Source organism: Mesoplodon mirus, assembly GCF_964341445.2.
Source record: "Mesoplodon mirus genome assembly, chromosome: 3".
In the NCBI taxonomy this organism is placed as follows: domain Eukaryota; kingdom Metazoa; phylum Chordata; class Mammalia; order Artiodactyla; family Ziphiidae; genus Mesoplodon; species Mesoplodon mirus.
Genome location: NC_138978.1, coordinates 149406399 through 149514824, shown reverse-complemented (window position 1 = coordinate 149514824; position 108426 = coordinate 149406399). Strand labels below are relative to the sequence as shown.

The window sequence follows — 108426 nt, the reverse complement described above, 5'->3', positions numbered from 1 at the left end:
TTTATTGTATGTTGTCGTTATTATTTTTATTTATTATTTTGCCACTGGTTTGTTTCCCGGGCACTCGAAGCATTTTACAGACATCTTACCACTTCACAAAGTACTGGCTTTAAAACAAGTCATATGCATCCCTCCTCCCATGTCCAAGGAAGATAAAGAAGTTCTTGGCCCCAAATGACCCAGAACGTTAAAGGTAGAATCAGCCTGCAAACTGCAGTTCTGCATTTCCATGGACTCTTTCCTTATAAAAGTGATTGCTATCACATAACCCTAACTACAGCTTCATTGCTTTCGCTCCTCTTTCCAGCTATCTGCCACCTTGATGTGCCACAATTTTCTCACTTTCAGTTTAAACCGAAGACTATTCCGTAGACTGGGAGTGAGCTTCAGATATAAGAAGAAAATCCAGAAACTGGTGGTAATCCATTTCATTTTTTCTTCACTTCAACGTCCTTTCTTTTTCTCTGCTAAGATTTAAACAGGGAGGGCTGGTAATAAAACTAATTGCTAGCCAGATGGCTTATTCAGAAGGATGGTGAAAGGGACAGTAACTAACTCACTGCTGCAGTTTTGTTTTCTTCCCCCTGCCGTGCCTCTACTTCCACCCTCCTCCAAAACAAGAGTCCACCTGAACTCTGTCCTGACAGTGTGTTCTTCAGAGTAGACCGTTGCTTTCTCCAACACTGCTCTCAGGACTATCCAGTTCCATTTTTATGATAGAATTTAGTCTCTACAGATTCCATAAGGTCGGAACGAGGCTGTTTTTGTTGGGCAGCACAGTCACAAAAAGAAGGAAAATGCCATGGGCATGTTACTTAAGGAACTTTTGCCTTAACCAAAAGTATTCCTCACAGCACAGGCTGTGAGAACAAATGTCCAGAGCATGGCCCCAGCCTCTCAGGCACAAGGACCACAGGGCAGAAAAGGGTTCAGACTGTGACCTCAGCCTCTTAAAAGGGGGATGTCCTGGTACTTCTGGGGACTGAGCAAGTGGACTATTTAAAACCTTAATTATTTCCCCTACCCCTAGTTTATGGAAGGCAATGGAATATGCAACTCCTTTCAGCCCCCTAACTCCTGCTGAGTCCTCTAACTTACAGAGAAGTTTTGTAAGGCTCCTGCATTATCTAGGCAGAGCGTATGGTGAGGTGGCCTTTCCAGTCGTTATCTGTGTGGGAGACCTACTCTCTTAAGCAAACTGTGTTGAAAGGACTGCAACCCCAGATGCATCTGCCACGTGCAGGATTTCGATGTTTGTGTTGTCAGTGAGATATCACCTTGGTCAGCCAGCATTGTGTGTGACTTGGGAGAGAAGGGAGCCTGTGGCTGAGGTTGGCATGTGGTCTGTTTTTGTGTAGTGAATGGACCATGAGGTTACAGAACCTGGGCCAAGCGACAGGATATAGACAACCCATGACACTGTACAAATTGTAGAAAGCTCTGGGAGGGTGAATGGATGTGTTTATGCCTAAATTTGGCAACCTAGAGGGTGATGCAGAGCAGAGTCATTCAAGGTGGCATGACTGTCTTCTGCAGGCCGGTTCAAGTTTGGGGAGAGTGGGCTGCTCTAAAACATGGCGGTTGTGCCAGATGGATTTGAGGAGGTTTATGAGTGCGTTTCAAGTTTAGGGACAATTGTAGTTTTTAAAAGCTGTCACCCTTTTTCCAGCCACTGTCAGATTTTTGCTTGGATCCCTGCCCAGCCATAGCACTAAATGACCAAATTGGATCAGAGTTAGTACAGAGATTCAGGCTGTGCCTTACAGTTGCTGGATTGTTCTTCAGCCATTTTGTCATTTCAATTAAACAGGTCAAGTTGGTTGACTTTTTTTTTTTAATATTTATTTATTTCTTCGGTTGCACAGGGCCTTAGTTGTGGCAGGCGGGCTCCCTAGTTGCAGCTCGCGGGCTCCTTAGTTGCGGCTCACCAGATCCTTAGTTGCAGCGTGTGGGCTCCTTAGTTGCGGCAGGCGGGCTCCTTAGTTTCGGCTTGCAGGCTTCTTAGTTGTGGCTCACCGGTTCCTTAGTTGTGGCATGTGGGCTCCTTAGTTGTGGCATGCGAATTCTTAGTTGCAGCATGCATGTGGGATCTAGTTCCCTGATCAGGGCTCGAACCTTGGCCCCCTGCATTGGGAGCGTGGGGTCTTAACCACTGTGCCACCAGGAAAGTCCCACCTTCTTTTATTGATTTTTTTTTTTTTTTTTTTTTTTTTACAGTGTGGAGTTGGAGAGCAGAAAGGTACTCCAAGGTTTGTTCCTGGGTGTGGGTTTGGGGGGCTTGGAACTACATTAGTTGAATCAAAGTAAATGAAGTAGTATGCAACATGAATGAGGAACACTCTGTATTGCTATTTGGAAACTGGATATGAGGCTCCCAATCTCAAAATCAATGCAACTTTCTCCAGGAGTCAGCTCTTCAGAAAATCTTGGTTTCAATAGAAGACCTAAGGTATATGGGCATTCAGGAGGATCTGACCAGTCTTCCAGACAGAAACATTTCCACTATCATGACAAAGTGATGAGGGCAGTTTAGCTGGGTTGCGTTGTTCCCTGAAGTGTGTGGGTGGAATGGCTTTTGTAGTTAGAGGGCAGGGACCGGGCTGATTCATCTTTGTGAACCCCTCACTTGGGAGCAGCAGCCAACACCTTCCTCACCCTTCACCACCACCATCATCACTCCCTCCTCATCTCACTTGGTTCCTCTGAATCTGGATCCCATGATCGTGTCTCATTGGCATCCTCAATTCCCCTTCCTCCTTGCCCTTCTCACTGAACTAGCCTCATAATCCCTCAACATGGACCAAATATACATCTGGATTCTCACCTGCATTGTCCACTTTTGGGGGGGAAAAATGCTCAGTTGTGAAAATGGGTACCCCACAAACTACCAGGCAATGAACCTGCAGCATTATCTCATTTGCTGCCTCTGCAGGACGGGAATTATTATCTCCATTAACCAGACAAGAAAACTGAGGCTTGGTTAGTTCTTCTTTGATGGTAGATTTGAGGAGCATCTTGGGGAGATAGAATTATTTATGCCTTATTTATTTGTCAGCTAAGAATAGTTGCTGCTATTTTAATTTTATAATGTCAGTGTCTTTTTGACGCCCCACCCATCTTGATTAAATTATCACTTTATTTGGTCAAGATTTTTTGGAGCCAATGAGAAGGATGACAGTAGAAACCAAAAGTGTTTGTTTTCCTTAAATCTCTGAAGGTGACAAAATCTGGAAGAGGAAATGAGGGTGAAGTCCCAAGTTTCCGATTGAGCTCTAGGAATGAGGTGGCAGGTTTCTTTATATCATCTATTATTATCATTGTCACTAGAATATAAAGGTCATTGAATCTTACTGTATGAGTTAGTTTTATCTTTAACCACTCAGCTCCAAGAGAATGCCAGAAACTGTCTGCTAATTCTCTTCCACGTGTCTTCTCCATATCTTACTTCTGGAGATGATGTTCAGGTTTTTTAAAGATACACTGTTTCTAAGTTGAGAAATGGGAGAAACCGTGTTCTAACGTATTCCTTGACTGATCTGTGAGCACTGCCTACCCAGAGCCTTGCCAACTACTCCATGGCTTGTCAGCAGTCCTTTGGGTGTTTCCCAAAGTTCACTCCAATTCAGTAAGAGTCAGCAGTGAGGTGTAGCAGACAACGGGGACTTAGCAGGGAATGCAGAGATGGGTGGGTGATACGGTCCCAGATCTTCCTGACCCAAACTTGCTGTGACTGACTTTTAGCCAGTCCACTTCAGTGTCTTCACTAGCAGGCATTGGACTTCTCTTGCTACTCAAAGTGGGCTGTTGGCCAGAACAGCATCATCAGCATCTCCTGGAAGTACAGAGTGCTGGCCCCACCCTAGACCTTATCAGTCAGAATCTGCACCTTAACAAGATTCCCAGGGGGTTCACATGCACACCAAAGTTTGAGAACTGGATTCTGAAATACACACTAACAACCGTCATTCTCCCCTTGCCCTAGGAACGAATAAAATCGTGAGGAGACTTGGGTTTGATGCCTGGCTCCGAATATATTTCATCTCTGACTTGGGCAAGCTGCTTCTTCTGGAGCATCACAACATTGAGGTGTTTCTCCTGATTAAGGAGAATGGAGATTAAACGCCCAGCACCCACACAACTCTAACCCGACTTTTCAAACAGTAAAGTGAGAAACAAAAGCCAGGCCGCAAAGAGTGGAGCGGGGTCACTGTTTTTCACTTTATTTTAATTTATAGGAAAATTTAAATACAATTCTAGGTGGGACTTTTAAACGCTTTTTAAAAAAATTATTTGAAAAAAAAAGCATTTAAGTCAGATCCATTTGGCTTTCCTTGCAACCTTGCCAATCTCTTTCCATTCCAAACTGCCATCCAGGCAGGGACTCTTCTCACCCCTTTTATTGATTTTTAAATTCACAAAATCAACCGAGTTTCCAAATTGTTATTGACACAGTACAGAGCTGGGTAGGAATGTTTGTTTTATTTCATTCCTTAAATCATGTTTTCCTTTCAACATGGAAAATTGGCTAATCCAGCTAATACCTGCTCATTTTATTAGACTCCACCCCACAGTGATTGATCTGTTCATCATGTTCTATCATGATTTCTCCTTGTAATAGAGTGCATGCTTCCAACGGGTATTCCCATTCATCATGAAGCTCCGAGTTAATCGGTTGTGATGCTACCGAGCATGTGCAGATGATGGGGGTTCGTTTCCCTCCGTGTACCAGGAGTGTGCTCACCTCTTGTCTTCTTTCAAGTTGACCTACGTAGTCAATCTCCGATCTCTTCTTTTTTTTTTTTTTTTTTTTTTTTTGCTGTACGCGGGCCTCTCACTGTTGTGGCCTCTCCCATTCCCATTGCGGAGCACAGGCTCCGGACACGCAGGCTCAGTGGCCATGGCTCACGGGCCCAGCTGCTCCGCGGCATGTGGGATCTTACTGGACTGGGGCACGAACCCGTGTCCCCTGCATCGGCAGGCGGACTCTCAACCACTGAGCACCAGGAAAACCCCGATCTCTTTTTGAGAGAGGGTAATTGGAGAAGGGTTATGTGAGGCCACCTTCTTCTGGTCTGGTATTTGACACTGATAATAATGAAAAGGAAAATGCAACCATAACTAACTATGATATAAAGATTCTACTTCTGTCTCCCAGGGGCTCTGTGAAGAAGGAAAGAGTCTAACCTGCATCTCCTTTCCCAGATGAAATTAATTTATGACCATAGTAGTATACTTTATTCCTAGGTGTTTTAAGGTGCGGATTGGGACAGACAGGTTAGCTGGCTAATGTCATATTTTAGTTTTCATGACACTGAATCGGTTACGAACGGGGTTTCTTGCGTGATCAAAAAACTGAACAAAAGATTAAACAAAAATTTCAACTGTGAAACAGTCTGGATCTGTAGCAGCTGGTCATGTTGAAACTTTCTGTTTTGCTTAATTCCTAACTGGGCATAATTAAAGTTAAATGCAAAATTTTAGGTAGCAGCCGATAAATCGTTCTAGGATTTCCTAACAGAATACTCCTACTACTTTAGTGAATCATGGAAAACTCTTTCTCATTTACTTTTGATTATTTCTCTTTCATCTATTATTCAATGTCATGAACATGGAAGTTGGAAGAGTGACAATGATTGTTCCAGACTGCGTCTGTATGCTTTTTCTCCTTTGAGAATTAAGGATAAAAGCTTATCCATTGAACCAGGTAGAATTGCCGGAACACGCTCTCCTCTGTCTCTTCAGTCTCGCCAGAGGTGACCAGTCTGTATAGCCCTATAACTTAATATGCACAGAGCAACTGTAGGCATCCACAACGTGAACAACCTGGAGTCTTCCAAACAAGGAGAGAGACAAGGCCAGGGATCAGCAAATCAAGGAAGAGTTGTCCTCTGCCAGGAATCAGCCTCTCGGTTTTTAATAGTATTTTTAATATCCTCTTTTCAACATAACATGTCCCACTTTCACCTTCAAACTGTGCTTCCTAAAGCCCAAGATTTTAAAAGAATTTACTTCCAAACCTGGCCTTCAACCAGAATGTGATTAGGGGTAATCCTCTCCAAGTGTCTGTCAAATTATGCCTGCTAATTTCAGCGAGAAAAGTTTTTAAGTGAACCCAACCATGTAAGGACTAAAAGCTCTCTGGTCCCTGAGAGCCATAGCCCCTGAGATAAGCCAGAGCTACAAATATATCGTCTAGACTTTGAAAGAAAGGATATGATTCTTAATATAGCTCACCAACCACTAAGTCAAGCCCAAGCTCTCATAATTTTTTCTATAATAGGAGAAGCCTGCCTGACAGTTGACTTGAAAGATTCTCACCTCTTCTGCTACCACAGAAATAAACTAAAAAGAAAGGACTCCCCTAAATCAGGCCAGGTGGTGACCTGTGGCTATTTCAGCTCAGGATGTCAGCCTCTAAAGCATCAGGTTTGAATCATTTGGGATCATGGGATTCTATCATTGTTCACTTGAATCTGCTGACACACTTCCTCTGGAAAGCGCAGTTTGGCATGGATGAGTCAGTGGTTTTTTTTTTTTTTTTTTTTTTTTTAGGTTGTTTGTTTTTTAAAAGATAAAAATTGCTTTGAGAATTTTTCAGCATCTCATAACTGTTTCAAAACCAAGGCTGACAACTTTCCCAGCAGGCCCTGAGTGCTATACTCTGAAATGTTCCCAGTGTGGTAGGCAAGTTATCAATCACTGAATTTTTAGGGCTGTGCTGCAGGTACAGCCTCTCTTAATTTGATGACAATGACAGAGGAAGAAAGTGCTCGAAAAAGAAAATATTGGGATGAGAAAAGTAGTGGAATGAGAAACAGCCTTGTAGAGATTCATCCTATAATATCCTTTTAGTTCCCCAGAGCGTCTGTCCATAAGCTCTGGCATTGTTGTAAAGAAGGGAGATTGGGAAACAGGCGCAGTACTCAGGGATGGCCTGCTTCCCGGAGCCCTAACGATCAGCTCTCCCATCAAGAGAGAGTTATCACATTTACTTTCCTGGGGCCTAAGCTTAGCTTAAGGATGAGGTCTGGCAAGCAGTTTAAGGAATGCAGCTTATTTGGGAAGTTTCTGGGGTTTTTGTCTGTGGGTAATGTAAAGCTTAAGGAAACTGAGCAAATGGAAAGGGAAAGAATGTTCTTAGGGGCCCTCAGGCACCTTAGCTGCTGCCTGCTTCTGATTGGCCCTGAGCCCTTCCTGCCCTGGCAACAGGAGCTAAGTGGACACGGAAGAACTGCCTTCTGCCACCCTTGAATTGTCCCTTGGATTCTTGAATGGGCTTCCTGCCTTATGAGAGCAGGGCCTAAAGCTAGAAAAGGACCTTCCCATAACTCACATGAAGCTGCTGCATGTTAGAAAAACTAACTTCGGCTGGAGAAACTACAGACCAGGGGGAAATTAAGAGAAATAGCTGTTCAGATTTCCCCATGATCTAGTACACCCCAAGCCAGGACACTCCTATGGTTTTTTGTTCCATTTAAGGCAAAAGCTTATCAGAGCTTAGAAAAGGCAGTGAAATGGCAATGAGACCTCAAGGTGTGTTGTCCTTTGCTTTTCAATGTCCGGGAAGGCATCAGTCCAGAGGCACATGAACTGACTGTGGCTAGACGGTGCCAATGCCGAGGGCTGATCTTGACCTTTCTGTAGCATGCGTTTGGGTGCAATGCGCCCTGCTTGTTTACAGAGGCTGCTCAGCCCTGCCTTTGCAAGTGGCTGCTGACAGCTTCTGATGGCAAGCAGACTCAGGACACCCAATCCAAACCACCACGGACAATTCTTAATCGTCCCTGGGGTGGAACCCTGGCCCAAACTAAACTCACCTCTGCCCTCCTGAAGCCCATCCATACAGGCCTTTATTGGTGCATTTATTCTCTTGACAGTGACTTACTGAGCAACTGCTGTGTGTGTGAAAAAGAGGACTCTAGTGGCATTTGTCAGGGTTGGAGCGTGCCAGCAGCACTGTAGACTGTTCAGAATTTTAAAAAGCCAGGCAGTGGAGTTAGAGAAAATGCCAAGTTATCTACAGTCCGTTCTGGTTTTAAAATTTGAATAAATCTGCAAGTGAATGGGGTGGGAAGGGGAGAGAGTTTCAGAAGAGAATGTTCTGAGTCTGCGGAGAGTTGGAGTCTTGTGTTCGGAGCTGAAGGCGGAGGAGGAAAGATGGTGTAGAGACACGCTATCCCCTTGCTACGTGGCTCTCACTTCCCTCCGTTTCTGACCTTGAAGATGAGATGGGGTCACCCTCGGGTTTCTCCGACATGATTTCAGGTCAGGGGTGTGACTCTTGCTGTTCCCTCCTCAAACATCAATTCTGTACCTAAGTTGCCATCCAAAGCAACCCCGGGGGAGGAGGAAAGGGCAGGCACCAGGCTTCCCCACCTCTCTTGCCTCTCTCTCCTTTATTTCCCTCGACAATAAGCTGGCTTGTAAGCTGGCTTGCGCTGCTGTTTTCTCTGGTTGCTAAATCAACATTCTTTACTTCTGTCCCATCATCAAACCCTGTCTGAGCCCAAGACTGAGGTGAATACATGGGATGGAGTCAGGAACTTCATCCCTGAGATCCTTTCCTACAGTTTTCGAGCAGCCGTCCCACACTGTCCTGGTCCCAGTGCCCTCTCAGTAAACCCTCGTCATCCAGGAGTCCCTTTCCTCTCCTTGAAACCCAGAGTCACTCTCTGCTTTAAAATGTCAGAGCGATTTCCAGGCAAGGCAGCATGAGTGAGAGGGAGAAGCCTCCAGACCTCTCTAGGAGACCACAGGTGCTTCCCCTTGATCCTGCTAAAATAAGGGTCCAGGGTTTCCGCGGTGGATCTTCCTGCAGGGACAACTGTTTCCCAACTGCTGTGTCACACCCGACACCCCTACTACCTCAACCTGGCAGCTGCGAGTCAAAGAGTAATCCCTCCATTCTTGATTTATTCCCAGCCTTCAATTCTACTACACCCAGAGGAGAGAGGTGCAACTTTAGTGGGGAAAGCCTGGGTGGGGCTGAGGCTGGAGGAGGTGCCGCCGAGGCTGAGAGCTCTTCAACCACAGAGTCACAGTTTGTAAAGTCAGGAGCTGGAGCCCCGGGCTCTGGGAGCGTCCTCTCCCTGCCTCCAGCTGTGTGTTCTGCAGGGACTCCCCCAGTGGGCACCAGGTCCCCCCTACCACCTTCTCTTCATTCTTTCAGTAAATGAATGTGCCAGGCAGTGTGCTGGGCGATTCACACGTGATTAAGACATTTGTCCTTGCTCTCAAATTCAGTGGAAAGTTAAACTCTGGTGAAGAACTGACATACAATGGGATACATATGATGATAGATGCAGACCAGATGCCCTATGGAGTCTCCTCCTGTCCACCCCCCCAAAAGAAGAAGGGTAGGGGTGGAGGTCAGCAAAGGGTTTTTGTGGTGACTGCCCTGTCCATCACTAGCCATGACCATTTCCCCCACTGACCACCCACTATCTACAATGCCTCCTGCCTCAGTTATCATGGGTTAATGGTGCCCAGGCTCTTCGAAACTGAAAATGTGGGAGACTGAGGCCCAAACTGGAGAGAGCAAATACCCATGTCCCTTTGGTTAGTAGCAGAGCCAAGGTTTGGAGCCAGACTCTCCACTGCTGCTATCAAAAAACCATGCCCCATTCAACACCCGGCCTCCATGCAGTGTTTACACTGCACTCCCAGCAACCCTCCTTCCCCAGTCCCCATCTGACTCCCCAAAGGTGCCAAAATGGGGGGGGGGTTATTTTTACCGACAGGGTTGGGAAAGGGGCAAAGGCTGAGGCTGGGGCAGGTCAGTGGCGCCAGCTGAGGCTTAAATACAATGAGAAAGCCCCACCCTGCCAGCTCTGCCTGAAGAGAACCCAGCAGGAAATAAATAGCGCTGTGTGCCCTGCCTGGAGGGCTGGCCTGCATATGTCTGCCTGGATGAAAGCCAGTCACATGAGCCGAAGCTGGTTAAAAAGAGCTCTGGTAATCTCCCAGCTCAAGTGTCTCCTCTGGCATGGGGAGCTATGTGGGCAAGGGTGCCAGCTCTTCTTCATGGGGCCTGGGTAGGCAGGGACGAGCAGGGGGAAGGGGCAGTTCGGGCCAGGGAGAGAGCCGGCCAGTGGGCCTTGACTCCAGGCAAAACCATCAGTCCGCAGGTCCTGGCACTGGGACAGGGTGATAAGTCTGGTGAGGGCTGTGTGGATGGAGAAGTCGAAGGGAGAAATGCTTGGCAAAAGTTCCCTGATCACGTCTTAATATGGCCAAAGCCGTTGTTGCAAACATACCACTTGCCCCCTGATATGTGTGTGCACACCGCCCCACCCACTGTATAACTTTTCTCTCCCATAGCTTTGTCCCCCTGTATGCATTCCTGCACCACCTCCAACCCCCTGGCCCCAAGCTCAGAATGTCAGCATCCGTCTCCCTTCAGCAGCGCACCTGACCCTACTCCCTTCTCCCGCCCACCGGCTCCTGTGACACAGGCCGGTGGCTGCTTCTCTCCAGGCCTCAGTTTCCCTCCAGGCTGCATGTTTCAGATCTGGTCCTCAGGGCTCTCCAGGCAAACTAGGGCAGCACACAGAGAGGCTCCCGGGAGAAGAGGTTTTACTCTGGAACTGATCGGTTACTGAAGTCCCTGAACTAGGTGAAATGATTCAGCAAGCTCAGGACCTTCTTGTTCAGATATGAGTTCCCTGAGATGTTGGGGAACCTTGGGCCAAGAGACTCATTTGCTCAGATCCTCCTGGTGAGAAAGCACCTTGTGTAGAATGGCTGGAAGCGTGTAACCCCACTGCAGTGGGGTGGCTAGATAGCAGCCTGGGGACAACAAGGAGACAAAACTTGTTCTCTGCAGGACCACAGGGTGCTGCGGAATGGGGAAGCCAGTGGAACAGCTTGACCTCGAGGAGCCTGAATAGGGTGATGGCATGGGGGCAGGCAGGCGGGGCTCACTCAACAGCTCTGGAGATTCTTACTGACTAGATGGTTGATTGTTCAAGGGGGAAATCGGGACCTCACCCCCCCCCCCAAAAAAAACCCGACTCCCAGTTAGCAAATCTAACTGGTCCAGAAAAACACTGACCATATAGGGAGGCAACAGGATCATTTGTGATTTCAAGAACTATTCTGGAACTCCAAACTCCATAGAGATTCCTCGTAAGGTTGGGGCCAGATGCCCGCATTCTCTGGCTGGAAAATTTATGAAATCAGTGGGGGATTGGGACATAGGCAGAAATATCTAAGTTCTTGTAATTAATACATTTGCTTCTGAGCCAACTTCAGGCACCAATGTAGAGCAGGATCTGAAGAAGCCGGATAGGCACCAAGCTACACATGAGGATGAATAAGTTTCCTATGGATACTGGGTCCAGTCCGCGCTCAAACACGGAGGAACTGGGGAGAGTCTGATGAAGAGGCCACTTACAAAATGTGGACAAGTTTATAGGAAACTATTAAGGGACAGTGAAGCACACAGGCATAGCCTCACGGCCAAGAGAACCTTAGAGAACATGGCTGTGGATGAGGCTGCAGGAGAGGCCCCTCTACACGAGGCCCTTTGCAGAGGAAGGTGGCCCTGCCAACCTCTGGCCAGCAAGGAGGAACCAAGGGGACAAATATGCTGCCATCTCTTCTCACTCCTGTGCCTCCATTGACCAAACCTAACCAAAGCGAAAGGACGAGAGAGTCTGACTGGTGCAGTCCCAAAAGGCCAACTCCCTGGGGCACAGAGCACAGTGGGGAAGGCTGGGGAGTGGATCCAGAGGGGCAGAGTAGGTACAGCAGTCTCCATGATCCTAAGCAGGCAATTTCATCAGCATCAATGAACATTTTTGGAGCATAGAACATGCACCAGCACTGTGCCACCCACCTGGGGTAAAACTTCAAGAACCTGGGACTTCTGGGGATGCAGGAGCAGGAGTGTTCAGGGAATCCTTCTTGGAGGAAGTGGGAATGTGAGATGGGGCTCGGAGGAGAGGTGAGACAAGGGCTGGGAGTTCTTTCCTTCTGGTAGCAGAATGCCACTTTGCAACTGGATCCGTCCCAAGGTCAAGTTTCAGATCTTCCATCCCTGAGATTTTACATCCTAGCCATGGCCAACGACGCCCACCTGACCGGGGCTGTCTTAGTCCACACATTGCTTCTCATCTCCCCTGGGAGGGATCAATTTGCCGAACTTTATTTTCCCCCTGGAGTTTCTGAGGACAGGTTTCTCCACCTCCAAGAGTGATGTCCTAATTCATCAAGCAATTCATCAGTAAAAATTCACTTGGACTTCTCTGGTGGTGCAGTGGTTAAGAATCCACCTGCCAATGCAGGGGACATGGGTTCGATCCCTGGTCCGGGAAGATCCCACATGCCGCAGAGCAACTAAGCCCCTGCGCCATAACCACTGAGCCCGCTGTGCTGCAACTACTGAAGCCCATGCACCTAGAGCCTGTGCTCCTCAGCAAGAGAAGCCACTGCGATGAGAAGCCCACACACTGCAACAAAGAGTAGCCCCCGCTCGCCGCAACTAGAGAAAGCCCGCGCCCAGCAATGAAGACCCAATGCAGCCAAAAATAAATAAATAAAAATAAAATAAAATAAAATTAGATGATCAGGAAAACTAAAGGGAAAAAAAACACATTGTTTAAAAAAAAAATTCACTGAACTCCATGCTGGGAGTACGGGTGAATAAAACACACTCCTTGCCCTCAGGAGGTCATATTTTACACAGAACAGAGACATGTAAAAAAATTATTAGAATGTGTTTGACAGGAGGTGTCATGGAGGTATGATCCAAGTTCTAGGGAAGCACAACAGAGAAAGTGACTAATTCCTGGAGGTGTTAAAAAAAGACTTCAGAGAGGTAATATTTGCACTGCAAGTCCATTAATGAGTGGAATTTGCTAGGCTGAGAAGGGAATTCCTGGCGGAGGACTTGAAGTGTGTTGAGACAGCAAGAGGTGAAAAGGGATGGTGAAAAACTCAGGACGACTAGTGTATAGGATGGCAGGAATTGAATCTGGTGAAAAAGGTTTGGGCTGGTTTAAAGGGTCATTAGGAGTACAGTTAAGGATTTTGTCAGTTAGGCAGACAAATAAGGAACCAAAGGATGTTTTAATGTAGAGAAGTAATATGATGTGTTTTCTTTTTGGAAAGAAAGTAATTTTCTGGAAGGAAACAGTATTTGTTCAAATGCAGGTAGTGGAATGTGAGCTAGGGGTCAGGTACCACTGGTCCCACCCCACATCCTACCCACTGCACCCTCCCCGACTCCTGCCATTTTTCTGCAGAGACCAGTCTTTATTTGGTCTGCTGTTGCTCTGACTTTGCAACAAATAAGCCAAATAAATCCGCTTCTTTCTTCTAGGACAACGTGGGATGAGAATACCCAAGAAGATATTTCCCCTTCTTTCAGATTTTACCCCATCCCCTAATTTGATGACCCAGGGAATGGGAAGGAACCTTAACTGGAACAGCCAGCCTATGGGACTTAGGACTTGACAGTCCTAGAATAACCGGCCAACCCCAGAGCTTTTCAGCCTCCCTGTGGTTCCTTCCAAACTTTGTGGCTATTCCTCCAGGTCTTAGCTGAAAAACACCAAAAATAGGCCAGCTCTTTTCAATTTAATTAGCCATTCCTCTGAGGACACCAGATGGAATGAAGCAGAGACAGATGCATCGGGGGCAAGGAGGGGTGGGAGTCAATGTTAAATAGGGTTGTCTCATGAGCCCAAACTCACCTCCACAAAGGGTGCCTCTTAAAGCAAGGAGCCCAAGAGGCAGATGAAGGTGCTCCAGCCCTCGGGCTCACAGGCAGGGGTCTGTTGCTCTCAGGCCTGGTCTGTGAGGCAGCCAGAGGATGGAAGCAGGTACCTGGGTCTCCTGGGCAGGAGGAGGAAGCCGCCTCCCTCCACAGGGGCTAATGCACAGTTGGCCTGCCTCGAGGGGTTCATCTGCCCTCACCTGGCTCCTGTCTCGGTGACTGTAGGCAGCCCACACTGAGAGCCTTGTGACACAGCCAGGCGCGGCGCTGGAGTTTATTTCTGGAGCTCTTTAAGAGCGGGGGAAACAGCCAGCTGTCTGGGACCAGATGATCCCTGCAGTGCCTTCCTTATCTAAGAGTGAGGTTTGATAAGTAAATGCAGGCAGCTCTGGGGCAAGGGAGAGCTAAAATGACCCTTAGAGCCTTAGGGGGTCTCACCCTTAGCAAGTACCTCCTAAGCACTGCAGAGACCACCGATGTGGAGCAACTGTCCCCTCTTGTGGTGAGTACGGGGATAAAGTTACACTGCCCCCTCTGGTGGTGAGTGAAGGGATAAAGCCACTTCACCCTCTACCTTGGTACGCAGCAGGTTCGCCAGGATCTTCTTTCAGTTTTACAGATTGACATATTTAGTGGAAAAAACACTGGAGCTATGCTGTGAATAGCAGCCTGGTTCCAATGAGAACATGGAGTCACTTTTCCTTTTTGCTCCACGGAGGAAAAGAAACTACCTGTTTGTAACTTTAGTCAAGCCTAGCACTTTCCATATTTGTAACGTGGAGATGATGGAGACACTGCCTGCCCACCCTCCACAGGGGCCACTGCCTCTCCTAGTGTTGCAGGTGGGGAGTGGGGAGTCATTGTATGTATGGGGAAGGGGGGCACTTCCTGATCCTGGGACCCAGTTAGTCTCATTGCTGGGGTGGTCTTCCCTGTTGGAAGCTGGCTGTCACTCCAGCCTGGACCAAGACATCCCACATGGCTCAGCCCCTCGTGGCTGCCAGACTCCTTGCATCCTGGTCAGGAAGTCACTTTTTCCAGCTGCCCAGGGCTGCCTGCCAGGGAAGGTCAGAGTGACCTGGTGATTGTGGTGCTCAGGCTGGAAAGACAAAGTCCTGGGTCTATTTTGTTGTTACTGTTGTCACTTAGTCTGTATGATTTACAATTATTTTTAGGAAACTTACTGGACATTTTTAAAGTGTGCACTGTGACTCTATCTATCAGACACTGGATGCTATTGGTGGAAAACAAGCCAGAAGAATAAATTCTATGCTTCAACTATGGTTGTGAGTCTTTCCATGTGTAAATTAATGGAGCTTTTGCTACTGTTTCTCCCCTTCCTCCCTCCCTCCCTCCCCCTCCCTCCCTTCCTTCCTTTTTGTACTGATAGCTCAAAACTAAAATGAACTGAGTGCATGAATGCTCTGAATGGTTAATTCTTTGGATAGGTGTACATTTAGAAGCAATGTTGCACAGTGTGTTTCAAGGTTATTTTCAAGACTTTATTTTGCTAATTGCACTTTAATTTTTTTATTGTGATAAGATGTATATATCATGAAATTTACAATGTTAACCTTTTTTTTTTTTTTTTTTTTTTTTGCGGTACGCGGGCCTCTCACTGCTGCGGCCTCTCCCGTTGCGGAGCACAGGCTCCGGACGCGCAGGCTCAGCGGCCATGGCTCACGGGCCCAGCCGCTCCGCAGCATGTGGGATCTTCCTGGACCGGGGCACGAACCCGTGTCCCCTGCATCGGCAGGCGGACTCTCAACCACTACGCCACCAGGGAAGCCCAATGTTAACCATTTTTAAAGTGTATAATTCTGTCACATTAAAGGACATTTATAATGTTGTGCAACTACCACCATTATCCATCTCCACAACTTTTTCATGATCCCCAAAAGAAACTCTATACCGGGCCTCTTTTTAACACTGGACCCTGGAAGAGACTGCTAGAGTCCAGTTTGACCACTGAACTTCTTGGTGACTCTCCCTTCTACTGTTCTTCCTAGCCTGGGCAGAAAAGTAGTGTCCACCATGTTCTGGCCCCTTCCCCAGTGGCAATTCATCAGATACGGACAACAGCAGAGAAAGAAGCTATGACTGCCTTGGTTTCCTACAGTTGCAGAATTCTGTAGCCAGAAGAGACCCCTAGAGGTCTTTTGAACACCCCTCCCCAAAGCAGAACCACAGCTAACCTACAGCCTAGCTCTGTGTCTGACATATAATGGGCTCAAATAAAGATTTGTTTAATGAATGAATGAGCCTGTACAGATAGATCACTATCCCTGGAAAGGAGACTTCATGAGTGTTCACGGTCATAGGGAGATGACAAAGCATGTGCTTTAGGGTCAGAAAGATCTGGGTTCAAGTGCTGGCTCTGTCCCTTACAAAATATGCAGCTAGGTTTTTCTTTGTTAGGTCACAAATGGGAATAATTCTTACCTTATGGTGTGAGGCCTGAATGAGGCAATGTATATGACGTATTTTACCTTAGAGTAGGTAGAAATTCAATTACGCTAATTCTCTTTCCCTTCCACCTACGAGAGGATCTCACAGATGCATTTCCAGAAATGACTTTCTCCTTTTTGATTCCATTTCTTATTGGCTCCTTTTTTGTCAGATCCTAAGAAAGAGCATCTTCCCCATCTTCCCCATTGTCTGAGCTCTGACCTCAGCCTTTTAAAGTTGGGATTTTAATAATGAGAAACCATGAAAGGGGAATGTTGCTTTCCCCTTATCTGACATCGAGCCTCCTGATTTCTATTTTATTGGATATGGTTGTTGTGATCTATTTGTTCATGTTACGCATTTTTTCCTCCTTCCACCCACCCCCATACACAATTACCCCCACAGGCCACTCCTCTCATCCTTTAAACTAAACTTTCACATCTTTTACTATTTCCAAATCCAAAAACTTGGTTCCACTCCCCTGGGACAGAGGACATAGGGCTTATTATGGGCCCCAGGTTTTAACAGTAACAAGATCCTATCAATCATTCATCAGAGGCAATGCAGTTATATGGCTCCTGCAGTGAGTTTGCTGGGGAAGGGAAGAGGAGAAAAGGGGCAGGTGTCAGGGAGAGGCAGGCCTGAGGGCCAAGGATACTTAAATGTGTTACAGGATCAGGAGAAAGAGTCAGCTGAGTGGGAGTGGGACAAATACTGTCAGTTACCTACTCAAAACCCATACCCCTTTTTCTTCCCTTGGGGAGGGCTCCTCCCTCTGGGCAGGGGAGGAGTTGGAGGAATTCCACTGCTTCTGTCCAGTGATTGGTTGAGGATGAGCATGTGACCCACTTCTGGCCAATGAGATATAAGGGGGAATCTGTGGAGGTTCTCTGGAAATACGTTTTCCCATGATAAATAAGACAGTCACAGGAGGAAAAAAAAAGCATTTAAAATTTATTTGCATTCTCTTTTTCACTCCTGCCTCTTTCCTTGCTCAGTTGAACCATGTCCTCTGAGGATGAGAAGCTTGGAGCTGCTGCAGCCTCCTTGGAACAGTGAAGGGATGAGCTAGCTGGAGGGTGACATCCAGTCCACTGAGGATGGCAATACAGGAGGATGGTAGGACACAGATCCTTGATGGTACTTGACGACTTTGTTGAGCTGCTGAGAAACCTGAGATCACCTCTGTTAGGTCTTATTAAGAAACTGTTACCTGCTTTATGGGTTAAGCCACTGCTAGTCACCTTTCCAGCTGAGTTCATCCTTACTGATATGGGGAGGTTGTTATATTCTGGACCCAAGGTAATTTAGGTTGGTCTTAAAATGGGATCAGGGTACCAGTAAAACTTTTAAAGATGTCGAAGTAAAGCATCTCTGATTGGGGCTTCCTCCCTAAAGTAGAAGTGAAGACCATCACGCTTTAAAACAATCCTGAGTTGCCGATTACTTTGTGAAGGGTAGTGAAGATTATGGAAGTCAGATCTCTTTGCCTTTCTGCTTGAAGCCAGGCTAAACAAGCCTACATCTACAGTTCTAAGCAAGAAATGTCAGTTAGCCCTCTCCATGCCTTCTAGTCCTTATGGGTCATTCTTTTTTTTTAAAAAAAAATTTTTTTTTTAATTTTTGGCTGTGTTGGGTCTTTGTTGCTGCGCACACCTTTCTCCAGTTGCGGCGAGTAGGGGCTACGCTTCTTCGCGGTGCACAGGCTTCTCAATGGGTGGCCTCTCCCGCTGCAGAGCACGGGCTCCAGGCGTTCAGGCCTCAGTAGTTGTGGCACTCGGGCTCAGCAGCCGTGGCTCGCAGGCTCCAGAGCGCAGGGTCAGCAGCTGTGGCGCACGGGCCCAGCTGCTCCACGGCATGTGGGACCTTCCCGGGCCAGGGCTCGAACCCGTGTCCCCCGCATTGGCAGGTGGACTCCCAACCACTGAGCCACCAGGGAAGCCCTTTATGGGTCATTCTTGATCCACTGGGAGGCAGATATTCCTAACCTTTCCAATTGGCCACATTTTGATCGTAATAGGAGACAGGACTTTGGACGTCATGCTTTCCTCTGGAGTTTAGACAGAAGAGCAGTGCTCTCTTGATTGAGAGTTCAGTAGGCTGGGTTCCAGTCCAGAACATGGACTTGAAGGAAAAGGAGAGATGTGCAAAGGAGGCATTGCAGAAGTAGCCAGAAGGTACAGGCTGCTTTTCTCAGGGCTGCTGGAGAAATGTACAACCTAGGGGAGAGAAAGTTCTCAAAAGTAACTAATAAAAGCTTAAGCGTTTCTATTTCATTTATTTCTGCTCTGAGCTTCATGATTTCTTTTCTTCTACTGACATTGGGTTTTCTTTGTTCTTCTTTCTCTAGTTGTTTTAAGTGTAGGGTTAGATTGTTTATTTGAGATTTTTCTTGTTTCTTGAGGTAAGATTGTATTGCTATAAACTTCCCTCTTAGAACTGCTTTTGCTGCATCCCATAGGTTTTGGGTCGTCATGTTTTCATGGCAAAGATTAATAAAACTAAAAGCTGGTTCTTTGAGAAGATAAACACAATTGATTAAACCCTTAGCCAGACTCATCAAGAAAAAAAGGGAGAGGATGCAAATCAATAAAATTAGAAATGAAAAAGGAGAAATCACAACTGACACTGCAGAAATACAAAGGATTATAAGAGACTACTACAAACAACTATATGCCAATAAACTGGACAACCATGAAGAAATGGACAAATTCTTGGAAAGGTACAACTTTCCAAGACTGAACCAGGAAGAATTAGAAGATATAAACAGACCTATCACAAGTAATGGAATTGAAACCATAATTTAAAATCTTCCAACAAACAAAAGTCCAGGACCAGATGGCTTCACAGGAGAATTCTATCAAACATTTAGAGAAGCGCTAACTCCAATCCTTCTCAAACTCTCCCAAAAAATTGCAGAGGGAGAAACACTCCCAAATTCATTCTACGAAGCCACCACCACCCTGTACCAAAACCAGAAAAAGATAACACACAAAAAAAATTGTAGACCAATATCACTGATGAACATAGATGGAAAAATCCTGAACACAATACTAGCAAACAGAATCCAAAAGCACATTAAAAGGATCATACACCATGATCAAGTGGGATTTATCCCAGGGATGCAAGCATTCTTCAATATATGCAAATCAATCAATGTGACACACCACATTAACAAATTAAGGAATCAAAACCATATGATCATCTCAATAGATGCAGAAAAAGCTTTTGACAAAATTCAACACTGATTCATTGTAAAAACTCTCCAGAAAATGGGCATAGAGGGAGCCTACCTCAACATAATAAAGGCCATATATGACAAAACCACAGCAAGCATCATACTCAGTGGTGAAAAACTGAAAGCATTTCCACTAAGACCAGGAACAAGACAAGGATGTCCACTCTCACCACTTTTATTCAACATAGGTTTAGAAGTCCGAGCCATAGCAAGCAGAGAAGAAAAAGAAATAAAAGGAATACAAATTGGAAAAGAAAAGTAAAACTGTCACTGTTTGCCAATGACATGATATTATACATAGAAAATCCTAAAGATGCCACCAGAAAACTACTAGAACTAATCAATGAATTTGGTAAGGTTGCAGGATGCAAAATTAATGCACAGAAAACTCTGGCATTCCTATACACCAACAATGAAAAATCAGAAAGAGAAATTAAGGAAACACTCCCATTTACCATTGCAACAAAAAGAATAAAATACCTAGGAATAAACCTGCCTAAGGAGGTGAAAGTCTTGTATTCAGAAAACTATAAAACACTGATGAAAGAAATCAAAGATGACCAAAACAGATGGAGAAATATACCATGTTCTTGGATTGGAAGAATCAATATTGTGAAAATGACTATACTACCCAAAGCAATATACAGATTCAATGCAATCCCTATCAAATTACCAATGGCATTCTTCACAGAATTAGAACAAAATATTTTACAATTCATATGGAAACACAAAAGACCCCGAATAGCCAAAGCAATCTTGAGAAAGAAAAATGAAGTTGGAGGAATCAGGCTCCCCAACTTCAAACTATACCACAAAGCTACAGTAATCAAGACAGTATGGTACTGGCACAAAAACAGAAATATAGATCAGTGGTACAAGATAGAATGCCCAGAGATAAACCCACGTACATATGGGCACCTAATTTACGACAAAGGAGGCAAGAACATACAATGGAGAAAAGACAGCCTCTTCAGTAAGTGGTGCTGGAAAAACTGGACAGCTACATGTAAAAGAATGAAATTAGAACACTCCCTAACACCATACACAAAAATAAACTCCAAATGGATTAAAGACTTAAATGTAAGGCCAGACACTATAAAACTCTTAGAGGAAAACGTAGGAAAAACACTCTTTGACATAAACCATAGAAAGATCTTTTTCCACCCACCTCCTAGAGTAATGGAAATAAAAACAAAAACAAATGGGACTTAATTAAATTTAAAAGCTTTTGTACAGCAAAGGAAACCATAAACAAGACAAAAAGACAACCCTCAGAATGGGAGAAAATATTTGCAAATGAAACGACAAAGGACTAATCTCCAAAATATACAAAGAGCTCACGGAGCTCAATATCAAAAAAACAAACAATGCAGTTAAAAAATGGGTGGAGGACCTAAATAGACATTTCACCAAGGAAGACATACAGGTGGCCAAGAGGCACATGAAAAGATGCTCAACATTACTAATTATTAGAGAAATGCAAATCAAAACTACTATGAGGTATCACCTCACACCGGTCAGAATGGCCATTATCAAAAAATCTAGAAACAATAAATGCTGGAAAGGGTGTGGTGAAAAGGGAACCCTCCTGCACTGTTGGTGGGAATGTAAATTGATACAGCCATTATGGAGAACAGTATGGAGGTTCCTTAAAAAACTAAAAATAAAAATTAAAAAAACCCAAAAAACTAAAAAACAAAAAACTAAAAATAGAACTACCATATGACCCCACAATCCCACTACTGGGCATATACCCTGAGAAAACCATAATTCAAAAAGAGACATGTACCACAATATTCAATGCAGCACTATTTACAATAGCCAGGACATGGAAGCAACCTAAGTGCCCATCGACAGTTGAATGGATAAAGAAGATGTGGCACATATATACAATGGAATATTACTCAGCCATAAAAAGAAAAAGTTATTTGTAGAGGGGTGGATGGATCTAGAGTCTGTCATACAGAGTGAAGTAAGTCAGAAAAAGAGAAGCAAATACCATATGCTAACACATATATATGGAATCTAAAAAAGAAAAAAGAAAAAAAATGATACTGATGAACCTAGTTGCAGGGCAGGAATAAAGAGATAGACATTGAAAATGGACTTGAGGACATGGGGTGGGAGGGCGAAGCTGGGGCGAAGTGAGAGTAGCATCGACATATATACACTACCGAATGTAAAATAGTTGGGTGGTGAGAAGAAGCAGCATAGCACAGGGAGATCAGCTCAGTGCTTTCGATGACCTAGAGGGGTGGGATAGGGAGGGTGGGAAGGAGGCTCAAGAGTGAGGGGATATGGGGACATGTGTATGCATATGGCTGATTCACTTTGTTGTGCAACATCAACTAACAGTACTGTGAAGCAATTATACTCCAATAAAGATCTATTAAAAACAAACAAACAAAAAAGCCTAAACATAACAAGCAGAGAGAAAGATGGACTGGAAACAATGGGGACTGAAAGCAAGGAATCTAGTTAGCCAGTTACTGGAATATTCTAGGTGAGAGAAAACTAGGGCAGTGGCAGGGGAGATGGAAAGGAGAGCAGGATACAGGAGGCCTTGCTGAGACAGAAGCAGCAAGAACTGCCAACCAGTTGAATGGGGGATGTGAGGAAAGGGAAGAATAAAAGGACGAATCTCCTAATACAGCATTGGGAGAGACCTTAAAAATCAGCTAGATCGGGCTTCCCTGGTGGCGCAGTGGTTGAGAGTCCGCCTGCCGATGCAGGGGACATGGGTTTGTGCCCCGGTCTGGGAAGATCCCACATGCTGCGGAGCGGCTGGGCCCGTGAGCCATGGCCGCTGAGCCTGCGCGTCCGGAGCCTGTGCTCCGCAACGGGAGAGGCCACAACAGTGAGAGGCCAGCTTACTGAAAAAAAAAAAAAAACAAAAAAAAAAATCAGCTAGATCAAGTCTGAAAACCAAACTTGGAATACCTTCCTCAACAAAGCCATACACACATGTCCAGTGTATGTGGAATACAATGTGTTTTTCTCGCTCCCTTTCCTTTTTCAGGAGTAGGGCACACACCAGGGTCAGATAACAGAAGATTCCACAAGTGTTCTGTGCAGGGATTCAGGGGTATCGCTGCAGGGCCAGCTTTATGGGTATGTGACCCATGTGGTCACACGGGGACCTGTGCCTAGGGGGCCCCATGTTTGGCTTAATGCTCTTCTGTCGCTCCCTTGGAATTCTTCCTAATTTCTGAACAAGGAGCCCTGCATTTTCATTTCGCACTGGGTCCTGTAGACTATGTGGCTGGTCCTGGGACTGTGGCAGTTGCTGCTGGGAAGAGAGGCAGAGGTGAGGGTTAGATAACCCAGTCTGTCTACAGGCTCTGAAATGCGAGGGCAGCCAGGGTTGAAATGAGCGTGGATGAGAAGGGTGTGGATCATAAGAGTGAGCAAATGCCTGTAAAGGGCTCAGAACAGTGTCTGGCACGTAGTGATTGCTATGTGCATGTTTAGTGTTAGTATTATTCCCTCCCTGCATGGATTCCTCACTTGACAGCCCCAGGTTGATTATTCACAGGGCCACAGTTAGCTTCTCATTTTTACGTTGTTAGCCTGGCATTCACCATCCAGCCCTAGGCTTATGATTGTCTTTTGGGGAAAAAAAATCCAACAATAATAAATATCACAATATATAAACATGTGATCTCACATCCTCTCATCCTTAGTGTAGCTAAATAGTGCTCCAGGCTGCGTCTGTCCATGTGGGATGTGTGTCTGTGTGTGTCTTTGTGTCTTAGAGGAAGCTTTTTTTTTTTTTAATCTTAACTCCATTAATTAGGGGTTCTCTCTGGTGGTTTAATTTTTTTCTTTACCTGCCTTTTTTGTTCATACAGAAAAGACTCTTGAACCACCTGCTTCCTCCCTCCCTCCACTTGTCCTCAGATCCCCAAGGGGAGGGCAGGATCTAAAGGAAGGACTATGTCACTATTGTCATCATGATAATGGCTCCCTCCCCCACTTCCCTCCACTCCCGTCTAAGTCCCCAGAGCCTGAAAAGTGCTCAACCTTTGTCCTTAAAGTACAGCTCCTTTTACTGGCGGTAAAAAATTAAAATACTGGCCCGACACCTCTATTCTGTGAACAGTTGTCCTGATCAAAGTCTGGAAGCTGTTCCCCCTGCCCTCTCCTAATCTTAGACGGTCCCAACCCATTCCCAGTAAGACGGAGCTCTCTCTTAAGTATCCTGGGGTTTCAAGTCTATGGAGGACTGCATATTTTTTCCTTAGCAGAAATAGTTGTGGTTTTTCCTAACAACTTTGCAAGTTCCCCATAGAGTTGGAAATTCCCTTCCTGGTTACAGCTTTTAATGGATGCACAAGAAGCCTGGTCTGGTCCTATCTTTCCTGCTGTGTGACTCTAGGAAGTCAGCTTAAAGTCTCTGGGCCTCAGATTACAAGGATTTCCTAGATTAGGACGGATTGAAGGCTGAAAAGGGAAGGATTTATTTTTGGAGGACCCTGGGAGAAGGGATTTACAAACATCTCTGTGGTGAGCATAGCCAATTGGGGAACTACCAACACACTTAGATTCCTCTTCTTGAAAAAAAAAATGAGCTTAATAATTTCCATTGCTAATTCCTATCCCTTACCCTCACCTCCATGCCTGCCTCCACCCTCAGCTGTTGACTGATAGAGTAGATAAGCTGTACTCTCCCCCCTCCCACTTATACACACACTTCTGGGAGGCCTTAGATAAATAGGAGGCAGAGGCAAGCCTGAGGAACTATTATTATCATTATGATGATTATTATGCTTTCAGCATGAGGAACAGGAAGTGAAACTGACTAAAATGCCCAGTGATAAATGTCTAGCCCCATCTTCTCAGCCAGACCTAAAGGCAAAGAAGCCAGCCAAAGAAAACTGTGGTCCCACCGCAGGCTCTATCAACCTCCTGTGTGTGTGTGTGTGTGTGTGTGTGTGTGTTACAAGGAGTGTCTTTAAATAACTAGTTTCCAGGACTTGTGATCTTTCCACCTTATTCTAATGCCCATGCTTCCTCTTTCATGTGATATCCTCAGGGTCCTTCCTTACTACTTCCTTCCCCATTTCCTAGAGAGAGCTTCCAAAGGCTGTCAGATGTTAAAGGACACGTCCAGTGATTAATTGGTTCCTCTACACACACCTTATCTACTGAGGCCAGGTCTGAGCCTGATGCTTTTCTCTGGAGCCTGTTTTGTCCCCACAGCAGACATTCCCTGAGCCAGAGGCCTTTCTTCCCTCTCCCTTCAGGGGAGCTATGTTTTCTCTTCTGGCCTGGCAGCCTGATACTCCATCTGCTTGGCTGATTATCCACAACCTTTGTCTTTCTCAGGAATCGATTATGGATAAACGGTAGTCGGAAAACGGCATGGGGCCATGTAATTACCCCAAGTTGACATTTCCATTCGCTGCACCAGGGCCCCTGGAAATGCTGAAAAGCAGTAGAAATGACCTGATTTTCAGACTGCCTTGTTAGCTCAACTTCCCAGGGAGAAAAGAGCAGACAGCTGTGTGAGAAGTAAATGGAGCAAGCTGGTGTTTTGGAAATACCCCCGCATTTTGAAAATGTTCTGAAAAATACAGAGGGAACAGAAGAGAAAAGCCTCCAGGACAAGGAGCAGGGAGAGGAAGAGAGAGTAGGATGCTCAGCTCTTGTTCTCCTCCCAACACCTTTAATGGCTTTTGGACCAAGATCTTGATCCAGAGGAATAGATTATTGGAATTTTGGTTTGGGAAAAAAATAACCATCTTAGTTGCACTGCCATTTTTTCCAAGCCTAGAACAGGATCCAGTGGAGCCCATCCAGGGTTGGCATGGAAGTGAGGTCACAGCAGGGTAACTGACGGGAGAAGAAACTCTAGGATAGAGCCTTTTGCCCCAAGCTGTCTATCTTTGGGTGGCCTCCGCTCCCTGCTCAGGAAAGCATGGTGCCTAAGAAGACAGGGTTGGGTCCCAGCTTCCTGCCTTCAAATCACCACTCCAGTCCTTACTTTGTCACTTAAACACACTGGGCCTCAATTTCCTCATCTGGGTCCCCGAAAGGATATTAGTAACACCTGCCTTGTAGGGTTGTTCTGGGGATTGATTAACACATGGTGAGCACTTAGACCCATGTCAGGAACATAGGAAGTGCTTGATCAATGGCGTGATTATTATGACTTTTATTTGTCTTTCCCTGAGTGCCAGCCACCATCTTCCATTCCATCTGCCCAGCAAAAATAAGCGTCATATTCTCTGGCAGGCGCTGGACAGTCACCAGGGATGGATAAGAAGTTTGCAGGAGGCTTCACTGCCTGCCAGGTCTCTGTTCTTTCTTAACACAGTGTGGAGTGCACAACAGGTAGTGTCATCTTGACTCCAGTCTTCCTGGTTCCTTGCCCCTGGTCCTTGACTGTTCACCTTCATTTGCTTCTTCTGCTGCCCTGCTCTTTCTTTTCCCAGCTCTGTAGAAGATGGTCCCAGGTGTCCCAGCCCAGGCCATGCTGGAGTCCCGCCAGGCCCTTCCCTGACTCATCCTGGTGAGGAAGCCCGCTAATCTTCCAACTCAGTACGTCTCCCTTTCCAGGCCCTGGGTTCCCCACACACTCCCTGAGGAAGCTGGAGGAGGGCCGCTTGGCTCTGTAATCACCACACTTCTTGGTGGTAAACAAGAACCAGATTCCTGGGGAGTGACGCAGGCAGGAGCTCAGTGGCCGAGGCAGCTGCGATCACACTGAGACTTGAAGAAACACCTCTGCTTGGGCCCTGACCTGTCTGGGGAAGGCCCAGGGGAAGGCTGCCCACACAGCCCTCTTTGCTACCCTTCCTATTGACAGGGGCTTTTGCACCAGATGGCTCTGCAGACACAAGGCGGGGCAGCCAGTGGGCCCAGATTCGGAGGCCTCCCCCGCAGAACTGGGGAGCATAGCCCCGTCTCTCCTCTTCCAGGATTGGTCTCACCCTCTTCCCTGATCTATACCCAGCTCCCACCCCAGGCCATCATCGCTCACTTCCCATCCCTTCCCTCACTGATGCTGGGAGAAGCCTCAGACTCAGGAGGATGCCTGATCCCAGGAAGCACAGAGTAAAGGCTGAACTGCAGGCTGGCATGGCCATGAGCTATCCAAGCCTTTTGACTTTGGGTAACATGGCTGATCTAGGGCTTCCCTCTTGACAGTGTGACTTTGGAGTTTAGGATCTGGTGTCCTGGGATTTAGGCCAAACACAGTCCATGCTAGTTCTTAAGCGAAAAGCTGGACTGGCTCAAATACCTCTGGAAGGATGCACGAGAAAATGGGGCAGAGAACTGGGTGGCTGGGAGAGAGCTGTTTACTATATGTCCTTTGGGACTTTTGCATTGTGTACCATGTTCACGTACTAAAGCAGGGGTCCCCAAGCCCCGGGCCGGAGGTGAGCGGTGGCAAGCAAGCAAAGCTTCATCTGTATTTAGAGCTGCCCCCCATCGCTTGCGTTACTGCCTGAGCTCCACCTTCTGTCAGCATTATGGTGAGTTGTATAATTATTTCATTATATATTACAATGTAATGACAATAGAAATAAAGTGCACAATAAATGTAATGAGCTTGACTCATCCCGAAATGATCCCCCCTCCCACCGGTCTGTGGAAAAATTGGCTTCCATGAAACCGGTCCCTGGTACCAAAAAGTTTGGGGACTGCTGTGTTAAAGGTTCAGAGAGAGAGAGAGAGAGAGAGAGAGAGAGAGAGAGAGAGATGGAATATTCTGTAATTTTGTAAATCTTCTACCTGTTGAATATAGGGAAGAGTCCTTTGTCTCGCTCCTCCAAGGCAGAAGGGACAGTGAGGCAGCTTCATTGGGGAGGCCTCATCTGGGTCCGACTTCAGGCTTAGAAGGGGCTGTTAGAGGCAGGTGGCTGCTTGGGGAGATTTTCCAAGTGTCTGAACGACTTGGAATCTTGCACTAAAAGGTGACACATTGCTGAGTGCAGTGATCCAGGAGGAAGGAGGGGGGATCTATGACCCCTCTAGGCCTGGAAGGCCACTCTCCCATCTCATGGACAGTTAAGCCCCTCCGTACCAGAGAGGTCGACATGGGCGGGTCATTCGGCTACCTTTGCACTGGGACCCAACACCAGGGGGCTGGCCTGAACCAGCACCCCGGGGGCCCAGTGTCCTTCCTGGTAGATGCCAGAAACTGCCTCCAATCTCCAGGTAATGTGTATTAGTCTTAGTACATTTGTTTCTTTATTTTATTTTTTAAAATATTTATTTATTTATTTTTGGCTGTGTTGGGTCTTTGCTGCTGCGCGCGGGCTTTCTTTAGTTGTGGCAGGCAGGCTTTCTCTAGTTGCGGTGAGCGGGGGCTCCTCTTCGTTGCAGTGCGCGGGCTTCTCATTGCGGTGGCTTCTCTTGTTGCGGAGCATGGGCTATAGGCGCTCGGGCTTCTGTAGTTGCAGCACGCGGGCTCAGTAGTTGTGGCACACAGGCTTAGTTGCTCTGCAGCATGTGAGATCTTCCCGGACCAGGGCTCAAACCCATGTCCCCTGCATATTGGCAGGCGGATTCTTAACCACAGGGGAGTCCCCATTTTTTTCTTTAAAAACATTTCTTTCTTTTTTGTTCTAAGTTCTTGCATTTATATCATGTGTTGAAGTTTGCACAGCACTTTCACATAGTATTACCAATGGCTCCCTGTTGCCCAAAGTCCAAAGCCTTAGTGGAATGTCTAGCCCTTGAATCTGCTTTTCGCCTCACATCTTGACACTCTCCCCTGCACACCCTGCATTCCAGCCTGTGCTGACCACCTGCTGCTCCTAAACAGGCTGTGCAATTTCTCGTCTCCCTTTGCTCCATTGTTTAGTGTTATCCCTTTCTCCTCCTCTGCCTGGAGAATTCTTGCCCATATTTAGATCCCTAGGTCAAATGTCATTTCTTTGGTGAGAACTTTCTAGATGACTCTCTCCTGTTTGTGAGCCCTGAAGACCCAAACTTAAACCCTCTCAAGGCCACACCCAATAGGACGGCTATTACCAAAAACAAAACCCAAAAACCTAGAAAATAACAAGTGTTAGCTGAGTGGAGAAATTGGAACTCTTATGCATTGCTGATGGGAATGTAAAATGATGCAGCTGCTATGGAAAATAACATGGCAGTTCTTAAAGAATTTCACATAGAATTAGCATAGGATGCAGCAATTCAACTTCTGGGTATATACCTAAAATAATTGTAAGCAGGGACTCAAACAGATATTTGTACACCCATGTTCATAGCATCATTATTCACAATAGCCAAAGGGTGAAAGCAAACCAAGTGTCCATCAAGAGGGATGAGTGAATAAATAAAAGGTGGTATATATATATATATATATATATACAATGGTACAGCCTTAAAAAAAAGAAGGAAATTCTGACCCATGCTGCAACGTGAATGAACCTTAAATACATTATGCTAAGTAAAACAAGCCAGTCATAAAATGACAAATACTGTGTGATTTCACTTATATGAGTTTCCTAGAGTAGTCAAATCCATAGAGACAGAAGGTGGAATGGTGGTTGCCAGGGGCTGGGAGGAGGATGGGAGTGGGGAGCTATTATTTAATGAGTTCAGAGAACTAATTTAGGAAGATGAAAAGTTCTGGAGATGGATGGTGGTGATGGCTGCACAACAGTGTGAGTGTACTTAATGTCTCTGAACTAGTTAATAGTTAAAATGATACATTTTATGTTATGTATATATATAACCGTCACCATTTACATATGTATGTAAATATATATATATGTAACTTCTCAAGGCACTCAAGGTCCATCAGGGTCCTCTGAGCATTCCTATGCCCAGTACAATACTTGACCTGAACTGGTGCTTAGTCAATGTTTGTGGATATGAAAGGGGGTGCAAAGTTGATGGTGGGGGTCAGGTGCAGGTACCAGGCTGGCCCACATGCCAACTTCTCTCTTCCAGCACATCCAATTTTCCCCTGCACCTACTGCTCCAGTGAAGGGAGGACTCTAGACATCTATCCAAAGCTGTGGGGAGACCCCTTGCCAGCATCAATGAGCGAGCTTCCAGGAATGAGAGGAACTTGCCCGCAACATGTACTATATAGGTCACACAAAAGGAAGAACTTCCTTTCATGATATAGTGAGACACCGGAAGTTCTGAGAGCCTAAAGTTTTTATGGTCACACACCTACTTGTCTACATGTAGGTGTGGTCTTTTGAGAAAGTTGACAGATCAGGTGGTCTTCATAGGTCCTTTTCATCTCTACAATATTACAGTTTTCATAACCTAAAGAGAAACATGGGGGAAAAAGTTAACTCCTACCTCTGTCATTTAATGAGCAAAAACAAAACAAAATGTGGGTTATACCACATGTACCTCATATATTTAGGACATTTCTCAAAAGCTTATACATCCTAGGATCCTAATTTCATTACTGCTTAAATGACTTTATTCATTGCCTTTAACTCTCTGTCTTGGAGGAAGAGTCTTTGGAATCTGAGTAAGATGCAGGTTGCAGACTGTTTCCTTCTCCTGAGCCATGCACACAGGCTGGGATGGCTTCCTTGGAGTGGCCTGGCAGGTGTCAGGTAGCTGGACAACTTACAGGGGCATTTAGGAACATGGACTTTGACATGTGTGGAAACAGCATGAGTTTTGAATTCCAGCTCTTGTGCTCTAGTGTGATGACTTTGGCTGGGTATTTAACCTTTCTGAGCCACAGTGCTTTTAATGATTGGAATAGCAGAAATAATACTAAGTACAGCCTGTCGAGAGGATTGAAGGAGATGATTGGTATGAACGTACCTGCTGCATAATAACTGCTCCACAGAGGCCAATCAGTATGTGTCAGTAACAGCTCAAAACTTGACAGGGGAATATTAGTCTAGGGAATATTATCTCCCCCTTCATTATACAAAAAGAATGCAGAGGTGCAGTTATTATAGTCGTAAGTGGTAGAGGTGGGATTTGAACCCAGCACTTGATTCCGCCCTGTTCTGCTGCCTCAAAATTACGGTCTCATGGGAAGCTGTTTATTCTTATACACTTAGGAAATCGCTACCCAGTGCGCACACACACACACACACACACACACACACATCTCTTCCTACCTTTCCTACCTTCCCACTCCCATTTACTCATCTTAAGTGAGGGATGGAAAAAAATTCCAGGGGTCAGCAGGTTACCAGACAAAGACCAATGACCCTTTGGGTTGACACACCCTGGTTGTGTTCCTGGATGGCAAATCCCCTTTACCTTTCTCCCTTCCCCATTTCACTATCCAGGCTGAATGCTCATCTGAATTGCAATGGACATGCCAGATACAGGCTCGACTGGAGGGGCAAAGCTTTTAATATGGGACAACGGTCTTGGGCTATCTGGACTACGGTGGAATATTTACCCCTTTCCTCTCCATTTCCCATACTAAGGCACAGAATTTACAGTTAAGCAACCTGTAGTCTTAATTAGTCCCGTTTTCCGTCCCTTTGGACCATGTCATGTCTGTCGATGTGCTGAGGCTGTTTGTGTTCCCCCTTAGGTACTTCCTTCTTTCTCTTCCCATTCCCATTCTTCCCCTCTGCTCTGGCTGCTTCCTGCTGTGGCATTAAACAGTCCAAGGATGGGGTGCAGATAAGGGCATTGGGGTGGGGGAGCAGGGCATTTCTTCCCCTCTGAGATGTCCTCACATAGGGCATCGCCCACAAAATTGACTTTGGGTAAAATTTCTTTCTGTGGATCAGTCCCTAACACTTTCAGAGATTTCAGAAATTTTGTGACGAATAATTCTTATATATCTCTCATTTTTGCTTTGGAGAATTGCTCAATCTCTCAAAGAAAAACTAGCCTATAAGATGAAAACTGCTTATCTCTCCCAGGCCTCAAGTCATTTTCCTTTCCAAGAGTGAGCTTTCAGTGAAGAGAGCTTTTCCTGTGAATCATGCTGCCTTCTGCAGTATTTTGTGTGCCCCAGCAATAGATACAAAGGCCACTTTATCTGTGTGCATGTATCTATCCAACAGCTTGCGGATGATCATATTTCCTCGAGAGCGTGTTATCTGAAAATTTGCAGGAAATTCACCTCCATAGATTTTCAACCCTTGTAATCCTTTCAGAATGCCATATCACAGCAAAATAGGAAAGTTTTACTCTCTGATGGTGGAAGGCAGGACGGGGGAAGCCTTGAGAAGAGATATTGCCATGGATTCACAAGTAATCCTATCATATAACCCAGCCATGCAAATTAACACAGACCTATACTCTGTAACAGATTAGGTCAAGATTGAAGGAAATTGAAGTGTGGGAGATTTAAAGTTTATCTAAAATAGAAAGTATAGGCCATACCTCTTTAGGTCATTCCTGCCCAGAAATGGCAAGATACCATATTTAGGACATCAAGAAGGATATGTGGGTGTATGTCTGCTTAGGATTTAGAGTGGGGGCCATGAAAATGGACTTTGGGTCAGAAACACCTGGGTTCTGTGCTTTGTTAACTATGCACCCCTAGGAAAGTTATTCAATTTCTCTAGGACTAAGTTTCCTCATTTTAAAAATAGATGAATGAGGATAACAGTACTTATCTCATAGGGTTGTATAATAGTTAGAATGGAATTTGGATGTGAGTGATAGAAAACTTAGAACATCAGTTGCTGTAATAAGAAGGACATTTATTTCTATTTCATATAAAGGCTGGGTAAGTTGTTTAGGGCTGATACAATGGATCCAGGCTCCATCTTCTACCCATACTCCATGGATAGAAGGACATAGACTCTTTCTATCCTTTTGCTCTGTCATCCTCAACCTGTGGCCTCCAATTCATGATTCAAGATGGCTGCTCAAGCTCCAGCCATTACATTAAAAAAAAAATTATTTATTTAGTGACTGCATTGGGCCTTAGTTGCTGCACATGGGCTCTTTGCTGCAGTGCTCGGGATTCTCTCTAGTTGTGGTGCGCGAGGGCTCCAGAGCTTGGGCTCAGTAGTTGTGGCGCGTGGGCTTAGTAATGCCCTGCAGCATGTGGGATCTTAGTTCCCCAACCAGGGATTGAACTGGCGTCCCCTGCATTGCAAGATGTATTCTTAACCACTCGACCACCAGGGAAGTTCCTCCAGCCATTACATTTTTATTCCAGCCACCAGGAAGGAGAAAAGAGGAAGAGAAGGAGGAGGACTTACCTCTTTTCTCAACAGCTTCCATTTACAAGTCATGAACACAGACAGCTGTAATGGAGGCTGGGAAATGTAGTTTTTATTCCGGGCAGTCATGTGCTTAGCTAAATACTGAAGATTCTTTACTATCAAAGAGGGGGAGGGCTTCCCTGGTGGCGCAGTGGTTGAGAGTCCGCCTGCCGATGCAGGGGACACGGGTTCGTGCCCCGGTCCAGGAAGATCCCACATGCCGCGGAGCGGCTGGGCCCGTGAGCCATGGCCGCTGGGCCTGCGCGTCCGGAGCCTGTGCTCCGCAACAGGAGGGGCCACAAAAGTGAGAGGCCCGCGTACCGCAAAAAAAAAAAAAAAAAAAAAAAGAGGGGGAAATGGATACTGGCGGAAACAACCAGCAATCTCTACCACAGACCCTCATGAGATTTAAATGAGACAATGGCAGGCTGAGCACAGTGTTGGGTATAGAGTGATCGATCACTCAGTAATCGCCATGATTATCATCACCGTCGCCATCATCATGAGGAGGTGGGGAATACTCTGAAGCTATGACAAGACATTTCCTTATTTCTGATAAAGTCACCAATATCCACCACCCTTTTAAGACACTATGAGCTTCACCTTTTATGAAGGTCAGACACCTTTATGTGTCCTTATGAAATAAAACTACATAAAAGGAAAGCAAAGGAATGATGAACTTAGGATTCAAGATAATGGTTATCTTGGCCAGAGAAAACAGAGGTGGGTTGGGGATGAATGGAGGAACCACCTAGTTAGATGTATGCTACTGTCAAAGTCCTAGTTTTCATTTTGGGTAGTGGATTCACAGGTGCCTACTGCATTATTAAAAATAACTAAGGACTTTCCTGGTTGTCCAGTGGTTAGGACTTGGCACTTTCACTGCCATGGCCTGGGTTCAATCCCTGGTCAGGGAACTAAGATCCCTGCAAGGTGCAGCCAAAAAACTCACCCAAAAACAAAACAAAACAAAACAAAACAACCAAACTAATAACTAATTAAATAAAAGCAGAGATGGGCCAATGATTCAATGATGAGGAGGATTATAATTAACCAAATTCTGTGTACCTGAGGTCTTTAAATTGTCTTTGTGTGTACAGTATTCATGGCATATGTGTTTGCCTGTCAATAGTAGACAAAAATAGTACTTTCTATTTGCATAGACTTTTAACTTTTGAAGTGCTTCTACATATCCATAAAAATTGTTTAAGTAGTTCATTACAGATGGTTGAGAGCTTGGTATTATACAAATAGGACTTTGGACTTCCATGTCCTAAGGAAAAATATTTAATTTTATTCTTACAGTAGCTCTACAAGGGAGGCAGGACAGATGTTATCATCACTGTTGGACAGATGAAAAAGAGGGAACTGAGAGGGCACGGGGCTTGCATGAGATTACATGGTTAGTTAGAACTGGAATGGAACTTAAGACTCTGGATCTCTTGCCCATCTTAGGTTCTTCCTTTAGCCCATCTCACTCCCCAGTTATTACCCATCCATTAGACATTTATTTTATGTCTGTTACATGCCCGGCACATTGCACTTATGTGTTTGTGTTGATATATATATATATATATATATATGTTTTCTGGGTGCTGTGTGTGCAGCTTCTGTAATCTCTATGTACTGAGTCCTTGTGTGCCCCCGGGCCTAATTGGTCCTTGTAATTCCAGGAGGATGCCCCAGCTGTGGTTTCAGTTGTCTAGTTATTCCTAGGTCACTGGGCTGCAGCATCTCCCCAGAGTCCCAGCTAGATAGGAAGGCGGCTTTGATATCAGGGGCAGATCCCCAGGCAGTGGGCACAGACCAGAGGAGCAAGCCAACAATGCCTCAGTCATGATAAGATTTGCTATTTCATGATCATTTCTAGCTTTTGGGGAGTTCTCATGAACACTATCTCATTTAATTCTCACTCAGCCCTGATATTCGACTTTATTATTTTTCTCCTTTTTTCAGATACAAAGAGGAGAGACTTGAACTCAGGTCATTTGTCTCTAAATTCTGTTCTCTTTCCACTGTGCCTTCTCTGAAAGGGCAAAAACAGCTTATCCTCTTTCTAGCCTTGTGGAGGGAAGCAGGTGAAAACTCAGTGTCAGGCAGTAGGAAGCCACCGGTGACTCTCTGCAGAGGAAAAACGACCAACTCCCAGCCCTGCGCAGCCCCAGCCCAGCTGAGGTGAGAAGCAAGGAGCAGGTGCTTCCACCTCCCCATCCCTGCGTCCTTCTCTCAGTCCTTGGGCTTCTCCCTTGTGTGCCTCAGGGAGGTGATAGTAGTACTGCAGAATGGGTGAGGTGTTTTCCAATCTCTGTGGCCGTAGGCTGTCTTTTTATCTTTGAGGAGTCAGAGGAATGGGGAACTATCTAACTTATCCACCCTCTAGCATGAGGGGAGAGCTTCCGCCGCCTGCTATTGCAGAGAATTCCTCTGCCCTCACCTCCCAGAAGCTGGCACTTGTGTCAGTGCCACTCTCTTGATGCTGTCTGCTTGTACCTATCTTCTCCCCCACAGATCAACACCATCCACCACTGCAGGCCTGAGCACGGCACCTTGCACAAAGTCAAGGTGTATGCTAAATTAACTGTGCTCAGAAGGAGCGAGTATTTGTGTTAGGCGAATCATATTTCTCCTTGGTCCATGGAGTGGGCCCTGGAGTGAGTCCCGGGAAGGGACTCTGCTGGAAGGGTAACTTCTACCTTTCAGGCTACCCTTGCCTGGGCTCGGTCCCCAGGGCACCTGTCCTTAGGATGTTCCCTCCTCTGCTTCTCCCGGAGCTAGGTCTCCCTAGACAAGGGGGCTCTAGAGTGTTGGGGGAACGCGTTAGGGGCCACGTGTGGCCATAGGTAAAGTCACATTCTCTAATTCGGCCTTACCAGTAATTTTTTTTTTTTTTTTTTTTGTGATACGCGGGCTTCTCACCGCTGTGGCCTCTCCCGTTGGGGAGCACAGGCTCCGGACGCACCAGCTCAGCGGCCATGGGTCACGGGCCCAGCCGCTCCACGGCACGTGGGATCTTCCCGGACCGGGGCACGAACCTGTGTCCCCTGCATCGGCAGGCGGACTCTCAACCACTGCGCCACCGGGGAAGCCCCTTACCAGTAATTAAGCTGAGGTTTTGTCTTCACCTCAGCCTCCTTGTCTTATTTCTGAGCTGTTTTACTAGTCAGAGTGGGGAGGAGGTCAGCAGGAATTTATTTCATGATCATCCCCAAACCCCCATCAGAATATGTATCGAGACCCTCTGGTAGCTTAAATTTAGGGCCTCCCCAATCTCCTCCCTTGATCTGGGCTATGCTTAGGTCCAGCTAGATCCTTAGTATCTTCCTCAGAGACAGGGGGCTCAATTGGACTAGAACTTGGCTTCTTCAAAAATACCCATTTCTTATGCCTGTAGGTTTAGGGCCTAACTTTTCCACATTGGAAATCAGGACCTATTCCCCAGACCTTCCCTTTTTGGTACATTGTCTCAGGGAATTCTCTCCACACCCTATTCTTCCCACTGGGAGAGATGCACCGACCTGCTCAGGATCACACAGCCAGTCAGAGGAAAAGGCTCCCTGATTTCAGGTAGTCTGAATGTCAATCCATCCTCTTCCTGCCCTGTATCCCTTTTTAGCTAATTTACATGAAAAAATGTTCAAAAGTATAATTACTAAATTGTTCATATTTATATGATAATAAATCTTTACCGAAAAACAAATTTGTGAGAAAAGAAATGCAAAACTCAGAGGAAAGTGTTCAAGTTAAAATATTCCATATTTGCCTCACCCTATTCCGAGAATGAGTGGCCTCTGTAATTCCAGGTCACCCTGGAGGTCTCATCTGGCTCATACTTGCTAGTCATCCCCCGCCTTCGAAATACACCCCCAGCTGCTGCTGTCTAAAAGAGCCAGACAATTGGAGAAAAGTGGATTATCTATCTGATTATGCAGCTACTTTCATACGCCTCCCCTTTCCCTATGCGTGGCCCTGAGTATTTAAGAACTAAGATTTCTCGGTCCCCGCTCCCTGTCCCCAGCCCCGGTCCCCAGCTTTGGCCCTTCACGCTCCGGAAGCCTCGCGTCCTCCCCTTTAAGGCCAGCCCCTCCCCCACGCCCACGCCTCCCCAGCTCCGTCCCGCCTCCCCAAGCCCTGCCCCCTCCGACCCTCCCCTTTAAGGACCGGCCCCGGACGCAGACGAGGCTGTGACGCGGCCGCCGGCCCTCGGGCTGGGTACTTTGTCGCGCGGCCGCTTCCCCCCCGGCCGGGGCCCCTCCGTCCCGCGTTCCACCGAGCGCCTGGCCCCCGGGGGGAGGGTGGGAGGGAGGGAGCAGGGTCGTTGGGCGCCAGCGGCGCACAGCGGGACACACGGAGCCCCGCGACCCGCCGAGCCTGGAGCCGGGCCGGGGCGGGGAAGCCGGCTCCAGCCCGGAGCAAACTTCGCAGCCGGGCTGGGGGTGGCGGGGAACCCGTCCGGAGCCGGAGGAGGGGCCCGCCGCGGGCCCTCCCGCCGCTGCTCTCGCGCCTACGGGCACCATGCTGTCCAACTCCGGTGCTGTTCCCCAGCCCGCCGCCGCCGCCGCCACCGCACCATGCTGTCCAACGCCGGCGATGTTCCCCAACCCGCCGCCGCCGCCGCAGCCCCCCGCCCCGGCCCAACCTCACCCCCCGGCCCAGCCGCCGCCGCAGCCCCCGCAGCAGTTCCCCCAGTTCCACGTCAAGTCGAGCCTGCAGATCAAGAAGAACGCCATCATCGACGACTACAAGGTCACCACCCAGGTCCTGGGACTGGGCATCAACGGGAAAGTTTTGCAGATCTTCAACAAGAGGACCCAGGAGAAATTCGCCCTAAAAGTAGGTTTGGGGCCCGAGGGAGGGGAGGACGGGCGGAGGGGGCCTCCCGGGGACCACCCCCGGCACTCCGCAGCGGCCTAAGCTCTCGGTGGCTCAGCGTGGTCGCGCCGACGCTTTCCTCGGACTGGCGTCGGGGCCGCGGAGGAGTGGCCGCGGTGGGGCTGCCTGTCCCGCGCGCGTGAGGGGTGCCAAGTGCGCGGCAGGGGGCGGGGGGCAGCGGGAAGGTCAGGTCCCGGCGCACCACACCGCCGAGACCGAGTTTCCGGTCACCTCCGGGTGTGAGTGGCGGGGACTCGAGAGGACTCGTGAGGACCCTGCCATTTTGGGTTTGAGCGGCATCCAGCCGAGTTGCAACGGTTGGCTTCGGGACCACTTCTGCTAATTTTCCCCCTAGTCTCAAGGAAGTGATTTTCGGGGGTTGTGGTTCCCCATCCTCTGCTCCTTTCTTTCTGTGGGCACAAAAGGCCCATTACTCATTGAGCTGGTTGGTCGGTTGGTTTGGAGAAGTCGTATCTCAGAGGTTTATTTAGCCTCGCTCCTTATTTGGGAGCCGGAATGTGTGATTTCACTTCCCTGGGCCTTGCGAGTGCGGCTGTGCTGCCTTGGGGCGCGCCGGCCGGGGAGGTGCAAGGCTGGAGATTCCGCTGGGACACCGACACCCCCCCCCCCACGACCGCCCCGGGCGCGGGGGAGGGTTTGTTTTGATCCGAGAGCGTGCCCCTTCCTACCTTCAGTGTCTGTGAGGCTCCAGATGGGAGGCCAGCAGGCTCCTTCTCGGTGTCTGCTGTTTCCATAGCTCCATTGATCATTGTAAACCGGGTCCGTAAACCACGGCTTGGCCCAGTGCTGATTCCGCAAATCGGAGATGGCCACTTGAGTCCTGGACATGGGCGATTGGTGGACAGAGGAGGGAGCGTTTTCCTAGAGCTGGGGAAAACCAACCTCTTTTTTTTTTTTTTTTTTTTCTTTTCTTTTTTAAGGGGATCTGGTAGGGGGGAGAATGGGGATTTCAATGAGAGTATCTACTTCGGAAGTTAAACAGAATGGACTTGGAGGTCTGATGAGTCTCCAGTGCAGTGTGAGCCACTGTTCAGGGTCATGAAAAAGGTTTTCCCCAAAGAGGGGTTTCAGATCAAACCACATCTCTAAAGGTGACCAAAAACGCCTCTTCCCTCTGGGGTGTCTTAATGATTGGAGGAGGAGAAAAATACTTCCTGTGTTATACTTTCTTTTCCCCCTCAATCCCTGTGGCTAGCTGTGTTTCAGCTATTCATACAAAACTCAGATATGTGTTATGGGTGGAAATGTTGGAATATATAATTAGATATAATAAGACACTGGTACTTGGGGGTTGTAGAAGACAAGCATGTTCAACTTAACAGATGTTAAGGCCTCTAAAATTATTTTCTTGCTGCTTTCATCCTCCCTTTTGGGGGAGAACTTCAGCTAGCCTCAACACTGTCAGATTTGTTTGTTTTTTTACTATAAGCTGTTGCTGAGGGCTTTTGGTTGTTTGGTGTCGACTTTTGGAGAAGGAATATATCAGTGTCCTGAACCCTTTAATATTTGTGCCTTAGACCGTTCTTTCCCTACTCATAACTGGGGGCAGGGAAGGAGAGTGGTTGTTTGACCCCGTGGCTCTGACCTCGGGGAGTGGAGTTGAGTGAATACTGTTTGACCACAGTTAACCTGTACTGTTGAGGAAGTGACAGACATTCTTTCCAGGAGAGTTTTCTACCCCCTCTGAGACGCCGTCTGCCTTCACCCATCAGCAGTTTGGGGACACTGGCTGCTCATTTTCTTGGATACCTGGAATATGGTATAAAGACTTCAGAACAAAAGCTCTCAATTTCTGCTCCTTATTCTGTTTAATAGACACAGAAAACCACCCTCTAAAATGCTTTTGGGTGGCAATTCAGATTTCTATTGTAATTAATAGGAGAGAGATTTGGATTTTTTCTCCCTTTGAATGGTTTTGAAAGGAAAGATCCAGCAGTATTTTATTTTATTTTATTTTTTTAACATCTTTATTGGAGTATAATTGCTTTACAATGGTGTGTTAGTTTCTGCTGTATAACAAAGTGAATCAGCTATACATATACATATATCCCCACATCTCCTCCCTCTTGCGTCTCCCTCCCACCCTCCCTATCCCACCCCTCTAGGTGATCACAAAGCACCGAACTGATCTCCCTGTGCTGAAGATCCAGGAGTATTTTAAATAACACTCATGGTTTGTCCTTCTCAGGTTAGAAGTGGATGAAGATTGAAGTCAGAGTGTGTTTTGACAGGCAGCCTGCTTCCAGATCTTACAAGTTGACTCAACTGTTAAACTGTAGATTTCCCACATATCTTTGTGTAAAAACTCCATAATAGAGGAAGAAAGAAGGGATGAGGCATTCAGAGATTGATAGCGGTGTCAACAGCACTTCCAATATCCAAATACTGGCTGAGACATAATTACAGCTGTGGGGGGAATCTGGTTCAAAGGATTCTGTTCCAGAGACACACACCAAAGAGATTTCTAGATCTTGAATCTTGATTAACTTAACCATAGGTGCTGAGTACTGAAATGATTTTCGAAACCAGGAGCGTTTTGATTATTAAGCAAGGGAGGAAGATGTGGTGGGGCAAGAGGGATTGCCTCATCGGAAAGGTGCCTGAAGAAAAAGGGAGGAGACCTCTGCTCTACCCGGGGTGTTAGGCCATTCCTGGGGAGTTAGGTCAAAGAGCTGTAGAGCAGCAGCAGGGCCTGTCATGGGGGTTCTGATATCTGGTATCTCACAGCCCTGAGAGTTGATGAGAGGTGGCGGCTGCCTTGATGCCCTGCTCCCTGTCTGTGGTCTGGTGACCTCTTAGTCCTATTAAAGGTAATCAGTGCTTTAAAAAATAGTCCCATTCCGCCCTGCTATTTTTCTACCTCCACCTGAGAGAGGTAACATTTACATGCTTTTTGGTAGGTGCTATGACCTTGCCTCACCATCTCTCCTGGCTGCTTTTGCAAAGTTCTGAGTCATACTCATACTTCTCTCAGAGTTGGAAGGGACTGTAGAGGTCATCTCATCCAACCCCCTCATTTTGCAGATGAGAAAACCAAGGCCCAGAGCAAAGGCTTGCTTGAGGTAGTGCAGCCATGCACTGGGCAGAACCAGGATTAGCACCCAGGACGCTTGACCACTTCCCACTTGGGAACTGCACTGACATCAGCAGGCTTGGCCCTGGGACGGGCTGCTGCTCCAGAGCCTCTCAAGCCCGAGGAGCTACCGTCACCGCAGGCCCTCCTTGACTGTCAGCCAGGGGGTGCTGGGTAGGGACTTAGCGGCTTCCCAGCAGAGATTGCCAGAGTTGGAGAGGCAGCTTATAAACCAACTCAGCAGCCCCATGAGTTTTGAATCTTCAGTAACAAATATTTTTTTTTACCACACCCTCCCCTTTTTAGGAAGTGTTTGCTAGAAATCTTATTTACTAGTGTTATTTTTTGTGCAAGAACGTGAGAATTCTATTCACTATTTCTTTGGTAGGGACGCCTGGTCTCAGCTCACTTGTGCAGTAATTGGTCCTATTCCCTGTGGGGTTCCTCAGTTGCTTACTGCTTCATTGTGTCATGGTGACTCTTAGGTATTAGCTGAACAAATTTAATTAAAGCCAGCACCGTTGTCCTTCTCTGCCGTGTGACTCTGATTCGGTGAAGCATATTATTGCTTTACAAAATATAGAATGTTGTCATAACTTATCTCTGTTTGTCTTTCCGTTGTGTGGATTAGAGGAAACAAAGTACTGTTCCTTCTCCTTGCCTTTCTCCAGCAATCCTCCCTCTGCAGCTGACTTCGTGTCACCGCCATGTGGCTTCCTTGGTGTTCTGAAGGGGAGCTGATCAGAACCTCTCATGGCTGCGAGGGAGAGCCGGGGCTCCCACATCCCCACAGTGCAGGCTGCACCCTCTCCAGCACGCCTCGTGCTGTGTACCGGTCAGGGAGCAAGAGAGTTTGTGGCTGGGCGAGGGGCAGTGTCCCAAATTGGGGTTTGCTGGATGGAATCACAAGGTGAGGAAAGTTTCAGTAATCAACCAATCTCTTTTATCTCCACTGTTGTTACAGTAGTTAACAATTCTCTGAGCATCCTACCATATGCTTTGTTGTATGGAGGATACAGACATTGAAAGTGACCTTAAAATTTTGGAGGTCAGGAAGCTTATTTGGAGAAGGTGAAATTAACAAACGTAGTGTAAGGCTGTGCTGTCCAGTATGGTAGCCAATGCCCATGTATAGCTATTTAAAATTAGCTAAAATTAATTAATTAAATTAAGCTAAGTTAAGTTTAAAAATCAGTTGCTAGCCACATGTCAAGTGTTCAGTAGCTACATGTGGCTAATGGCTACTGAATTGAACAGTGGAGAAGAACATTTTCGACCTCGTAGAAAGTTCTGTTGTACTTTGCTGGTCTAGGGATTAAATTGTGTGGTTGGGAATAGAAGAACTTGGAAGAGGCAATCTGTGAGGACCGAAGGAGCTGAGGACAGTCTCTGAGGAATGAGCACATCTGCAGGAGGTGATGGTGGCGTTGCCCTCAGGGCAGCTGAGGGGAGAGTGGATCAGTTGGTAAGGAGCAAGTGGGGCTGGTGACTCAGAATTGAGCCTAACCGATCTTTGTGTTAAAAGCAGGGTTTAAAATGTTTGAGGAGCATGAAGTAAACTAACAGGATGTTGTAAAGGAAGGTTACAAATCTCTGAGGTTGGGGCTTGTGGTTTTTTGAGGGAAGGTGTAGCTTCTGGGTTCAGAGACCCTGTTCCTTGCTTTGGGCCCTGCCCTGGTTGCTATCTACTGCAGCAGGGCCCTTGACATCCACTGAGGCAGGATCAAAGCTGGGGCGGCTCATGGTTCTTTTTTACTTATGAATTCTGGGCTTTGATAGAGCTTGAAAATAATCTCCAGCTAAGATGTGGGATCAGTGGCTGACAAAAGGGGGAGAAAAGCAGCCCCAGGCCTCAGGACCAAATATTGATGGGTGTCTGGGAAATGAAGGGGTCCTTTTTAGAGGATGATGGTGTTGGTATTCATAATTAAGACGTTTTGACTGCTTGGAATCTGAGGAGTTGGGCCATCATCAGTTGACGATTTTATTTAAGAAGCAGGTGCAGGGGATTCAGGGAGAGGCCTGGAGGAGCCAAGCTTCAGGACTGCTGGAGGCAAACTTAACCCCTGGCCGCATCCTGGGGATGACGGAGGCCCCCTCCCTTCCCGTAGAGCCCAGGGATGTGTGGAGTCTGTGCCAAGAGGAATGCCAGCCATGGCGGGGAAGACAGGGCATCAGTATCTGCATCTGAGTCTTCTCACGATTCCCAGGTGGCCCTCCTGTGCTCTGATGCAGGACTCTCCCTGGTAGTTTGACATCTGTGGCACAGGATTCATACTTTCCTGCTCCCTCTCCTCTGCATGAGGACTTCCCAAGGATCCTGTGGGGTCTCTCTTTTCCCCTCCTCCCTGTGCTGCACCTTTCCAGTTGCTGCAGTGTCCTGGACAGAAGTGGGTGGGCAGGGCAGAGCTGTTCTTCGTGTTTGAAGGGGCTGCAGCTGCTCTTGGTAATGATATAAGGCTCAGTGGCAAAGGGACCCACAACTCATAGTTCCTTAGAGCTCACAACACTCCCTGCTTATCTTTCTTGACCCTTTCCACCTCACCGAGGAAGAGGCTGGGCCAGTCTAGAAAGGTTCAGTGGTATATCCAAGGTCTTACCTGGTATCAGCATCAGAGCCATGTCTTGGGACCTGGTTCACTGGGACCCCCTCTTGGTCTGGGTTCCTTTGGTGTTTTGGTTGCTAGAGGTAACAGTATGGGGATTGTGGACCTGGCAGTGCAAAACTCTTCTCCACTAACTGGTCACTAGGATCTTTCTACATTAGTCATCTTAGAAACGGGGACATTGGTATTAAGATGGGACCGTGCCACTGAGCAGCTTGATGTACACCAAATATGTAACCAAAATCAGATTTTGTACCTTTTCTAGTCCTTAGGGGAATAGTGATATTTTGTGTTTTAAGATATGTATGGATATAAATATCTAGGGATGAACCCAATACCATGGGTTATGTGCTAGATTAGAAAGAGAGAGAGAGAGAGAGAGAGAGAGAGAGAGAGAGAGAAAGGAAGAAAGATAGATAGAGCTAGTCTTGGTGCCCTGCTAACTAGCTATGTGACTTTGAACAGGTCAGTTAAACTTTCTAGGCCTCAGTGTACACATCAGAGGGTCAGGCTACCAGTGGCTCCTGGGACACAGCAGTGTGGGATAGTGGAGGGCTGTGCTGGAGGCAAGAGGCAGGAGAGCTTGCTGACTTGCTCCACGCCTGACCGTCAGCAGTATCTGGGCCAGCGTGGATGCCCTGTTGATAGGCTTGCTGCTGCGTTGCAGGGCAGCTCCTGTCCAGTTAATTAATAACCATCACTGACCAGCTGCGCCTTCTCTTGTGTGAAGACTTGGTGAGTGTTCCAGCAAGTGCCTCAGCAGAGAGGATGGACTGTGTAACTCAGTGAGCTGTGAATCCTCTCCTTCCTTGAAATCAGAAGAATCTTAGTGTTCTGGTGACTCAGGGTAGAGATGGGAACTCTTCATTTTTTTCCGCATCTGAAACTCCTTCCCATTTGAAGTTACGGGGCCAAACATGGCTGCTGTGGTTGGCTGTGCAGGCTGTGCCCGGCACAGGGCACCTGGCTGAGGGAGGAGGAGGGCTCTGATCCAACTCACTGTCCATTTGTCAGGCTTTGCCTTGGTGTGTGACTGGGTCCATACAGATGGGTGCCGCCTTCTAATTCACTTGGAGTCGTAGTATGGGTTTGGGGCTGTTCTGAGGTGAGAGCTGGGGACTGATTCCCAGAGCTTATGGGGAAGTTAGGATGTACAACCAGGTACCACTTCTTACCCGTAGGACTGGGTACTAAGGGATGTAAGGAGACTGAGGAAGCAAGAGGAGAGGGAGATGCCTAGCGAGGTCTGTTTTCATTTCTCTTCTTCCTGCCATTCAGGGCTAAAGCAGTGCTTTTAGCCCTGGAGCTTTGGACTGAGGTCCTGAGTGCCAGGCCAGGAGACTTTGTTGGAGGAAGAGGAGACTGAGTGGAAGCGGGGATAGGGTTGTGCTCCCCTCTGGCAGTGCAGAGTTCTTGGGGGTCTTTATTCTGTGATCCGGTAAACACCTTAATGTGCCATCTGCCAGGTCGTATAGGCTGGGAGGTGGCTGCAAGGTCAACTTTATCTGTAACTGATGTTCCCTTCTAAGACCAGCCAAGCTGTGTGTTCATTCCGCCAGGAACCTGAGCTGCCCAGAAGGATCGTATGAAAGGGCATCTTACTCTTGAGGGACGTTTCCAGGCATCTCCATGGCCATTGTCCATCCAGGGCTCTTCCAGGGAGGTGAGGAGTGGTGAAGCCTTTTCCCTCTCAGAGAAGATGTGGCGAACATCTCTGTTTGGCTTATGTCCGGGATGGTTCTTTTGAACCTGAAGCAAAGGTGAAATCTCTCTAGTCACAGGTAGAGGGACGTGGGAGGAGAGCCCTTGACGGCCCCGCCAGCTTCTCCACCTTCATGCTCCTTACCTTCCCTGGCCCTCCCAGGAGGTGACTGAGTTGATCGCTTTGCTGCCATTTTGATTATTCATATTGTGATGAGGCTCCCAGCCCACACTGGACATTTGTAACCGGGCCTCCCGCCCAGGGCCCAGAACTGTCACTCAGCCCCTCTGTCTCAACAGCTAAAAATAAACCTGCCACTGCTGCAGTCTCCCCCCACAGCCAGGCCCTGACGCCTGTCCCAGGTCTTCCTGCCACACTGCTGAGCTGTTTCTCACACTGACTTGCACCCCCTCCCCATTGGCCCCCTTCTCTTCCAGCCTGAGCTTGGTGGGTGGTTTGGGGCCAACTGGCTTTTCTGAGTGCTGAGAGTGAGCCGTGGCTGCTGCTTCTCCAGGTGTCGAGATTTATATGTGGAGGCTCCGTGGAGCTTGGGGAAGGATGAATTAGCCAGGGAGGAGGTGAGCGGGCTTGGCACTGTTAGACTGTGTGTGTGCTTGCGTCCAGATCTGGCTTCCTCCAGACTCCACCCGCAAGCTAGCCTCCCTGGCAGAAGGAGTGTGAGGATGAGTAGAGGAGTCCAGCGGGCTGTCCCAGGCCCTCACCCAGCTGCCCGCCCTGTGGCTGAGCGTGCTACCCGCCCCAGGACTCCTGCCCTGTTGCTAAGCTATACTCTCCACCTCCGCAGCATGGGGCTTCAGGTTACCAGATTCAAAAGTGTGACCTCATCTCTTTGGCTTCCAAGAATAACTGGGCCCTGGCTCTCAGGGCCTGTTCATGAGTCAGGCCATGGCCCCTCTGGCCCTTCCAGCTCAGCCACCTGCAGGATGTCACAGAGAGCATGGGTGTCTTCTACCTCCTGACTGTGGGGGGCAGGGGTGTTGGTGATCTGTGTCCCTTGAGGTCCATCGAGGTGGCCTCTTCTCCTACTGCCCGTGGATCCTGGGGCACTATAGAACTAGGAGAGGAAACGGGCTCGGGTAGCTGAGATACCTACTTAACTGATAGATACTGGGCAGAGTATTTCCTTTAGTTGACTTTGACATTCTCTTCTTTCTGATTTTTCTAATCCTTGGACAGGTGTTGGTACTAATCCTGTTGGATAGGAGGATTCTGTGTTTTCTGGTATTAGGGTTTATCTGGGAGAAGGAGTGCATGGGTGAGAGCCGAGGTAGGACTTGGGGGACCCTCTGCTTTCAGCTAGGGTTACATACCCAGACCACGTCTCCGTGACTGCCTACTCCTGTCTTTCCCCCTGGGGCCTCATTTCCTCTGCAGGGAGAGATTTATCTGCCAAGGCCCATTGGCCTCTGGAGGGGAGGAGTTGGGTGTAAATTGCTAAGAGTGTATTTTTAACTCTGACAGAAGGAGTCCCTGTCCTTGGAGTAGCCATGCCCTCCCTCTTTTCTCCCTCTTCTGAGACTCCTTGCCTGGCTTCTGTAATTCTTAGAGGAAGGGATTTTTAAAGGAGGGATTTTAAAGGCAGGCTTCACAGGAGCCTTAGGTGAGGGAAGCCTTTCTAAGTGAAGAATCTGCAGATTGCTCATGCCTGATTTCTGCAGAGTTCAAAGAGTTGGGGGGTGGGGCAGGAGGAAGAGGGGGAGCCCTGGGCGCTTGAAGCCACGCGTGTGGAACTTAGAGCATCCTAGGAATGCAGGTGGCCTGGTGAAGAGCCCAGTGTGCCCTGGAGCTTGCTGCAGTCAGGCTGCTGCCTGGGGGAGCAAGGTCTTCTTGTACCTTTCCTTGTGCTTCTCTCCTTACTGGCACCCGGATCTGAGGAAGGCTGGAGGCCACGGGGCAAAATGAGCGCGTAGAGTAACCTGCTTTGCAAACTCTCACGCTTACGGAAATGTTGTTTTGCTATTCCCTCTGACCGTCAGGCTCCCCAGCACCATATCCCTTCCACTGGAGCCCATGTGGGATTCCCAGGGACTTCCTCGCTTCTGTGTCCCCTCCCCCTGGCGGCACTCCAGTCACCTGCGCTCTTAGGGAGGAGGAAGGGGCTGTGAGCGTCCCTTCCTCTGTGCCTCGTCTCCCCTGCTTTCATGGTCTCTTTTGGTTACCTTGCTTTAGATTTGTTAAAAGAAAATAAAATTGAGTTGGAGGTGTAATTAGAGAAGGAAGGGCTAGAGAGTAGAGGTGGGGGCGGGCTGGGCCTTCGAACATGTGGCCGACCCTGAGGACCCCGGCCTGGAATGAGATCTTGCCCCCTCAGTTCCTTGGAGAGCATGGGGATTAGTTTACCTAAAGCCCAGCTCTGATCACGTTGCTTCCCAGCTTAAACCCTTTCATGGGTTCCCTTTGGACGCAGAGTTCAGGAGATTTCCAAATCCTTCTCAGATCTGACCCCAATCTGGTTTTTTTGGAGTGTGTGCTGTGCCTCAGCTTAAGTGGCTTATATATGCTGTTTCCTTATGGGGCTCTGCTTTCCAGCCCCACACCCTCACCCGTGGCCTGTACCCTATTCGTCCTATGTCGCCTTTACCACCTCCACCCCCTGCTCCCCATCCCCAGCCTGTCTGTATCCGCCTCTTCTACCCGGTACACATGCTGCTCCTTCCTTCGTGAAGCCTTTCATGCCAGAAGCAGGTCTCCGCCATCCCTCCCTGTCACACTTGCCAAGACACTCTTACATTTTCTTTCACATTTTAAATGTATTTCTCCATGTGTGAAGTGGAGATATTGGATTGTAAGTCCCTTGAAGACCCACGTCTCCACTATTTTTGTATCCTCTTAGTTCTATGTAGTGACTATATGCCGCCATTAAAAAAACATTCAGAGGGTATTTTGGCATTGTGCATTATACCTAGCTGCCTCACAAAGGTGTGAAAACTGAGTAATAGTGCATGCTGCCTACATAAGTATAAGGTACTAGCGGTGATCCTCAGGGTGGAGGGGGGTGGCCCTGGGTGAGGGGCAGTATGTGCCTGGGCTCTCTGAGAATGAGCCAGGGCTATAGTGAGGGTCCCCCTAAGTGTCTGTCCCTGCTCTTCCTCCTGTCGGCTAAAAAGCCATTCTCAGGACAGCCTTCTGGGCGTTCTTCCCTTTACCCACTCGGATCTGCTGACTCAAGCTGCCACCTTAAGTTTCTGCTAACGGAGTTCTCATTCTTGTAAGGGCCCTGACCACAGTTTCCCATTGATGCCTCTCCTCCTCCTCCCAGTTCCAGAGCCCCTCCTTTTCCTGTTGTGCTGTGGAGATGACCCTTCTGCCCCTTGGAGAACTTTAACTGAGGGAGGGACAGATGTAGAGCTTGCCAGCTCTCCTACAGTTCTTGGCATCTTCGAGTCAGCCCCAGACACAGCAGAGACACACAGATGCAGTCCAAGGTGATCTCTCTGTCTGCTGGCCTTGTTCCTGTGTGTTGCAAGAGGACCAGTATTGAGCATCATGTTGCTGGGACTGAGGTCAGAGGTTTGAACCTCGTGGGACCGGTTAATTCCATGCAGGGGAAACAGAACTGGACTGGCATGTGAGAGACCTACCTGGCTGTGTGGTCCTCAGCAGTCCTTGAACCTTTCTGGCCCTCACTTATTTTCTTCATTCGTAAACCGAAGGGCTCTCCTGTGTTGAAGGGCTTTTTTCATTACTGCTGCTGCAACCCCACTGCTGGGAAAACAACCCGATGCTGGGAAAGACCCCGATGCTGGGAAAGAGGTGGTCAGCCCAGGTTCCAGGGATCCCGGGATTGGGAGCCATCCTCTCTGTCCTCACTTTCTGCAGGCCAGTGTTCTTTCACCCTTCTCCGGGCTGTAGTATTTTTATTCATTCAGTCATTCAACCGATGTCTATAGACATGAATTCTTCTCTGTGCCTACCTTTTGTCTTCCCTGCTGACTGGCCATCAGGAGGCCCAGATGGCAGGATTAACCTAGAAGGGCGACTAGTCAGGGTCATCCCCTTGGGTTTAGACCCCTTTAATACCTCTGCTATATATGAGAGGGATTTAGAACAATGAGGGTTGATTCTTTGTTGCAGCTTAGACTAGACCCCTGCCTTTCTAAGTGGGATTTGCCTTAAGGTGCCTTCTCTACCCCTCTGAGATCCAAAGCCACCCACTACTCAAGAAAATTAATTAGAAATGCCAAGAATGACTTTTGCTGCCTCCCTAAGGATAGATCAGAACAGCAGAATGACTTTGATACCTACAACAATCTTCTATCTTCTGTCTCCTTCAGATCACTGTTGAAAGCTTAGCAACACTGTGAAAGTTTCCCAGATTGATAAAAAGTCTTTATTGAGCAGATATTATATGTATCAGGCATTGTACTAGGTGTTTCACGTACACTCTTGTTAATCCTTAAAATAATACTGCAAAGTAAAAGTCCCCGTTTTACAGAAGAGGAAACATGTTCAGAATCATTCACTCGTTAGCAATTATTTATTGAGCACTTACTAAGTGCTAAGTGTTATTTCAGGCTCTGGGGATACATCAGTGTACCAAGCAGACCCAAAAAAAAAAAAAAAAAAAGAAAGATCTTGCCTGCGTGGAGCTTGCATTCTAGCAGGGGGAGACAGACAAAATATAATCAGATAAATGTCCGATGGTGATAGGTACAAAGGAGAAAGTAAAGGAGGGGAGGAGACCCTGGAAGGCAAGCAGCACGTGTGTGGTGTTGAAATTTCAAATAGGGGCTCAGGTAAGGCTTCACTGTGAAGGTGACATTTGAATGAGCCCTGGAAGTGATCGGGGTGGGGGCAGGCGGAAGGAATACAAGTGCAGAGCCCTGAGGCTATTAATGATGGGCGTGCCTAGCTCTAAAACCTGGCTCCCTATAGCTTGCAGAACTGCCTCTCTTAATAGTTCTTTCCTGACTCAGCTATAATTCAGTACTTAGTTGATTCACCTCTTTATTTTATCATCAAATATGTATGGAATGCTTATTTTGTGCAAATTGCTGCAATGATAAGATGGGAGCGCTGCCTTTGGGAACTTACAGTTTAGAGGAGGAGTGAACACCTTTGTGTATAAAAGGAGTAAAACTAGACTGACCCCCAAAATCTGGACTGTGCGCCTTCACATGTCTTCCCTCTTGACCCTCTCTGACGGAGGCAGTACCTCTCTGACAGGTAGTCCAGGTGGTCTGATTCCAAGTTTTACACATAAAGAGGTTCAGGGAGCTGGTGGTGGGAAAGTGGTGGAATCAGGGCCACAAAGGATACAGAGACTCAGGGTGAGCTCCTTGAGGCCGGAGGGGTCGGGTGCGGTCACTTTTGCCTGGTATGGACTCACACCTGTGACAGGGCCCGGGGCCAGTGCAGACAGAAGTTTGCCCAGTGGGAGGAGTAGTTTGAGGGACTCCACTGGGGCTCCCATCTTCTGTTTGCTGAGGGGGGAAGACCTGAGGTCTCCCTAGGGATGTTTCTGGTAATGGGAAGTGCTTGGGATTACGTTGACTGGCTATCGCCTGGAGCCGGGGAAGAAGGGGGTGATGAGAAAGGGCTGGCCGGGCTGCAGCTGTGGCTGAGGCTCTTGTCCTCTTCTGGGCCCTCCCAGGGTTTCCCTCTTTTGCTTTGAGGAGTTGCATCCTTCCTGTGTTGAGCCTCCCAGGCAGACCAGTGGGCAGGTGCACTCAGGGTGCTCTCTGAGCCCCAGCTCTGGCCATCTTTGCCTCCAGCCTCTCAGGAGCTGGGCGAGCGGAAGTCAGGGCTCGGGATGGAGCCGACCGTTAGTGCAGATGGGAAAGTGAAGCAATGGGTCAGGTCTGTTTTTTCCTGAGCGTGTGCTATGACAAAGGAAGTTGCAACATTTTTTTTTTTTCTCTCTTTCTTTTTATAGAGCAAGAAGGGGGGGAAAAAGTCTTCCAGTAAACTTCAGAAAAAAGATCTGGTCTTTGAAGGATGGTTGTTCTCCCCCTCCCCCACAGGGATTTTTTAGTTTGTAGTCTTTCTCCCATCCTTCCTCCCCCGCCATCCCTGCCACCGTCCCTCTTCTCTGAGGGCCCGTGTCTCTGCAGCAGGCTGAGTGCCTCTCCTGAGAGGAGGCAGTCAGTAACTTGGTCTGAGGGAGCCTTGAGAAAGCATCTTGTCCATTGTGAGTGTGTGTCCAGGCAGATGCTGGCAAAAGGGTCCCGAAACATGGGAGCAGGAATCAAGGCTGAAGGACCACCCATGTGAAGCCGGAGTCCTTGGTCAGGTTTGAATTTGGCCTTTGTGCTGTACCTGGGCAGGAATCCAGTTGTGTTTTTTAGTGTGCAGAGGATATATTTTCCTGATGAAAACTTTCGAGGTCTGGAAAAGTAGTGGGACTTTTTTTTTTTTTTTTTTTGGCGAGATTTATTTCTTCTCCCTTGGATTTCTATACCCCAGAACAGCCAAGAAGTTCCATTACAAACCAGCTTTGAGACTGCAGCTTTAGTCAGCTAAGGGATGTTCTAGGTCATCCTAGAGAATGAGGTCTGCTTGCTCTGGGGAAGCTGGGTGGTTGCACCAGGCAATAGGCCCCACTGTCCGGGATGGGGTGACGGCTGCTGGTACTGTTGGTGTTAATTGCTTTCTTGGGCAAAGCCCTGAGGGGGGAAGATTTTTGTTCAGGCTCTTTGTTCTCTGTACCTGTTGTCTCTGGTACAGCGGTCACAGAGCTCCTCCCTTCCTGCTGTTTTCTTTAAATTTAATCTCCCTGTCATCAGATGTGTCTCTTCAGGCTGGAGATGAGCTCCAAGAGGTGGTGGAGGAAGGAGCAGAGAGTCACAAGTTTCTTGCTTGTGTAAATCTCAAGAGTGAATACATAAACCCTCTTTCATAGCTAGTCGCGCTGGCTGGTCCAGTAGCCACTAGCCACATGCGACTATTTGAATTTAAATAATTAAATAAAGTTAAAAGTTAGTTCCTCTGTAGCGCTAGGTACATTGCAAGTGCTCAAGAGTCACATAGAGCTAGTGGCTACCGTGCTGGGCAGCACAGATAAGAAAGGGAACATTCCATCATTGCAGAATGTTCTCACAGACAGCACCAGGCTCTGAGGTCATCATTCTACACCCCGGTAAAGATTTAGCGGAACTGGAAGGGGATTTGTGTAAGAGCGTGAGGAGAGGTTTGGGGGCCTAGTCGAGAGGGTAAAAAGAAGGTGATCATTTAGAAAGGGACTGTAAATAGTATTTTGTTTGTCTTGTTTAGGGCTGCATTTCAGCTGATGGTCATCTAGCCCAGTTGCTCCCAGCCAAGTCGACTGTCAGAATCACCTGTGGGTAACATTTGAAAATACAGATTCCTGGACTCCACTCTTTGTATCTTATTGTACAAGACTACAGAGGTGGTGTTCAGGAATGTGTGTTTTTGTCTGTGATAATTATCTGTGTTTGGCAACCTTTTGAATCTATTCTTAAATTCCTCCAGTGTTAGGGGAGCTTATCCCTTTTCAAGAAAACCTTACTCTTAAAAAAATAGTTTTTTTCTGGTTTTAAAGTTTTATGTTTGGAGGTTCCTTAAAAAACTAAAAATAGAATTATCATATGATCCAGCAATCCCACGACTGGGACTCTAGCCCGAGAAAACCACAATTCAAAAAGACACACGCACCCCAGTCAGTGCTCGTTGCAGCACTATTTACAATAGCCAGGTCATGGAAGCAACCCAAATGCACACTGACAGACGAACGGATAAAGAAGATGTGGTGCCTATACACAGTGGAATATTAACCATAAAAAGGAACGAAATTGGGTCATTTGTAGAGATGTGGATGGACCTAGAGACTGTCATACAGAGTGAAGTAAGTCAGAAAGAGAAAAACAAATATCGTATATTAACGCATATGTGTGGAACCTAGAAAAATGCTACAGATGAACCGGTTTGCAGGGCAGAGATAGAGACACAGATGTAGAGAACAAACGTATGGACGCCAAGGGGGGAAAGCGTGGGGGGTGGTGGTGGGATGAATTGGGAGACTGGGATTGACATGTATACACTGATGTGTATAAAAGAGATGACTAATAAGAACCTGCTGTATTAAAAAAATATAAAATGCAAAAAACAATGTTTTATGATCATCGAGTCAAAATTTAGTTCCCTGAAGTTGTGTCATCCCTCGGTGCTAGTGGCGTTTTCCGGAGCCTCACAGAACGCATCAGTCACATCTTCCTCACTCGGCCCTCTGCAGATAATTGCGCAGGGCTGTGTGTGCTCCTCTGCTGCCCCAGCGTCATGGCAGGGTTTCAGACTACTCGACCTGCCAGGGGCCTTAGAGAGATGCAGGGATGGGACATCATTCCGAGGATTCTTCTGGTCATCAGGCCTTGCTGAGAGATTGAGGAAAGGTCCACATCTCAGTGGACCCTGACAGCGGAGAGTCCTAAGGGTCATCCAGCTGGTACAGGCCGTGCGTAACTTCCCCCTCTTTACATCCTGCTTCATAGGAAGGAGTCGCTGTTTCTCTGCATGGTTAATGCTTGCTTTTTGAGGCCACTGATCTGGTTTTCTTCAGAGGCATTGAGAAACTCAGCCATCTGTACCCAGGCAGATGTGACCGCAAACATTACTTCTATTTAGAGACTTTCAGTGGCCTCCCCTTGCCTCCAGTGTGTCCCTCGAACTCCTAAACATGGTGTTCAGGCAAGCTGGCTTTGACCTTTCTTTCTTCCCCCACCCCCAACACGCACACACACATGCACATGCACACACACACTCATGCACACACACGCACGTATGCGCGTGTCTCTCTCTCTCTCCCTCCCTCCCTCCCTCCCTCCCTCCCTCTCTCCCTCTCTCCTTCCAGGAGAGGAGAGGGCTCCATCCCACTCTGCAGTGCGTTCTTCTGCTTCCAGATCTTCTTTTGCACCTTTCACTTCTTCATCCTTTTATTCCTGGTAGAATTGTGTTTCTCCTTCGAGGCTTAGATTCTACCTGTCCCCCCACCCCCAATTCCAGGCAGAATACCTTTCTGCCCTATACTAGTGGTAGCTCACACGAGCTCTGTGACTGCTCTGAATTTAAATTATGGTCACTCCCATATCTCGCCCTGCTGGACTCTGAGCCCCTTGAGGAAGAGTGTGTCTCGTTCCTTTGGTATCCCCGAGTGCAAGCACAGTGCCAGGCACTTAGCTGAGCTGCACCATACCCACAGAAATGGGTTAGCTTCTTGCCTGTTTGTCTTCTTTTGGATTCTGACGAGACTGCCACAAAGGAGCTGAAGCCTCTTTTCCAGCACCAGCATTTTTACCCCCAGTGGCCTTGGGCCTCATCAGCTTGGATGAAAAAAGTACTGTTTAGCAGCTGATAATTAACAAGCAGAGCAGAGCCTTGGCTGCCTCAGAGGCAAAACTGGTATTTAAACAATAAAGTTTTTAAAATCAAGAATTAAAGTGTCAGCTTCAGAAGCCGCTACATCCAAACACAAGCCCGCCTAGTTAGAGAAGATAAGTGGAATAATGGAGCCAAAGAATTCTTTATAGCCTTGAGGAGTCCAGGGGGAAGAGGCTGGGGTGGGGGGGATTGGGGGGGCTGGGGGGGTGGTGGCAGGAGCGGGAAAGGGGCTTTTCTGTTTCTGCTCTTGGAGGTGGGGTCTGGGATTGCTTGGGGAGATGGGGGGATGCTTCCCTAGAAAGAGCTCTCAGTGTTCCCTTTCACTCCCAGTTTCTGTAGGTTGAACTAATTTTGTGGGCAAAAAGAAATTTGGAAAAGTAGGGTAGGAATAAACTCTGGACTTTTTCCTAAGGTGGTGAAACATGCACTTTTGTATTCGGTGATAGACGGAGACTGTTCAGTATTACCTCGTGGGATCTCACCTTGTTACCTTCTGATGCTACTAGGGTTGGGAGGGGAGAGCTGACGTAGGGCTTCCTCCCTTCTTGGGTCAGAACCAGAGCCTGAGGTTCCCCAACCTCTTGGTGCTGCCCAGATACTAACCACAATCTGCATCTCCACTGAACGTGTTCTAAGAAATATGCATGCCAGGAGCAGTCTGTGGCTTCAGAGCAAGGGCAGAGGTTTTAAGAGGCTTCCTGTGTGAGGGGTGGCGGGCTGGAGAGTGCCTTCACCTTGTCATCAGGGGGCACCTGCCTCTATGCTCAGCTGCAGAGGTCAGTGGGTGATGCCCTTTCAGAGTCTGCTTTATTGTGAATGAAGCAGAAAGCCCACACCAAGAAACCACAGAGGCTCCTGAAGGGGCTTTTCTACAAGTTCACCCCAACGTACACAGCCTCTGTTTTTCCAATGCAAAGGAAGGATCTGTCAGACAAACCATTTTTTTCCAGGGGGGACTACTTCCAGGTCCAAGAGACGGTCTGAGATATATAGTTTGAATATAAAAATACTGTACTTTCTGGGAGATGTTGACAGTTAATGTCATGTCTGAGTGTCTGTCACTCTCACGATGAGAGGAAGGTTGGGTGAGAACCCTTGCTGGTCAAGCTTGGTTAGCCTGCTGCTCCTTTAAGGTTTCTCTTTTGGAATTGGTGGTATTAGTGGCTGAGCTCACCCAGACCATGTGTGATACTTTTGGTGGTGGCCTCTCCCTGACCACAGATGTGTACGTTGAATGCAGTCATCCAGTTACCATTATGGCCAAATGCAAAACAGTTGGGGAAGTCTAGGGTGAGACTTGGTAAGGGAATAAAACCAGCTGGCTTATCTGGAGTTGAACCCTTGTCCTTGGTGACATAAGCGCATATGATTCACAGCCAGCGTTGGCTTGAGTGTGTGCAGAAGTTCAGTCTTTTGGATGAAGTTCTAATGGTCCTCGCGGAAGCTTCATCACAGGTTGAACTGAATTGTGAAGATACCGCAGTGCTTGCGCGCTCGTGAATCTGTTCATTCATCTGTTCACTGGAAGCTTATTGAGGGGGGAACATGTAAGCAGAATATTTCTTATATATTCCAAATGGTTGAAGAGCTGCATACTGGGGACTGGGTGAGCCTGGAAGAAAGAGCCACCCGTTTCTCCAAACACCAGACAGTCTTGGAATGTGTTGGTGCATCACCAACCCTGAGACGCTCTGTGATCAGATGCGTCTGGGAAACATTCTGCAGTGCACATTAACATTCTAAAGGCTCTGAGAAGTTCTGTAGTAAAAGAATCTATTTGACTTCATATAACCTGGTGCTTCTGACACATTTAGGGCCCCCTTTTTACCTATCACTTATTAACATCCTACAGAATACTATTTGAGAAATGGCAGTACAGTCTCCCTGCTCTGGGAGAACTGTCCAGTGATTCAGAGAAAAATTCACCTGACTATATGTTAACACAGGTTTGAGAGGCTTAAAAAACTGTGTGTGTGCATGCTGGGGGTGTGGCAGAGAAGGGCCCCTGGCAGGTGGCTTCCATTGAAGTTGGCCTGTCTGCATTCCTGCTGGCTTTGTGCTTCTGGAGAAGGCTTTTGTCCTGGCTTGAACATACTGAATAGCAGTTACATCTGTCATGCCTGGGAAGTGGCAGTGTGCAGTTTGGGGGAGGGGGAAGGGAGGAGGGGGGCGACGACAAGCAGTGAGCAGACACCCCTGCTTGAGGCCCAGGCTGCTGAGAGCTCCTCACCATCGGAGAAGGGAGGGCCTGGTGATCCGGAGGCAGCTGCTTGCTAGGACTGGAAGTGTAAGGGCGCAGGAGTTAGCTCCCTTACCTCTGTGCGTCCTCCTTGTCCGATGGGGGAGGACTTTGAACCTTGAGGTGGCAGTGTGGGAGAAACAGGTGGGCTGGATGTTTCCTTCCCTCCCCACCATCCAAGGGCATCTGGAGAGCAGACCAGGGTGGAAAGGCACTTGGCTTTTCATCACCCGGAGGAACTGAGATGAAGGCATTTTGGTTTAAATTTAAGGAAGAATTCAGAATTGGGAAGTGGATTTACTAAATAAACTTTGTGGAGTTTTAAAATTCAAGAGTCCCGGCTAGAATTGTTTTCAGACCGTTGGTGACTTGTCCGTGGTCCCCCTGATGGCCGGCTCCCGAGGAAGGCCTCACTGGCTTCTTCACTTGGAACAAACCCAGGCCCAGGGAGTTCCCAAGCCCATTGTGGGCCTCTGCGGCCTCCTGGTGCAGCTTTGCATGGAGGGTCATGGTTGCTTACTGAGGGAAAAAGGGAATGTTAGTGGGAATCAGTCCCTCTTCCTGGAGATTATGCACTTCCAATGTAGGTAGAGCTCAGTGTCATGAAAGCAGGCCCAGGATTTCCTGTTTGTATGTGTGTATGTATTTATATTTTTATGTTGTGTTTCCTCTTTTGCCCTTCCCAAAGGGCAGGGAGGTAGTCTGTCCTCAGGAACTACGGTGAGCTGTCCCTCATCTCCCAGCTTCTCCGGCCATCTCCCTGTCTTACCTCAGCCATAGCCACAGCAGCGGCCCGGCTTTGCTCAGACGGCGGGAGGAGCAAACCCAGGCCCTCTGGTTGTTGCCTGTGGGAGTAGAGAAAGGGCAGATGCTGCCCTCAGTTCCCCCTGAACAGGAAGTCTGGGTGGGCCGGGCTTTGGTTTGGGAAGCAGGAGTATTAGCTGCTGCCGCCAACTGGGGTTGTGTTTGCAGACTCCCAGGCTCTGGCGTCCCCAGAGGGACCAGTAGCTCTGAGCCCTGAGGACTGGCGGCCCCCAGGGAGGGAGCCCTTGCCAGGAACCTCTGGTGGGTCTTGGGTAAGGGTGGAGGGGGGCTGGGCAGGAGGAGAGGAGAAGGGGTGACTTCTCCCTCCCCCATCAGCTGGGATGCAGCACCACTGCTGGGAATGCATTCCCGCCACTTCTAGGCAACTTGGTCATTGTGGAAATCCTTTCTTACTCCAGGGTGGAGCTTTGCTTGTTCAGAAGAACCTTCAGATGTGTTCTTTCCAGGTCCCGGCAGCGAGGCACTAAGCTGTTGACCTGCTGCCCCCACAAGGCTAGAAGGCAGGGCAGTGCCTGAGCCCCATTCCTGTCCTCTCTCCTTCTTGTTCTCCCTTCACTTGTCCCTCTGTCTTCACCTGATTCTAGCCTGGTGCGTAGTAGGCATGGATTGGGGGAGGGGTGGCACTGCACGCCTGGTGTTCCTCTTTATCACAGGTCCTAGCCTTGTTGGGTCTCCATTTCCTGTCTTGGCCCTCCTTGCATCTGGGACACATTTGGACCTAGACAGGGTGTCCTGTTGTCCTGCATGATGAGGATTCCAGATTTCCCCTAGGTGATTGGCCACAGTTACTCCAGGGGAGGAGTGGGATTTCCCCCACCCTCAGGCACTCCAGGCTCCTATAAGAGTCTTGACCTCCAAGCAGCCTGCCCCCCACCCCCTCCCCACAAGGAGAATGGCAGGAAGGAAGTCCTGCTGGAAGTTGTTTTTTGGTTTGTGAGGTAACTGTCTTTGGTTTGAGAAGCACATAACATATCCTTCTTCCCTTTAAGATCTGAGGCCAAAAGTACTAGATTCTCTGGTTTCCAGGGAAACCAGAATGGATAAGGCAGAGAAAGAAGGGACTGGTTGTAGGTACTGAAATCTAAGAGGGGTTCCTGGGGTCTCCTGTGCTTTTCCAGGGAATGTGTGTGGTCTTCTCAGGGCCCTGGGTTGTACCCCTCACTCCATCAGCAGCCAGTGTGGAACCTTGGCAAACGTCCTAAACTCTCTGCACCCTAGTTGCCACGTGCCTGAGTGAGGATCTTGTCGGCTGCAACCGGATTGTGACTTTAAAGGGCTATGGAATATGTGAAAATTAAACACATTTTCAGGTTATATTACCTACCTAGAAAGAGAGAATCATACCAAAGAATTTAGCATCAGAAGAAACCTTTGCCCTCAGGTAGGCTAGGCTTATCTAAGATCCACAGAGGAGGGAACAGAGTGCAGGTTCTCAGCAAGGGAACTGTAGAGCTGGGACTAGAACTAGGCCAGTCAGCTTTCTGGCGTCTCCTTCTTTCACTTGGCCAACTCCAGGACATGTGTCCTCCGGGTGGAGAACCAGAGTAGGCAAATCATACCACAGAAAATCTGACAGTCTTGTATGCAGTCAGGTTTACATGGTCTGTGCCATTGTGGGCAGGGGAGCAGGGATAGTCAAGTAGATAATCTTCAAATTATTGAAATTGAACTTTTCAAAATATCAGTGACTTTTTTTGTTTTTCTCCAGCAAATATATCTCCTTAATTCTCTTGGGTTTCTATAATGTTCTGTGTCCCAGAAACCTGCTGGGTGTTGGGGGGCAGGGTGCTTCTGCTCATTGGTTCAGTGTTTGCGGTGGATAATCCACAAAATGGATTATTCTCGTGCCGACAGAGCTATTTGTACCCAGTCCCTTTTTTTGAGTACATACTGATACGATAGCAATCTTCTTGCTGTAGGAAACTTGCCTGTAGGAAAGTGGCTGGAGCTTACTGCAGCTGTAATTGCATCTCTGCATCCTTTGGCTCCTGTCTAGAAACATGGTTCGCAAAGATGTGAATAGCTGACTGTCAGAGCTGGTCCCTTCACTGTCCGGGGGAGAATACCAAGGCCAGAGAGGGGCAGGGCTAGAGTCAGATAGTGATGGAGCTGGTCCCATGGGAACAAGAACTTATGACAGCAAAGGTCTGAGCACTAACCTCATATATCCTCCATCTTGGCTAAGATGGCCTGTCCCCAGGTCAGCTGGGCCTTTTGCAGTTCTGCCCTTGAGAGGCCCCTGTGTTGTCTGAAGGCCCTCTTCTTCCCCTTGCTGCTGTCCTCCCATGACCCCCCGGCCACCTCTTCTTTCCCTAGTGCTCCCTATTGGCTGTTACTTCCTCCACCTCCCCCCTTTATTATGAAATACTTTAATAGGCAGTGAACTTGAAAGAACTGTGCAGTGAACACCCATATACACAACAACCTAGATTCTACCATTAACATTTTACTCGCTTTCTCATGTCTTTCTCCATGTTTCCATCTCTCTACCCATTTATCAGCCTATCTTATTTTGGGAATGCATTTTATAGTAAGTGGCAGACATCAGTACCCTTCGCCCTTAAACATAGCATACGTAGGCATTAATTAGAGTTCAATATTTGTTCATGCATTTAAGTAATTTTTTTGGTGGTAAAATTTATATAGCAGTGAAATGCTCAGATCTTAAGTGTATCATTTGATGAGTTCTGATAAATGCTTCCATCTGTGCAACCTGAACCTGTGTCAAGGTAGAGAACAAAAAATTTTATTACCCTGGTAAGTTCCCTCATGCTCCTTCCCAGGCAATCACAATTCTGGTGCTTTTTTCACTAGAGATTAGTTTTGCCTGTTCTGGAATGTCGTATAAATAGAATAATCACGATGAACTCTTTTATGTAAAGTTCATCCACCTGGTTACCTGCATTGGTAGCTCGTTCCTTTCTATATGGAGTAGTTTTCCGTTGTATGGTTATGATACAGTTTGCTTATCCATTCTCCTTCGGAGCATTTCCAATTTTTGGCTCTGATGAATAAAGCTCCTATGAATATTCTTGCACAGGTCTTTTTGTGGACGTAATGTTTTCATTTCTCTTGGGTCAGTACGTAGGAGTGGGATTGCTGGGTCAAAGGAGCCTGTTAATTTCCTGTCCCTGTATTCCTCACCCAAGATCGAGAGTATTAGAAAGTGCCTTATTGCTCATCTAGATTATTCTTTCACTCAATGTAGGAATCCCCTGAGAGCCCACCTGAGAGCCTCTGCTTGAGTGTTTCCAGGGATAGGGAGCTTACTACCTTACAGGCCCCTGCTGTTGGGGGATAGCTCCTTTTAATTTCTGCCTTGGGGGTCCACATAGGGCTAGTCTAATAATTTAGCCGTCTTCTCTGTGACAGCCCTATAGAATTTTGGGCCTGTTAATCACATTTAGTTCCTCAGCTGCTCCTTCGAGGTTTCTCTTCTTCGGGATAATTGTCCCAGTTTATTGACCCGTTTCTCCTGTGACGTGCTTCTCAGACCTTTTATGCACTGCTCATCATTGTTTGGAAGTTTAATACTTTTTTTGCTTAGCAGGTGACACTGGATTCTAGATGTGGTCTGAGAGGTACAGAGTGTGGTTGGATCCTGTCTTGATCTAGGTACTTGATCTGCTAGTGAACTGAAGGTGATGCTGACTTTTTGGGAGCCACATCATGGTGTTGGATCAGACGAGTTAATGTTCGCAAAAAATACTGCAAATCTAAGGTGATATTAAGGTACTCATGCAGCTCAAAGTCGTTTAGACAGAGCCTCTGATATTAATAGCATCTACTGTGTACCTTCTGCTTGCCAATCATCCCATTTAATCTTTGCCACCACTTTATGAGAAAGGTGCTATTAAAAAGAACTTAATAAAAACTATTTGGTTTAAAACAGGGCTTGTCAGCTTTGGCACTATTGACCTTTTGGATCAGATAATTCTTTGTTGTGGGGATTGTCCTGTGCTTCTTAGGAATGAGCATCCTTGGCCTCAACCCACCAGATCCCAGATGCAGCCCTCTCTGTGCCCTGCCAAGTTGTGACCATCAAAAATGTCTCCAGACCTTTTCAGGTGTCTCCTGTGGGGGAAAATCATCTCAGGTTCAGAACCATTGCCACGGTGTAGAACTTAGTCATTGAAATAATTTTAAATAATGTAGCTCTTCCTGAAGGGTAACTACTGCTACACCTTAGCATATATACTTCCCTATTCTGTTCTTTGTAAGGGCAGTCCTTGCTTTTCACAGCTACAATATACATGAATTTCATTTATCACAGTTCAGTTAAATAACACCAGTCCCCCAACAGCATGGTTCCAATCCAGATGCCGTGGCATATGAACTCTGAGTGATGGCATGGAGTACAAACTTTGCTACTAGAGGAACTCAGTGAAGGCAAACTCGTTGACACAGTGGTTGTGACGCAAAAGATGAAGAAGTTCCAGAGGAAGTGACACTGGGAAAAAAACTTCACGTTGAAGGCACTCTTGGAGATATTTTGCAACATTGAAAGCACAAAGGATAAAGTGTTGGAAACTGATCCAAACTTAGAAAGGAGTGTGGCAATTTGCAAAGGCGATGCTTGCTCGGTATTGTGTGTTAAATAACAAAAAGGCAAGCCCTGTTCAGAGGGCTCTGGATGAGTCTTTACAAAGCAACAGAACACTCATTCTCAACGTCTCTGATATTTTTTAGTTACAGTGTGCTAAATAAATATTAGTTTTATACTAATTTTTTTTTTTCATTTCTCTATTCATTTATAGCTGACAGTAAAAGAGTTTTTAATGTTTCGACAAAAATTTTTAAAGGTCGTGGAACAATCTTAATTTTCCCCACTGATGATTAAGATTGCTTTGTGTGGTCATTTGTATGGTTCCATGTTACTAAGTAAAGCAAGGGCTGTCTATAGTTACAGAAGTTTGGGTAAATACACATGCGTGCGCATGCGTGCGCGCACACACACGTACGTCTGTTTTTTCTTTTTCAAAACATTTTATAAAAATGGGACCAGACTACATGTATCGATCTGCAGCTTGCCTTTTTCATGGAAGAATATCTTTTTTGGAGAAGTTTTGATCTCAGTTTGTCTGGATCTACTTCCTTCTGTTCTATAATTGCATATTGTTTAATGCACCATTATGGGTATACCCTAATTTATTTGACCAGTATCTATTAATGGGCATTTAGTTTATCTCTTTTGTTTTTACCCATTTGAAATGCACTTGACCCTTGAACAGTGTGAGGGTTAGGGGTGCTGACCCCCATGCAGTCAAAAATCCACGTATAACTTTGCAGTCGGCCCTCTACATCTGCAGTTCTGCATCCGTGGAATCAACCAACTGGGGATGCTGTAGTCCTGTAATATGTATTTATTGGAAAAAATCCACATGTAAGTAGACCTGTGTAGTTTAAACCCATGTTGATCAAGGATCAACTGTAATGATAAAGCGAGTATCTCTGACATATACTATCATTAGCCCCATTTAATGGATGAAACAATGGAGATTAGAAAGTGAAGGGAGTTCCCTGGTGGTCCAGTGGTTCGGACTCTGTGCTTCCACTGCAGGGGGCCTGAGTTCCATCCCTGGTCAGGGAAATTATTAAAAAAAAAAAAAAAAAAAAAAGGAAGAAAGAAAGCGAAATAACTGCCTAAGGTCAGGCAGCTACTAAGCTTAGAGCTGGCTTGCATTCAGGATAGTCTAATTGCAGGGCCCTTGCTGTTCACAGTGCTCTATAGCTTCTTTTCTCTTAGAAGTAGCTTTTAACAACAGCAACAACAATATCACCAACAAACAGTAGTAGAGTTTATTGAATTAAGTACAATTCTAAGTGCAAGTACATTATTGTTATTTTTATTAAACAACAACCCTATACGGTAGGTACTTTTATTATCCCTGTATTACAATGAAGGGAACTGGAGGTATAAGTTAGGAAACTTCCAGGATCTCATGGTTAGTTAATGGAAGAACTGAGACTCACCCAGGCAGCCTGGCTTCAGAGCCTTTGCTCTCACTCATCGTGTGGTATGGATCTGACTTGAGAAAGGTCTCTCTCATCACAGGCCGTTATAGATGATTTTTTGAGCCCCAACATAATGACTTTTTTAGGGGGTTACTTTGGCCCGTATTTTCACCTACTGTGATCTGTAAAAAATCTGTTACCTAGCACACTCCCAATTTTTGGGTCACTTGCAAGTTTGATGAGCTTGCTGTCTACTATGTCTTCAGCCAGCTTATTGGTAAAATTCTAGGCAAAGCCAAAGATTGCATGCCTTGGTTTGTCACTGGAGGTGTTCTCTGGGTTTAGTCAACAAGCACATATTTATTGAGTACGTCCATAATGCCATGTATTAGACCCAGGATTAGGAATCAAAAGGTGAACAAGACATGGTCCTAGTCTCCAAAAGGCACGTGGTGTATATAGCAGAAGGAGGACCAGTCTTGTAAACAACACCAGTGAGTGGTGCAGTAAGAGTTCAACAAGAGTCTTGTGGGAGCAGAGAGGAAAGAGGGCTGACTGTGCCTGGAAGTCATCAGGGAGGATTCACAGAAGAGGTGACATTGCGCTGGCGCTCAAAGGATGCAAAGACATGGAGTCATGACAAGGCATGGCATGTTTGAGGACAGTGAAGTTCAGTGTAGCTTAAATAGGATGTGTTCGGAGGTGAGGGCAGAGATATTACGGCTAGGAGTTAGGAAAGACCAAGCTAAGGAATTTGGGGTTTATCCTCTTAGCCAATGGACATCTTTAAGGAAGAAAATGTCCTGCTCAGATTTGCCTTTCAGGGGTTGATGTGGGATGTTTTGGAGAGCAGATTAGGTCTACTGTCTAGAAACCAGTTAGAAAGCACATAAAAGAAAAGGGAACCAAGCAAGCGGCAGCAAGACTGGAAAAGGGAAGATAGATTTGGGAGATCTTTCCATAGACAAGATTGGATTGGTTCTGTGGGTGAGGGAGGGAGAGAAGCTGCAGATGACTACTTCAAGATTTATATGTGGGAACCTGGCTACGTGGTGATGTCATTGTCATTTACTGAGACTGGGCAACAAGTCAGAGGGAGCAGTGAGTTCAATTTGGTGCATGTTCAGCCTGTCCTAGGTCCATTAAATAACACGTTGTTATTGGTCATTTATAACAATTACAAATACTATCAAAATGCTTTGTCATCTCACCCCCTCTTTCTTTGTCATCCCAAAGGTCTGGCAGGAGACTTTGTCCATGTACTTTGTAGAAGTCAAGGATCCTTGTATCTGTTATTTGTTTGGTCTATAATTTAGTAACCCTGCTAGAAAAGGTAACAAGACTAGTGTGCCATGGCTTCTTAGGGAAGCAGGCTGCGTTGTGAAGGTCCAATTCATGATCTGCTCCAGAGCTTTGCCAGAGACAGATGTGAAGTTAAGCAGTTCTTCTTCTTAACAGTTCTGTGTACATATTGTTTCTTTTGCCTTGACTCTGTTTCCTTCACTAGACTGAACTCCTTGAACCCCCTGGTGCCTGGAGCAGAGTGGGTACTGAGGGAATGCTAGCTGCCAAAAAGCAGGGCGTTGCCTGTTTTCCCCATGGCCCCTCAGTGATTACCAACGGTGGTTCGGGAATGGTACCTGCAGGTTCCTTCTGTATCCTGGGATGTGATTCTTCTAAGACTGGCGTCTTTTAACTCAGTCATCTTTGGGTGATTATAAGTTGGTTGGTTCTTGGGCCATCTTGGATTTGAGGTTTCCCTTAAGTATGTCCCAATTTGAAGTGCTTTCTCCTGGATAGAAAAGATGGACCACTTTGGAGATGAACATTCCCCCCTTCTCTGTCATTTTGGTAGATTAGAGCCTCTGTCCCCATGAGGGGCCCGCTTCCTCCCTGCTTCTTCTTAAAGCTTTGCATGTAGGCTTTAGCCACGTTTCTAGTAGTTCTTGCATTTTCACAAGCTCTGCTCATGCTGTTTTATGAGCCCACACCACTGTCTTTGGGTCTGTCCTGGATTATGGGCAGGTGCCTGTGTCTTTGGACACATCCTTAGAGCCCCCTGTGCATGGCCTTGCCATTGGCAGCTGCTTCCTCCTGGTTCCTTTTTCCGGGATTATCATGCTTTAGATGATCAGAATCCACTTGTTGGAGGCCAGGCCTTGTCCTTCAAAATGCCTTCCCTTTTGGGATCTCTGCTCATACTATTCCTTTGTCTCAACTTCTAAACACTGGTTTTCTGGAAGACTAGGCTAAACAATTGTTTTTGTCCTAAGGCTTTTTCTTCCCTCCTTTGAACTCTGAATTGACAAGGTTACTTCCTCCCAATGTGGTATTCTTGTTACTGTTTTGCTAATTAAGGTTTTGTTTTGTTTTTTTTAAACATAATTTACTAGGCTTTGCTTTCTGGTCAGAATCGAGATCTGGGTAGCAATTCCCTTCTTCCATCTTCATCTGTGTGAGAGGCAAACTCTTTAGTAAGGCAAGACAGGAATGTATCAGGTGCCCTGCTCTTGGCAGAAAAAGACTTTTAGTCTCTCTCGCAGATGTCCTCGTGCTCATGGTGGGTGATTTGAGTTCTGTCTTGCATCTGGGCCATTTTGTAAACTGTGTAGGAAAGAGTGGTTCATATCTTCTACCACATATTCCTCCATATGTTACCACAATAGCTACTTATTGTTCTTTTTCCTTCTCTCTTCACGCAGCTGTCCTCCAGTCTTAGGTGTGTGGAATTGTTGTCAGGGGTGGGGTGTGTGTGTGTGTGTGTGTGTGTGTGTGTGTGTGTGTGTGTCATTTGTAAGACCCTTCTCCTCTACTTTCTCTCTCAACTCCCTCCACCTCCCGTTATATCTGTTGATTAAGGTATATATGCCTTGAGTCTCATTCCGCTAAACTGGGGTGATGAAGATAAGTGGCATTTATCACTTCCAATTGAAAATTTATATTGGCTTTGTCAGTTGTATAGGGTCAAATGGATGGGGGCTATGTGTGGACCAGAAGCTGTGTTCGTGCCCTCCTTCTGTCTTATTTTCTCTTGATAGTTTGTCCATCTCTGTGGGTTTCGTAAAGTCATGCCTACATACTACAAAGAGCAGAGCATTTTTTCTCCCTGCCACTCAGATTTTAGCTTACAGCCAGCTTGGAGAGCCTAGTGTGTTTCGTTCCTACCGTCATCTACCCTGTGTCCTGGGGAAAGATGCCTTGTATCCTGCTGTAAGCCATGGCCTGTAGAATTGTTCTGATACACAGGCTGCCCATTTACTCAGTAAGTGTGTGTTGCAGCTCCTCTGCACTAAGCTCTGTGCTGGGCCTGATGGATGCAGAGATAAATGGGGCTGACCAGCAAACAGAGCAGGGAAAGGAGGCCTTTAGGAGGAAGGAGACAGGGTAACAGTACACTAATATCAGCAGCTCAGGGTTTGTTTGTCAAAGCCTCGTTTGTAGTGAAAAAAGGGACCTGGAGGTTAGAGTCTGAATTGGGTTGAATCCTGGCTCTGTCGGTCACTAGCAGTGTGACCTTGGGCAAGTTACCTCGACAGCCCTGGCTGCCACACCTGTAAATGGAGTCAGCCATTGGCTCTATTCCAGAAGCCTGTTAGGAGGCTTAAATATAGCATATTTTCTATATATAAAGTGCACCTGACGCATGGTTGGTGCGGTATACACGAAGATTCTTCTTTCTCTTTCGAAGTCGGCTGGAAGAAACAGAAATATCTGTGTCCTGTAGCCTTTCACTTTCCTTCCCAAGACTCCACCGTGGTTGACATCCCTGCTGTGCTCAGGGCTCATTTCCAAATAAGTCGGAAGTGGTCAGCAGTAGCGGTTTGGGGCCTCAGCCTGCTCTTTATCATATTTGGGTTATACTCTCCAGGAAGATGCCGGGTCTTTCTGTCATACTCTGAGTTCCAGCAGGTCCTTCTTTCCCCCTCCGAGGTCAGCATGGGGTCCCCATCTCCACCCACCTCCTGCTGTAACAAGCAGGTCAGCTTGCTTCTGGGGCACTCAGGCTGGGGGTCAACTATAGGACCAAAGCATACTGCCCCTGAGAATCCCTAGACTTAATTTTTAAGAAGAAATACACGCAGATGGTAGAAATCCAAACAATACAGAAAGATATAAAATGAAAAGGGAAAAAAATGGAAAATGGTACTAGCTTCTCTCTAGTGCCTACTCCCCTGGGGTCAACTCTGTCGATGTTTTAGGGGGTAAATACCTCCAGAAAAATGTTAAGCATCCACAAATCTGTATATCTTCTCCCTCTGCCTTAAACAAAACAAAACAAAACAACAAAACCACCCAAGTGGTATATTTTACATTCTGTTTAGTACATTTTTATTTTTGGAAATTTAAGAAACACAAAAAAGAAAATGCTACCTATATTACCACCATTTATGAATAACCACTAATGAACCTTTTGGTGTGTTTGCTTCTTGTCTATGTGAATATACTTTAAAAGTTACTTAAGTAATGTGAATGCAGCTCCATTAAAAAAAAAATGAGAACAGAAACAAAAAAGCCAAAGTATCATCATGTTCTTTGTCTGCTTTTCCATTTTTTAACACCCAGTTCCCCTCACAGTGGCGGATGCAACCCTGCCACGCTCTTTCAGCAGGCTGTGCCACACTCTGCTATGTGGAGATGCTGCCATTTATCTGACCATCTCCTCAGTGGTAGACATTTAGGTTCTGACCAATTTTTTTGCCATTAAGATACTTTAGGAACATATTTGTAGGATGATTTCCTAGCTAAGTAATTACTGGGCCTAAGGTTTGAACATTTACAATTTTGATAGATATAGCCAAAAATATTCTAGTTTATATCCCTGTTGAGTGTATGAGAGAGTGCCTTTTCCTCAGCAATCTTTGCGTAAACTCAAGAGTTTGTTTGTTTGTTTTTTGGCCTCACGGCTTGCAGGATCTTAGTTCCCCGACCAGGGATCGAAGCCGTGCCCCCTGCAGTGGAAGCTCAGAGTCCTAACCACTGGACAGCCAGGGAAGTTCCTTTTTTGTTTCGTTTTTGGTCAAACATTAAAAAAAAAAATTCGCCATTCTGGTGAAGTTATTGTTACTGTTTTTATAAACATTTCTCTTTTAATGAGTTGCATCGAGCATCTTTTGTTTGTGTTTCTTTGGCTTTGAACTGCCTGTTCTTATTCTTTGGCCATTTTTATATTGGTTTGTTAATCTTTTACCATTGATTTGCCAGAGTTAAGTTAACCTTTTATCTGTCATGTGTTGCAAGTATTTAAAAAACTTTGTCATTTACAGTGTAACTTCTAAGCCTCTTGTCTTTTCGTTGAAGGTTGGTCCTTTGTGGCTCCCCAGGGAAGGTCCTGGAGAGTAAGAGCAAGGGCGAGGGTGGGGACCACAGGGAAGGTCATGCTCCTCTTCTGGGCAGTGTGGCTCAGTGCTTTTAAAGGCTTTTTGTACTGGGTTCCTTCCCCGTTTTAAGTTTTAGCTTTGTTTTAGGTCTGGATTTTCCCCCATCACATTAATGAAAATCAATTAGCAAAATAGAAAACCGCTTTTACCTCCCAACCAAATGTTTGGGAATGTGTGTGCCAACATGAAGGACCCGATGATGTACTTCTGTGTGTCTTTTTTTTCAGTGACCTTCTAAGATCGGAAAAAAATCTGCTGTTAGATTTGTTTGTTTAGATCACTTCCTGGGGAGGCCCATCAGTTGCTCCTCTCTGACCTGTGCAGAGGTTCTAGAAGAGGGACATACTCTTTCTGCCCCTATAGACGTAGAGGAAAACCATCATTTCAACCAAGACTTATCTGTTTGTCATGTCTTATGCTCCCGAGCTGGGCTAGATGAAAAGAGATGTGTGACACCTCTCTCCAGCCTTTCGTCTCTCTGAAATCTGGGAGATATTGTGGCAGCGCACAATTTATGTCCTTTATAGCACAAATCATGATGTGTAATTAAAAAAAAAATCTTGTTTGTTGTGTACTTCCTGCACTAAAACGTGAGCTCCATGGGGGTGCAGGCCTTATTTGTCATGTTCTCTGTTGTTTCCCAGCACCTTCCAAACCAGCGTGTGGCACGTGCCAGGCACTCCGGGTTTGCCAAGTGATGGCAATCTGGGTAGGTGAGGTCAAGTGCTGTGAGTGCCACATGTCTCCCCATCCCCTCGATGGCTGCAGAGCCAGGGACGGGGGCTTTGGAGGGACCTGGCTCTTTAGAGAGATAACACATGATGCCAGGACAGCATGTCCTGGTCCTGCAGCCTTGTGACTCCTCATAACCTCCTTGTTCACTGTTCAGGGCTCCGGGGGCCCAGTGTTGTAGGTTTCAGGTTGAAAGGAGAGGTCCAGTGATTTCTGAGCCAGACATGGATGCCCCACCCCTAGCTGGAGAGCTGGGGAGGCTAGGTCAAGGGCCAGGTGGAGCTGGAGCAGGACGGAGAGTGACTGTGTAGGTTGCACTACAGTTCTGCTCTTCTCTCCTTGGAGGAGGGCTGTGCAGCATCCAGCGCCCACTGGGCATGAGCTGCTTTCTTGCTCAAGACTCGACTGGGCAGCCCCTGGTCTGTGGCTAAGCCACTTGGCGGAACTGCCTGGAAGCCCATAGCTGCTGTTCCCTGGCCACAGGGCCTGGGGGTATGGGTGACAGCCTCCAAGTAGAATTTGGAGAGTAAGCTTCTTTGCCTCTTTAAAAAGTATATATGCTAATTGTAAGTCACTTAGAAAATTAAGATATAATAAAGAAAATTAAGGCACCTGTAATCCTATCTTTGAGATGTATAATTATCAATATTAACATTGTACTGTGAATGCACTTCCATATATATGTATATGTATACACACGAATATAAATAGGTATACATATAGAACTGTACTGTACATAAAGCTTTGTAGGTTGCTTTTTCTCATACTGTCAGATAAATTTAAGGAAATTTCAGATTGGGAATTGTGCTGCAAAAGAAAAAAAATAAAGTGCTACTGCTGATAGCGACAAGGTGACTGAGACACTTAGGAATCCATTTCGCATTAAATATTCTTCCGAAACATCATTTTAATGATTGAAGAGTGTATAGATAAATTCTTTTTGAACAAGCAACCTCTATTGCTTGTTGCTGGGCATTTGGTTTGCTAGCCATTTCTAGTTAAGGTGAACAACTCTTAGAATATACATAGCCTTAAAGCTCCACCTGTGATTAGTGCCATAGGGTAAAATTCTAAAATTCTACAGTTCTTGAATTCTAGAATTTCAGAGCTAAAGGTTGGTTTGCACTTTAAGGCCTATGTACATTTTCAGCCCCCATTTTGGCTGTTGGTATCATGGACAGTCTTGGGCAGATGTTGTACCCTTTGCTTTACCACGGGGTGGTGGGAAAGAGGCTTTGGGAGCAGTGAGAATGGGGTTCAGACTCCAGCCCTGCTGGGGACAGCCAGCTCAGACCTTGAAGTGATCGCGTAGCTTCTCTGAGCCTATGTTTTCTCATTTATAAAATAGGATGCGTCCTCCTGGGGCGGGTCTGAGGGCTCCCCGTTGGAAGTGCTTAGCACACGTTTAGCTCAGAGCCCTCCCTGGAAGCAGGGGCTCCCTTCTCCCTGCTCCTTTCTGGCTGCTGCTTGCTTGCTGCCAGCTCTGTGCTAAGGAGCTTGCTAGGACTCAGCCCACAGCAGCACCTCTCCTTCCCAAGTCCTCCTCTTTTCTTCTGGCCTGCAGAGTGCCCAGGTCAGCCCCCTCCTTGTAGGAGGGAGGGGAGTGGGTGAGCCTGGCCCACAGCAGGGTTGGTGCCCTCCTGCTGGGAGTGCAGAGGAGGTCTTATTTACCAAGGTGCACCACACGCTGGTACCACGCTCTGCCTGATTCAGACTTTTGCATCACTCTTGGCACCGAATCAGTCTTGGGAAGGGATGGATGGCTTCATTCTCTCAGGACATGTGCACCCCACCCCCCAGCTGTCTAGTTTAGGTGGTGTGGGAGAGAGAAGGAGACTCAGGGCTAGGATGCCTAAGCCCGCTTCTCTCCCAGTGTTCTGGATCCCCCTCCACCCAGCGCCTGGAGCTATTAATAGCACCTTAAATGAGATGGGTGTGAGTGGGATCCCAGCTGCCCACCCCAGTGGGACTCTGGCACACTGTGGGGGGTGGTTTGGGGGGCAGAGCAATAATAGCAAACACTAATGCAGTGCTTACTATGTGCCAAGCACCGTTCTTAGTAATTTACATAATGCATATGTATTAATTCAGTTAATATAGGTAGGTTCTGTTATTATCCTATTTAAGAGATCAGGAAACTACGGCACAAAGGGATTAAAAACTTCCCCAAGTTCACACACTTGGTAAGCGGTGGAGCTTGTGAAGGGGATGATGCCTTGGGACCTGGGGCTTGTTCCTTCCTGTCTTGTCCTCAGATCGGCCTTGCTGGTGAGCTGCGCTTCAGGCCCCAGCCTCTGTTTCTCTCCGTTTCTCTGGCTCACCTAGGCTTAGGATGCTGATTACTCCCGAGTCTTTTCATGTGGCCCCATGATGGAAGATTTGGTGGGGGATTTATAAGGGGCACCATCCTCTTCCCTCCACGTTCTGGCAAAGACAGGCATGCAACAGTATTTTTTTTTAATTTTATTGGTGTATTGTTAATTTACAATGTTGTGTTAGTTTCAGGTGTATAACAAAGGGATTCAATAATACATCTACATGTATTCATTCTTTTTTAGATTCTTTTCTCATTTAGGTAATCACAGAATATTGAATAGAGTTCCCTGTGCTGTCCTTGTTGTTTATCCATTCTATATATACTAGTTTGCATCCCAAATTCCCACTCCATCCCTCGCCCACCCCACTCCCTCTTGACAACCACAAGTCTGTTCTCTGTGAGTCTGTTTCTGTTTCATAGACAAGTTCATTTGTATCATTTTTTTAACATTCCATGTATAGGTGATATCATTTGATATTTGTCTTTCTCTTTCTGACTTACTTCACTTAATATGACAATCTCTAGGTCCATCCATGTTGCTGCAAATGGCATTATTTTATTCTCTTTAATGGATGAGTAGTATTCCATTGCATATATATATATATACCACATCTTCTTTATCCATTCATCGGTTGGCAGGCATTTAGGTTGCTTACATGTCTTGGCTATTGTAAATAGCGCTGCTGTGAACATTGGGGTGCATGTATCTTTTGTATTAGAATTTTCCTCTTTTCTGGATATATGCCCAGGATTGGGATTGCTGGATTGCATGGTAATGGAACGGTATTTTGAGAGAGCTCCCACAGCTCCCTCATTGCCACCCTTACCCTAGAGGTTCCTCCCCAGGCAAAGGGCTCTGTGGCCTGGTCCCTGGCCCCCACCACACTTGGTAGGTAGGTGACCTTGCCTATTATTGCATTGCAGTCTAGCACATGGAACAGTTAACCTTCTCTACAGAGCAAGGGAATTTCAGATGCAAACTACAGGGAGGCCGAGGCAAGTCACAGTATCCATTCCAGGCTTAGCATGGGCTTAAAATATTTTATAATCCCTTTCAGACATTCCTTGTCTCAGTGCCTGTGGCTTTTTGGTGGGAAGACCCTTCTTTCCTTCAGACATGAGCCCTCAGGGCTGTGTTTCTGGGCCCTTTCGCCTCCACTGTCCTTGTCCAGGCCAAAGGGGTAGGAGCCTGTCCCACGTGACTCTCTTGGCTTCTGGCTGAACCTGCTGTGTTCCTCTGCTGGTGGCCCCTGGCAGCACCCCGGGAATCCTGTTTTCTCTCCCTGACTCTTCTCTGGCTCAGAGCTCAGCACCCCCCTTGCGGATCTTTACTTAGCCTGGTATGGTACTCCAGATTAGCACATTCTTGCTTTCCTCTCTCCAGGCTTCTGTACCCCACAGCTGTCTACAAAGCCTCTTTGGCTCTTAATGGCTTTGCCCCTGTGACGTCAGCCAGCCTGTCCTCCTGACTGGGTTGAAGGTCTTGCCTTCATTGCGTGGCCTGGTTTTTATATCCATTCAAGGATTTCTGATAAATACATACCTGGCTGTCAATTACCAGTCTTCGTGGGAAATTCTTACTATGTTTCTCTTAGAATTTAAAAATACTGCTCTTTCCAATTTTCTTATTTTGCCACATTGAATCCAGTTTTACAGATGAGGAAACCCTTTTCAGAAAGGTAGATTGGCTTTCCTGACACAAGCTAGGAAGTGCAGAACCGGGATGCAAATTGTGTGCGATTCCCAAGACCAGGTTTGTTGTGCTAGGCCAATCCAGCTCCTCTACCAGGTAAGGAATTGTGTGTAAACCTGGAGGTGGAATGTGAACCCAGGTATTCTGGCTGTAGATTCTCTTTTACCTAATGCCACACACGCTAACGTGTCTATAGCAAAGAGAGCAAGCAGAACCTGCAGTGCGTGCTCTGAGTTTAGGAGGGGCCGAGGGACATGCACTTGGGTTTGGGCCTTGGTGTGTCCTCATTTAGCACAGCTGTGGTTGGTTAGAGCACAGAGCTGGTTTCCAGGCAGTGGTCTCACAGGGCTGCAGACAGAAACCCAGCCTATAGTCTTGCTGGTGACTTGTATATATCAGGGTTTCTTGGTTATATCAGGATGTTCCAGCCTCAACTCAGAGGTGATGGAGAGGGCCCCTGTGCTGTGACAGTTATGTTGATGGTTTACAGTGGTGAGTGCCTTTCTGATAACAAAGCACACTTAGAGGTATTCTTTCATTAGATGCTTTCAATGGCTCTGTGAGGGAGAGGGCCAGGCAGGTATTTTAACCCCCAACTTACAAATGTGGAACAGGCTCAGAAAGGTAATAGCCTCTCCAAGGCTGTGCAACCAGAAATTGACAAATTCCAGACCAAGCCCAAGTCTCTCATGATTGTAAATCCAATGACCTCATGTTGCCTCTGAGTAAATTTGACAACTTCAGTTCTTCCTCTCTGGGCTTCAGTTCCTATGTGCCTGTAGGGGGCGATAGAGGTCTTTCTATTTTGGGTGCTCTGAGTACTTTTTCTCTTGAACCCTTTGAACTTATCAGTCTTACAGCACATTATCTCTCTGGATTAGAAGCATTTTCTGTGTGTCTACCTCCCCTCATGCCCTCACTCCCCAGTTTGAGTTCTTTCAGATTGGGACTCTTCTATCTGGTCTTGACGTCTAGCACAGTGTGTGGCCCATAGTAGGAGCTCGATAAATGCTTGTTGAATTGAAATACATGCAAATGAAATTGGCCAGCGTCTCCTCCTCCTTCTCATAGTGCGTGGGAAAGGAAAATAACCTTTTTCCTTGGTCCATCTAAATAAATGAAGTTGAAGGTGGCAAAACTCAGGACCTGTGCAGTGTCCTTAGATGGCCACCAGGTGGCAGTGTGACCCCATGGCGACCTTGTTTTCTGCCTGCTCTCTAGGAGACTGAATTATCTGGGCCGCTGTTGGGAGATTGCCTCTGCAAAGCCAGTTTGCATTTGGTGATCTGAGACTGACAAATCTCGGTCTCTGCCCCTCCTCTGAAAGTTACGTGTTATCGTGGAAAAGGTTTAGGCTTTGGAATCCACCACGCCTGGTTTCCAACCCCGGCTCTGCCTTTGCCCAGGAACTGAGCCTGGGACACACTACTTCTCTGAGCCCCAGTTTCCGCATCCTGTAAAATGGGCAGCCGTTGTACAATTAGGAAAGGACCAGCATATCATAGACCATAGCATAACTGAATGTTAGTTTTATTTTTGGAAATTCCTGTGTTTGCTTTTCCCTGCCCTCTGTAATCTGGCTCCGTCCTGGCCATCTGATCTTACTCACCAAGCTTCATGCACTTTCCAGCAGGTCTGTTAGTGCTCCTGATGCATCACCCACCACCCCAGGGTACCTCTTGGTACCAAGATGACTGCCATGGCACTAGGTGTCATATGCAGGAGAGGTGGTGTGCATTCCTTGTGCTCCTTTTAAGAGGCCTCAGCAGACTTCCTATAAAGTTCTTCTTGACCAGTGTCAGGTCTTAGTAAAGGGCCTGGCTTAGACTAGTCAAGATTCAGCCCTTCAGGGCAGGAATAAAGACACAGATGTAAAGAATGGACTTGAGGACACGGGGAGGGGGAAGGGTGGGCTGGGACGAAGTGAGAGAGTGACATGGACATATATATACACTACCAAATGTAAAATAGATAGCTAGTGGGAAGCAGCCCCGTAGCACAGGGATATCAGCTTGGTGCTTTGTGACCACCTAGAGGGGTGGGATAGGGAGGGTGGGAGGCAGACGGAAGAAGGAGGAGATATGAGGATATATGTATACGTATGGCTGATTCCCTTTGTTATACAGCAGAAACTAACACACCATTGTAAGGCAATTGTACACCAATAAAGATGTTAAAAAAAAAAAAAAGATTCAGCCCTTGAGGCAGGTGAGGGCACCAGGCTGCTTTAATACCCCTGGCCACCTGGTCCATGGAAGAAGAGGGGACAAGGACGAGGCCCGTGAGTTAAGTAACTTGCTCAAGGTTGCAGATCTAGTAAGAACCAGGATTCAAACCACACCGGGCTGACTCCTGAGGCTATCTGTTGGTTGAAAGGACATTGCTCGGGATTTGATATGCTGGGTTTAGGGATCTTGGAGGTACCTTTTCTAACTGATCTGGAGTCTGCCCTGTCTCTAGGCCCCTTTCCATTGTTGTTTGGGTTTTTCTTGGTCTGTCTTTCTGCCCAGGTGTCCTTTACCCTCTGTCTCCCAATGCTCAACTCTGCTCGCCTTCTGGAATAGACTTCGTGCCCATAGCTGGGCCTTTCCCCTGAATGGTCAAGGGTGCTCTCAGAGTAGCTGTCGAGACCCCACGAGGGGTCATCTTGAGGTTCCTTTTAGAGCAGATGAGGGAGCTGCAGAGCTCTGAGTCGGGGCTTAGGAGAAGGAAGTGCAGGGAAAGTGCTAAGGGCTGGTGTTGGACCAGGGTCGGGAGAGTCGGTGGTGTGTCGGTGGGGATGTGGGCGAGTGCGTGGGCCAGTGCGTGGGCCAGGCCTTGCAGTAGGTCCAGATGGCGCAGCAGCCTGCTGCCCCGCTGAGGTTACTCAGGAGATGTTTGGCTTGCAGATGCTTCAGGACTGCCCCAAGGCCCGCCGGGAGGTGGAGCTGCACTGGCGGGCCTCCCAGTGCCCACACATAGTGCGGATCGTGGACGTCTATGAGAACCTGTACGCGGGGAGGAAGTGCCTGCTGATCGTCATGGAGTGGTGAGCAGCCCTTCCGCTTTACTCCTGGCCCAGCCTGATCCCACTCCCCACCCAGGCCTCTCACCTTCTGAGGACTGCCAGATGGGGACTTGGAAGCTTAAAATGTAAACGCCTGATTTTTGGAGGGGCAGTGGGGAGAGTGCTAGTGGGATGCTATGTCCTCAGATCTGACTGTGGCTTTGTTTTAGTTTGGATGGTGGAGAACTCTTCAGCCGAATCCAGGACCGAGGAGACCAGGCATTCACAGAAAGAGGTAGAAAGGGTCTGTTGTGGGGCCTGGGCTTGGGCAGGCAGGGGCACGGGGTGTCTGAAGGGGCTCTCGTGAGAGGTGCGGAGGCCTGCTGCCTTCTCCGGCTCGCCGCTGGGGCCTTCTTCCTCAGCTGAGCCAGGGCTGCTCCTCATTCCCTGGTTTCTGGGGGGCGGGAGTGGACGTAGGGAGCCTTAGGCTGTGTGGGGGGATCGGTGTATTGGGTTTTCAAACCTAATGACACATCTTGTGACTTTCCTTCCCGCTCCCACATTCCCTCTTCTCTGCAGAGGCATCAGAGATCATGAAGAGCATCGGTGAGGCGATCCAGTACTTACACTCAATCAACATCGCGCATCGGGATGTCAAGGTACCAGCTGTTCTTTTTGTCCCCCCCCCAAGTCCCCCCAACTCAAGATGCCATGGAGGCCGTAGGGGTCAGGGTCGTGGTGACCCTAGGGAGGGTCCCCAGAGTCATCCTGCATCCCCGCTGCCCGGTTCCTGAGCGAGAGTGGGGCGGAGTGCCACTCTCTACCCCGCAGGCCCTGCCCTCGCTGGGCAAACCCGTACCCCAGTCATGAAGCCTTGTGAGGCCACCCTCACCCTGCGGCGCTCCTCAGCCACACCTCACCACCACACCTTCGGTCTCTGTCACTGCAGTGTTCACTGCGGTTCTCTGCATCAGTGTCTGACTCCCATGCACGCTGTAAGCTCTTGGGAGGCAGGGAGCTGAGGGTCCTCACCCTCAGCTGTGCAGATCACAGGGGCTGGACAAATGGTTGTTGAATGGAGGAAGAAGGGAAGGAAAGGAGGGAGGGAGGGAGGGAGTGATAGCCCCTCACAGGTTCAGCAGAGGTTCTATTTATGTCTCTCTCTCTGTAGCCTGAGAATCTCTTATACACCTCCAAAAGGCCCAACGCCATTCTCAAACTCACTGATTTTGGCTTTGCCAAGGAAACCACCAGCCACAACTCTCTGACCACTCCTTGTTACACGCCATACTATGTGGGTAAGTCCAGAGGAGGCCTGGGGAGCTTGTCTTCCCCAGAGCTTTTCTCAAACCCTCCTCTTGCCAGGCTCAGGGCCACAGGTCCTAGGAGAGTTGAGTCCTCAGGCCCTTTCTAGCACTGGTTCTGATGTGACCCTACCCAAACTAGGGCTCGTCAGAACTCAGCTGGGACTGAAGCATTATAGGAAATTATCTGCCTGAGATTATGGGTGGGATTTTGCACACATGCACGCTTTTCCTGAGAAGAGCTGTCATTCCCATCAGATTCCCAGTGGAGTCTGGGATGCAAATTTGGTTCAGGAGCCCCAGCTGACTGGCACAGAATAAACTCTCAAAACGTGTTTGTCAAATTAAATGGTAGTCTGAAAGGCTTTGCAGTTCAAGACTTGTTTTATCTTGAGATTCTAGCCCTAGGGCTCTCCTGGAGAAGGGTCTTCTGGTCTCTTTTGTCCAACCCTGGGTCTGGGCTATGACTGTTCCCCTTCCCAGCCCAGCTAAGGTCCCATCAAGATGGGTTGAAGGGTTGGATGGGGAGCACCAGCCACCGAGGAACTGCGGTGGATCCCAGTGTTCTGAGGGCCAGGCCCACCCACGTTGACCTTTGGTTTGCAGCTCCAGAAGTGCTGGGCCCAGAGAAGTATGACAAGTCCTGTGACATGTGGTCCTTGGGTGTCATCATGTACATCCTGTGAGTGTGTGGGGAGGGACCTGGGGGAAGTGGGGCTGGGCTGGGCTGGGCTGGGGCAGGGGTGGGATGAGAAGAAGAGGCAAAGATTAGCGTTCCCCTTCTGGATGGGAGATGCCCTGAGAATCCCCTGCATGTCCCTGTCTCTCTGCGTTTAGTGGATTCTGACAGCTAAATGCTATAAATTAGCTTATGGGCAGGAAAATGTGTGGTTTAGATACTCAGTATGTTGGATCCCCGGGCCCTGTCCTTGACTTTGTATATTGTACCTGAGTCAGTGAGTCCCAATTTCTCTGTGACCTTTGCAAGGAGAAGCCTGTGTCTCGCTCTACTCCTGGCGCAGGACCCTAAATAACATCAGCTCTGTCCCTCTCTTCCCACTTCCTCTCGGCTCAGGCTGTGTGGGTATCCCCCCTTCTATTCCAACCATGGCCTTGCCATCTCTCCGGGCATGAAGAGTCGCATCCGAATGGGCCAGTATGAATTCCCCAACCCAGAATGGTCAGAAGTATCAGAGGAAGGTAGAGAACCCACGTGTACATGTGCGTGTGTGCAGGTGTGTGTGCGTGTGCAGGGGTGGTCTCACGTGGGTGGCGTGGATGTGGATCTGCACCTGGCCCACAGCTGCTGGGTACGTCCTGTCTGTGTGAAGGGCCTGTGGCAGAGCTGGGGTATGGGGCGCGTGGGGCTGTCAGGGCTGGAGCCGTAATGGTCTTCAAGGCTGGCTCCTTGGGTGGTGTGTGTCCATGCCCCTTTGAATCTGTTTTTTCCCTGAAAACTGTGGGAAGGAGCAGCAGAAGGGGGGTGGCCCCTTAGCCATCTCTGTCCCCTCCCCGCACCTCGCTTTCCCCCACAGTGAAGATGCTCATCCGGAACCTGCTGAAGACAGAGCCCACCCAGAGGATGACCATCACCGAGTTCATGAACCACCCCTGGATCATGGTAAGCCTGGTGGGCCGGAGGGGCCTGGGTTCACGCGGACTGTCCCTTGGGGCTCCACCCCACCCAGGCTTTCACCCTGACACTTTTCTCTATCCCCAGCAATCAACGAAGGTCCCTCAAACTCCACTGCACACCAGCCGGGTCCTGAAGGAGGACAAGGAGAGGTGGGAGGACGTCAAGGTGAGGGGACCACTGGCCAAGAGGGGCTCAGAGGGTGCGCGCCAAGGTGCTTGGCTGTGAGAGGCTGTGCTGGCCCAGAGGGGTTGCTTCTGTACTTGCTCACCCCAGGGGGTGTCTGTTACAACAGGAACAGCGGTTCTGAGCCACTTCCCTGCTGGGTTGTGGGCAGAGGTTCTGTGTTTGGTCTAAAGTTGGCCGTGGCTGTTTTCTACAAGCCCTCTACTGTCTGGGTCTCTAAAGGGACCTGAAAGGTCATCTGGTACCATCTCCTCGCTTTGCAGACTAGGAAACTGACGTCCGGGGGGGGGGCGCGACCTGGTCAAGGTCACGCAGCTAGTGATTGGCTGGGGCAGACATGAACCCAGGTCTCCTGACTCCTGGTCGGCACTCTTTCTGCCTTCCCCTGGGGTCGCTGGAGGGCTCTAGGAGAGCGGTGGCAGCACGGTGGCCAGGCTCTGCTGACCCAGCCCTGGGCCCGTCACCCGGCCTGCCCTCTGTCTCCTCTGCTCCCACCCGTCACCCGCATCCTGCCCTCGCTTTGCCTGTCGCCTCTCACGGCTCTCTCGGTCACTGCCCCCCAGGAGGAGATGACCAGTGCCTTGGCCACGATGCGGGTCGACTATGAGCAGATCAAGATCAAAAAGATTGAAGACGCATCCAACCCTCTGCTTCTGAAGAGGCGGAAGAAAGCTCGGGCCCTGGAGGCCGCGGCCCTCGCTCACTGAGCCACTGGGCCCGTCCTGCTCCACTGGAGGACAAGCAATAACTCGTGACCTGAATCTATTTTTTAAATGAAGAGACACAGAACTGTCCACTCCCGCCTCCCCTCCTCCTCAGCCTCATGGAGCCCGGACCTCGTCATAGGCTGAATTCTGCCTTTGGTTCTGGCCACCCCTGAGAGGGAGAGCCTGGAAGGCTGGGAGGGCGTGGAGAGAAGGAGCAAGGTGCTCTTGAACCTGTGCTCATTTTGCAGTTTTATCGATAATTTGACTTAGAATTTTTATGAAACTTCTTTTATCGTTCTTGCCCTCATTCCTGCTCCTTCCCCCCAAACCCTTTCCTGTCTGGATACTACAAGGGTTTGGGGTTTGTTAAAGGATATTTGTGGAAACTGTTATAGGGGGCGTCCCTGTGTCGTGCCACCAGCCCTGTAATTTCCCCACTACAGCCCCAGGTCCCCGCTGGCTGAGGCCTTCCGGGAGCTGCAGGCCGTGGAGGGCTGGGGCCAGGAGGCCACCCACCTCCTCTGCTGAGCCCTCAGACGTCACCGGTGTGCCAGACGGATAGGAGTGAGTGTGGTTGTGTGTGTGCGTGTGCCCGTGCCCGTGTGCCTGGATCAGTGCCTGGGCCTGTGCATTTGAGGGGCCAGGGGCGTGCAGGGCTGCAGAGGGTGGGCCTCTGTCGGGGCTCAGGAACTGCCTCCCTCCTCAGGCCTGCCCTGCCCGCGCTGGCTCTGCCAAAGTGCCTGGGAAGCGTGTCCAGATTCTGAGCCAGGCCGTCCGTGCCTGCCTCTGTGAGCGGGTCCTGGGAGGTGGAGAGGAGTGACTTAGCACTGGCACAGCGACCAGGAAGACTGGAGCCCCGCCCAGGACCCCACTCCCTGCTGAGTGCTGGCCCTGGTCCTCCGAGGCGCTCATCTACCACGTCATCTCTCTGCTTTCCCTTCCTGCCACTATTAACCCGCTCGTGTTTATTTTCTTACATTTTTTGCTGTTTCTCAACAGGCCCACTCTCAGCCCTCATGGGTGAGCCTGGGCAGTCGATGAGTGACACGGAGCTGCTGCGTTTCGTGTGCCTCTCGGGCTCTGGGGCGTCGGCAGCACCCTCTGGTGGGCAAAGACAGCACCACTCTTGCGGCCCTCCTGCAGATCTCCATCCGTGCGGCCTAGCGGGTGGGCGGGGGAGGCTTCACACCAAAGATGTCCCGATCCTGCCCCCTCCCCATCAGCCCCTTCCCCCCCGACCCCAAACAACTCAGCGTCGTGTGTCCAGGCCAGTGGGGGGGAGGGGGGAGGGCTTTCCCTCCCCAGTATTAATTTGCAGCAGTGTGGGGAGAGGTCCTCTGTGCCATGGTCCCTTGGGGCAGGGGTGACAGTAATGCTTCAGCTTTCATCTCCCTCAGGGGCAGGGTTGGGGGGCGCACCCAGGGTCTTCTCTGGGTGTGAGGGAAGGGCTACGAGTGCCCGCGGCGCCTCCCATCTCTGATGACGTGTCCAGCACTCAGATTGTTGTAAACTTGTTGTTTTGTATGAGCAAAATTGTCTTTACTAAACAGATTTAATAGTTGAAAGGTTTTCTTTCTCTTCCTTTGTGGGGCTCAGCCCCTCGACCCCCCACCTGTCCTCTTTCCACACGTGGAGAGCGGTTCTGTGAGTTGGGAGGGCAGAGTCCGTGTGTCCTGGGAGAGGAGGGGAGGGCTCCCGGGCGAGAGGGAGCCAGCGCACGCCCCGCTGAGGGCCTGGCCAGGACCTGGTATGGGGACACGAAGAGCAGGGCTGGTGCCAACCACGGTGCGGGGAGCCCATGCTCTTTTGCCAAGTATTGAATCAGGAGCCAAGCTGCTTCTCAGCCCAGCTCTTCGACTTGTTTAGCCACAATCAGGCGCTGACACCCTCAGCCTGGGGGGCTGGCTGGTATGAGGATTGTGAAGAAGTTGCTGGTGGTGAATTGGTTCAAATCCTGGGAAAGAGTCCAGAGGAGCAGGTCAGCGTAGGTCCTGAAAGTTCCAGGAGGAGGTGATAGGGGTCAGGCAGAAGCCAGAATACTCCACCTCAGACCTGGAAGAGGCCTCAGGGCTCCTATGACCCATTCCCCTCGATTCACAGATGAGAAGGCTGAGGCTCAGAGGTGGCGTATCTGAGACGCACAGTGAATTGGTTCACAGTGGGGCCCAAGATGGAAATCGGTCTATTGACCCCACTGCTCTCCCTCCCAGTCAGATGGAAAAATAGTCGTCGATAAGTTCACCTGCATTTTCTCACTTGATCCTCGGAGCTGTCAGGGAGAAAGGCAAGGCAGGATGGTTATCCCTGTTTAATGAACGAGGAAACTGACCAAGGGAGTGAAGGGATGTGCTGGGGATCCCGGAGCTAATGGGTTTGGACTAGAACTCAGGATCCCAAGGCCTGGGGTGGTCTCATCTTAAGACCTGGTCTCCTGCCTGGAGGAGAGGCCTGCTCGCTCCCCAGTCATCAGTGGGATCGCATCCCCCTGCTCGGGTTCGTGGCAGAGGCAGGGCACACCTGTGGCCCCATGGCCTCCCCCCGACAGCTCCCGAATGTGCTCGGCTCCTACCTTGAAACTCTACCCATCCCTCTAGGAACCACCATTCGAACGAAGCAGCATGAGGTTTTGCTTTCAGAGAAATCCAGTCATGTTGTCTGTGCTTATGTGGGTATCAGAGGTGATTGATAACAACTTGGGGGGAAGAGGGGATAAGGGGTGGTAGGGTGGGAATTGGGGTACAGGGGAAGGGCGTTGTCAGTGCTCTTCTGTCTTTGGAGGCCATGTTAGTTTTCTGTTGCTGTTGTAATACATTTCGTGGCTTAAAACACAAATTTAATATGTTAGATTTAGGAGGTCAGAAGTCTGATACAGTCTCCCTGTTCTAAAATCTAAGGTCTCAGCGGAGCTGTGTTCTGGAGGCTCTAGGAGGTTCTCTTGCCTTGTAAAGGCAGATGCTGGCTTGCATGGTTGCAGAGGGCAACAGGAGATGGTTCTTGAACACCCTTCAGCCGTGTGAGATGTAAGGAGGGCTTACGGACACTTGCAGGCACCTAGGAAGCACTGGTGCTGTGCTGGACTCTTTCCCTTGATCTCATCACCATCATAAAAGCCCTCTGAGGGAGTCAGTCTAGCCTCCAGTTTACCTGTAAGAAAACTCAGCATCAGAGAAGTAAAGTGACTCTCCCACGGCCTCATGACTAAGCAGAGGTCAGTCTGACTTGGGTCTCCTGCTTCCAAGTTTAGAGTTTCTTAAAAAACAACACCACCACCAAAGTCCTCTTGATAAGGGAGGCCAAGCAGGGAGACAGCTGGATTCCTCTCCACTGAGTAGAGGTGAATTTCCTTTTCTAGGGAATGGGGGCGGCACTCCTAGGCCCTGTGGCTGTTGAGGAATGCAGCAAGATGATGGATTTAAATGTTTGGTCAGGGGCCAGGTGGCCTTTATCACTATTGGTGTCCTACCCTCTGGTGGGCTGCCCTGCCCAGAGGGCACAGGGAAGCCCAGGTTTGGAGCAGGGTTGGTGGTCTAGGCTGAGTCCATGTTCCTGTCAGCTTGAGGGCATCACCTGTGCCTTGGGGTGAGGAGGCAGTTGGGTTGGTAAACAATAACAGAAAATTTGGGGTTTTCCTTTGACCGGGTTGGAGACAGGAAACGCGGACGGCTGGGAATGACAGTGGGTAGAGTGGGTAGGCTGGCCTGCTCAGGGTGCGAAGGAAATTCAGTTATTCAAGGGAGGAGGGTGGAGTTGAGGCTGGGGAAGGTGGCTGTCTCACCGCGCACACGCCCCCCCCCCCCCCCCGTGAATGTAAACAAACCTGTTGGGCGCTCTCCAGGGGGCCAGAGGGGGCTGGAGGAGGCTTTGGGAGCCAGCCTCTGATCAGCGCCAGGGGATACAGCCCCTCCCTGGCTCTGTCTCTTGAAGCCCATGTTTAGGGGCCACCCCAGGGGGAGGCTGGCTGAGTTGGGGAGTAGCCATTCTTTGGAAGGGACACCAGGCTCTGGTGGGGCCTTTTGGTGGACTCATCTTCCTTTCCCTGCACTCAGTCGGACCCAACATACTAAATCACCAAATAAATACCCAGGCACTTACTATATGTGCTATGCTTTGGGAAAAACCAAGTGTAAGACCCAGTTGCTGCCCAGCGAGATACAAAATCTGCGTGCAACCATCAGAGGCCTTGTCTTTTCTTTCTCTGCATCCGGAGGCCTGGACACGTACTTTGTGGTCTGAGTCGATCTGTTCAAAACTGCCCCAGCCCAAGTGGCCTCTTAGGGCCCTAGAGAGTTTGAGACTGGAGGGATGAGTGAGGTCAGAAGATCCTGGATCCTGGATCCTCATCTCTTGTTGGACGAAGCCCTCCATGCATGCCTTGCTCAGGACAACAAGGGTCGGTCCTCCCTGACCCAGGCACAGGAGGATGACACGTGGCCATGCCAGGACTTCAAGAGGAGGGAAGCACTGTCCGGGTGTGCAGGGCCCAAACAGGCCGCCCTTTGCAGGGTCAGTGCCTTGGCCTCCTGGACCCGAGCTGTTCTTTGAGACTCCCTCCAGGAACAGAAGTGCCACGTTCTTATTCAGCTCGTCTCGAGCACCTGCCGTGTGCCACACCCAGCGCTTGGGATTTCAGGGAGACACAGCTGAGTTAGAAGTGGGTTCAGCTCTCCTGGGACTAGAGGTATAGGTGGGGGTTAATACGATGGAAGGCAGGGAGGATCAACGCTTTCTTGGGACGGGTAGAGCAGGGGGCTTCGGTGGGGAGGGTAGAGCTTTTCTGGCGGAGACTCAGGAGGCCTTCAAGCTGGCAAATTCAACAAATTTGATGGTAGAAAATGAGGGAGCAGAATGGTGGAGGTGTTGCCATCGGATTTCTGCTCCGGTTTCTGCAGAGTAACAGCAAGCTCTTCCTTCCTGGTTTCACCCCTCTGTCTTCTGGTCTGAACTGCTGGCTGCTCATCACTTCAGCTGGACCTTTGGCCATCGGTTCTGTCCATGGGAAACCTGACTTCTCCTCAGTGGGGGGTCCTTGATATTTTCTGTTCATTTTCTCTTTTCAGCCCCTTCAAGCTGGGTTCCCCTCTTTCACCATGTTTGTTCCCCCAAAACCAAAACTTAGCCTATCAGGGATTTCCCCACATATTCTTTTTTTTTTTTTAATTGAGGTATAGTTGATTTACAATATTATATAAGTTTCAGGTGTACAACATAGTGATTCACAATTTTTAAAGCTTACACTCAATTTATAGTTATATAATGTAGGCTCTATTCCCTGTGCTGTACAATAGCTGCTGTATAGATTATTTATTTTAGACATGGTAGCTTGTACCTCTTAATCCCTCCATCTTGCCCTTTGCCCCTTCCTTCTCTTCACCCCTGCCTATTCTTTTTTTTTTTTTTGGCTGTGCCATGGGGCATGCGGGATCTTAGTTCCTCAACCAGGGATCAAACCCGTGCCCCCTGCAGTGGAAGCTCAGAGTCTTAACAACTGGACCTCCAGGGAAGTGCCGCCTCCCCCCCCCCCACCCCGAGTCTTTTAAACTAATTAGTTAATTATTTTATTTATTTATTTTGGCTGCACCGCGCAGCACGTGGGATCTTAGTTTCCCGACGAGGGATCGAACCTGCAGCCCCTGCAGTGGAAGCGCAGAGTCTTAACCACTGGAACCACCTGGGAAGTCCCCCCCAAACCCCGCCACCACCACCTATTCTTAAGTTCATTAATTTTTAAAGAATCCTTACAAGGCTATACGTTAAACTTAGATCATTTTTAGTTATGCATTTTACAGATCATTATAGAAAAGGATAACGTTACATGAGATTAGGGGGTCCTGGAAAATTGGGGTGAATGGTTGTCAAGGGCTTCCTTGCCCCTCTCCCCTCTGAGTGTCACTGAAAAGCCAGAGTTCTTTGCAGGTCTTTCTCATCCCCGTTCACCATGGTCCCTACACCACGGGCTCCAGGTGTATTAAACCTGAAGCCCTTAGGAGCTTCCCTGTAACAAATACACATTTTAGTGTACCTAAGCTTCCACACTTTCTGTCACACACCAGCATCTCAGGCCTGGAGTTACCTTGGAATGTCCATCCACACTCTGCAAGGAATGATTGCTCTGAAGGGAAGTCAGTACCCAGAGCCTCTGGTCAGGAAATCTTGGCCTTCAAGCCTGCAGGATCTCAGGTGGGGCTCTGGGGGGAGTGGCTGCTCCTGAGGCCAGGAACCTGCATGTGGTAAGTCATTTTAGGGGCCAGGCTGCCATGCAAATATATTCGTTTGCATAACTTTCTTGCTCTAAGGGGCAGTGAAGTTTCCTACCGCATCCGACACCCTTGCCAGCATTTGCAAGGGAAGTATCGGGACTGGCTTTCTCCCTTTGCCATCCCCCTCCCTTCCTGAGTCCTCTCGTCCCCTGAGTTTTGTTTCTGTCCCCCAGGCCCTGTGTGACCAAATACTGGTCTTGACCTCTCTGATCCTAGGGTAACAGTGTTCCCGGGCCCCATGATGCAAAGTACTGCAGAAGTCATGCAAATGAGTCCCCAGTCTGGGTGGCTCTGGCCCAAGCTCCTGCCAAATTGCTGGCTCAGGTCACTGCTGCCTGGGACCATGTGAAACGTGATCTTGTTCCTTCCTCAGTTCCTGCAGCTGATTGTCTCTTGTTCCTCAAATAGCTAGAGCCTCCAGAGGCTGTGAGGCCTTAAGGTTCAGAAAGAGCTGAGTTCTCCCAGCCCTTAAGCCTCTGATTTGGAGGCCAGCGGTTCTGAATTCACCATTTCAAAGAAATCACAATCTCATCTGTCTCTGAGAACGAAACCTTGGTTAGTTGTGACTGGAGCCTGTGGTACGGGGAGATCTGGTGTTTGTAGTAAGACCTAGAGGGGCCAGTGGTTCCCTGGCACTCAGCTGTCTCCTTTTCTGATCAGAAACCTGCTTTATGGAAATGGTCCTCATAGTGAGACTCTAATCCTACCTCTCACCCCACCCACCCAACAGTGAGACGAGGGCAGGCCATTCTCTGAGCCAGTCTGCAAGGAAGAGGAAGAGGTAGACAAGAAATCCAGTTTCATCCACCTATTCCAGGTTCTTTTTATTTATTTTATTTTTGGCTGTGTCGGGTCTTCGTTTCTCTGCGAGGGCTTTCTCTAGTTGCGGCAAGCGGGGACCACTCTTCATCGCGGTGCGCGAGCCTCTCACTATCGCGGCCTCTCTTGTTGCGGAGCACAGGCTCCAGACACGCAGGCTCAGTAGTTGTGGCTCACGGGCCTAGTTGCTCTGCGGCATGTGGGATCCTCCCAGACCAGGGCTCGAACTCGTGTCCCCTGCATTGGCAGACAGATTCTCAACCACTGTGCCACCAGGGAAGCCCTGGTTCTGAGGATGACAGCTCACCCAGCGTAGGTGCGTGTACAGTACCTGCTGGCTGGATGAATGCGTCTAAAGAACAATTAACACAAGCAAGTCCAATCATTAAAAGAAATTAGATACACACATAATTACATATACATACAGAGTGAAATGTGAAAGTTTTCTCCTTATAACCTCTCCTCACCTAACTATGCCAACTTCCTCTTCAGAAATAACTACTTTTAGCGGCTTGATTTTATTTTGATTTTATCCAGTCTTAGCAAAAACTCTTAATTATTTGTCTACATACATATATGCTTAGAAACACAGGTGAGAAATTCCTTTGAAGGCTGTAACAAGTAGCAATGAAGTCATTAGGCATATTGTTCGGCAACTTGCTTTTTAAAAAACTTGTGGTGAGAGAATTCCCTGGTGGTCCAGTGGTTAGGGCTTGGTGCTTTCACTGCCAGGGCACGTGTTCAATCCCTGGTCGGGGAACAGAGACCCACAAGCCACATGGCGCGGCCAAAAAAAAAAAAAAAATTGTGGTGAAATACACATAACATAAAGTTTACTACCACCATCTCTAAGTGTAGAGCTCAGTAGTGTTAAGTATGTTCACACTGTTGTACAACCAATCCCCAGAACTTTTTCATACCGTCAGTCAACACGCAACTTGCTTTTTTAACTTAGCATTTCTTAGTGGGTGCCCATGACTGAACTCAGAACCATTATATTTATTTTTAACAGCCCATAGTGTGGCTATACAATAATTTATCTGCTACTGATGGATGTCTCATTTCTTTTTTTAAAAACTGTTTGTATTAATGTTGCAAACATCTTGTACAATATCTTTGTGCACATGTGTAAGGATTTCTGTAGGATAGATTCCTAGAAGTGGAATAGTTACATCAAAGGGTGTACACATTTTAGGATTTGGTAAGCACTGCCAAAAAGACAGTATCGATTTATGAATGAATGCACTTTGCATATTGTTTTCTGAATGAGAGGTCCATGAAAGGATTTGCTGCCAGCGGTGGGGCAATCTGGGGACAGAATAAGTCAGCTGAAAATAAGAGGACATTCAAAGCACTTCTCAAAACCAAAAGATGCAAGATGCATGCCATTGGGCACATGGTGGGCGACTGGAAAAATCAGATCTGGAGGGGGCAAGGGGATTCCTAAAACCTTTCCTCACACATCAGCAGCTCTGCTCACTCAATTATGGTTATTTGCATAAATTTTGGGTGTGTAGGCAGAATGGCTCAAAGACAATTCTGAGGTTCAGCCTTGTTCAGCCTCCTACTGGTATTTGACTTTGAGCAGGTTACCTGACCCACTCCTCAGACTGGGAAGCGAGTGTCCCAGGTGGAGCACCTAGGAGTTTGCAGTGTGCAAATGACTTTGACATAAGATAGACTGGTGGGTGCTGTAAGAGGCCCATGGGAGGTTACCTGGGAGGGATGGCCCCTCTGATTAGGGAGAGTGGGGAAAGAAAGGCACATGGCAGAGGAGATAGCTCTGACTCAGGGTCCTAGGTGTTATGGGAGACACAGGAGACATGCAAGGATTTTTTCTTACTATTCAGGAGCTCAACCACATTTTCCCCCCAAAACCCTTTCTGGGACACTGATTGTGTGCTCAGCCCTCTGCTGATTACCGAGTCTGAGATCAGGCTTGTGACACGGTGGTCAATAACTCAGATGCACACCGCACAGGAGAAAGCTTTGGAGTTACACTCAACTGGGTTCAAACTATGGACAGGTGACTTGACCTCTCTGAGCCTCAGTTTACCAACCAGTACAATGGGGATAATAATTGTGGCACCCCACAACTATTAATTAAATATTAATATTTATAATACTTAATTATTAATTATGAGCAGGTGCCTCACAGATATCCAATTACAGCATAATCATCCAAGGGCCCCAGCTGCTTGCTCTGAAACCCATTGTTGCATCTGCACTGAGGCCATCCTCTCCTGCATCTGCCCCCAACCAATTACTGGGCATAGCAGGGATGCTAAGGCACATGGGTTCCTGGGGGAACCAGAACTCTAGTGACTTTGGCTGGAGGACTCCCTGGCAACTCTGTGGAATCTCTAGGACTCCTGTGCCCAGAGTCCTCTCCCTCGCTCCTCGATGGGGTCAGACGTGGTATGATGGCTCTCCCTGCCTGGCCTGGCTCCCACCCTCTTTTCTCTCGTAAAGGCATTTCCCCTCATAAAACATTTGCATGTTTAATCCCTTTTTGTCATCTTCTCGGAGGACCCAGACTAACAAAATAATATCACTGACCTCATTCAGTTGTTGTGAGGAACAAATGAAAAACTGTGTAAGAGACATGTAAAACTTGAGCATAATGCCTGGCACACAGCACTCGTTATTATGTATCATAGGAAGTAGTCTGATTATTGTATCGGCGCGAGCAGGTTGACTTAACTAAAAAGGAGAGTTTGGGTTTGGGAATCTGGAAATGTGTCTTCCTGCCCCTTCCCTGCTCTATTCCTCCTGAGCTCTCTCTTCCTGCTGACCCACGCCCTTTCATAACAGTGGCAGCTGTCCCAGCAGTGTCTTGGACTGGCACCCGTTGCTCTCTGCCTGGGTAAAGGTGATTAACACTGGGTGGCTTTGGTTGAGCAAGTCTGCTATAGGGTCTGGGGTGGGGCTGTTTGGACCCACTGGATCTGTTGCTCTTCAGCCCGCAAAGAGGACCCCCGCGCATGCTGGGACGTGACTTGCTGGGAGGCAGCGCGAGTAGCTGGGGGGGGGTGGGGTAGTGTCACTGGGGGGCGTTAGCAGCTGGGCAGAGTTGCGGGCCAAGGGAGGCTGATGGGAAGACGGTGTGCCTTCGAGTGAAACAGGGGCCGTGAGAGATGAGGTTGAGTCACAGGGTTTCTCTCAAAACCCCTATGCCGTTGGTATCTAGCATGAGCTGAAAGTGGAGCCCGCCAGCCCCAGCCTCGGCCCCAGTTCTAAGAATGCATCCCCTTCCCTCCCTCCCACAGTTGACAAAATTAATCAGGTGCCTGACTTCAGGGGTGAAAACCACTGGGTTATATCCCAGCAAAGGAGGCCACAGAGATTGGGGCTGATTGAAAGGAAATGTGAGAGAACCTGTGTCTAGGTTGGGTTTCAGAACCTGGTTCTTTGTGCTCACACCAGCAAATACAGTGTGGCTTGAGTGGTTGAGCAGGAGAGGCGGTGTGGGCCAGCGCCCTGGACTCCCACAGATCCCGGTCACGTTCTGGCTCTTCCACTTGCCAGCTCAAAGCTTTCACCCTCTGTAAGCCTCAATTTCCCATCAGTGAAACAGTGACAGAAAGGGCATCTTTGTCATACTGTGTTGTGAGAATTAAATAGCTAATCAGTGTAAACCCTTAGCCCAGTTCCTGGCACACAGTGAATGAAGGAACCACCCAGCTCAGTTCAAAGGCCCCATCCCCCTTTGTGGCCTCTCTTCTCGTGGATTTTGACCTCCAACAACCCTATGAGATAGTGGTATTATCATCCCCATTTTATAGACTTGTAAGTGGAGGCTCAACTTGATTGAGTGCCTAGAAAAAAAACCTTCTGTAGTTCAGGGTCCTGACACGGTCAGCAGGAGTTTACAGCTTGCTTGGAACACCTCGTAAAGGCAAAGAGGAGGCAGTGAAGTCATCTGAGGCTCAGAGAGGCTCACGGCCGCTTGTCAGTGAACGAGCCACAGCACTCATGGACCTGAGGGCTGGAAGGGCACAGTGCAGCACCTCCCGCCCCCCGCCAGCCCCCAGGTCCCCCGGATGGAACGGTCCTCCTTCAGATATCTGCACAACTTACTTCCTTTACGTTCTGTTCATGTGTCACTTTTTCAATAACGTCTGCACTTATAGCTCTAGTTCAAACTGCCGGCTTCCTTCCCACCCCCACCTCCTTACTCTGGGCACTGGATTCTCCTCCATGGCTTTATTTTTAAAAACCGTTTTTTATTGATGTATGATGTACATACAAAACAATTACCCTGCTTAATCCCCCCCTCCCCCATAGATCTGATCACCTTCTAAAAAGCCATCTAACTTATTTATAATGACTGGAATGCAAGCTCCACAAGGGCAGGAATTAGTGTCTGCTTTATTCACTGATACATCCCAGCGCCTGGCACACAGTAGTCCCTATTTGTTGAACGTTGGCGGGAACCTAGTAACGTCCTAGTAACAAGCACAAGACGGTGACTCCACCTCCCTGACAGTTTGGAGGAGGCAACACCAGGCACTGTATGACTAAGTGCCAAAGGGTGTGGCGGAAACAGCAGCACGTGCTGGGGCTAGGAGCAGTCCCCAGAGGTTGGTGAGACACAGGGAAAGCCACCCTGGATCCAGGTGCCAGAGGGCAGCTGGCACCTTGATCCTTCCAGCTCTCCTGTCACCTGAGTCAGCTCCTCCTTCCCAGACAGAGGGGAAGCCCTCCCTCCGCCAAACCCCCATCCCTCCTGCTGCTGCTTCAGCCCGTTTCCTCTCGTTCTGCCCTCAGTGGGTCTTGCGGCAGGAACCGCACCAACCATTCCAACCCATCTCATTCCTCAACCTGACGTCCCAGAAGGCCCAGCAGGGGCTGCCACAAATTAGCCACAAACCTGTGCAGCTCGGGAGGGCAAGCCGAAAACGCTTTGCACCTGGAGTAGGGTGAACCCCTGGAGGCACAATCCCTGGCACCTGTCAGAAAGCGGACCCACAGAGGATGCTCAGTAAATATTGGGTGAGTGGATGGATGTGGCTGAAGGTTAAAAGATACCCTGAGAATCCTTTTAATAACCTAGCGTCTGTCTAGATTTCAGCAGCTACATCATTTAAACAAATTTTTGGTTATTTCACTTTATTATTTATTGTGTTTAGTATTTTATTTTTATATCACTTTTCTCCATAGAAGCTTCCCAAACTGTATTCGATGTGGTATAAATAAATAAGAAAATCAAGGAAAAAAGAAAAGTGGGGTAGTAAGGAGGAGTACACCCCATAGAAGCTCTTACGCAGTAGAGCTGAAACCCAGATATTTAAAGCCCTGCTGTTGGGACTTTCCTGGTGGTCCAGTGGTTAAGAAGCCACCTTCCAATGCAGGGGATGCAGGTTCGATCCCTGGTCCGGGAACAAAGATCCCACATGCTGCGGGACATCTAAGCCTGTGCGCCACAACTGCTGAGCCCAAGCTCTCTGGAGCTCATGTGCCACAACTACTGAGCCTGCATGTCGCAACTAGAGAGGCCATGCTCTGCAATGAAAGATCCCACATGCCTCAACTAAGACCTGACATGGCCGAATAAATTTAAAAAAAAATCTTTAAAGTCCTGCTGTTGTTTATAGGGAGAGTGGAGGGTCACAATTCTTATGGGATCCTAAGACCCCAGAAAACCTCTCTGGTTTGTATCACATGCTCCTATCCAGGTATATCAGAGAATAGGGTGAATGATGGACATTCTGAGAACATCCCTGAATCAGAGAATCTCAGGGCTGGAGGCCTACAAAGGGATACTGCTGTTTCCCAGACTTTCTGAAATCATAGAATACCAAATAATGTTGCTCATGCTTCACCCTTATAAACCTATTACTTAAAAAGTATCCCTGCCCCAAGCCACTGAGTAGCTACATATAGAGCAAAAACCAAAGGGAAGTAATTTCTTGAGGGATTGTTGTCTCAAAAGTGGTAACATTTTATGTTTTCACTAACAGAAAATATGTAACAATATTTTTTCCCAATTCTTATAGCACATTTGCCATTGTTTTCATAGGATCTGGACTGGAGTTCCATGAACTCTATAGCTTGTCACCAATGTCAGAGTTTACTCCACCCAGCCCCCCACCCCCTGCCAGGAAACAGTTCTGTAGCCCTGTCAGAACCCACAACCCTTTCCTCTTGGTTTGTCCTCGGTGACCCTGAAGAGTGGCAAGTGGTGGCCACTTTAGAATCGTCCTGCGAGGCATTTACAGTGAAGCTAACAGAGCTTCAGTTCAGAGCGCTGAGTTGCGCGGGCCTTTTCTAATTTTGTAACTGTAACTTTTTTAAAAAAATAACTTTATTTATTTATTTTGACCGCCTTGGGCCTTCGTTGCTGCGCGCGGGCTTTCTCTAGTTGCAGCGAGCGGGGGCTACTCTTTGTTGTGGTGCACAGGCTTCTCATTGCGCTGGCTTCTCTTGTTGCGGAGCATGGGCTCTAGGCACGCGGGCTTCAGTAGTTGTGGCACGCAGGCTCAGTAGTTGTGGCTCGCGGGCTCTAGAGCACAGGCTCAGTAGTTGTGGCTCACAGTCTTAGTTGCGCCACGGCATGTGGGATCTTCCCGGCCCAGGTCTCGAACCCACGTCCCCTGCATTGGCAGGCGAATTCTTAACCACTGCACCACGAGGGAAGTCCGTACCTGTAACTTTTAATTTATTTTTTCTTAGAGACAGCCTCCAAATTATTCAAGCTTTGGGCCCCACAAAGCCTAGATCCCTCACTGCTTGCAATTCACTGTGGCAGGAAAGGCTAGCTCTGCACTACAGATTTCTGTCCCTTCTATTGTTGTTGCTGGGAAGTGGATGCCCAGCCAGGGACTACATTTTCCTCAGTGACTGAGTTCTAATCAGTGGAATGTGGGCAGAAAGGAAATGCCCACATTCTCAGGCCTTACCTATAAAAACCTCCCGTAAATCTTCCATTTTCCTTTACATTCAGTACCTTCTCTTCGGACTGCCATGTCGACATTCAAGACAACCACGAAAGCTATGGGTCGATGATAGCAAAGTGAATTAAGTTTGACTCCGTTTTTGATGTTTGACTGCTGACATCCGTAGAGCCTGCGACTCCCGTTGTCTCTTCTGCCCCCAGGAGACTGATAAGAAAGCTTAAGCACACCCTCCCTTGGCACTGGTGGGAGGTTCAAACCATGCAGGTCTCAGCCTGTGCCTGGGAATCCTTAGCAAGCCCTTCACCTAACTATCACGAAACCCCAAACCCCTGCTCTCTCTCAAGCCATTCCTGGACCTGTTTGAGAAGCCACCTTGTTCCCCACAGAGAGCCTCATTATGTAAACAATAAACATTTCCATATCCTCTTGAGGTGTGTGTGTGCGCGCGCGTGTGTGATGATCAGTCTTGTCATCTGAACCACATTTTGGGTGTGTTTGGGGTCCATCCTGTCTCTGAGGGTGACTCTGACACAGAACCTCCATCAGCATGGATGACCATGTGGAACAGAGTTCTTGTCTGTATCTCTCCACACGCCCCCCTTGCTGCTCCCCGTCCACACACATTCTTTCCGGGAGTGAGAAATAAATTTCTAATGTGTTAAGTTAGTGAGATTTCAGGGTTTATCTGTCACAGCAAGCTATTATGGTATTACCTTAACTAACATAGCTGATGATAAAGCTGACTCTGTAGTTCTAATCATATCTGTCTAATTAATCCTAATATCCTAAGAAGCTTCTGGGAAATCTGGAAAAAAACCCCAAAACGTTGGATCTCTTCCTTTCTGGCTTGAGAGAAGGTGCTGACTGCTTGTCTATCAAAGAGATTGTGGATAGCAAAGCCATTTGATTCAGGATATAGGAATAAAGATGCGGTGATTCTGGAATGAGGGATTATTTATTTGTATTAATATGACTTTATTCATTCATAGTATTTTCCTATAGAAGTAAGAGGAGAGGGACGAGAAAGTTATCATGTGTTATAAAACAATAGGAGAAGGGAGGGGAAAAAAAGAACCCAGTACAGCAAAATCAACCACCCAATAAACACCCCAGTCATGCACCAAAGCCCAAGGGAGCTGCAGGTCAGGAACTTCCCTAACCTCCCTCCTCTCTATGAATTCAAGACCTCATCCAAAGCTTTGGTTTCTGGCAGTAAACATGGAGTTGTATTTGTCCCATCTTCTACTGAACAAATTTCAGCTTCTGTGACATCTCTTTTTCCTAATATGTGAGCATCTTTCCTTTCTCAGTCTCCCACTCACTCCCAGTTTCTATGTGGAAACTGCCCCCACTGCCTCTCTCTACCTTTGGAGGGGAGAGGAATGCCAGATTATTAAACCAATGGTGTGTGAGCAAGTGGAGGAGAAGGCAGCTGTCACTAGGATTCAGTAAATTTTCACTGTTTAAGGTTTCAACTTTAAGGCTGCCATGCCACTTGTCATTAGGGAGACACCTGAGTCAGGAAGAGTCTGCAGATATGGGTGCAGAGTCATATGTTAGAGGGGCCTTAAACTCATGCCTGGGAGACAAAGTACCTCAAATCTGAAGGCTGGGGCAAGATTATCAGTGGGTCAGAGAAATTGAGGCTCAACAAAATGAACAGATGCATTTACACAGTGCCTGTCTTGTGTGGACAGGACAGATTTGAGGTCTTTCTGCTCTAAATAAGCTATTTGTTTCCTATGGTCATTGGACCGGTAGGTTTGAACTTCCATTATGCAGACTTGAGTATCTTGATTTCATCAAGGCATCTGAGAAAGTCAATTTCTAGTTAAGCTATAGTTGTCTATTATTTCTAGCTGACAGAAGGACCTTGATTGTTAGCTGATGTGCTGTGGCCTTGACACACCATGTTTAATGTTCTATCGACTTGGGCAAAAGTATAGAAGACACATTTATCAAAAGCTAGATCAGTTGTCCAAATATCTAAGAGTAAAGCAGACCGGGATGAGCACACGCCATAAATTTACTGTAAAAATCTTCAGTATACAACACAGAATGAGGATGAGGTAACTTGGTCTTAGTTCATATTCAAAAGATTGGGATTTTAGCTGACCCCAGGGTATTAGTTTCCTAGGGCTTCTGTAAAAAACCACCACAAACTGTGTGTTTTAAAACAACAGAAATGTATTTGCTCACAGTTCTGGAGGCTAGAAGTCCAAAATTAAGGAGTCACCGGGGCCATGCTCATTCTGAAGGCTCTAGGAAAGACTCCTCCTTGCCTCTTCTGGTTTCTGGTGGTTGCCAGCAATCCTTAGTGTTCCTTGGTTTGTGGCAACATAACTCCAATTCTGCCTCTGTCTCCACATGGCCATCTTTTCTGTGTGTCTGTGTCTCGTGTCCAAATTTCCCTTTTCTTATAAGCACAACAGTCATTAGATCAGGGCACACAAGACTTCAGTATAATTTCATCTTAATTATATCTACAAAGACCCTATTTTCAAATGAGATCACATTCCAGGTACTGGGGGTTTAGGACTTGAACAGATCTTTATTTATTTATTTGTTTGTTTTTGGCTGCACTGGGTCTTCGTTGCTGCACATGGGCTTTCTTTAGTTGCAGCGAGTGAGGGCTACTCTTCGTTGTGGTACGTGGGCTCCTCACTACGGTGGCTCCTCTTGTTGTGGAGCATGGGCTTTAGGAGCGTGGGCTTCAGTAGTTGTGGCACGTGGGCTCAGTAGTTGTGCCTCGTGGGCTCAGTAGTTGTGGCTCGCGAGCTCTAGAGCTCAGGCTCAGTAGTTGCGGCACATGGGCTTAGCTGCTCTGCGACATGTGGGATCTTCCCGGACCAGGGATCGAACCAGTGTCCCTTACATTGGCAGGCAGATTCTTAACCACTGTGCCACCGGGGAAGTCCTGACAGGCAGAATCTTAACCACTGCACCACCAGGGAAGTCCAGATCTTTTTTTTTTTTATTGAAAAGACTTGAACAGATATTTTTGGGAGACACGCTTCAACCCACAACACCAAGTACAGCCAACAATGTAGTGTGGCTGCAACTGAAGGATCTGCAAGACAATGATGAGGTGACATCACGGTAGATAATCCTGGGCAAAGAGAGTGGTGGTCCTAATCTGCCAGTGGGCACATCCTGAGGATTCTCAGCAGGACTTCACTCCTCCCAGTCCCCTTGGCTTCCATGCATCACAATCCATTTCTCTTTTTATCCTTCTGGCTGTTCCTCCTTGGTCTCCATTTCTGATACCTCTTCCTCAGCCCACCCATTAAATGACTGTATCCCTCGGTGCTTTCAATCTTCTGTTCTCATGCTCTATAGCTTTTCTGAGTGAGTTGACATCCTCTCCCGCAACTTCAGTAAGTGTTTACATACCGATGACTCCAAAATCTGTGCCAATATCTCCTGAAATCAAATTAGATATCCATTTAGATATCTTAAGGTATCTCAACTGAATATATCCCAAATTGGGATTTGCATCTTCCTCCTTTTTTAAAACCTGGGCCTCCTCCAGGATTTCCAGTCTCAGTCTATGGCACCACCATTTGTCTCAGAGATCCTTGATTTCTCCCTTTCCTTCATTCCCCACATCCAGTGAGACATCAAATCTAATTGATGCTACATCTGAACTGTTGCACAAGTATGTCTATATAATTTCCTTTTTATTTCACTGCTACTACCTTGGTTCAGGCCACTGTCTGATTTTTTTTTTTGCTTGGATAACTGTAACAGGTTTTGAATTGGTCTCCCAGTCTCTGGTCTTACTCTCAGCTAATCCACTTTCCACACAGCAGCCAGAATGCAAATATAATCATGTTATTTCCCTGCTTAAAACCCTTCAATGGATTCCCACCCTCTTTAGGATATGAGTCAACCTCCCCAACATGGTCTCATAGAAAATGTATGGCCTGACCCCTGCTTACTTCTCAAGATTCACTTTTCTGTATTGCCTTTGACTCTCACACCTTCCTCCTTCTCCTCCATGTCTTTGTACCTGCTGTTCCCACAGCACAGCACACTGTTCCTTTCTCTCTTTGCCTAATTAACTTATACTCATATTTCAGGTCTCAGTTTAAATATACTTTCTTGTAGGGAGGCCTTTCCTGATGCACTCTTGCTCCCATCAGTAACTAGTCTACCCCATTGCACAACTCCAAGGGGTGAAATTCGTGTTGTATTATGTGTGAATGCTGCCCCCAACATTGTGCAATGCAGTGACCAGGCACACACACTTGGTTCCTCAGTGTCGTTTTTTACTTGTCTTCCCTCCTGAGGCTGCAAGCTCCACGTCTGATTCTCTGCTATATGCCTGGCACACAGGAAGAACTCAGTCAATACTTGTTGAATTAATAAATGAGGTGTAAGAGAGAAATGACTCTCTTAGTGAGTGAATACAAGAAAAAAAAGTGGGAATGGAAAAGATCCTGAAAACCACAACTTTTACAGAATAATTTGAGTAACTGAAGATAGTTAGCTTGAAGAAATTAAGACTAGAACAGGTAGAATAGCTGCCTTCAATATTTGAAGGGCTATCCATGTGAAGATGAAATATGTTTATTCTATTGTATCCTAGAAAATAAAAGTGAAACAACTGAAGGCAAGTTATGGGGAAACAAATTTGGGCCTGATAATAAAATTCAAATAACTTTTCAATAATGAGAGCTGTCCAGAAATGAAACAGATGGCACACAAAGTGATGGGTTCTGTTTTATTGCAAATGTTGAAGAATAAGCTTGAGTTCTATCTGTTAGGATCATTGTGGATGGCAGTTGGACAGTGGACAAGAGAGCCTTTGAAGGTGTAACTCAAAATGTTTGTGATTTTATGACTAAAGAGAAAGTTTTGTTTTTCATTGAACACAAGCATTTTTTTAAATGCTTTCTCTGTGCTGATGCTGTTGGGGATATAGGACTGTCAAGACCCTGCACTCAAAAGTTCACAGTCAGGTTGGAGGAACAATGTCAAGTTTATAAGAAATAACTAGAAGACAAAATCTTTCAGACTATCATCAGTTGTCTAAACATGTTATACAGAGGTTTGGTCAATGAGTGGAGTAAGAGTGTGGTCTTCATTGTGGTAGAAGGCTTCATAGAAGAAGAATCATCTGAAAACGCCCTTAGAGGATGGGAAAGAGCTGTAAAGGAGGTTCCACCTCAGGAGAAAGGAGGTGAGATGGTAGAGCCCTGTGAGAAAGGCAGATGTGGGCAAGATACATAAACTGGTGCTCCTCACACATTTCATTCCTGGCATCACAGTGTGGACTTAGCTCTGCAGAGCTCTGGTTTCCTTAGATGAAAGCAGTCAGAAGGTGGGATGAGGGCTGTCTTAAAAATTTGCTAAAACTCAGTATTCATGTCCTGTGGTGAAAGGGAATGAACTCCTTGCCTATCCTGAACTCCCTCAAATATTGGGGTTTCAGTGGATGAGTCAGAGGTGACTCAGCAACCCAGAAAGAGGAAGGGATAAGGGGAGCCTCAAGATTGAAGTGGCTGGACTGTTTATAGCCCAAGAGTTCATGCATAGTTTTCATACAGATTTTGGCTGCAAGTAACCTAAAACCCAAATAACAGTGACTTAGTCAAAAGGAAAATTATTATCTCACATATTGAAAATCCTGAAGTAGTTCTCAGAATTTGATTGGTTAACTGATCGATCGGTTAATTCATGGATTTAACAAAGTCATCAAGGACCTAGTTCTTTCCATTATTCTGTTTGTTATTTTCTGCTTGTTGATTTATCCTATTAGGCTGAGTCCTCTCTTGGTCTCAAGAAGGGCTCAGATATTCCAGGCTTCAAATGTGGACAACAACTAGAGGCAGAAAAAACCTAGTTTTCATGCCTTTAAGAGTAAGATACAGTAATCAAGACAGTATGGTACTGGAACAAAAATAGAAATATAGATTATTGGAACAGGATAGAAAGCCCAGAGATAAACCCATGCACATATTGTCACCTTATCCTCTATAAATATACAATGGAGAAAAGACAACCTCTTCAATAAGTGGTGCTGGGAAAACTGGACAGCTAGATGTAAAAGAATGAAATCAGAACACTCCCTAACACCATATACAAAAATAAACTCAAAATGGGGCTTCCCTGGTGGCCTAGTGGTTGAGAGTTCACCTGTGGATGCAGGGGACGCAGGTTCGTGCCCCGGTCTGGGAGTAACCCCCATGCTGCCGAGCGGCTGGGCCAGTGAGCCATGGCCGCTGACCCTGCGCGTCCGGAGCCTGTGCTCCACAAGGGGAAGACACCACAGCAGTGAGAGGCCTGCATACCAAAAAAAACAAAAAAACAAACAAAAAAACTCAAAATGGATTAAAGATCTAAATGTAAGGCCAGACACTATAAAACTCTTAGAGGAAAACATAGGCAGAAGATATAAATCACAGCAAGATCCTTTTTGACCCACCTCCTAGAGAAATGGAAATAACAAAAATAAATAAATGGGACCTAATGAAACTTAAAAGCTTTTGCACAGCAAAGGAAACCATAAACAAGACGAAAAGACAACCCTCAGAATGGGAGAAAATATTTGCAAATGAAGCAACTGACAAAGGATTAATCTCCAAAATATACAAGCAGCTCATACAGCTCAATATCAAAAAAACAACCCAATCCAAAAATGGTCAGAAGACCTAAATAGATATTTCTCCAAAGAAGACATACAGATTGCCAGAAAACACATGAAAGGATGCTCAACATCACTAATCATTAGAGAAATGCAAATCAAAACTACAATGAGGTATCATCTTACACAGGTCAGAATGGCCATCATCCAAAAATCTACAAACAATAAATGCTGGAGAGGGTGTGGAGAAAAGTGAACCCTCTTGCACTGTTGGTGGGAATGTAAATTGATACAGCCACTCTGGAGAACAGTATGGAGGTTCCTTAAAAAACTAAAAATAGAACTACCATACAACCCAGCAATCCCACTACTGGGCATATACCCTGAGAAAACCATCATTCAAAAAGAGTCATGTACCACAATGTTCATTGCAGCACTATTTATAATAGCCAGGACATGGAAGCAACCTAAGTGTCCATCGACAGATGAAAGGGTAAAGAAGATGTGACACATATATACAATGGAATATTACTCAGCCATGAAAAGAAAAGAAATTGAACTATTTGTAGTGAGGTGCATGGACCCAGAGTCTGACATACAGAGTGAAGTAAGTCAGAAAGAGAAAAACAAATACCGTATGCTAACACATATACATGGAATCTTAAAAGGAAAAAAAAAAAGTTCTGATGAATCTAGGGGCAGGACAGGAATAAAGATGCAGACGTAGAGAATGGACTTGAGGACCCGGAGAGGGGGAAGGGTAAGCTGGGATGAAGTGAGAGAGTGGCATGGACATATATACACTACCAAATGTAAAACAGATAGCTAGTGGGAAGCAGCTGCATAGCACAGGGAGATCAGCTCGGTGCTTTGTGACCACCTAGAGGGGTGGGATGGGATGGGTGGGAGGGAGATGCAAGAGGGAGGGGATAAGGGGATATAGGTATATGTATAGCTGATTCACTTTGTTATACAGCAGAAACTAACACAGCATTGTAAAGGAATTATACTCCAATAAAGATGTTAAAAATAAAAATAAAAAAATAAAAGTAGGGCTTCCCTCATGGCGCAGTGGTTGAGAGTCAGCCTGCCGATGCAGGGGACATGGGTTCATGCCCCGGTCCGGGAAGATCCCACATGCCGCAGAGCGGCTGGGCCCATGAGCCATGGCCGCTGAGCCTGCGCGTCCGGAGCGTGTGCTCCGCAACGGGAGAGGCCACAACAGTGAGAGGCCCACGTACCGCAAAAAAAGAAATTAAATAAATAAATAAATAAATAAATAAATAAATAAAAGTAAAGAGAAAAAAAAATGAATAAGCACAGAATTTATTATCCAATTCCTACAAATAAAGCCTGGGTTATCGTAGAGGCTGAGGGAACACAGTCCCTTTGGTAACTTATTCTAGGGATTAAGAAAAAATAAAAAAGAGTGAGAAACACATTTCCCTGTAGTCCCTCAGCCAACCTCATATTTCTTTGACCAAGTTATATCACAGACCCTTTTCTAAATTAGTTACTGGACAGGGGAAATAAAATTACCATGTGAGGGGCCCAGCTCCCTTGAAGCACACGGATGCCTGACATCTGAACAAAATAAAGGTTCTTTATCAAGAGAGAAGGGAAGAATGACAGCCAACGGGCAGCTGCCACATTTCCTTCCTGGTTAGGATGTTAAGTTCTTTTGGTTTAATGGAGAAAAGGGAGAGGTGACCTGGCCAGTACAACTTGGCTTGCCTGAGCTGGGTTCCTTGTCAAGATATGCTGCCTATGCTAAGTACCTGTGGTTGGTACATTGTTGGGGCCTGAGATTCTAATTGGAGCAATGGGTTGTGGGTTCAACCCCATGGTCTTTAAGGCAACTCACAGTCCTTACTGTGGGCCTGGTATTGTGCTAGGCCACTAGCATAGTATTTCACATAATCCTCATCTTAATATGCAAATCAAGGACTATTTTCCCTACCTTCAGATAAGGAATTGAGATTAGCTAATTTACCCAAGGTCAACAGTAAGTGGTAGAGTGGGGATTTGAAATTGGGTTAGTCTAAGTATAATATATGTATATATATATATATATATATTTTTTAAATAGAAGTATAGTTGATTTACAGTATTGTATTAGTTTCAGCTATATAGCAAAGAGATTCACTTTTATATACATATTTTTTTTTTCAGATTCTTTTCCATTATAAGTTATTACAATATATTGAATATAATTCCCTGTGCTATACAGTAGGCCCTCGTTATATATATATTTTTGGCCATGCCACACAGCTTGCAGGATCTTATTTCCCTGACCAGGGATTGAATCTGGCCCCCAGCAGTGAAAGCGCTGAGTCCTAACCACTGGGCCACCAGGGAATTCCCAGTAGGCTCTTGTTATTTATCTATATTATATACAGTAGTGTGTATCTGTTAATCCCAAATTCCTAATTTATCCCTCCCCCTCCGCTTTCCTCTTTGGTAACCATAAGTTTGATTTCTATGTTTGTGAGTCTGTTTTGTAAATAAATTCATTTGTATTTACATTTTAGGTTCCACATAGAAGTGATATCATATAATATTTGTCTTTCTCTGTCTGACTTACTTCACTTAGTATGCTAATCTCTATGTCCATCCGTGTTGCTACGAATCATATTATTTTATTCTTTCTTATGGCTAAATAGTATTCCAGTGTGTGTGTGTGTGTGTGTGTGTATACACACACACACACACACACACACATACCACATCTTCTTTATCCATTCATCTGTTGATGGACACCTAGGTTGTTTCCATGTCTTGGCAATTTTAAATAATGCTGCTGTGAACATTGGGGTGCATATATCTTATTTCTACCATTTGTATCTCACTACCTCTTTCTTCTAATTTAGATTTTCCATGAGTCTGGGAATAAGCTTGGCTGTGTGTGATTTAGAACCTTGCTTCTCAAACTGTCTTAGGCTAAGAACCAGACTGAAGAAAAAATTCCAATCCATTATGGATCAACATTTTAATAAAATACAATAATAGGAATTACTAGGAAAATGAAGTAAAAAATTATTAAAAACATACAAAATACAAACCCCATTTTCAATGATTCAATCTAATCTAGCAAACAAAAACATACCCTACCAAGTTGCTATGAAGTTTTTTAAGCACTTACTCTTCATTTCTTTTCTTCCCTTGCCACGGTCTTGTCACTGTTGGTAGTCCGACAACGGTCTTCAGGTCACCCAGAGCAGCACTGATTTAGACAGCTTTCTGCCTCCATTCTCTTTCCTAGACTGCAGCTCAGAACATTTGATGCTTGGGGGCCTCAGCCAAGATGAGGATGGGAGAATTACTGGTTGTACTGTTGAGCCAAACATCAGAGGAAGAGATTAGATTTTGCACTGTTGTTTTCATGGGGCCTTCACTTTTCATCAACAGACAAATTATACTTGGGAAAACACTTTCTTGATGGTGATTTTCTGTCCTCCTGTTGTGTAGGAAAAATTGATACACAATGATAATATGTGAGATAGAAGAGACCCCGAGGGGGTAAAGGACATGCACACCAGAGGAAAGACCTGTGTTTGGAGGTTCCCAGTTGGATGTGTCATTGGATGATGATTCATCTTGGCAAAAAATATATGCTTCTTGATTTGAGTGACTCTAGGGTTGTGTGTGGTTAATACTTGAACATCGTTATTTTTCTGACGTAAAAATGACTTCAATCTGGTGAGATATATTTACAAATATATGGGTCCTTTTATTTATTAGGAAAGTCCAAGAAATCTATATTAGGGAATCTCCTAAGAAATATAAATCTCTTGTCCTCTAAGATTTGGAAAATCTAACATGATCATGTGTCCAGTGTATGAAACTCTGAGAACTGTACGTATGTGGAAATAAGAATCCACCAGATGCTCCAGGATGCTCAAACATCTTCCACCTCTCCCTTTCATTCTCAGCAGAACCTCCAGTCCATTGCCTGGCTTATCTACATTATCTCTTTTTATCAGTTCTCTCCTGTCTTTGTTTCCCTCATTATTCAACTTTGAATCCTGGATCCATCTTTCCAATCAGGCTCTTACCTGTATTCTCAATGCCCTCTTCCCCTTGTCCTTTTGTGGTATTCATGGGGCAAAACAATTCTACCTTCTCTATGTTCACCCCAGGCTGCCAAGAGAATCCTGAGAAAGATTACATAACCTGGCAGACCACTTCAATTCATGCTCACCTACTTCAACTGAGCTCAGCACTGCCTGGAAATCTGCCACGTTTCTCGAGAGTTGTTTGCTTTCCACATTTTTACCAACATCATATCAAATCTTTGTTTCTCTCCTCAAACTTCCTTGCATTCTCTCATCCTTACTGACTCTTGTCAGAGAAAATAGAAACCATCTGATGGAAACAACCTCAACTTCCTGCCAACAAATCTTCAAACCAAACTGCCTTTGTACCCACTGTCCCTACTTCCTTCCTGTTATTCAATGAAGGAGTTCCTCCTCCTTTCAAGAGCCCTCCTTCCTTTTACTTGCATCCTACCTTTCCTGCTTTCTGAAGAATCTGTCTTTATCAGTTCTCTCATCTCTCTCCTCTGTCTTCAACTTCTTTTCCTCCTCTATTGGCCCAACATCTTGAAAGAGCTGTCCACACACATCATCCCACTTTTCCACCTCCCATTTATACAATCATCTATCTCCCATCTCCCGCTATTCTCCTGCACTATTCTTGATAAAGTCACCAGTGCCCCTACTTGCTATATTCAGTAGGGGCTATTTTGTCTTGATCTTATTTCACCTCCCAATAGCATTTTATCCAGCCAACCAATCCTTTTTCTTTGAAATAGTTTTTTTCCTTGCCCTCAGGGATACCACTCTCTCCTGTTATTTCTCTTTACCACTCAGGTCACCCTTTCAGGTTGTTTTTACAGCATCTCCTGCTCTGAATTATAAATATCTGGCTTCTCTGGGGCTTGGTTCCAAGCTTTCTTCTCTTGTCACTCTACACTCTTCCCCTTGGTGATTTTCTCCAGCCCCAGGATTTCATTTTCCATCTCTATAGCAATGACACCCAACCTACTGTGCTTTATCTCCAGACTACATCTCTCTGTCCAGCTGACCACTCTGGACATATTCACTCAAAGTCTCAGAGGTACCTCTTATTCAGTGGGGCCAGTGTAGAGTGTATCACCTCGCCCTCCAAACTGGCTTCTTCTCTACCCAGTTGTTCATTTTGGTCATCACCTGCCATCACCACTCTCATCTAAGTAGTTGCTGAATATCTGATCAGTTGCACTTCTCTCAATTCCTATTTCTTTTCTTTTCTTTTTTTCTTTTTTTTGCAGTACACGGGCCTCTCACTGCTGTGGCCTCTCCCGTTGTGAAGCACAGGCTCCGGACGCGCAGCCTCAGCGGCCATGGCTCACGGGCCCAGCCGCTCCACGGCATGTGGGATCTTCCCAGACCAGGGCACGAACCCACGTCCCCTGCATCGGCAGGCGGACTCTCAACCACTGTGCCATCAGGGAAGCCCTCAATACCTATTTCTTACCACCTTAGTCCAGACTGCAATTTCCTCTTGTCTGGACTGCTATCAAATGGTCCCTAAATGGTTTCATTCAGAAAATACATATTTTCCTCTCTACTTAATAGCCTTCAATGGTTTCCCTTTGCTCTTAGGTTAAAGTCTAAAAATTTTAACTCTGCCCATTGCTTCAAGCTCATCTTAAATCTCATGCATGTTGTCCCTCTCTTGCTGTGCTTCACTTTTTATTTCCTTGAACAGTTTAAGTTCTGTCCTACTTCCAGGCCTCAGAACATGAGAGGGGATGGAGAGGTCAGAGGGTCCTGAAGAGGGCCTAGGGCCTGGCTATCAATACAAATTAGTATCAGTACAAATGATACTACCCTTGCTTCAGAGACACCCCCTGCCCCTGTTCTTTGTAGTTCTAAGGGGTCTTTAAATATGTGGCTCTCTCTGCTAAGGTTCTCATCACCTCCTTCTTTGTTGTCCAACTCCCACTCATCCTCCACGTCCAGCTGAGTGTCACCTTCTCATGGAAGCCTCCCCCTAACCCTCCCTGTAGGTGAGTTGCTCTCTTAAAAGCTCCTACTTCTCATTTAGTAGATACCACAATTATAATAAAATTGTGTCGTTAACTTTGTAATGTCTATTTCCACTCCTAGCTATGAAATCTGTGAAGGTAGATTCCATGTCTGCTTATTTACTGCTTTTTCTTCAGCACCTGACATATTTACTGTTTATTTACAACATATTTACAACGTATTTACTGCTTATTTACAAAATATTTACTGCTTATTTACTGCTTTTTCTTCAGCACTCAACATAGTACTTAGAGCATAGTAGGTTCTGAGTGAATAAATGTACATCTTGGGCTTCCCTGGTGGCGCAGTGGTTGAGAGTCCGCCTGCTGATGCAGGGGACGCGGGTTTGTTCCCCGCTCTGGGAAGATCCCACATGCCGCGGAGCGACTGGGCCCGTGAGCCACGGCTGCTGAGCCTGCGCATCTGGAGCCTGTGCTCTGCAATGGGAGAGGTCACAACAGTGAGAGGCCCGTGTACCGCAAAAAAAAAAAAAAAAAAAGGTACATGTCATAATGACTCTGATTTGAGGCAAAGTCCAGGGAGAAGCCAGTTTGCCTCTGTTTTTTTTAAATTAATTATTTTATTTATTTATTTTTGGCTGCATTGGGTCTTTGTTGCTGCGCGCCGACTTTCTCTAGTTGCAGCGAGCGGGGGCTACTCTTCATTGTGGTGCACGGGCTTCTCATTTCCGTGGCTTCTCAGTGCGGTGGCTTCTCTTGTTGCGGAGCATGGGCTCTAGGTTGCCTCTGTTTTTATTTGAATCTCATCCTCATTACATATACAAGTAGAGATTATTCTGTAAGGAGACTGATTAGTTATTTATGTTGCATACTAACCTTATTTACTAGCTCAGCCCTGGTGGAGAGATATGATAGGATCCTGTTTGGGAAATGATCTCCCCATCCTCTATGTAATCCAGAAAGATTTCTTCAAATAGACATGACATTCCGGGTTGTATATGGGACAAATTCTAGGCTCTATTATACAATGGCTTCTTGATCGTGGAAAAAAAGATATTTTTCTTGAATAATGGTAAGGGAAAAAGAAGGGTAGTAGGCTGTCTCATTTTTCAGGTTGTTAGCACATAAGCAACAATGATGGATAATGAACATGTATGAACAACGTTCAGTGTTGTAATCAAATAAAGCCTTCTACATAGTTAATCTAATCTATATTTAAGGTTATGTGCAACTATTATTGCTCTGAATGGAATTAGGCATTTATGTTAAGCAGTGGGTTGTAATTCATATGTATATTTTTAAAAATTCATCAAGCAAAGTATTTCTGAGACCAACTTCAGGCACTCAAAAAAATATCATTTCCCTTTTTCCCTCTCAAGTGTGGAGATGGTCCTTTTTTGCTTTCCACTTAGAAATGGTGAGTAAGGAGGCAGAAGGTGTTATAATGAAAGTCCAGGTCTAGTGACTGGCACAAAAGTTGTGTCCAGCTGTTTTTTTATGGTGTTAGCACTGATCTTACCATCTGGTCCCACTTGAGCATTTTTCCAAATGTCTAAGGAATAGAGCTGCTTTAATTATTTACTCTGTGCTTTATGTGTATTTATGCCTTTATTTCTTATGGCAACAATACCTTGAAAGAATGATTACTCTCTATGTTATAGAGAGTAGCAGAAGCAGGTGATATCTCAAGGTCATGTAGCTTGGAGCCAAGGTTCGGC

The 108426-nt window shown here is 47.2% G+C and overlaps 1 protein-coding gene and 1 long non-coding RNA gene across 3 annotated transcripts; one reads left to right on the top strand and one right to left on the bottom strand.

Annotated features, from left to right (window-relative positions):
* Nucleotides 1-29585: 29585 nt before the first annotated feature.
* On the bottom strand, nucleotides 29586-39661 carry LOC309801580. Its single transcript, XR_014293614.1, has 3 exons — nucleotides 38092-39661; nucleotides 36299-36410; nucleotides 29586-29645 (listed from the first exon to the last, which is right to left on the bottom strand). It is a non-coding gene; the product is annotated as an uncharacterized lncRNA (long non-coding RNA).
* Nucleotides 36705-81678, top strand: MAPKAPK2 (MAPK activated protein kinase 2). Of its 2 annotated transcripts, none has more exons than XM_082616563.1 (10): nucleotides 36705-37363; nucleotides 76186-76325; nucleotides 76514-76578; nucleotides 76863-76942; nucleotides 77455-77581; nucleotides 78194-78269; nucleotides 78663-78808; nucleotides 79123-79208; nucleotides 79308-79388; nucleotides 79970-81678. In XM_082616563.1, exons 1-10 carry the CDS (start codon nucleotides 37046-37048, stop codon nucleotides 80111-80113), a joined length of 1263 nt encoding a protein of 420 aa, XP_082472689.1. In that variant the 5' UTR covers nucleotides 36705-37045; the 3' UTR covers nucleotides 80114-81678. The 2 variants fall into 2 exon arrangements, with proteins under 2 accessions (XP_082472689.1, XP_082472690.1); XM_082616564.1 differs by having other exon boundaries at nucleotides 36707-37363; nucleotides 78663-78787.
* Nucleotides 81679-108426: the final 26748 nt, after the last annotated feature.

Excerpts from the sequence above, each read along its gene's own strand:
- MAPKAPK2 (XM_082616563.1), top strand. The coding sequence starts at position 37,046 with ATGCTGTCCAACTCCGGTGCTGTTCCCCAGCCCGCCGCCGCCGCCGCC. Across the intron at positions 76,943-77,454 it reads TCGCGCATCGGGATGTCAAG|CCTGAGAATCTCTTATACAC; the intron begins GTACCAGCTGTT and ends CTCTCTCTGTAG. Across the intron at positions 78,270-78,662 it reads GGTGTCATCATGTACATCCT|GCTGTGTGGGTATCCCCCCT; the intron begins GTGAGTGTGTGG and ends CTCTCGGCTCAG.